General features: G+C 27.7%; 5 protein-coding genes and 1 long non-coding RNA gene across 8 annotated transcripts in view; 3 read left to right on the top strand and 3 right to left on the bottom strand.

Moving 5' to 3' along the window:
* LOC100210295 (protein EFR3 homolog B) overlaps positions 1 to 9301 on the top strand; it is a 47703-nt gene extending 38402 nt beyond the window's left edge. Inside the window, exons 20-23 of the mRNA XM_065787569.1 lie at positions 2063 to 2114; positions 2334 to 2416; positions 5701 to 5750; positions 8613 to 9301. Coding sequence (XP_065643641.1) covers positions 2063 to 2114; positions 2334 to 2416; positions 5701 to 5750; positions 8613 to 8691 — 264 coding nt within the window. The 3' untranslated portion in view covers positions 8692 to 9301. The remainder of the gene's footprint in view (positions 1 to 2062; positions 2115 to 2333; positions 2417 to 5700; positions 5751 to 8612) is intronic.
* A 6127-nt stretch (positions 9302 to 15428) lies between these two features.
* Positions 15429 to 16073, bottom strand: LOC136075170 (uncharacterized). The gene is made up of 2 exons (XR_010635721.1): positions 15901 to 16073; positions 15429 to 15640 (listed from the first exon to the last, which is right to left on the bottom strand). It is a non-coding gene; the product is annotated as an uncharacterized LOC136075170 (long non-coding RNA).
* LOC100204691 (neurocalcin homolog) lies at positions 15505 to 60119 on the top strand. 3 transcript variants are annotated; one of them, XM_065787568.1, is made up of 5 exons: positions 15505 to 15644; positions 31074 to 31241; positions 31337 to 31559; positions 59144 to 59397; positions 59483 to 60119. In XM_065787568.1, the coding sequence occupies exons 2-5, from the start codon at positions 31079 to 31081 to the stop codon at positions 59791 to 59793; spliced, it is 951 nt and encodes a 316-aa protein (XP_065643640.1). In that variant the 5' UTR covers positions 15505 to 15644; positions 31074 to 31078; the 3' UTR covers positions 59794 to 60119. The 3 variants fall into 3 exon arrangements, with proteins under 3 accessions (XP_065643640.1, XP_065643638.1, XP_065643639.1); XM_065787566.1 differs by lacking the exon at positions 15505 to 15644 and adding an exon at positions 21259 to 21483; XM_065787567.1 differs by lacking the exon at positions 15505 to 15644 and adding an exon at positions 25649 to 25762.
* An 11680-nt stretch (positions 60120 to 71799) lies between these two features.
* On the bottom strand, positions 71800 to 86077 carry LOC100201063 (very long-chain specific acyl-CoA dehydrogenase, mitochondrial). The gene is made up of 26 exons (XM_065787565.1): positions 85629 to 86077; positions 85479 to 85542; positions 85239 to 85311; positions 84401 to 84465; positions 84195 to 84287; positions 83870 to 83911; positions 83646 to 83714; positions 83468 to 83533; positions 81431 to 81496; positions 81140 to 81207; positions 80623 to 80668; positions 80277 to 80362; positions 79986 to 80034; positions 78575 to 78620; positions 78372 to 78475; positions 76010 to 76114; positions 75820 to 75906; positions 75579 to 75641; positions 74727 to 74828; positions 74553 to 74650; positions 74363 to 74435; positions 73969 to 74041; positions 73741 to 73813; positions 73538 to 73613; positions 73109 to 73247; positions 71800 to 71919 (listed from the first exon to the last, which is right to left on the bottom strand). The coding sequence occupies exons 1-25, from the start codon at positions 85682 to 85684 to the stop codon at positions 73110 to 73112; spliced, it is 1881 nt and encodes a 626-aa protein (XP_065643637.1). The 5' UTR covers positions 85685 to 86077; the 3' UTR covers positions 71800 to 71919; position 73109.
* Positions 86078 to 90771: 4694 nt separating this feature from the next.
* On the bottom strand, positions 90772 to 109561 carry LOC100205761 (protein IWS1 homolog). Its single transcript, XM_065787564.1, has 16 exons — positions 108665 to 109561; positions 108306 to 108408; positions 105230 to 105305; positions 104978 to 105017; positions 104625 to 104700; positions 103977 to 104019; positions 98952 to 98981; positions 98492 to 98563; positions 98334 to 98416; positions 94882 to 94933; positions 94118 to 94195; positions 92580 to 92697; positions 92376 to 92490; positions 91607 to 91645; positions 91406 to 91523; positions 90772 to 91330 (listed from the first exon to the last, which is right to left on the bottom strand). The coding sequence occupies exons 1-16, from the start codon at positions 109461 to 109463 to the stop codon at positions 91205 to 91207; spliced, it is 1968 nt and encodes a 655-aa protein (XP_065643636.1). The 5' UTR covers positions 109464 to 109561; the 3' UTR covers positions 90772 to 91204.
* Positions 109562 to 126349: 16788 nt separating this feature from the next.
* Positions 126350 to 128158, top strand: LOC136074178 (E3 SUMO-protein ligase ZBED1-like). Its single transcript, XM_065786482.1, has 2 exons — positions 126350 to 127336; positions 127562 to 128158. Exons 1-2 carry the CDS (start codon positions 126350 to 126352, stop codon positions 128156 to 128158), a joined length of 1584 nt encoding a protein of 527 aa, XP_065642554.1.
* Positions 128159 to 133234: the final 5076 nt, after the last annotated feature.

Here is a 133234-nt window from a genome sequence, read left to right as displayed (position 1 = left end):
TTCTGAAATGGCATTTTTATACATAGTTATGGAAACATAGTCAAAACTTTTTCTGTCAAAACTTATTTCATAGTAAATTTATGCCGCTCATATATTTTTCTTTTTTCAAAAATATTGTTTGAACTATTTTATTATAAACGGTCAGCAGCTTTGCCTAACTGAGTTTTAAGAATAGCTCATTTCATTTATCTATGAGTTGTCAACCTTAATTTGAATCTCCTTAAGAAATTTAAACTTTGCATTTATTCACACGCCCAACTTTCTATTACCTTTTTATTTATTTTTTTATTTTTTGTTAATTCACCTCCTCAAGGCTGAGAAGGCCACTACAGACGAGAAGGCTACTTATTTGTGGTATAACCCTCTCTCAACTCTATAACTCTGAAACACGAACCTTGATAAACAAGGCCGCTGCGCGGAGAAACAAGTTTGAGCGTGGTACTACCAGGGATGTGGTGGGTATCGAACTTGGAACCTCTCGCTTATGAAGCGAGCGCTCTACCACTACACCACTACTGCATATACTATTATTATTAAATTCACATAAATACATGTTTTACTCAATCTTCTTTCAATATCCAAGTTCTGTACTTTTTCACAATCTTATTATATTTTTTCATGTTACATGTTTTTTATGTTACTTTCTTTTGCATCCATATATTAAAGGCTGTCAATCCCATTCTTTAAATTCTAACAACATTCTCCATCAGTATTTTTTAGACCAAGCCTCTTTTCAATATGTACTCTCTCTTGTTGCACCAACAACCCCATTTATGACTCCACACGTAATTATCCTCACATACTCTTTAACATTTTTAAAGACTTAAATAATGTAGACTTTACAATGTAGATTATTGTAGACTCTTCTTTTTCTTCTCCTGCTTTATCTGTTTTTGGTGCATATATCAAAACTATATTATGTCTATCCTCCACATTTAAGCTAATCCTAATTTTTTATCTCTGATTCTTAAAACTGCGGTAGTGGTGTAGTGGTAAAGCGCTCGCTTCATAAGCGAGAGGTTCCGAGTTCGATCCCCACCACGTCCCTGGTAGTACCGCGCTCAACTTGTTTCTCCGCATAGCGGCCTTGTTCGTCAAGGTTCGTGTTTCGGAGTTATAGAGTTGAGAGAGGGTTATAACCACTATTAAGTAGCCTCCTCATCTGTAGTGGCTTTATCAGCCTTGAGGAGGTGAATAACAAAAAAAAAAAAAAAAAATCTAATCCTCTAATAACTAATCCTAATACTGTTACTATTTTGTTCGCATGTCTAATATTAAACTATATATGTGCTTTCATTTCCTGCCATTTTAGCAATTTTTTTTTCTTTCTTGTATATAACCCATATTGCTGATCAATATTTAATTTCTCAAAAAGTACTTTGGATTGTGAATGGTACGGGGCTAACCCTAATTGGTCATTTCTGACCAACTGCTTACCTGAGACAAATAAGGCCATCTTGTCACAAGGTCATATTCATATCTTAATAAAATAGAAGAAAATTGAAAATTTGATTTTTCTTTTAGAATTAAATCTTTAAAAGAAAAAAAAAGTTCTTAAAATATTTAGTTTTAAAAGTATAGTTTTAAAAACTTATTTTGTTATTTTTTTATCAAAAAACAATATAGTATTTTCTTTTTTTTAATTTTGAAAAATTGATATTATGTATATATTTAAATACTACACTGTTTTTCAATTCAGAAAACTATGTACTTTTATTGCAACACCATCATTACATCATTACATCTTTAATTGCAACACCATCATTAGGGAAATTGCAACACCATCACACCAGGGATTTATGGTTAAAAAACTACTCTTTTGCTCATTTCTACTTCTACTCTTCAATAGTTTTTTTAATAGTTTTATGACTCTTTGAGTTGCCTTCACCATTGCTAAAAAGCCTCATCTATTTATATATATATATATATATATATATATATATATATATATATATATATATATATATATATATATATATATATATGTGTGTGTGTGTGTGTGTATATATATATATATATATATAGTTTAGAATAGTAATGGTATATGCTAAATTCTCTTTAGAACGATATACCTATTAAAAAGATTACATATGAAGATTTAAAGGATGCACTACGTATTTATTTTATTTTTTTGTTTCAAAATCAATATTTGATATCAATTCTATATATTTTCATTTTCATTTACTGTTTCTACAATGTATTAATCATAATGAACACACAATTTTTTTTTCTAATGAAAATTCTAAATCCGAACATTTTTTAAAACTAGTGAAGTTTCTTCAGACGTATATTTTTTTAAGACCGATATTATTCATTTATTATTTTATTAATAGGAGAAAAGTTAGAGATGCCAAAAGACGCTGAGGAGTATGAAAAAATACAACTGCATGATATTTCTATGACTAAAGGAAACAATGTATGTTACTATGGTTACTATGTATTTAGTTTGTTTTAGTTTATTTCTAAAATTTAAAAGTAAAGTAATATTAATTTTAAAAAGTAAAATAAAAATTTAAATTTCCTATTTAATTTAATCATTCCATTTGTTGACTAATGCTAACTTTATATATATATATATATATATATATATATATATATATATATATATATATATATATCTCTCTGAGTGTGTCTATATCACACCTCTGTCTATTTTAGAGACACCTATATATATATATATATATATATATATATATATATATATATATACATATATATATATATATATATATATATATATATATATATATATATATATATATATATATATATATATATATATATATATATATATATGCATAAATACACACACCTGTAGTATCACTTACGGGGACCGATTTTACAAAAAAACAAACACTTACAGGGACATTAGCATTATTGGGTACATTTTAGTGTACCACTTAATTTTTTTGTCCCCGAAAGCATAATTTTTTTGTATAAAAAAATGTCCCTGTAAGCAACTTTTATAGAGAACAAAAAGTACATACATTGACTATCAAATAGCCTGACTCACAGAGGAGTGCTACTACATTGACTGAGGGTTTGCTTTAGGTTAGCATCAACATCAGGTTTAAGGTTAGGGTTATGGCAAGGTTTAAATATGGTTATATTAATGCCACTAATCGTTTTTGTAAATATATGAAAATAAAAATGAAATTTAATATATAATAAATAAATAGAAATAACAAAAATAAATATAAAAAACATATTTTTATAATAAAAAAATTAATTTAAGTATGTATTTATATATATATGTATATATATTTATATAACTATGAATGCGTGTTTAGATAACACCTCTGACTTTAAGAGATACATCCATTTATATATATATATATATATATATATATATATATATATATATATATATATATATATATATATATATATATATATATATACACATTAGGGCTCTGTGAATCAGCATTTTTAATTTCGAATTAGAAGCAGCACTTGGTTTGCGAATCGAATCATTAATTTAAGGAAATACAAATTTAATTTTTTGTTTTAGTAAAAATTAACACAGGTCAACAAAAAAAATTTTTTTCTGGTGCTGAGCAAACAATTTGTTTTTTTATAGCATTTCTCATTTTGATTTCAAATATGCAATTCAATTTTCACCATCACGTCAAGTTGTAAAGGTATTTGGGTTTAAATCTTTAGCATTTGGGGTAAAATCCCTAATATTGCCAAAAAAAAAGTTATTCAAATCTCAACCTGGGTTTTAAAAGAAGCATATTTTCATAGAGATTTAAAAAATGTTATTCGTTTGTGATAAAAATAAGTACTTTTTGCATTATTGCTGAGAAACATTGTTGAAATTTTTTTAGTAGGGGTCATTCCATGCCAAATGGACCAAAATTTTAGGATTTCAACATGGACCGCCTCAGACTTTGATGAAACTTAGTGGGTTTGTTAATATCAATGAGAAAAGCAATTCCTGAAAATTTTAGCATAAAATCTTTTGTGGTTCATGAGATATGGTCATTTGAAATTTCTGATTTTTCCAAAAATAAAAACTTCAGTAGCAAAAACATGATTAGTTCATACTTCGAAGCTCTATATTTTAAAAACAAAATTTCAGAAAACCTCTTAGTTTTTTTTATTGTATACAACTCTAGACTTACTTTAATAAAACTTTGACATTGAATTCTTGAATGTCACATTTTTTCCATAATGGCTAGCTAAAAAAAATGAAAATGAAATTGTTTGCAAGTACAAAAACTTGGTTTTTGATGATTCAATATACAAAACTTGCAACTTAGGAAGTGAAAAGAAATATTTTTTTAGTTTCTATATATGGTAGGCTTCTAAATTTTTAGAAATTTACTGATAAAATACAATTCAGTAAAAAATTATAGACCTCTAAAAATGGTTGCGACTAAAACTTAAGAAAATGTGCCTCCACTTCAAACCACCGGTGACCTAGGATCAACACTGGTTTTAATAAGATTTTTTTTTCTTCTAATTTAATAGACTTTATTACAGTGATTTCAGAAAAAAAAAATAGTGGGTACTCATGGGGAAGTTACAAAATCAGAACAATGAAAATTGCCCAAAATGCATTAAAAACGATAAAAATAAAGTTATTGTTGTACTTTAGTTTGTATTGCATATTGTAATACAAAGTATGTATGAATTTAAAAGTATTTCATAATCAGTATTAGAAATAAGTCTTTAGTTAAGCCTGAATTAAACTCAATTTTTAAATGGCCCTAGCTCTTTCCTGCCCCCTTCAAAAGAAGCGTATTTTCATAGAGATTTTAAAAATGTTATTCATTTGTAATAAAGTATTTTGTGTATTTTTGGTGAATAACATTCTGTTGACTTTTTTTTAGAAGTCTTTAGCATTTTTTCACATAATTTTTTTGTCAATAAATTTTAAGGAAAAATATTTATGTTTTCTAAAATCTCTATGAAAATACGCTTCTTTTGAGACCCAGGTTGACGTACTTTTGAATAACTTTTTTTTCGACAATATTAGGGACTTTACCCTAAATACTTAAGATTTGAACCTAAATATCTTTACAACTTGACCTGATGGTAAAAAAAGAGTTACATATTTGAAATCAAAATGAGAAATGCTATACAAAAAACAAATTGTTTGCTCGGCACCAGAAAAAAAAAATTTTTTGTTGACCTGTGTTATTATGTAATAAACAATCAATGTAAACAATGAATCTTTTAAATGATTTTCGCTAAAAAACTTAGATCTAAGTGGTTTATTCCTATAAGAGGTGCTTCAGGTCTCCATTAAGTGTGTGTTTGTGAGTACCACCAAAATGCAAAACTTTTAGCATTACAAATACCAGACATTTCAGATCATAAAGACCTCTTAACATTAGTTGTATGTGACTAAACAAATCAAGACTGCATGCTGCACATTTGCCCAGATACCAACACACTACAAGAGTATCTTACTGCTTTGTTTGATAGACATGGCATGGAAGATATATCCTTTAATCAGTGGCAAAAAGCCAACAAAAAACATGATATAGTTCTAGTCAATCTTCCTATGTATGATTTTATTGACAAAGCTTGTCAACAAATATACCAATTAAGAGACCACCATTATATAGCCAAAAATCAATTACCAAATAATCATATTTAATCATTACCAATATATTGATATATGTTGATTATTGATTGCAAATTTATAGTTTTAAATTATTTAAAAATAAATGTTTTATTTATATGTAGAGACAAGAAATAGAGAGCAAACTCATGAAGACAATTGATGTTGCAACTCTGTAAGTATAAATGAAATGTTGTTATATTTAAAATATATAAATTCTGAAGTGATGGTATTACTAGGGCTGATTTGATCTTATTTAAATTTAAAACTGTGTGAAAATTAAGTTTAATAAAAATTTAAGTAAAACATAATATTATTATAAAAAAAGAAAATAATATAAGTATTTGAAAATTGCAAATATGTTACTATTCTTTTACTAATCCTAATTTCGTTTGTTTTTTTATACCTAAGTTTTTTTAATTGTTTTTTCAAAGTTTTTTAAAATAAGTTTAAAATTCATAAAAAAACTTAAATATTTTATGACTTTTGAAATGCTTTTTTTTTTTGTGCAAAAAAAATTTAAAAGTCTTATTAACTTTAGAAATTTGGTTTAAAGTATATATAAATAACATAATCAGCCCTTGGAATTAGGATCAGCATTCGGCAATACCAACTTAATTGCTGACCTGAAAGTGTTTTAGGTTGGCAAAAAATCACCAACCTTTTTACTTTGTTTTATGGTAACTCAGTTATGTCAAAATTTTTTTTGCTGACCTAATGCTAACCTCTAACAGTTTAAGGTTGGCAGTTTATTACCAACCTTGTTTTTCCTAATTCTGAGAGCTACATAATATATATAAATAACAGAGTATAGGGCTATCGTTAATGTAAATTAAAAAGAGTATAGGGCTTGGCCCTATACTCTTTTTAATTTACATTAACGATCTTCCAGATATTCTCACATCTTAGGTGGCATTGTTTGCTGATGATACTACGGTTTAATCTTGTCATGATAAGAAGCCAACACTCTCTGATTGCTTGGAGGGGGCATTTGAGCTTGAAAAGAATCTCACTTTTGCTACAGCATGGGGCTCACAGTCACTGGTGAACTTTAGTTCAGATAAAACTCAATTTTTTTCAGCCAATCGTTATTACAATAATTTAGATCTTCCTGTATTTATGAACAGTAATGTACTCGATGAGTCATCCACCCTTCATCTTCTAGGATTAACTCTTACTTCTAATTCGCTTCCTTCATCTTGCTTACCTGATTCATATAATTTGCGATCTTTTAAGTTGTCTGTCAATCGTTATCTTGCTCTACAATCTTCATCTTTTCTCTTCCAGTAACTTTCAACTCTAATAAGTGTTTGCTTGCAGCTTTGTTAAAAAAAAAAATTTAAAAAAGATTCTAGAAACAATATTTTCTTCAAATTTTATTTATTTTGTTTTTAAATAATTTTTTTTTATAAAAAATCTTTAGTTTAGAAAAAAATTCTGGTCTGAAAAATTATTTCTAAAAAACAGCTATGCAGAGAACAGGTAAAACAAAAATATAATTTATCCTCCGCTTTGTGGGTTACTGGTAAAGAAATAGACTGGTAATGAAATAGAGACTGGTAATGAAAGTGTCAATTATTTAAAAGTTAAAAAAATTGGACTAATGAGAAATTTAATAATTGAAAAAAAAGCTTAAAATTTTAAATAATCACTAAAAAAAAACAAAAATACAAAATTTCTATTATGAAGCGACTCTCAATCATAATTTGATTTGCATCCTGAAAATCAGAATCTTTATCATTTTATTGTTAGATATAAATCTCATTTTATAGTTCAATTTTGAAATGCACAATTTTGTATTTATGTTCGTATTTACATTGTAGAAAGTAAAATCCATTATTTACTCCCCCTCGTCGTCCCTCTCCCTATATCATAAAAATATTAAAAATCATAGGTTTTGCTTCCTCTCCGTTCTACTCCATCGTAAAAAACATGGATTTTTCCGATTATTAGGTTAATTTACTCTACTTTGTTGACCGAAAATATATGATGTGCAATTGATGCATCGTAAAATATATATCGATAAAGTAACATTTTTTAGGAAATTGTTTTATAACTGAAATTCATGTGCCTCTGTTATTAACTTCATTTGCTTCTATTATTAACTAAATCTCTATATGATACGTTAGTTAAAATTATAATTTTTATGATTTCAAAACCGCATGTGTTAACAAAAAATATGCTTATCTAAAACCAGCGCTAAAACATACTAAAGCAGATGATGTAACCTTCGGCGAATAAAACTTGCATAGCAAGTGTTAAGAAAATGTTATAAAAACAGTATAAAAGTTTTTTCAAAAACACAGCAACGCTATTACGATAGAGGTCAGAATGCGTTAAAAACAAATTTTATCTATGTGCATCTATTATAAACAACATCTGGTATATGAATTAAGGCATTTAAAAAATCTTTTAAAAATTTTTATAAGCTGTAATCTTACATTTTGAATTATTTCTTTTAAACCTTTTTTGTTTGTTACTTAAGTTTTCTGTCTGTCTCCTCGAACTTTCTGTCTGTTTTTTTGTAGACTTAAGTCTGTCTTTTTTAGACTCGTTTTTATCTTCTCTTGGTTTCTGTCTATTTTATCTGGGCATATATAATAACTTGAAAATTTTACAATTTATAATTAAAAAAAAGGTACAGTTGTAGTGAAGAATTAATTTTAAGATGAAAAATGCAATTTATATTCCACAGCTCATACTAATGGCGCACGTTGCTGCAATATATTATATAATACTTAAAAAGTATTTTTAGGTTTTTTCCTGCGTGTACGCTTAATAAAATCTTAAACGGACTAATATTACTATCAATCGACTTGTACGTACGTATATAATATATAATCGTATACAATCGCATATTATTAGTCGTATATTATTGCAAAATATTAATCGTACATAATCACAAATTATTATTTAAAAATGAAGATTACCGTATTTAAAAATGAATATTACCGTATTTAAAAAATATTTAAAGTTAATAATTAAAAATTAATATTTTTGTTTATTATTACCATATCGTGTTATTAATTATATTTAGAAATAGCCAACGTTATGATCATTCTGAAATTCAAAAGAATCTCTTCGAAATTGAGTTTCCGTCCATCTTTATCTATTAATTTCACAGCCAGTTGTCAACTTTATAAATGGCAAAATTTTTTTACAATGTTATTGCGTAATCGTGGTCATCAGTGGTATCTAATATTTCATATGGAATCTTAAAATTGTGTACAAAACAAGTTATAAAGAATTTCGGATGTTAGATCTGAGTACGAGTTTCTCGAAAGTACTAAATTAAAAGTTTTGGATCTTAGGTCATCTCATCGTAGAAACTCATCGAGTTTCTTATAAGTTCAAGAATTTCGGTTGAGTTCTTGGAAGTATTTTTAAAGTTATTGATTGTGACGATAATTTTTTTTAAAAAACTTTAAATTGTACAAAGCATTGTGGATAACTATCGTCGACGTATAAGTACAAAGAATTTTTTTACTATGGTTTTCATTGGTTGTGACTGCTGATTAAGTTTTATACACAGGTTCATAGACTTGCTTTTATGCCATATAAAAAATAAAGAATGCGATTATAAACATTAGTCTTTAAACAACAGAGAATAAAGGATAAAGACATAAAGGATAAGCGCTCTCTGAGAGCATTTAAAACAATACAAGGAAGAAAACTTCGAAAGTTGTAAATATCTTGCTATTATATCAATTATAGTATTTTAATTTATCATGTTGCTTTTTATCCTAATTATGCTTAAGTTACTAAATATATAGGGCCTAGTAAATAATTGAATAAGTTTCCATTCTCTAATAGGCTTTAATTTTGAATATGCTCCTACCTCAAACCTTAAATTTATTTTTAAAAAGATCGAGTTTTGAAAATTATGTCATAAATCTATATTTGACATACATATCAGATTTGTTGTATATTTTTGTCATATATTATAGAAATCAATATATATTACTATTATGTTTATTAAACACTCATATAATATAAGTAAGGTAAAGTTAAATTAAAGATAAACGTAATATTATCATCTTTGAATTTTTTAATCAAGAATATCCTTGAAGACTGTTCTTCATTCCTTTGAGTTCCAGCACTCAATTGCACATTTTAAAACTAGAAAATACTTTTCGGGAATTAGATTTAGTTCATAACTATTGCACATAACTTTGACACTATCTAAAAAAAGTTGTGGAGCTGTTTGGTTTTTAACTGTGACTCGATATCGATTGTTATTTTATTCTTCTATAGGCGAATAAATAAGTTTAGAAGTGACCGTTCCTTCCAACTATAGCTTTTCCGTTAATACTGCCTATAACATAATAACAACCAGACCAGAGTATGTTTTTATTGAAACTTTAACATTTAGTTATATATTTATTTATGATTATTATTATTTATTATATTATTATTTATTATAGTAGTTGAGTCAGATATATTAAATTTGCTAATTTAGAAAGATTATTTGATTTACTTAAATATATCCAAAATCTATTAAGGAGAATAAAAGTTATGAAATTATGTGGGAGGGGGGTGGGATAGGAGGGGTCAAATTATCAAAAACTAACAGGGGATCAAGTTATGATGGTGTTCTCACAAGTAACAATTTTTTTTTCAAAAGCGCTAAAAAAGTTCTCGGAAAAATTCAGCTGCCAGAATAATTGTGTGCAAATTATAAAAATTTAAAATGCAGGTGTCAGCAGTTCAATGCGAAATTTTCAATCGGAGCAAAATCAGACACTATTCAAGACACTAATCAATAATTATATTTTGTTGGATTTCTAAATTCCCAACATTTTGGAAACTCACCCTTTCAAATTATATCAAAATGTGCTAAATAGAGTACTGTGCAAAAATTATTCCTTACAAAATGATCAAAGGTTATTTTCAAAAAAGTTATCAAAACATTGCATAATATACTTATTATGGTTAATTTCTTTCTACAGTGACAATGCGCAAAAATCCAGAATGATATGAATTTTAGTCACAATTAATTTTTAAATCATCCTTATTACAAGTAACAGTTCAATCTAAATATTTAATATAAATTGAATATAATATTTAATATAAATTAAATATTATTTTTAATATGAATTAAATATTATATTTAATTTAAGTTAAATATTATATTTAATAAAAATTAAATATTATATTTAATAAAAATTAAATATTATATTTAATAAAAATTAAATATTATATTTAATAAAAATTAAATATTATATTTAATTTAAATTAAATATTATATTTAATTTAAATTAAATATTATATTTAATTTAAATTAAATATTATATTTAATTTAAATTAAATATTATATTTAATTTAAATTAAATATTATATTTAATTTAAATTAACTATTATATTTAATTTAAATATTATATTTAATCTAAATTAAATGTTATTGTTATTATTTAATTATTTTAGGTGCCCCAAGAACTCCTTACGGTTTTATCACAGGACACCGCGGATTAAAATTTAATCGGAAGTTCACGCCTCCTTCCAAACCGATGTCGCAAAATTTGCCCAGAGGTGGGGTTTGAACCGCGGACCTTTTGTTTCTGAATCAGGTGCGCTACCACTGCGCCACGGCTACTTTAAATATTATATAAAATAATATAAATTCAACTAAAATTATTTGCATGCAAGGCCGGTGCGAAGGGGGTGGGGTGTGGGAAGGGGGTGGGTATTGTGACACCACCCCACCCCTATTTCACCTCCTACCCACCCACCCCCACCAATCAATGAATTTTTCGTTCGTTTTTGCCTTTCATTCGTTTAGACCCTTTTAGACAAGTCAGTCGGCAAATGTACAAGTTAGTCGCCAAATTTAGACAGTTAGTTTTCAGTCGGCAAATTTAAAAAAACGAGGACTTTTTTTTATCGGATCAACGATTCACTTTAATAATAAATATATGGTTTATTAATTAAATGTTGCTATTCAACAACAATTAGATTTAACAGTTTTATACCTAATAAGTGTTTTTTTAATCTAGTCATGAATAAATTTACTTGCTTGTTTGAAGTAGCTTTGGAGTCCATTATCGTTTTTGTTTGAGTCATTAATCATTATTACCTTCTAAAAATTATATAGTTAACTTTAACTGTTTTTTTTTTTAAATTACTTACAGTCGTTCAATATTGCAACTGTTTCTTAATGATTCAATATTGTAACTGTTTGGCTAGCCATAAGAATTGGTTTGGACATATTTTCGCGTCGCGGTAAAGAAGGAGGCCTGAACTTCCTGGTTAAATGTTCTTCCGCGGTGCTCTTTGACAAGATCGTTTTGTCCTCTTGGGGCACCTAAATAACAAAAAAATATGTATTTATATATATATTATTGTAACCAGGCCGACGATAGCTGGCAATGTTATTGTTCAAAGTGTAATAACTACTCAAATTAGTTTATATTAATTTTATATTAATTTATTCAGTTATTTAAACTAAGTTTTTTATGATAGCGTCATTTTCAAAATGTAATACTCTTGAGTAAGATTTTTAAAATCTGTCAATTATTGATTTTAGTTGTGTTTTTGATTTTGTTTTTCGTTATTAGGGGAGACCGGGGTTAGTTGGCTCGGTTTTTACTCTATGAGCTCTGTAGCCCTAATAGTACATTTTTTTCAAAATATTTGAGTGTAGTCTAAAAGAGTGTGATTTTGGGTAACTTAAAAAATTTGCATTCCTTTACAAAAAAAAATTCTTGGGGCCTTTCCGGGCCCTCAAAAAAAAAAAAAATCGCTAACTTACCCCACCTCGGGGTAAGTTGGTGAAACTATAAAAATGATTATTAATGTAGTATTAAAATTTAATATTACTTTTAGCTGGTACCAAATATTAGCCCGTATTAGCCAAAACAGTAGCCCACTTTTTATCTGTGAAAAAAAACCTAAAAAAAAATTTTTTTTTTAATTTTTTTGTAAGAATAAATTTTTTCAATATTGTTAAAAATTAAAAAAAAAAAAAAATTAATTTATAAAAATATTTTATTTTTTCCATAGTAAATGCTATGAGCCAACTTACCCCGTTAAAAATTTGCCAACTTACCCCGAAAGCCTTTTTTTCAATAAACAGTCTATAGATCCTGAATAACGGCAACTTTGATAAAAAGTCTGACTGGATATAGTAAACCAATTGTGACTGGAACTTTTACAATAATTTTTATTTCATACGACTTACTATTTTCTTTGTAAAGTAAAAAGGAAGCGATGTTCAAAAAGTTACGTTTTTGTCCAAAAAACGCATAAATCCTAATATCTCTCATGCGAATCCTGACAATACTATAGTGAATGATGAAATGGTTAATTAGGAACGTTCTGTGTAATTTTTGTCACTTTCTGATGAAAGGCTCTAAAGATAAACACAGTTCGTCAACTTACCCCTGCGGCCAACTAGCCCCGGTCTATAAAAGTAATACACAAAATCAAGTGATCATTAAGATCATTTAAAAGATTCTCTCCTTCACACCACAAATTATATTATCCCGCATGACTTGTGTTACCGAACGTTGAGTTTGCACACTTTAAATCAAATAAAAAGTTTATTAATCGGAAGGATAAGGTTAAGTAACTTCCCAAGATTTCGATTGTGTTTTGATATTTCCTCTTGAATAGCAACAATAAAACAACGCGTCAAAATAATTTTCTGAAAATCTTAAGTCTACAAGAAGCTGTAATAATTGTAGAAGTACATTTTGTTCAAACGATTATAGGTTAAATAAATTTATAAACAGTTTTTAATTTATCTACTGATATCAGCTTTCAAAACTTTTCATTACAAAAGCAATTTTCATCGTGTTCAGTATCAAAAGCATCCAATTTTTCACTCATAATTCCTATAATGCTACTCTGATAAAGAACATTGGTGACGAAGGAGGCGTGGTTTTCCTGTTTAAATGCCTTTCCTTAGTGCTCTGTGATAAGACCGTTATGTCTTTTTGGAGCACCATAATAACTAATAAATAAAATAAAAAAAGGATCAAAACAGTCTGTAATTGCACACCAATGAATATGCTGTATTAACTAAATATTTTGTTAAAATTGAACATCCTCCATTCTGAGAAGAACAACTTCTAAATCTATAAACTTATATAGTTTGATAAAAATAAATTAATCAACTTAAAAACTTTATTTATTAAAATCTAAAACGGTTATTGTTTTAAAATAAGCATGGTATATTTAGTTTAGGTGCTCCAAGACGTCCATACAGTCTTATCACATTGCACCGTGGAATAGCATTTAACAAAAATTTTTAGGTTCTCCTTCCTTACCAATGATGCATATGTGGTCATAGCCGTATTCGAACCAAAAAAAGGTTTCGAAGCCAAAACTGTAACCACTTACCACGGTTGCATGTTTGGTTTATAAACAATATATTACTTATTAAAGCTAGAATATCTCTCAACAATCTCACCACAACTTTAATGGATTAAGGAAAATTCCTTTCTTGCTTTTTCTCTTTTCATATAAACAGCAAGAGTTATGTTATCGGCAGTTATTTTTTAGTAAGGTTTGTACACAACAAATTTAAGTACCAAAAAACTTAACAAAATTAAGTATTAAGTATAAGAAACCTATAATTTAAGATAAATATAGTCAACAGGATATGTTGCAACAACGCTCGGATACAATGTTGCAAATGCAACAATTCTGACTTCTATGTAGGACAGCTTTTTAAATATTGTCATTAGTAAACACACCTTTTTAAATTTTTACTTGTAAATTTTTTCATGAGCAGAGTTGAAATTAAAGGTTTTACACTTAATCTCTTCCAGTTATTTGTTTGTAATCAATTTTTTTATCAGTTTTTTTTCCCTATTAAAATGTGTAAATTTACCAATAAGCTAAATAAACAAAACTTTATGTAGTAATTACATTAAAGTATTTACATTAATGCAGTAGTTTTTTATAAATAAAAATGACGATTAAAAAAATCTTAAAATTTTTTAATCGTCAATTATAATCGTTTTTTTAATTTTAGTTTTCGTAATTTTAATCGTTTTACAATTTTATCAAAATTCAATAAAACACGGTTCCTTTTAATAAAATTTATAAAAAAAATTAAACTAGAATTTAAAACAAATTTAAACAGAACTATGATTATCAATAAAACTTTAAAAATTTGTTTTATTTACTAATCTGAGAAACTTGTTTTAATCAAAATATTTTGTGTCATTCTTATATTTATACAATAAAGATTCTTGTAGCAAGAGGTACAAATTGGTACAAAACATTTAGTTAATATGATAATGCTTTATTAAACGGTTTATTAGCCACTAAAAAAAAAATTTAGTAAGGCGTATCTTTAAGAAAGTTTTTATTGTTAAGTTCCATTTCAAAAAGTCACACAAAACACTAAAGAGTCAGTTTTGATTCCGAATTTCTAACTATTTTATTAAAAATGGCGGATTTTTAACTGAAAACTGTTCTTTATTATTTTTTTGGAGTTTCCTCTATTTTACCATGGCACTGGAGGTTTAACATATCATATAGATTATAAAGAACATATCCATATAGATTATAAAGAAGCCATTAAAAAAACAATAGTTCCCTAACCAATCGTTTTGATTCATTTTTGAAGCGGTCTAGACTGGTTTTCTTTTATTCATAAATCATTTAGAAATATGTTGTACTTAAGCATAAGTTATTCTACTTAAGCTTTGTAACGACTATAAAGGAGTTTGTTGTTGATTTTATGTTTTAACTTTACAAACTCAATGATACAAACTAATAATTTATAAAATAATTTTATAAAACGTTTGTTACATATTTTGCACAACTTTTATTTTGTTAAATATTAAGATAAATTTTTTTGAAAAATGTATATCGAGTCGGCTAATAAGAAATGCTGTCGTCGTTGTTATTAGTTTTGGTTTAAATGATGATAAAGTAGATGCTATGTAAATAATCTCTGATGAAGAAATCGGTCATAAAATTCAAACATGATTGGATCAAACCATTATTTCAAAAAGGAGTAAGGAAACCAAGCGTAAATTTCCAGTCGTAGATGCTGTTCAGCCACGTGCATACAATACTATTTGCAATCCATTAGCAAAAGCGCTGTGCAACCTAGGTTTGCAACTTTTTATTTTAATAAATTGTATATATGCTATTAATATATATATTTTTTAATTGAAGTAGATTTTATATACACACACACATATATAAATATATAAATATAAATATATATATATATATATATATATATATATATATATATATATATATATATATATATATATATATAATAATAATAATAATAATAATAATAATAAAATAAAAAAATTATCAAAAACAAATAAACAACATATATTAAATATAAATATTACTTTTAACGTATTACTGAGTTGCAGAGTGGAGTATTTAACGTTATTTGTTGAGCAAAATTATTTTAAGGTTTTTATCAATTAGATAAAAAAATAAAAAGCAGTTTGACGTCATATTTGATTAAATGAGCAGGGGGATTATTTTTTATTTTTGCCCAAAGACACTGAAGTGTCTTTAGGCAAAAAAAATTTTTTTTTGACACATACATAAATAAGATTAAAAAAAACAAAACATCAAAAATGAAATAGTACAATAAAAATAAAAGCGATGCAAATACAAACATAAAACAAACAAGTATATACAAATACACATACTATACAGGTAAAATGAAACATGAAATAACCAAGTATACTAAAAACGATTAAAAAAATAAACATTACTCTGATTCAATGCATTCTTGTCTTCTTCATTTTGTTGTAGTTCATTCAATGTTTCTGGTAGCATTCGCCACAGTACCTAACTGGAAAATGGTTTAACTTTATTATAGAGCCTCTTTCTGGGACTGTTTGATTAAGAATTGGAACTTAACCCAGCGGGTATTTGTTTTTAAAAGTTACGTTCTAAATGTCTTTTAAATGTCTTTTAAACGCTTTCTAAACATTCTTACTTAAAGAACGTTTAAAAGACGTTTAAAAAACGTTTAAAAGACATTTAGGACGTAACTTTTAAAAACAAATACCCGTTGAGATAAGTCTGTTTAAAGTATTTCTATTGCAATTTTCTTATGAAAACTTTAATTAAGACCATGTCTCAATAATTGTACATTTTGTTTCCGCCGTGACATTTTTATCCTTTTGTGTTCTCGCGTGCCATATTTTTTGATATATGAGTATGTCAATGTATGTTAATGCGGTATGTCAACCCGACAAGAAAGGTATATGTGGCCGACATAGTGCTTACAAGTGGAATAAAAGTGTGAATGTATATTCCAGTTGATGATTGATATATTGCTGATGATCAGTGTAGCCTACATGTGTAACACATAATGCATCCGCATAATTATTTCTACTAGTGTGGTATTTGTAAACTACGATTCCATTGCAATACATTGTTGTAAACTCAAATTTATTCCTATGATATCATGTGGTTTACAGTTTTGATAATTTTCAATTAATAGTTGTAAGTATGTTTGAGCGGTTTTGTAACGAATATATTTGAGAATTGTTATTCAAAACAAACTTTCAATAAAATTTGTAAGTCAGAGTTACACTTAACGAATAAAAATTTGTTGTTATACTTAACGAGTTATACTTAAGCTATACTTATTCTAAACAGAGTTATACTTAACGAAAAAAAATTGTAATCAAAGTACTCAACGAAGATAAAAATATTTTAATACGTTGTGTTTGCAACCAGAAAACGACGTTAGATTTTAAAATGGCGGGCAATATAATCAAGCTTACGTTATTATTGATTTTTTTCTTTCGATAATGTTTGTATATGGATTTCATATGAAATTCTCTTTAGCTACTGTTCGAAGACAGTAAAAATGCTAGATAAAGAATTTGAAGAGAATATTGCGACTTCATTGCATGGTTCATCAGATAAGGTTTGTGTATAGAACTAATACAGAATGAAAAACGTGGACTGATGTTTTTTATACTAAAGTTATTAAATTCATTTGACATTTGTCCACATACTTAGCACCTTGTAGTTATTGCCATACTGGTTGCAGCATTGTATACTTTTGCAACGATCAATGTAAATGCAAGGTGAGCTTTATTTTTAAAATGCCACCAAACACTTTTGGTATTTCAGTTTTTATTAAATTTTTTTTTGTCTTTTACATATCAAATTTCTTGATTTGTTACATCTTTAATTTTGTGGATAAAATGAACTCATGTTGGACAACAATATTTTTTTAGAAAAGTGTACTGGGTTTTGACAATTAATCTTCTGCCCATCAATATAGAATATGAGCCGTAAGGGCACTAAAAAACTTTATTAGACGGTGACGTAACTGTCAGTATTATTTTAGAATGCTTTTTTAAATGTTTGTTATTGTGAGCCACCGCAACCTCATTTTGATTACATCTCTAAATTGCTTCATTCTTTTTCATTTAAAGTTTCCAACATATCATCTAAATATTTACAAAAACACCTAGATGCGTGATCTAATAAATCTTGTAATTAAATTTCACAACGTGTTGCTAAAACTCTCATTGGCTTTTGTGGCTCATACCATAATTTTTTTTGCTTCTTTCAAAGCGAATACCACAGATAAATATTTTTGTTGACAGCATAAATTTATTTGATATCTTCATTTTGTCATTTCGGCATCAACAGAAATTGATAATGCTTCCGATAGTTTGTATTCTTTATAATACTCGTCTAAATGGAAGCAAAGCTTTCTCTTTATTTATGTGTTTTTTCCAGTGAGCAAATATTATCTTTCATTATTCTAGACGCATTACTATGTCCTTTAGTACGCAGACTCATTTGGGCAGCATAGTTTAGTTGTTCTGAAAATATTTACTATCTCAAAGCACTTGTTTAACGTCTTTTTTTTTTAGTCGTTTTTTAGGCTGTGGAACTCAAAAAAAAGTCTCCAAAAAAATAGCCCCGGGCCCTGAAAAGTCCGCCACTGAATCCAGGTAGGCAGAGGTATATGGTGGCACTCCAGGAAAAAAAGTTCCATAGAATTTCTATAAACTTTTGAAAAATATGGCCTATAAAAATTCTATACAAATTTTATAGAGTTTCTATAGAATGTCTATTATTTTCTATAGAAATTGCTATAAAACTTTTTTTCTATAAAAAAAACAGTAAAAAAAGGTTCTACAGGAATCTCTATAAAAATTAACAAAGGTTCTATAGAAATTCTTCAGAACTTTATAGAATTTCTATAGACCATATATTTTAAAAGTTTATAGAACTTCTATAAAACTTTTTCCTGGCATTGAGCCATAGTTTATTTTTCTCCAAAGAGCGCTCTTTTATGTGTTAGTAGCCTTTTTTTTAAAAGTGAAGTTTCAATGTATTTTTTTAATGTCTTTAATGACATTAAAAAGTGCCCAAAATGATCCTTGTTTGTTTTCGGTACAGTTCGTAATAACATTGGTCTTCTAAAAAGACAAATTCAAATTGATTTTTTTCTTTCTTTCAAGACCTCGTAGACCCCTTCTCTAGTTATCTCTTTCCATCATGGGTTGGGATTCTAAAAAAAATTCATCATGAGTTGGGATTCTAAAACTTATTCAAGAAACACTTCATATGTCTTTGTCGTATTATTTATTCAAAATTAAATTTAAAAATTAGAAGATTTATGTGAGACCTTTTTCATTAAAAATATTAACTAGAATAAATAATGTTTAAGTTACGTACAAAATCTTAATTTAACTTTTGATATAGTATTTACAAAAAAAGTCAAACATTTTTAGTTTCGAATAATTAAAAACATTATTAAGCAAAATGAAGAAAATATATATTTATTTTGTATGTATGTTTTGTATGTATATACTGATTTTGTGTGTGTGTATATATATATATATATATATATATATATATATATATATATATATATATATATATATATATATATATATATATTTAAATGTATTCTACAAAATAGAGGGCTTAATGTTCTTAAATAATTACACATATTTATTCTGTTAAATTTTTATTTAAACTTATTTAATTAAACTAATTATAATCAATAGGATTGTTCTTTACTTAAGACATCTGTTTCTGAAAATAAGTAAAATTAAGAAAAAAACGCCCTTCTGAGTTACATGGAGTAAAGTTTACTTTATCGCAGCTATTTTTAAAAATTTGTAAGTAACTAGGTTTTTTCCTTTTCCAGAAAAAGGAGGATGAAAGAAGTAAACCCCATTATACTTTTAATTTCCTTTTTTTTAGTTAAATTTTTATCAAATTAGTAAATCTGGGACGGATATATTGTTTGAGGACGAATGGATTTTCCTGGGGGATGGGGGGGGGTCGGCTGTATGGGATGTTATATCAAAATTCATTTTACATGTTCAATAAATCAATTTTGAGCATATTTATTTGTAATCGTTTTGATACCCTGATGGTTAAATTTCCAATATCCTCCTCAGAGTAAATCAACCAACAGATAATCAAAAAAGATCGCGTATGTTTTTAAAAAAAAACAAAAATTTATAATTTATAATTTTTAACCTCTTTTTTCTCTTTTTTAAATCTTGTATTGATAAAGTTTGGATTGTACTGATGCGGATAAAATTTCTTAAGCTTACTTTTATATATATATATATATATATATATATATATATATATATATATATATATATATATATATATATATATATATAAAGAGAGAGGCAATTTTGCGAGGGGGTAGGGGTTTGGCTTATTTAAAGAATACATTTGACACATTTCAGAAGTGTAATTTTTAGTTTTGAAAAACTTATTTTATACTTTTAACAAAGCAGTTGTATATATATATATATATATATATATATATATATATATATATATATATATATATATATATATACAGATGGATACTTTTTTATATGTAACGTCTACGAACACTTTTATGTCCATATTTGTGCATATTTTATTAACAAAATAAAATCTAGTAATCACACACACATTCGAGAGAAGTTAGTTAACACTTTTCTTAAAAATAAACAATAATTTCAGACACCTATGTTTTTAGAATTATTCATAAAAAATATAATAAATTATATCTTATAAATTATCATTTTTAAAAAAATAATAGCTACATCTATTAAATAAACAGCTATTTATATTTGGAATATGAATAACATGGAAATTGTTTTATAAATGTCAAAGAGCAGCTACGTTTTTAAATATGTCATTTTAAATATATAAAAAATATATAGATATATACAGAAACTTGAGTATAATTTTTAACTACAAACATTAGTATTTACGTTTAATCATTTTGAAGTACAATTAATACAACAACATCTGCTCTTTTTAAACAAATGAAAAAAATATGTTTCTTTTCAGTTAATATTTTTAGTGACGTTGGGTGCATGCCAGTAAGTTATGTTTACATTGTGATCTTGCCCATTGAATTAATGAGCTGTTACGCAGCAAGATATAAGCATATTATTTATCAAAGACAGTTTTAAAGTCGCAACAATAACCAACATATTTTAATTAAAGAAACTGATTTGATAACAACTTAAAAATAGCTAATTATGTTAATTCTCTTTGATAACAGAACTTTTGAGTATACTCCTTTACTATTCATTGCACAAATTTTATTAAAAACAAGCAATTACTTATCATTGTTACTTATAATTTAAACTCTAAATTAAAAAAGGTTGTCCTTTATAATAATCCCTGACGTTTTTGAAAACATCTGCTTTTGCTAAATTACCGAACGAAACCAAAGTTTTTAAAACTTAATGCATTTTATGATACAATTTTTGCTTGTGTTTTTGTTTTTAAAAATTATAAAAAATTTCCACATATCGCAAGTTTAAAACTTTAAACTTAGAGACATCTTCTTAGTTCATGAATATCGCGTTTACTGATTTTGTGATCGGCTGTTATTATTAACACTGTTCGATTATTATTGTAATTTTTGACGTTTGAGACGTCGAAGTCTTAGACGTTATTCTACAAAGGTAAGAGACATGATAAATTTAATTTCTAGATCATATTAGATTAAGAATCTGAAAAAAAAAAGATTATTTTTTTTTTTTTACTATTTTGTAAAAATGAGAATTTAAACATGTTCATCAGACTATTATATCATAAATGAACATATTTAACCTATGAGGCAAAACTAACGATAACGACAAAATAACGATTATTCAATAATGCAAAAAAAAAAAGTTTTCCCAAAGCTTATTTATCACAAAAAAAATAAGATAATTTTCTTTTATATAGCTAAAACATAGTGTTTTGTTGTGTTTTTGTTGCATCATTTTGTAGTGGTAGTTATTGTAGGTTCTGGTTGATAAGATGTCTGCGAATATTATGACGTCAACTTTTGACTAATGTTCTTAAAGAACATTTTTATAAAAGAAATGAAAAGTATTTAGTTCTAGTAAAAAATAATGCAGAAACATCTCTCATCTGCTCCCTGAATATATGTATATATATATATTATATATATATATATATATATATATATATATATATATATATATATATATATATGCATATATTCATATAAATATATATATATATATATATATATATATATTTATATAAATATGTATATATTTATTTATATATATATATATATTTATATAAATATATATATATATATTTATATAAATATATATATATATATTTATATAAATATATATATATATTTATATAAATATATATATTTATATAAATATATATATATATTTATATAAATATATATATATATATATTTATATATATATATATATATTTATATAAATATATATATATATTTATATAAATATATATATATATATATTTTTATATAAATATATAAGATGCTGTGACTTCACATTACCTGAACCAGCTCGATTATTGCTTAAAACGAGATGTTTGGGTTTCTCATTATTTGACTCTAAACCAGCAAAATCAACGTTTAGACGTTTTTACTTTTTTGCTATCCAAAATGCGTACTATGAGTTGGTTTGAAAATGTTATTACAGCTGATGAGAAATGGATCCTCTATGTAAATCACACGGAAAGCGCCAATGGCTCAGCCCTACTCAAAAACCAATATTCAATTTAAAACCTGAAGTTTATAAAAAAAAAAAAATGCTTTCAGTGAATAAAAAATCCTTTTTTAAGAAAAATTAGGTCTTTAGTTGTTTTTGTGCTGAAACGATTATATTGATAAAAGCAACATTTTCTCAGTAAAATATTTTTTTAAAAATATTATTACTAGTCCATAATGGCCAAAAATAACTAAAAATTTCATAGTTTATGTGCTTTTTTTTGATACAATAACTTAAGACAAAACAAATAATTTTCCATCGCATATTGGTAACACCATAATATTAATCATTTTACAGTTGGAATTTAATTATAAAGTCATTATTAAATATTTATAGCAAATATCTTTTAAGATAATTGCTATAAATATCGAATAATTAAAATTAAACAGTTGTTTTGAGAAAAACATTTTTACATTCGAACTGCATTTATTAAAATTTAAAGTTATTTATTACTATTATATTTTTTAAACATGTAATTTAAGTAACATAAATAAAGTTACATTAAAGATAAACCTAATGTAATCATCTTGGAATTTTATCTTCGAGAACATCCTGAAAGACTGTTTATTGTTCCTTTGAGTTTCGGCACTCAATTACACATTTTAAAACTGAAAATTCTTTACGAAATTATTTTTTTAAAGACTATTAATTTTTTTTAAGACAAAAATAATAATTTTTTTTAAGACAAAATATTAATTTTTTTAAAGACAAAAATAATAATTTTTTTTTTGCTTTGCATTATTATGGCTAGATTTAGTCATCGACTATTTCTCAAAGCTTTGACACTATAAAAAAAAGGGTCAGGAGCTGTTTGGTTTCTTAACTGCAACTCAACAATATCAAATGTAATTTTATTTTTCAACAACTAAATAGTTTTAGCTTGTTCTGCTGTATAATTCTTGATATATCCTGAATGGAAAATAAGGGAGGAATATAATTTTTTATCATGTTTTGAAAAGTTTAGGAGCAACTTTAGTGCGTTCCTTTCAATTATATCAAGCTTTTTCATTAATACGAGTTTATATTCACAAAGCTCAAGACCATATGTTAGTGTTGAAACAGCGAATGTTTTATTTTGGACAAAAGAGTTTTTAAGTTAGGATTACTATCCTAGAATTTGATGTCCTGTGATCAATGTTTAAATGATTAAATGAAGCAAAAGGTGAACTATTAGTATCCAATATCCTAAATGACTAAGTTTTCTTTGTAGTTTAATTTGTTGGTGGTTGAGTGTTATTGTGCAGTTTTTTTATTCGATGTTTTCTGGTGAGCAAGAACTTGGTTTTTTCAGCATTCAATTTTATGCAATTTGTTTTTTATGCATATATTACAGGCTTCAATAAGTTTTTGAAGGCCAGAAAATGTAGAGCTAAGAAGTATAATTTCATGTACATATGCTACAACGCCCAGAGGCGGATCTACGAATAAAATGAGAGAGGGGGGAGGGATGAATCTATAAAAAGTACCAACTGGCTTCTTAAAAAAAAATAACAATAACAACTTGAAAATCATCTTTTGTTTTGCGGGGGAAGGGCTGTGGAACACCCCTTCACACACACCGCTCCCCCCCCCCCCCACCTAAAATTGCCTCTTACAACACCTGTTTAGTTCCAATTGTTTAAAAAAAAACTGCTAGCAAAGATGAAAACATAATAAAAATTTTAAGTTAAACAACTGATTCAAAATCATATAAATCATAAAGTTAGTCGAAGAAGACAAAGTTAAAAACGTTATAAAATCATAGCAACAACAAAAAAAAAATTAAAAAGAAATCCACAAAACACAAACTTTGTAAATATCAACAGATAAAAAAAGCCCTTTATTGAAGTAGTATAAAAACAATAACATTTCCAAAAGAAATGATTAGGTCTACAAAAACTACCATGATTTTTCATTCTTTTGCTAATTTTAATGTTCTTAAGATTGTTTCTCGGTCTTAATCTTCTAATGGCCAAGATTAAACTTAGTATCTGTTCTTATTTTGACCTATAATTTTTTTTTGGTGGATATGGTGTTGTTAGAAAGCATTTATAGCAAATGATCAAACCCGTGACAGTCAATAAAGGGGTCGTCCATAAATTACGTCACGCTGTATGGGGGTGTGGGTTAGTGGTTTTCTGAAAACTCATAAGGGACTTGGTACTAAAGTGTTACGTTGTTGTGACGAAGGAAAAGATAAGATCAAAAATGATCATAAATCTAGGGCGTTGGCCAACAAATATATATTTATTAACTCTAAACAAAAGTAGATATGCTAATGATATTCGTTCTGAGGAAATTTTTTTTTTACATTTTTTAAAATTTTTAATGATTATATAGCCCTACCACCTTTAATTTGGTAAGAACTTTAAAAATGCAATTAAACCAAAACTTTTACTCATGGTGCACTTAAACTTGTTTACTAGTAATTTAACACTAAACAAATATTAATTAACAGTTATGTAATTAATTAGCGAGCTAATTAGCTATATAATTGTCAAAATATATTGTATTTAATGTATTAATTAGCTTGCTTGATGATCATAATTTTTGACAGGTTATTTTTAATAGGAAAGCTTTGCCCCAGATTATATCGCGTACTAACATGAGTCGATGTCGATGTTTACAATGATTTTCAAGGTGCCATTCAAATTTGTCTTTTATATAGAGTTATCAAAAGTCATTTGTTTGTAACTAGTTCACAAAAACATCTGGTTTCTTATTTTTAAACTATAAACAAAAAAAGTCTTTGATTTTTCTAAGTAAAATTTTTTTTTAAGCATATTGAAAGAAAAAATGACTCAAGGAATACAATATTAACGCACTATCGTCATTTAAAGCGCCAAAATACGTTAGCATAAACGCACTGTGAACCGCATTAAAAAACTTTAAATTTGCAAAACACTAATGATAAAAAATAAAAATAAAAAAAACAATGCATTTATTTTTATACATCTTTGTTCTTTACCATTTATAACTCTTTTGACTTTAAATCCACTTAATTACATTTTTACGATGCGATATGCGATTAGGCTGAAGTGTTTTATAAATCAATGCAAAGTAAATAAATAATTTATTTAATTTGTCTTCTGAAGTCAAATTGAAATAAATTTTCTTAATTTAAAAGGCTGATTAAGTTTTATTCCTTTATTCGAAGAAATTCGAGCAAAGAAGTCATGGAATGAGTTTTTTTTCTTCTTCGTGGAACCAAATTGAAGTAGGTTTATCATACTTACTCTTTCAGAGTAAGAAATGTTTTAATCAATTCTGAATATTTGCCTATCCATTGGCAAAGATTTTGAGAACATCACTTTTGTTGATTTTTTGTTTCTATTTTGTATACAAGCATAAAATAATGCCATAAATAGTTTAAATGCAAACTCCTAAAATATATTTATTTAGTATTTTTAATTATTTCTAATGTAGTTTAGAATATAATTCAATAAAGACATTAGATATACCTAAAAATACAATAAGTTTTGCGAGTATTTTTAGAGCTCAAATTTAATCAAAAGGCATGTGCGTCGGCATTTGCCAATGCATTAGTGTTCTTGGTATGATGCGGCTAGATAACTCAGAAGGTTTGAGTGTCAAAAGCAGCGTTAAAATCTGGACTGTTGCCCAATAAGACTTCCATTCAGTCATTTCCAACTTAGCGCATTAGTAGCTACTTCGTAGGCAAAAATGTTTTTTAGAGCAACATCCCAGTGGACACAGGACCTAAGAAAAATGTTTTGGACGTTCAAAAGACATCCAAAACGTTTAAAAGACGTTTAAAAGACGTCTTTTTTTACGTCTTGTGCCCAATGGGATAGACAAGCAACTTTTATAATGGTTTTTAGAACATTGAAACTTTTATTTTTAAAATATTCAATAATTCAATGAACGCCACACAGAAAATATTAGCTTAAACAAGTAAAAACAATTATTTTGTTCTTAGAAACTAAGTCTAGTCTAGTTTGGCAAATGATGAAAAATGGGTTTCATTTACAAAGAAAAAAAGCTTAGAACACTAAAATCTTTTTAATAGGTTTTTGGCAAAGCATATTGAGCAATATGGAAACTCAGGCAAAGAATAATTAAAGAGATGCCAAATACTTTAGTGTATTTGTAAAACTTAATTCCTAATTGCACTTTTGTGAATTAACTAACATTTCTAGAAATTTAAATATTAAATAAATGTAAGTGTTAAAAATAAATTTAGATTATAAATATTTAATGCACTTTGAACAGTTTCTATAAATAATTCCAGTTTTGTATTACACAAGAAAATGTTCGTGTGAAGTTAATTAACGTTTTTTTTTTTTTGACAAAAAAATGGTGCGGATATTATGAAATGCTGTTCCCTGTCTGACTACGATTTTTTTTTTCTTGGTTATTAAGTTGCTCCCATAACTTCTTATGGTTTCATGACATAAGTTCACTGTGGAAGGGCATTTAACTACGAAGTTCACGCCTTCTTTCTTACCAATGTCGCTTTTATCAAGCTAGAGCCGGCGTCGAACCACGGACATCGTGGTACTGAGCTAAATCTAATCACTTCGCCGCGGCTGTATAAAATTCATATATGCCAGATTTGAGTAGTTCTGACATATATAAAGATTCTTAAGCATTAATAAGAGAAGTAGACACAGGAAATACTTTTGAAAAAACTTATTAAGCAGTATAACAACCGCTGCTGTGTGAATATAAAGTTTGTGGAATTGCTCAGCAACTGTTTTTTATTGTTGAATTATCAATGAATTTTGTTGATATATTCAAAAAAACATAGCATGTTTTTAAAACTTTGCAAAATCCAATGGTCCGTCCGTTATGGCGCTGTTAAGACATAAGAAAGTTAAATATCATGAAGAATAAGGCCGTCGCAAAGGTTGGCAAATTTAACTCTTTTAGACCAGTCAGTCAGCAAATTTCTAAAAGCGAGCACCTTTTTTTTTTGTCAGCAAAAGTTTTAATGGCAACCCTCCTACCCCTCCTCCACATGATACCTAATCGCGCCGACCCTGATTGAAGGATGACACTAATTGAACAAAAAACACTTGGAGCGAAAAAACTTGAAAAACAATAAAGAAGTTTAAAAATCTTGAGAATTTCTGAAGGTTTGCTTCTTGTTAGAGAGCATCCTGTCACTAATTGAATACATCAAAATTCAACGGAGTGAGTTAGATTCTTATAAAACTGCAGCAGTTAAAATAAAAAAGACATTTTGCAGGCTTGTATAGAGACAATTACATTAAAAGAAGTTGAAGGGTCTTCCAGCTGAAAAGCAGTATATAGGAACAGGAAAACGTTTCGTGAAACACCAGCAAGAAATTTTTAAAACTGTGAAAAAAATCCATCTTTTTCCCTAATAATTTTCCCTTTAGACCAAATACCGGCAGACTGAACACAAAAAAGACTGGACTAAACTACAATAAAATAATTTATTACTACTAAATTGAGTATAGTTTTAATGTTATTATCACTTATCACTTTTTTATACTGGGAATAAACCAAGACCGGGTCCATAAATGGGAACAACAGTAGCAATCACTCTGCTTCGGGAAACAAAAAATATTAATAAAAAATATCAATAAGAATAAATAGAATTCCTAACAAAATTTATTTTAAAAAATTTTATGGTTTGAGGGTTTGTGTGCTCATTAATTGTTAAACCTAAAAATCGGTTTAGTTACCAATTACATTTTTGATAAATCTTGAACAAATTATTATGTTTAACAAATTAATTTGTCGAATAAATTATTTAGTTGAATAAATTATTTAGAGAAACTTTTCGGAGAACTCTTCCGCATTTCCGTTTATTCATGCTTATGTTTTTAATTTTTTTATTTTTAAATTACTTAAAAAATTTTATTTACAAATAAAGTTCAAATATGGGGTGACTAGTAAATTTTTTTTCATAAAGAAATTAAAGCCGTATAAATAAATGAGTGGGTAACTAATGCGACCAACAAATTAATGTTTTTTCCTAAATAAGTTAATTGTATAACTAACTAGCATGAGTTACCCGGCGTTGCCCGGGCCAATATTTAAACTGGCTTACCTGATATCTGTACACAAAAATGAGCCCAAAAAATGGGCCCAAAAAATGGGCCCCCTGACCCCGGGGGTCGGGGTACGGGGTCAAAACCCAGCTAAGAACCTTCTCCTCCTCGAGGACTACCCCCATGCCAAATTTCATCGAGATCGGTCCGGCGGTTAGGATTTCTATAGAGAACAAACAAACACACACACAAACACACATTGCCCTTTATATATATAGCTGGAGTTACCCGGCGTTGCCCGGGCCAATATTTAAACTGGCTTACCTGATATCTGTACACAAAAATCGGCCCCAAAAATCGGCGCTCCTGACCCCGGGGTCAGGGGGGCTCATTTTTTTGCCCCCTTGACCCCGGGGGTCGGGGTACAGGGTCAAAACCCAGCTAAGAACCTTCTCCCCCTCGAGGACTACCCCCATGCCAAATTTCATCGAGATCGGTCCGGCGGTTTGGATTTCTATAGAGAACAAACACACACACACACATTGCCCTTTATATATATAGAAGATTCAAAAGAACTCCTTAAAAATGCTACCTCCCCTTCCCCTTGTTTGGGAAGCGTTGAGGTTTCTAGACTTGTCTTAATCAGTAAAAAAAATATAAGAAAACTTAAAAAACAATTAAATTAAAAACTTGTTATGACAATTGAGCTCTTTGAAAACCCTGTGTATCAAGTAATACTTGATATAAAAGTGTTACCAGGGTAACCGATACCATTGTTCTTTTATCAATTGCTATTTGGCAGCTGGCCAATAATAGAACAGCTGCCCAATAGCAAATGATAAAGTTTCACTGTATATATTTTTTATTTTCTATCATATGAAGGGATATAAGAAACCAAAATCATAACTTTTAAGAAAACTTTATGAACGGAAAAAATAAAACCGAAAAAAACTTTGTGAACGGATAAAATAAAACCTCATGAACGGAAAAACAAGAAAAATAAACCTTATTGAAAACGAAGTGCATTAATAAACTTTTAAAACTTTTAAAATAAAACCTCATGAACGGAAAAACAAGAAAAATAAACCTTATTGAAAACGAAGTGCATTAATAAACTTTTAAAACTTTTAAGGAGGAAGTGAGAGGGAGAGAGATTCTCAACCCTTTTTAAAGAATGCCCCTCATCTCCAATCTCATAGAGATATATGATTTAATAAATGAAACAAATGTATTGTATTTAATTCTCCAAGTGGGAATTCTTTTAGTACGGTTTTTTCTGTCTATATTTCATACAATTTATTGATTTATTTGTAATATTTCAAATTCTTTTTGCTGCCATTTAAAGCGAAGGAATTTTATTGTAAAGACTGTTAAGAAATATTCTGAAGCACAAAAAACTGCATTTTATAATATGAATGGCGACTTTATTTATAATAATCAAATTTGATATAACATTTATTTAATAAACCCGATCCTAACGTTTTATTTCTACCGCTAATTAAGCTATTATTAACAACCTATTATTAAAATCTTTATTTTGATTGATTGATTGACTTTTTTTGTCTTTTAATTTCTATTAGTTGGCTAAAAGTTCATCGTTTTATTTTCGAATTTGTTTATGAAAATGCCGACCGTTTGGTTATGTTTTTTTTCCTTGTAACAAATTTTTACTTAGTTGAAGCTTAATTTAAAATAAATTGTAAAAAAAGTTTAAATTTTTTTTTTGAATTTATATCTATTGCACTTAATATATATTAAATTTGCACTTCGTTTCATCTTTTTTTTTTAAAATACTTTTTTACTATTTATTTGGTTATGCAATTTTGCGGTTCTTTTTGGATATTCGTTTGTTAAAATAGTTTTCGAGTTTACATTGTTTTAAAACAAAATAGCTAACTAATAAAAATCTGTCTGGCAATAAATGATCTGTCGATAAAAGAAAAATGATTTGTGGCAAAAACTCGTTGATATAAAACTCGATATATAAAAGTTGCTATTTGGCAACTTTTTAAACCAGTTTAAATTTATTAAAATAACTGTTAGTTTTTTTTTAATATTTGTTGTGTACCTTTTTGTTTTAACAATATATATATACCTCTCGGAACTTTACATATAATTATAATAATACAATTTATCGTATCATTATAATTTACTTTTGATAGGTTGTTTAAAAGTGTCATACAAAGTTGTTTTTTTTTTTAATTTTACAGGCCGCAATTAAAACTTTATTATTCGTTATTTCAAATAACGAGTTTTAAACAAGTAATGAAAAAAACTAAAAAAACGTTAGACCCTTCTTATAAAGTAATGCAAGCTAATGCTTTTGCACACCTTGCGTAACTAAAAAATTTACTTACGTAATTCAAAAATTATTTTTAAGTAAAGCCTTTTTAAAGGCGTAATGTAATTATGTCTTGATAGATGAAATTTTTTATAATTTTCTATAGGTTAAACTTGCAAATTTATTATTTGTATTATTTATTAACATTTGTAACTAATACTGTTGAAAAAAAATACCATATCTCACAATTTGCTTTTGCATAGGAGGTATGGGAACAAACTTGGCAAAAGATTTTGATCAAAAAACAAAAATTGAAAAAAAGGCTTCGTGTCATGAAGGAGATTCTTATATTAAAAAGTCTGCAGAAACACATTCCCAAGTTAAAAAACCTACCGTAAGAGATCACCAGTTAAAAAGATCTATAGAAAGAGGTAAAAAATAACTTTGTCACAACAGCGACGGCAATTAAAGATTAATATTAGTTTGTATGGCGTTATGTTTTTATTTTTAATTTATTTTTGAGTAGGACGCATGGGATCAAACTTGGTAAAAGAGCGCGACCGAATATCAAAAAATGAAGATCCTACATTTTATTATGATCAAGATTCCCATTTTAAAACGTCTACTGACTTATATTCACATAGCAAAAGTTTGACCGAAAAAGACTCCCAGATAAAATCTACTGAGAGAAAAAGCAGTGTAAAAATTGATGAGCTTCGAAGATGGTCTTTGAGAGGAAGTTTTTCAAAGTATGTTGTATTTTATGTTTGAATTTAAAATTTGATTTAGATGTTTTTCTGTTTAATATAGTTATAAGCATGTCTTATCTTTTTTATAATTTTTTTTTATTACATGATCGTTCTTAAGTATTTATGTTTATACTACAAGTAAATTTCTATAATTATAAATAATTTTGTATAATTATAAGTGATTATGTATAGCTACAAGCAGGGAGGGAGTGGGTCCCTCCCTGCTTGTAGGGGGAGGGAGTGGGTCCCTCCCCCCAAAGAAGGTGAATTTCAAGTTATAGTTGGTTTTTTTACGAGTTACTTTTTATAGATACACCCCGCACCCATATTTTTATTTGTAGAATCGCCTCTGGCAACAAGCTGTTTTTTATAATTACATGTAATTTTGTATAATTACAAATAATTTTTTATTACAATATATTAGTTTATTTTTTTATCAAAGTTTATTTCAAAACCATTATAAACAATTGATAACAAATAATATATAAACAAATGATACAATCAAGATAACAATAACAATACCGACGTAAAAAGCAAAAAAATTGCCGTGCAGTGGTTAGAGTTCTGGCTCAGAACCAAAGGTTTTGAGTATGATATCTTTAGTCCAATAAGCGACATTGGCAAAGATAGAGAAATTCAACTCACTAATAGTATTGTGGCACCATATTTTTTCTTTCCTCTATAAGGGAGTGGGGTAATTTACCTTGAACTGCTACACAATACTTTAATTAGAGTATGTTAAACAGTTATTAGTTTGAAAAATATTGGTGGAGCCTTGACTCGCCCGGTGTAACTCACCCGGTGTAACTCGCACGGTGTAACGACATCTAACTATTAGTTTTTAACCAAGACTTTTAAAAGAAATTTATTGAGCATTTCAAACAGTGGTAAACTAAAGACTTTTTTACATCATAATTTCTTTCTAAGCTTCAACTGTTTTACAAAACAGGATTGAGTGTTTTTTCATCCAAAGGTTATGACCTCTTGCTATCCTGAACCATAAATAAGTGAAGACATTATTTTTTTTATCCTTAACCATAAATAAGTAATGAAATTAATTGAAGACAATAATCTTACTTCATCCTTTTGCCTCTAATGAGTTGGGGTGTATAACACGAATGTTGGCGTGTAGAATATGAATGTTGGGGTGTGAAATATGAATGTTTTGGTAAAAAAGAAAAAAGTGTAATTAGAGATTTGAGGCGACTAATAAAGACCTGAAAGTAAAAGTATACACATCTCTTGAGTAGTCGTTTTCTTCACGGTAACTCGCTTTCCCCGTTTTCCATTTAGGAAATACTTGTTCTTATTTTACACCTCCGCTTATCAGAGACTTCTTTAAAAAGATAAGCGGGGGGTGTATATTTGTTTGAATAAAGTGTTCATAATTTTTACTTCTTTAAAAACTTTTTAGAATCTTAGAAATTTCTTTATGGAAAGTTTGTTAATTAGATTGTATTAGGACCTTTTTTTTTTAATGAAAATGCATCCAAGCAATAGACTATTCTATGAGGGTGTATGTTTGTGTGTGTGTGGAAAGGGGGGAGGTGAATGTCATACCCCGCTCCCCCCTTAAAGAAGACGGTTTTCAATTGCTCCCTCATTTTATTCTTAAAATTGTCTCTGATCAAAGCTAAACCATTAAGTCAACTATGAATATGAGAGAAACACTTATGATATAAAACAATTTTTGTTTTTTATCATAAAAGTTTTTAAAGATATAATTAAGATATATATAAAATAGTATAATTGCTTCCCCTTTATTTGCAGTCACAGTCTTTGATTTAAATCATTTAAATAAAGATGCATTTGTATAATCTATAGGAGAGAGATGGTAACAGCTCTTTTAAAATATTATATTATGTATTAAGTTTTCAAAATTTTTCCCTGTTTTCTGATAAATTAAAAATACAAGAAAGTTCCCAAATTTTATCAAAACTTGTCTATGACTAAAAGACTAAAATATTGTTACCATGGTTCCCAAATGACATCAAGAATAACTGAATGTTATGTAACTTTTAAACAGTAACAGAACTAATATACTAGGTGTTACATGGCTCAAAAGTGAGCAACTTTACTGATAGCTATGACACTGTGTGTACAGTGCCTTCGAGCTTATATTCAGAATATGAGCAGAAAACTCATTAGTGTTAGACAAGATTAGCTTCATCGTACCCTTGCCCCTAACTTGAAAACCTAAATTTAAGTTATTTTGGCACTTTAAAACAATATTACACAAATCCTTACCAAAAATCCTTTTACTTCAACAAATAAAAGTCATTTTCTTATTTTTAAATTGTTATCTACAAACCTTAACAACAACAAAAAATATTTGCTTTTTAGTAATTAATTAATTAAAAATTATTTTTTATTGTTAAACTAATTATGTTTACCAACTTTTTTTCAATTTTGGAAAATTTTCAAGTTGTACAAGCTTACTAAAATGATATAGTTTACTAATAGCGAATCATTATTTGGTAGACTCACAGTTTGACATATAGTGATTCCCAAGTGACAACTTACACAAAAAAAGTATGGAGTAAAGATTAAAAAAGTATTGCATTTGAATACAATTAGATAATTGGTTTAGAAAAAAAAAAAATACGAAAACTTCTTCTGAGTGTGGATAAAAACGGTTTTCAAGATTTTCATTTATGACAGCTTCATCGTTGTTTGTATTTAATCTAATGCAAAAACATCTTGGAAAAATAATTTTTTTTCCTACATGTTCTTTTATAATATGTTTAGATTATTATTATATGGCTAAAAAAAAAGTCCTCTAAAAAAAAAAGAGCTAATCTTTTTTTTATAGAGGACTTTTTTTAAATATCGGTGATTGTGCTCTTCCACTCCTAAACCCGGCTTGTCAGCCCTGTGATATCAACATGAAATGTATTTGAAGCTATTGACCAATATTTAGTAAATTATTTAAACAAAGAAAATATAGAAACTTTTTTTACAAAAACTTCTTACTTTTAGTGACGGATCCCGGGGTATGGGGGTATGCCCCCACATTATCACCACCACCATCAAATTTTCCTGGATCCGTCACTGCTTATTTTGCATAAGCATGGCCAGGCTCAAAATATTAAAAATGTTAAACAAATAAACTTTCCAATCGTGCTTGGATTACAGTAAATAAAACTTAATAACAACTTTTTTATTATTAAAAATATTGATAAGAAGAATATGCTGTGTAAGCAATTTTTTTCTAAATAAAACAGGCAGAAAAAAAAAGTAAAATTGCTAGGGTAGTAAAAATATACGCAAATGGCTATTAAAAGATATTAATAAAAAAGGAGTCACATCAGGAAATATATCTGCTAAAATTTTTTTTTTTTGTTTTTTTTTTTTGTTTTTACCTTTTTTATTTACCGTTTGTTAAAAATTACAAAAAAGAAATTACAATAATAGAAAATCCTGGCCGGTGTAGTAGGCAGGATTGACTTAATGGTAGTGTACACTATAAAGTAAGAGTACCGGAAGGTAACAAACACTGTACAGTGCTCGCTGCCTAGGTACAAATCACTATACAGTAATTCCTACCAGCCAGGTATCAAACACTTAACTCAGGTATCATGTACTAACGGCAAAAAAAAAAAAGAAAATACTTATTGTTTAAACTTATTAATTTTTCATAACTTTTATGAGATTATATGATAATTACACTCTAATAGAATTTTTATAAAAGGATGTCCTTCATGGATTCGACAAAGAAGATTACCTTTCAGGGTTTACCTGGTCCTACTACCCTTGCAGACATGTAATTTAGGGGTTTTATTTCAGAGTTTTCCTTTTCTTAAGTTGACTTCACTACGGTTAAGGAGTCTCACTTGCCTCATAAAGCAAGTTGTATCAGATTACATGTTTCCAGTAGAAGAGGGTGACCTGACCTGAGTAGGTAAATCAATTCGAATGTCTTTTTGCTGTTTATAACCGCAATGTTGGTATAAACCTTTACAAATAAAATATATTTATGAAAAGACCGCTTTTCACTCTTCTTGACCCCTGAAGTTGTAAGTTTTGTTAGCCCCTCGCTTCTTAAATTTTTTTTTGCTTTAATAATTGCTTGCAGTGTAACTATTTTCATGAATCCATGAGTGTAAAATTTGTTATATAAAACATTACTTTAATTGACGCACAAAATTTATCTGTATTTTATTTTTTCATTTGATAAAATTTCTACGTTCCTAGAAACGCTATTGGCCTCTAAAATTTCGTAGTTCCTTAACCACACCACCTGTCAATGGTAAAAGCAGATTAGAAGATTACAAATCTGAGTTGAGGTTGGTTGTCTTCTAAAACTTCAATTTTAATAATTAACTAATTGGTAATTTGTGTTGCCATTTTAAATCAAAACAGGTGTTTAAAAAAAAAGAAGAGGGAAATGAGGTCAACCAAAATGAGGGAAATGAGGTCAACCAAAACGAGGGAAATAAGGTCAAATAAAATGAGGGAAATGAAGTCAACCAGCTGCATGACAAAAAATTGCTAATGTTTTCCTAAATCAAATAATTTTATTGTTGAAAAAACAAATCTAAACTATTAAAAATAAATAAAAAATTAAGAAGTTTTCACTGAAAGTCTTTACAGAAAAAAGATAATTTCCATAGTATTTTAAATTAACCTTGCTAATTTCAATTTCTTGCTTGCTAAAACATTATCAAAACTTAAAAAGGGAGATAACAAACCAAGAGAATTAAAAACCAGTCCATGATTAGTTTTAGAAAGATAAATTGCATAATATTCTGGATTTACATGAATAGTCAAAATAATCTTAAAACAAAGTCAATAAAAATAGAAATATATACAATAGAAATAGTCAACAAAAACACAACTTAATGTGAACAAAAATCAACCAACAACTACAACTCTATCGTAATGTTATAATTTAAATGTATTGTATTTAATTATCTATTGTAACCAGAATTTTGAAGATAAACTATTTAACCTTTTTTTTTTATTTCTACCAGTTTAAAACCATTTGCATCTTGAAGAAGAGGTTTGTAAAAATACCACGAAAAAACAAAAGCTTCAGGAGGTTTATAGTAAATAGCAATCGGTGTATCCAAGGCAGTTGCTAATGCATATATTTCAAAATCAGTGCCCCATATTTCATCATTGTCTAATTTGAATGTATTTTAAAAATGATTTTGATATCAAAAGTATTTCTATATTCCACTTTCAAAAGAGTATCAATGCTAGTTGATGAATTATTTTGTAAAGCTCTTGACTTAGACAAACTTTCTGACTTAAGGCTCAAAATTGACAATTTCCATCACCTTTAGTCTTATCAACTTTGATCGGTTTACCCAATTGCAACTTTTTTTTTTGTACTGTAAAGCCTTTCTTAAAAGATATTTTATTAGTTTAAGGAATCTTCAACAAATAGCATTTCCTTGTTCTCCATTTACTATTAGTGAGTATAAAAGAGTTTTTTTTGATACCAAGAACTTGGACAATTTTTAAAGGTTCAGAGATATCAGACACCTCATCACATGTTATTTCAATTTCAGATCTTTTCTTGAAAAGTTTCATGTTTGAACCATGATGCATGGTACAAAGTGTTTCACCATTCTTTTGTTTTAACTGATAAAGTACTTTATCAATAAATATTTCTAAAACTTCGTATGGGCCATCCCAAACAGATTTTCCTTTATTACCCTTTCTATCAGCTCTTCTAAGATTATAAACAAAAACTTCATCGCCTATATTGAATTGGATTTGGTTTTTATGACGTTTTCCATAGTCCTTCTTTTGTCGAAATTGAGATTTCTTTATATTTTTTGCTATTTCATCATAAATTACACATTGAATGTTTTTAATTCATTTTAATTTTTCTGCAAGTCAACCTGTTCCAAATACCTTAAAATAAAACTAAATGAGTTAGTAAAAATTAATAAACTAATTTCATTCATTATTAAAAAAAAAACCTTCTTTTCTTTCTGAATCAACAGGTACATCATGAATTAGGTTTTGATCATTTTAGTGCAATGTATGGGTAAGACTGGTTCCCTTGCATACATAACTTGAATGGGAGTGACACCTGTTGACTTATGGCCAGTTATTCAAAATGCAAACAGTATGCCATCTAATGAACAAGGCCATTTTTCTTGCTCTCCGTTCTGGACTTTCAGCATAGAACCCTGTATTTTTTTTTTTTAAACATCTTTGCTTCCAACAAGGCTGCAAGCAGCCACTAATTAAAGTTGGAAGTTATTGAAAGAGAAAAGATGAAGATTGTAGAGCAAGATAACGATTGACGGACGACTTAAAAGATTGCAAATTATATGAATCAGGAAAGCAAGATGAAGGAAGCGAATTCCAAAAAGCTGATGTTCGAGGAAAAAAACTAGACGAATAAGCGTTTTTGGAGCACTTAGGAACAGTCACAGAAAAAGGATGACACTTAATTGAATGACAAGTAACACGAGAATGAATTATAGTAGATGGCACAAGAGACGCTAGCTCTTTAGAGCAGTGCCCGTTATAGTATTTGTAGAAAAGAGAAAGAGAAGCAACATTACGACGATGTGATAATGGTTGGAGATTGGCTGCAAGTGCAGGTCCAACAATGTTTGCAATGCGTTTTTGCACCTTGTCTAAAAGAGAAAGGGCATCATTAGAAGATCCGCCCCAGATATGGCAACAGTATTCCATACAAGGCCGGATTTGAGATTTATAGAGATAGAGAATAGAATCCGAAGTAAGAAAGTAACGAGCTCGATAAAGAGATGCAACCTTAGCAGATGCTAATTTTGCACCTGATTTGATATATGGTATCCAAGAAAGATTGGAAGTAAGAGTTAGTCCTAAAAGATGAAGAGTAGGTGACTCATCGAGTACATCACCGTTCATAAATATAGGAAGATCTAAATTATTGCGATAACGATTGGCTGAAAAAAATTGAGTTTTATCTGAATTAAAGTTCACCAGCCACTGTGAGCCCCATGCTGTAGCAGAAGTGAGATCCTTTTCAAGCTCAAATGCACCCTCCAAGCAATCAGAGGGTGATGGTTTCTTATCACGACAAGAATAAATGGTAGTATCATCAGCAAACAATGCCACCTTAGATGTGAGAATATCTGGAAGATCATTAATGTAAATTAAAAAGAGTATAGGGCCAAGGATAGAACCTTGAGGAACCCCTGAAGTTACAGAATAAGAAGAAGAGTGTTGTCCATCGAGGACAACTTTTATGCTACGATTGGAAAGGAAGGATTCAATGATCTTAAAGATGTTGCCGGATACACCATAAGAAGAAAGCTTATGGAGAAGACCAGCATGCCAAACTTTATCAAAAGCTTTTGAAATGTCAAGAGCGATGGCCTTAACCTCTCCACCTTTATCTAATGCACAATAAAACCTGTCAGTTATTACTGTTAGCAAATCAGCTGTAGAACGAGAAGATCGAAATCCATATTGATGGTCAGAAAGTAAGTTATTAGATTCAAGATGAGAAATTAAGTGTTTGTTAATTAAAGATTCAAAAACCTTGCTTATGATAGGAAGAAGACTTATGGGACGGTAGTTAGACGAATCGGATCGCTCTCCAGAATTTTTGAAGATAGGGATAACAGATGCCGCTTTCCAGCAGGCTGGAAAGCAAGACTCTGATAAGCACTTGTTGAATAGTTTTGAGAGTATAGACGACAGCTCCGGAGAACACTTCTGCAAGACAATAACAGGTATGTTGTCTGGGCCACAAGCTGTAGAAGAGTCTAGACAGGAAATCACTTTAGATACAGAAGCTGGAGTGATATGAATGTCAAGCAATGGATCAACCTGTTTGTTGGCAATATCAGGTAGAACGCAACTAGTGGAATCAAGAGATGATATTGATGAAAAGTTTTTAGCAAACAATTCAGCTTTGTCTTTAGGTGAGGTGACAAAGTCTGAACCATACAAGAGAGGTGGAATTATAGATTTGCCCTTATTATTGATATTATTAAAGATTCTCCAGAAGTCACGAGAGCCTAATTTTTGAGATGAGATGCGAGATTTCATGACCTGAGGATAGCGGGCTTTGTCGTTAGACAAAACCTTTTTACAATTGTTTCTAGCAGTAATAAACAGACGTCTGTTTTCTGGAGAATTGTTTTGCTGATAAATATGGAAGTAACGGTTTCGATTGACAATCGCAGCAGCACAGTGTGAAGAAAACCATGGAGGAGAGTGAGGCTTGACCTGAAATCGACGAGAGGGAATAAAAGATTCCATGCCAGCCTGAATCCACGAAGTTATGTAAGAAGCACGTTTGTTGGCAGGAAAACGAAAGATTTCTACCCAAGGGCCATCACGAAGAAAATCACGGAAAGAATCCCAGTCAGCTTTACTGTAGTTGTAAGAGGTACGATAATAGGGGGATTCAGGTGATGAAGAAGAACGAGATATTAGTTTTAGAGAGATCAAACTGTGATCAGAAGAACCTTAGGGTGAATGTGGATAAACTGAGCACTGACTAGGATCAGAAACAAGACATAAGTCGAGTAGAGAAGGTAAATGATTCGAGTTGTCTGGAAAGCGAGTTGGAAAGTTGACTATTTGAGTTAGAGATTGAAAAAGGCAAAAGTTGTGGGCTTTAATGCCTGCAGAATCGCTGACACTAGAGCCAAGCCATTCAGAGTGGTGAGCATTAAAGTCACCAACAACAACTATGTTAGCTGATGGATAAAGAGAGAGGGCTTGGTCAATATGATTAGAAATAACATCAAAAAGAGTGCAGTCTTGAGATGAAGGAGAGCGATATAGAACAAAGAGAAAAGTGAAGTGGTGCTAAATGAAAGCACATAAAAGAATTGTCTGTGGATTCAAACCTAGTTTCACGACAAATGGGTGAATTCTTACGAATGTAAATGCCGAGGCCAAGCATGTGACTATTGGAGTCTTTACGAATTAGAGGAAGATAACCATCAACATTAAGATCACAAGATGAGACAGCCGAACTCAAATTAGTCTCACAAAGAGCAAGTAGGTCTGGTGAACTTTGCAAGAGATAAGACTCAACAGAAGAAAAGTTACTTCGAAGACCACGAATATTAGTGAATGATAGGTTTAGAGAACTTGGTGATGATGATGGTTTTTTGTGTTTTATAGTTTTTGGTACTTTATTCATTTTAAATTAGATTGAAGAACTTGATTCAAAGCATAGATAGTACTCAGAACACTGTTTAATAGCCCAAGCAATTGCCTCATTACTACTAATAAACCCTAAGCCGTAACAAAGGGCTCCAAATGTGGCCTCCGCAATGCACACCAAAAGTACAAACAGGGACACCATCCATGCGCAACATGGCACTATTAAATACTTTGATATTTTTCAGCTGTTGATGGAATCAGCCTCTCTGAGAGCTACCACAGAGTTCGGGAAACCTGACTACCAGCCGGTCTCAGAACCATACAACTGAGTTTTAGAGCTGTACCCTCATTAGGAGATAATAGAATGAGTTGCCTAGTCATAAAAACAGAGACACAAGCAAAACCCATGCATTGAGTCAAGAAGATCCAGCATTCAACATCCTAAACTGGAAACAATGTATTAAAATACATCTGCACCAGCCTAATAGATGAAAGAAGGGTGCGAGGCTGGTCAACAGATAGAATCTGTTTACCCCTTAAGTCTTTGCCTAGGAGGCCTTCTACAAGACAGTAGCTGGGTGCATTTAATATCTGCCCAAGATGTGTATTTTTATCGAGACACCATCTCTAGCCTTTACCCAACCAAGAGCCCCAAGGCAGGGGGTGTTTTAAATCGGAGTTGGCATCTCATATATATATATATATATATATATATATATATATATATATATATATATATATATATATATATATATATATATACTAGGGTGTCCCATAAGTTCGCGGGCACTTTGCGACAAAACTTTATGTTATTGTAACTTAATATTTATTAACAATTATTCTTCAAAGTAAATTCCATTACTTTCTACAGCTTTCGTCCATCTTTGCGCCAATTGCTCAATTCCGCGACGATACCATTCCGCCGGTTTGGAGGCGAAAAACTCTCTACACCCATTTTCGACCTCCTCCAAAGAATCGAAGGTCCTACCGCGAAGAAAATGAGCTATCGAACGGAACAGGTGGTAGTCGGATGGCGCAAGGTCCGGACTGTATGCAGGATGAGGAAGAACTTCAATTCCAGGCAACTCCGAAATTTTTTCCTTGGTGCGAACGGCGGTGTGTGCTGGAGCGTTGTCGTGTAGCAGGAGCGCGCTTTCGATTGACCAAGGCAGGATAACGAGCCGAGAGATCGGCGTAAACACAATCCAGTTGTTCAGTATAGAGTGCGGCGTTCACTGCAAGACCATTTGGAACAAGCTCAAAGTGAATTATCCCCTCGAAATTCCACCAAACACACAACATGACCTTGTGAACGAACCGATCCTGTTTGGCGACTTGTAGAGCGGGTTGGCCGGGCTGGATCCAAACGTTCGCCTTATTGGCGTTACGGAAGAAGACCCACTTTTCATCTCCAGTAACAACTCGACGCTAGAAACGAAGGTCCTTGGGGTTTTCGAGCAGATGGGTGCAGGTGTCGACGCGTCGTTTTTGCTGCGCAAGCGTCAATTCGTGAAGAACTTCTCGGCAGCGCCTATTGACAAGTCCGATTTGATGGAGGTGGCGATCGATGGTGGACTTGGAAGGGCCGAGCTCTGCCGACAATCTGCGGGTGCTAGTTTGTGGTTGCTGCTCCACCAGCTTGCGCAGCGCCTCATTGTTTACTGTCGATGGACGGCCTGACCTGGGTAGATCTGCAAGGCTGGTTTCGCCGTTGTTAAAGATCTTGAACCATTTGGCCGCTGCGGTTTTCTTGATCATTCCCTCGCCTTCCACATTGCAAATTTCAGCTGCTGCATCTCTTGAACTCAGTCCTTTTTTCCAATAGTGACGCAAAAGTACGCGAATCTCATATTTTTCGTCCGTCATTTTAGAACTAAAAAGACACATTTTTAAATCACAATTACAAAAAGCGATACACCATTTTAAAGAGGAATAAAAATTCTACAAAATAATATCAATCATTAATTGATTTGAGTCAAACGTCATAAAAAAAATTATGTTTGAAAATATTAGCTTTAAGTGCCCGCGAACTTATGGGACAACCTAGTATATATATATATATATATATATATATATATATATATATATATATATATATATATATATATATATATATATATACACACACAAATATACATATAGTTTAATAAAATTTAATAGCTAATAAAACTGTATAGTTTTATTAGCTCTTTCAACCAGATCATTTGCTTGAGGAAGGTAAGCAGAAGTAATACATTGACAGGTTTGAGTAAGATTTAACAAATTTTTAGAAACTTTATTACAAAATTCTCGACCTTGATCACTAATTTGAATCGACGCACAACCATGACGACATATGAGTTCATAAAGAGTTCATATCTTTTTCCACGTTTGTTACTTTTTTTTATGACATTTACACGGCGAAAATAATATGTTAAGCGTTCGGTACCCAAGTACAGTGTTCGATAGAAATCACTTGTCAAGTGATCGGTACCGTCAGGTAGGAGTTACTGTACAGTGATCCGTACCAGTTAAGTACTTCGTACCTCCTACACCGGAGGAAGAAGCAGACAGTCTTGTTTTATCACCGAGCCCCGTTAAAATGTTATTTTTAAACGTATTTACATAACTAAAACAGTATAAGTACCTTCAAACAAAAAACTTCACCGATAAAACAAATTTTTGCTAATAAAATTCCAGCGGAATAATTTAAAAATAAAAAATAAATAATACAAAAGTGAGATTAAAGTTATTAATCACAAAAAAATGCGTTAAGTTTTATTAAAAATAATCCAATATAAATAAGTAATTATGACTGATTAATAAATATCGACAAAAAGCTTTAAACAAAAAAGGAAAACAGTTAGTAAAAAAAACCTAAATTAGATGACTTGTTAATTTAAAACTTTTAAATTGTTTTTAAAAAAGTTATTTGAAATCTAGTATATCGAAGACCATGTTTAGTAAATGTCGTTTAAAATCAACCTTAAAACTTTCCAAAGTGCAGCTTAAAACAAATTCTTGTTTTTTATTAAAAATATAAAGAAAATTTTTTCAAACAAAAGGTCCCCGATATTGAATTTGGTACAAGCCTAATTAAAGATGGTTTATGGGAATGACAAAGTTGTTCACTGAAAATTTGGTAAGATATTAATTAGAGATTTCATTAAAGTAAGATTGAAATGTTACTGGAGATAAACCACGTTTTGCTTTAAACATAAATAACATTACTTGATGAATATTAATATTATAAATATTTAAAGCTCAAATTGCTACGGCACTGTTGATATTTTATATATACCATATATATTTATGATTTCTTTTAACCTGTTACATGTAATAATATTAAGAATGTAACAAAAACTTTATGCTATTTCCAGCCCTGTATATTTATTAAAAAGTGCTCTCAGACCTATAAGCAAATTTAATTTCTATTTACAGACTACATAGTTTTCATCAACTTTGCAAATGATTCTTAAATTTTTTTTAAGCCTTCCCCACCACAAACCTTTCATTAGGGCTAAAAATCATAAAAAAATTTCCACTTACCAAAAAAAAATATCCTTATATTTCCAAAAGGGCTCCTAAATATCCAAATAAGCCCTCAAAATTTATGCCCCCCCCCCTTCCATTGTGCAAGATTTTATTTTAACGTAACATGAAATTTTTCAGTAGTTTAATTTGATTATCATATAACGTTTTTAAAGGTTTTAAAAGTGACTCAACATGTTAGTTTTTTTTTTTATTATAAACTACTCTTGGAGTATGTTGCTACTTTTTGATAAAACGTGATTAGTTTGGATTTATAAGTACCATGTAAAACTACTCCTGACCACTCCACGCCTTTGTATGAACGCGAAATGATGAAGATTTATATTTTTTGGGCACAACATAGTTTTAGTTTAGTCAAGCATTCTAATGTTTTTCGATGTCTTAAAAGTTCATAAATTGATACTTAATAAATTGTTTGATTATTTCGAATATAATAAATAATGCAATACCTCCTCTTCTACTTTTATCTTTGCGGTCCCTCCTCCCCTGTTTGTTTTTTGTTCAGAGGAAACAGGGGAGGAGGTTTAAAAATTTAAAATTTGCTATTTGAAAATCTTAATATTTTAAAATGATTTATCAGAACATCATATTTCTGTTAGACAAATCATATTACATAATTGCAATCTATTAGAATATAATCGCAATCTATTAAAAACTGTTGTTTTTTTCAAGTAAAAGAGGTTTGGCATGAATATAACAATCTTTCTAAGACAAAATTTATAAAACGTAAATTTATGAGGCGCGTGCGTTTTAACACGTCTAATAAACTTAATGGATTTTTTGAGATCTTTATTACCAAAAGAAGTATTTACAGATTCTTCAATTAAATATATTTGTGTTATTAAAGCGAATCATTTTTAGCACCTTATTGAATATATATACTAGTAATAGAAAATATTATTTTAATGAATCGTTTTTAAAAAAACTTATCCATTAAAAGATCAAATTTTAAGCCACTTTTTGTTGCAACAATACTACTATGATTCCCGCAACAACAAAAAAAATTAGTTTGTTATTTTTTCAATTTTATTCAAACCTTTGAACGTTAAAAATTAAAATTTTTTCAATTTAAATTACAGAAAAATATTTAGTACTGTTGAAATATTAAATTTTTTTACTATGTTTTGTTTTTATTCAAAAAGCAAATAAAACAAATTTCAATAAAAAACACTGGGCAATTTGAGCATGCTCATATTACACAAAAATGGCATCTTTAAATAAAGTCAAAATTGATTGTTTCTATGCACTTTTTTTCACGCAAAAATGGATTGGATTTTGTACTAACGTATTTTTCTTCATGAAAAAATTAATTTCATTACTTTAGCACCAAAATTTCGCGCCACAAATTTATTCATGCGTGATGATATTATTTTAACTAAAGTAAAAAGTTTAACAGCGTTTTAATTAGATAACTGCCGCTAACTACGGCATATAAATTTACGCTAGTTGTACGGATTCCTGTTAACACCACATAAAGTCGATTCAAAAAATACAAAGCAACTTTACCTTCACTGCTTACATCTAAAGAATCTTTAAGGTATTCCCAAGGTGCTCATTTTACTCTACCCTACAAATCAAATTTACTTTTCTTAGCACTAAGAATTTTATAATTTATTTTCTTATAAATTTGTGATAAGCCAATGTTTTCTATGTCACGAATATATATCCAAAAAGTTATTTGCACGTTCCTATTCTAATCCTTGACCGCGTTCTTATTTCTAAACTTTAAAAGTGCGAACAAAGTGTGCAGCAAAGTTTGAATTCATCGTTGATTTTAGTAGGAATAAGTTTTAGTTATAACTTTTAATGTAATTTTTAATATAAATATATGAGTTATATAAATTAATAACTTATAGTATAAATTAAAATTAAAAATTCCTAAAATAAAAACGAAGTGAATATCTAACACACTAACTAAAGATGCCAAATGGTATTGCTTTGCGATGCAACAAGATTGCGACAACATTAGTGTAACTCTTAGTTATTTGGATAACTATATAAGGGTAGATTAAGATTTTCTAGAACGGGGGTTAGTTGAAGCATGGAATTTTTTTATTTAATTATTAGAATTATAAAAAAAGAAACAAACAATAGTTTTGAACTCTTTAAAAATCATTGTATCAAATGTTGTGAGTTTAAAACTTTAATATTCAAAAACTTTCTTTTTATTTAGCTTTCTTTGAAATAGACTTTATTTGTTTTTTAGTTGTACTGATCTAGACTATTTTTTTTATATATATTATTTTTTATATATATAAAAATTATTAGCGGTCACAGCTTATAAAAAGTTTTGTAACTTATTTATACAATGCAACATAATCAACAGTTAAAACTGAGAGAGATTCTATTAAGCTGTAAGCTATAGCATCCCTCATGTGACATTCAAATGATACTGCATTAAAGTTAAAGCGATACAAAATAAAAAGGTTTTATAAAGGAAGAAAAGAAAACGCTGACAAAAATTGTATTAGAAACTTTTCTTTTTTACTGCACGGGTTTCCTCTTCAGAGACAAAGAAAATGTCGTTTTCTTTGATTCTGAAGAGAAAACCCGTGCAGTAAAAACGTCTTTAACACAACGAATATTTTAACGCAACGACTATTTTAACCCACCAAATATGTAACGCAAAGAACATTTTAACGTAACAATTATTTCAACACGACGAATATGTGAGACAGATTGCACAGCAGTTGCAAAAGCAACGAAAGATTGTTACCGGGAAGAGAGTAAAATTGAAACTTCCTTATTTACAACTAAATTCAGTCTATGCTGAATTTTTTCTCTTAAAAATTTTTGCGACTATTTTGTGCGTGATGGTCCAACAGGATGCATAGGAGCTCCAATCCATCCGGATGGTCAAGTGGACAGATTATTGTACTGTTTCTGAAACTCTTTGTGACTCAAACTCAAATCTACTCTACAGCGCCTAGCTTGATTGTTACTAAACATAAATTACACATTAACTTAGAAGTTCTGAGTTTTGAAGCAAGTAATAAAATTGTAAAATTCTCTTTGTCGTCTCACTACTCACACAAATTACAATAATTGGACAAATTTATCTGCTTTGTTTAAAAAAGTTCTGCAACACCGCATGCGACACAAGCAATGAGAGTATATTGTATTCAAAGCTGTGTACGCTATGATTTTTTGAAATGCTATGTATTCTCTGGCAATATATTTTCTGGCAATGACACCTGACAAAAGACATATGTATGAAGTACGAGAAGTATATTCTCTGGCAGAAGTACGCTATGTATTTTCTGGTAATGACATCTGGCAGAAGACATATTTACAGTGTTTTAAGTCAGCGATATCCGTTTATTTGATCGCGAAATACTTTCGGAGAACTAATAATTCCTAAAATTTACAGACTTTCGAAAACTAGCAGTGGCTACTGTTCAACCTGGAGTTCTAAATTTAGCTGCGAACAGTCGAGAAACCTATGCCTTGGTTACTGGTAATTGTAATAATAACAGTAATAGTAAAAATTCAAATTTAAACAAAGTAACAGTAATAGATTAATTATGTAAACTTTGATTGCAATGCTTCACCTTTATTCAGGTGCAGAACCAGATAACACTGATCATATCGAACCATTAACTCCAGGACTCCAACGGCAATCTCCACCAGCAAGTGCAGCAAAAATGCCACAAGAACATTTTGAAAATTTTGAAAGCGTTTGGATAATATGGGGCATTTCGAAACCATGAGCTTTTAAAAAATTTAGCCTTAAAAAAAAAAAAAAATAAATAAATAAAGTTATAGAAAATAGTTGCAAAATAAAAGATTAAAACAAGGTATTAAAGGAAAAGACGAGACAAAAAAAAGAGACAAAAAAAGACGAGACAAAAAAAACAAAAAACAGTAAAAAGCCTACGTAAGCCAAGAAGGGCGAGCAAAATGCCGCCCATATGCAAAATACAGGCATATACTGACAAGAACTGTTTGGCAAGTTTAATATTGGAGAAAACTTGATCATGTTCACTGCGTGTTCTCTTTCGTCTTACGACGCATGCTTAAATGTAAATTTACATGCTGCCGAATATACCTGTGGCTTCTGGGCTAATGACAAAAGAGTAATTTGTTTAAACTTAAGGATCTTTTGAACGCAATAAAAACAATATCTTATTTTACCATTAACTCGTATACCTGAGTTATGTAAAAATTATTATGATTAAACATGCAAAATTTTCTTCTTATTAAGTATGTTATTATATTTCAAATAACTTTATTATCTGTTCCAACTAGCCCGAAAACGGGGTTTGTCATTTCTTTGAAGCACTTTAATAAAGATATACGAATATCTACATTGCCTAATTTAATTATTATTATAAAATATTTTGTGCTTTAGTAAGTAGCATTTTGGCAATAAAAACAATTTCCAAAAAGAATATACATTTTGAACACAAATTACCAAATAAAATCAAAAAAACGTTTCAACTAACCCCAGTTTACTCGAGATAAAAAATTTCAATCTAGATTACAAATACACCTCTTTATAGATCTTTTTATCTCCACTCTTTTTAAAATCATTTATAAAAGAAACGATAGTTTATTATGTTTGATATGTTTGAAACTTTGCTTTGCGTTACCTTTTAAAATTTTTATTATTTTTTCATCAAACATAAGGTTAAATAATTTAATAGATATGCTTTTTTTTTTACATTCTTGTTTGTTTTTTACAATGATAATGAATTGATAATAATGGAAAATTTTAATTCGTTTTGCAAATAAAATAGAACGAAACATTAAACATGTAGTATTTTTTAGAAACTCAAAAAAATGTATTAGCGGATGGAAATTTTATTTTGATATTATAAAAAGTATAAAGGTAGGGTATGATATTTAAAAGTAAAATTAATATTATTATTCTTGAAATTAATACAATTACTGAAAATATTAACATTAATATAAATATCTCAAATAATATTTCCTATATTTTACCATGACGCTTCATATAATCTAAGTAAAAACATCTCAGTAAGAATATACAGCATTAGCTAAAGTTATATAAATACGTGTGTGTTCATGTGTGTGTGTGTGTGTGTGTGTGTGTGTGTGTGTGTGTGTGTGTGTGTGTGTGTGTGTGTGTGTGTGTGTGTGTGTGTGTACGTGCGTGGGTGTGTGTGTTTGAAGCATAAATATATTTATACATTAAAATATCAAACACATTACAAAATAAATACAGTTGATTGGACCATAAGAATGCATTATTTTTTCATTCTCCATTATCTACATAATTTTGCCTTTGATCACCTCACTAGTTCTAATATAAAAAAGCCGCGCAATAAAATAAAATTAAAATACTTTTTTAGGGCTGCGTATAATGTGACGTATCAATTGATTACGTACAATGTGACGTAAATCTATCGATTACTTTTTAAAAACTTTTATTTATTAAATTTTTAACTTTTTTTTTTTGTTTGGCAGTAAATAAAAAAAACTTAATAAACAAGATAATTGAGACAAAATTTAGAGTGTAAATTAAAAATAGTCAGAATACAAAAACAAAACAAAAATTAATTAAATGAACACTTTGAAAATGAAATGATAAAACATTTTAGTTTTATCATTGTAATAGATAAAAAAATGTTATTTTTATTGTTTATTTTTCAGCAAAAATAGACTTTTAGAAAACACAATATGTCAGGTCATAATTTTTGATCAAATTTTTGTAACAAGAAGTCCAGAAGAATGCTTGCTCTAAGCAAACGCAGTAAGGTCAGAGGAATTGTTTCAATAACGTTGAGCTACAGCTCGAAATTTCGATTGTTTTTTTTTGTTTTCAACAAACAAAAAAAAAACCGAAATTTCGAAATTCAGTTTTTTTTTGTTTGTTGCTTCATAAATCGATATTATTTTTGAAATAGTCTTGAATTAATCATTATATCTTTTCTTGTTTGCTGAACGCCTTGAATTTAACGGTCCTTAAACTTGTGAAAATGATTTGATAGTCCTTAAACTTGTGAAAGTATTGTGGAATGGACAGATATTTGTACAAGCTTTAAAATTGCTTTGTTGTCTCTGTGAAAAATCCTTTTATAACTGCATCTTTCATTTTGATGGATGACAAGGATTTAAACTCAATTAGTTTTAGTGCCTTTGTTAATTAAAAATCCTTAAGTATTTTTCCAGCGAAGTGCATTTGCTGCCAATTTGACTAATGCAAGAGCATTAACAATGTGATTTAAAACGCCCTAATATTTTTCATTTCAAATAAATTCTAGAGAAACGTTTGCTGTAACAATACTAATTTGCTTTTTTCATTTGAGAAACTGCTGAATTGTTACCCATAAACTTTTTGACCTAAGCTTTCTGAAACAACTTGACGATTTTTCAAGCTTTGTTGAAGACTAGAAATAAATTTTTGGAAAATGACAAAAAAGAAGGGAAAAAAAAAATGCTTTTATTGGTTTCATCATTATAAAGAGGAAATTTTCCTTGTTGTTTTTTAGGTATAAAACTTTCTAAACGAATCTTGAGACAGGATTGATAATCATCTCTGGATCCAGGAGATAACTACGTAACCTCCAAGATCCAGGCAGGCATGGAAGTTTTTATTAATTCTCGTTGGTTTAAAGTCTAATGGTTTTCACTTTCTTGTGGAACTGCTTCATCTAATTGTAATCATTTTTTAAACCTTTTACACAAAATCAAATTCTCTTGAGAACAAAAAAAATCTGTGGTGAAACAAACAATTCACCAAATTTAATCAAAGTTTCGCAATTCTTTTTAAGACAACTTCTGATGATGAATCTTTTTCTGGATGAAGAGACCCAGAAATAACCAGAAGTAAATCCAAAATTGTAGTGTTTGTTTTTCTCATAAATGTTAAAGTTTCAAAACATTCTGTTTTTCAATAAATTGTATTCACCCAGTGTAATGGAAAAACGTGACTCATTCAACAACAGTTAACCTAATTGATCTTTTAACTCGTTTATGACACTTCAACAGTAAATTTTTTACCGAAAGTATTTCTTGTTTGTAAAATCATAACATTTTTGTTCCATTGCGAACAAGTTTGCTTTTTGTTAGAGCACAGAAAGGTAAAGGTAAAATTAAATCATTTTATCAATCAATTTGTTTTAATTTTAGTTTAGGTCCAAGTAAGAATCATCATGATCGTCCTCCTAATGATAACATGTAGCCCAGTACAACTTGCTCTATACCCTGCTGTCTTGTAGAATTCGCTACTCTATGCAAAAGTTAAGAAAAGTTAACTCTGACCTAAAATATTACTACCTTAAATTATTTCTTATTCTTATTTGTTCATATTTCTTTACTATTATAAGCTAGAAATGGTATCAAGATAGAAATACGCATTTTGATATTAACTGCATCCGTTCACTATCATGTAGAAGTCCTTCTAGGCAAAAACTTTAAGGGGAAAGCAGAAAATTCCTGTTCACCAGCTTTTTACTCTTTTTTCAGCTGATAGCCTTACCTCTATGTAAATCTGAACTTTGTTTCCTGCTCAGGGTGATAAACGCTGAATTTGTTAGTGGCTTGGCAAATATTTCTGTTATCTCTTAAAGAGAGCACAGCCTTAAAACTCAGTTTAATAGCTCTGAGGCCGGCTCAGAGATATTAGTGTGATAACTCTTGAGACACATTCTATCAACAGCAGTAAAATATCAGAATATTAGCAGTACCATGTTACGCATGTATGGTTTCCCTATTAGTGTTTTTGGTATGCATTTTTGAAGGCATATAAGAAGCGCTTTGTCCCGACAAAAAATTTTCATGTGAGCCATATATGGAAATTGCATGTTAACCATATATTAACTACTCTCCTTTATGGGATGACTTTGGTGCGTTCCATATGTGGCTATAATGTTTATCCCTCTAAAACCACACTAAATAGGAGCAAAAGCCACACTTCATTTTTGCGTGAAAGTTTCATGTGGCCTACGTGTGGTAAGCATATGTTAATCATATATTTACCACTCTCTTTTATGGGATGGTGTTAGCGCGTTCCATATATGGCTATAATGTTTATTCCATTAAAACCACGCTAAATAAGAAAACAACCCGCATTATTTTCCTACAAAAAAGTTATAACAAATATATAAACAAATCTTCTGACTTGTTTAAGTATCACATTTAAACAAGTCAGTAGATTTCTTTATGTATAGAATATACAAATAATTATGCATATATATCATACTGTATGTATTCTTATTTGTATAGAAATACAAAAAAAAATTTTTAAAAACTTAAATGGAAAAACATCATACTTTTGTTTTTATATATAATTTTATTCACAGATAATTATATACGTACAATGACTTTTCATTAAATTTAAAAAATTCATTAGTTCTTTACACAAAACTAATCTGATGAATCATGCAATGAAGTCGCAATATATTCTTCAAATTCTTTATCTAGCATTCTTAAAGTGTCTTCGAACAGTAGCTAAAGATAGTCCCATATGAAAATCCATGTACAAACAAAATCGAGAGAAAAAATCAATAATAACGTAAGCTCGATTATATTGCCCGCCATTTTAAAATCTAACGTTGTTTTCTGGTAGCAAACACAACGTATTAAGATATTTTTATCTTCGTTGAGTACTTTGATTACAATATTTTTTCGTTAAGTATAACTCTGTTTAGAATAAGTATAGCTTAAGTATAACTCGTTAAGTATAACTCGTTAAGTATAACTCGTTAAGTATAACAACAAATTTTTATTCAGTATTTATTAAGTATAACAACAAATTTATATAAAATTTTATTGAAAGTTTGTTTTGAATAACAGTTCTCAAATATATTCATTTCAAAACCGCTCAAACATACTTAAACTATTAATTGAAAATTATCAAAACTGTAAACCAAATAATATCATGGAATAAATCTGAGTTCTCGACAATGTATTGCAATGGAATCGTAGTTTACAATTGGTTAAAATTTAAAACTCAAAACGAGATAAGATTGTGTGTTTTATATGTATGGTCTATATGATAGCCACATCTAATTTAGCACGTATTTATTTAAGGATTATACCACACTAATAGGAATAATTATGTGGATGCATTATGTGTTCCACATAAGGGCTACACTGATCATTGGCATATATTTCAATCATCAACTGGAATACAGTTGCACACTTTTATTCCACTTGTAAGCACTATGGCCACATGAGGGCTACATATATCTTTCTTGTCGGGTTGTGACAAGATAGAGTCAAGTTATTCTCTTTATGGTTAAGCCAAGTTCTTCTATCTATGATTGAGTCAAGTTCTTCTATCTATGATTGAGACAAGTTCTTGTCTCTGTTATTATTTCATTCTCGAAGACTTCAATTGTCACTCAGTTGGTCTTGCGGATCAATTTGTATCTATTTGTATTAACTTGTACTAAAATTAGGTTAAAATCCTCTGATCATTCTTGTATGTGCTTCCATTTAATACCTCTTTACTCAATTGCTTTACTTCTTGTTTTTTGATAATTCTCCTTCTTCTCATGACTGCACTCTTTTCAATGTTATTTCTGATCAAATTAACTAAGTTCTATTTCTGTTTATCCGTCTTCCAATATTTTTGTTATAGATTACTAAAGTTATTTTTCTTTTAAATTCTTCTACTGCTTGTGGCCAAGTTGAAGAGCTCATTCCTGTCATTGTCTTTATAAAAATTTGTGGTTTCAATTTTTAAAGGCTGTTGAAATCACTCTGATCTATCTAACTATCGATCAATCAGTCTTCTTTCTTTCATTATTAATGTTTTTGAGTCTTTAATAGTGATGTACCAATGACAAAGCCCAATTGAGGCTAATGATAGGGTTTAATGTATGTATATAAATTAATATTAGGTACGCAGTTTTCATATATAAGGTGCACCTATGCACTAGTTTGATTTGGCTTAATAGTCAATGGCAATGCATCAGTTAACGCTGATTAGTAGGTTGCTGGTTACCAATGGAAGAGGTTAGTGGGCTGGGTTACTGCTGATGTATAGGTACATGTTATAAATGTATTTTACATTCTTAATACTGTTATAATACCCTTATATAAAGATATTAAATTCTATTATTAGCCACAATCGGCCTTTGCCATCGGTGCATCACTTTAATTAGTCTTTAACTAACTAACTTCTAATATCTCATTTCTTGTTTAACAACTTACATTCTGACAGACAACACGGATTGCTTTTGACATATCAAAATCTTTTTATAAAGTTTGGCATGGCTGCTCTTCTCCATAAGCTTGTTTCATATGGTGTATCTAAAAAAGCTTTTGAGATTGTTAAACCAGTTCTTTCTAACCACAGTATTAAAGTTGTCTTTGAAGGCAAATACTATTCATAATGCAAAGTTCAGTTGTCTACTGCAAACAATTATAGTTACTAAGTAACATTTATAATTACTGATATTTCTTTATTGATAAAAGACAACATTTTTACATGTTTTCGAAATATCATTTACTACTAATGGAAACATTGTTTAAAATCAATCGCAAAGTTAGCATCTGCCTTTCTTTATCTTGCTACCCGTTTCTTTACATCCAATTCCATTCTCTACCTTTATGAATCTTTAATTTATTCCTATATGGAACGCTTTTGTCATATCTGTAAAAGTCTAATAATATTCTATACATAAACGATGAAGACATTCTTAATAAAATAATTGATGCACCCATCGATCTTTTCCAAACCCTGTAAAAGTAGCAAAGATACCTCCTATAAATTGAAATAGGGCTATAACAATAGGCATGGGCCGCCGAAAGCCGTCACGCCGCCTGGGACAGCAACCCATTGGCATCCTTATTTATCAATTGGCATCCTTATTTATCAAAATTTCCCTATATTATAGATGAAGGACCTTTTCTTTTAGGTACCTTTTTTTGATTTGGCGCTCTGTGGATACCTGCCGCCCGGAACAAACTGTCCCTTTTGCCACACCTCCCTCTCGGCGACCCTAACTATAGCTCTATTTCAATTCTTCCGTTTTTCTCTATTATTATAGAGATAATAATGTATTACCGAGTCGGTACTCGTTATACTTATTTACTATGAATTGCTTTTTTTTATCTCATGAAAATATAAATATACTTTTCAATAACACGACAAACGAGCATAAAAATGTTTCTGATTGGTTCAAATAAATAACATGAAAAACGGGCTTAAAAAAATGTTTGATTGGTTTAAATTAAATAAGTTATCTAGACATTGATAAATTAACTGGAATAAGTATATGGAAAAGCATCCAAGCTCAAAAAAACAAAGACGCCTGAACTTTCTAATAACAATATAATCATTAAAAAAGAAAAAATTGTAAAGTTGTTTGTCAGTATCGATGAAAACCTTGGAGAAATAATATTGGTTATATTTCAATTAAGTCTTTTGATATTATAAATAAAGCTAGAAACATAAAACAAACAACAGTTAGCACAATTATTTTATTCCTTTGCTTTCATTTCCAAGTCTATAATACAAATACTGTATGGGGTAGCACTCGTAAAACAAAACTTAAATCCCTTTTTCATCATCAGAAACAAGCAGCTCGCGCAATAAGTTTTAAAAAAACGTTTTACCTACTATAAGGCATTGCTTAAAGAAATGAAAGCTCTGAATATTTACCAACTAAACAGTTTTGTTGGTAAATATTCTTCCATTTCTTTCATACGTTTAAACTAAACGTATATAACATTTTATGCTTTATGTTTAAATATAAAGAATATCTATTTACTTGTGTATTCCAATATCTTTGTACATTTAAATCTGGTAATAAATATGATTTTCGAACCGAGACTTCTTAGAGAATCTTAACGTGCCATTTTGCCAAAATAAATAGGATCAATTTTTTGTTTCTTATCTTATTTGGTACGGAATAAAAAAGTTATATCTAATATCGGTTTTTCTATTAATATGATTTGTAGTTCCTTTAAACAGCAGTTAAAAGAAAGGTTGTTTTTTTTTAATAAAAAACATATATTTAATTTATTTAATTGTACCTTAAACTTGCTTGTGTACTAAAGTGAAATGTATATCCCTACAAAGTTTGTAAATATATTAATTATTGCTGAAAACTATAAATTACAGTACAGGGGTTCATGATAAGATCTATATGACCTTCTAGAAGTCCTTCCATTAATTATTATAATATGTTATTATACAAAAAAATAAGAAGGTAAAAGTTCCACTTCAAACAGTATAGAATTGAAAAGTTGAAATTATTTCTTAAAGAACACAGTCGATGTGCTGTCAATGTGCGATGATGCTGTCTACGAAACCTAGTTTCGTATTTTTTTATCTTAAAATCATACAGAACAAAATAATTGTTTGTTTTTTTAACAGGTGTTAAAAATATTTTAGAAACACATTAAGTATAAACGCACATTGTTGTGACGCAATCACAACGGAACAAAGTTTAACTTTCAGTTTCGAAATTTTGCGTTTTTATTTATATAACCTTTTTTTTGAAATTAAAACTTGCAGAATTTTTTTCATTTCTGTTATCTAAATTTCAATAACGGAATGAAAAAAAACTGTAACTTTTCTTGTCTTTGAAAAGTTTGAATAATCCGTAAGCATTCCCCCCCCCCCCCTCCTTTTTTGTCTTTCAGCTTTGTGAAATCTCTGAAAAAAAGAGATCGTTAAAAAAATTAACAGATATTTTAAACTGCTTTCTTTAAATTTGGATTCGGACAAAAAGAGATGTGTAATTATCTTTTCTATTAAGTTAAATCTTATTTACATAAAAGAATAGAGTTCGATCATAGTTTTCTAGTAGACATATTATAAAAGACATTCTATTAGTTTGAAAAGGAAGTTAATATAAAAAAAACTAATGTGTTTCTAATACATACTATTATGCTCTACGGTAAATAAAAAAATAAATCAAAAATTTAAAAGAAGTTTTAATGAAATATTAATATTTACTTCTATTGAATCTATTAATCTATTGCAAATATAAAGAACTGCCTTGTTTAAAAAAGATCAACACCAAAATGATGCCAAACTTAAAGAATAAAATATTGCATCCGTATAGCTGCTAAAAACAAAAGTATTGAAAACTAATATAATTAACATAGTTGCCATATTATATCTAATGGGTATGTATTAATATAAGCAGATTTATCTATCCAAAAAACATCACTAATGATGCATTTCTGAAATAATCATCTGGGGGAGCTTCATTTCATACATTAACTTTAGGTTTGGATTTGTGCGAGCAGTATTTACGAATAAAGTAAATTTGTCTAAAAAGGTGTCATTGAAACTACATTTAAAAAAATTAAAGTGATTAAAATATAATAGTACCTATATCTTATTCTCATTTCGGCGTAATGTAGCCCATAATGTAACCATGTTTTAAAGCATTTTTAGACATAATTTTGAACAAATGAAATGTCTGGTTTTTAATTTACACCTGAAAATCTCCACTAAAAAATGCTTCCATTAAAAAATGAAAACAGATTTACGTCAATGAAAAATAGTATTGCAAAGACGAAAGGAATAAAAACAGATTTTTTCTAAAATTGGAGTTAATGGATTTTATTTAATTAGATTATTATTTAATTTAAAGAATATTTGGTAAACAGTTTTAATAAGATTTGAAGAATTTTTTTTCCATTATGTTAAATAAATTTAATGTTTTTACTTAGCACAGACGCTGTCAGATTTTTACTTAGCACTTAAAAGTTCTCTATAAAATATTGCGGGTCAAATCCTTGCTCCAGCCTTTTGCGAGCTTTCAAGGGTGAAATTTTCAAGGATGAAATTTGCTTAACGTGTTTATATCGCATATTTAAACTATTTTTATATTTTAAGAAAAAGTTTGAATAATAAATATTTTCTTTCCATCATATTTTAATTCGTATTTAAATTGTTCTTAATGAAAGTTTCAAATTCAAAATTTTCTACTCTTTGTGCGTAATATATTTTGTATATTATATTTTTTTCGAATATTTTCGTATATTTTTTTCGTATACTTCGTAATATCAGCATATAAATAATCGATGTTTGAAAAACGATAAAATCTTCAACTTGCGTATAATATGGTTATATCTACATTATTTTAGTTTAAAAGAATTGAGAAATACGTTTCTTTAAATTTCTTTTTTTCCTAAATCTTTTAGAATTCTTTTGTTGTGTTCACACAGGAACCAACAGATTTTTTTCCTAAGATGTAATCTTGTAGCGCGTCATTTAAAATTCCATGAAAATTTTTATTTCTTTAATAATCTTCTTTGAAATAAATATTTTATCGTTTTACTTTTAAAAAGCAACCTTAAGGGAATTGCTGTTATTAAGTAAAACGAGTTTAAAATTGCCTTTAAAAAACATTAGAGAATGTTTTGAGTAACAAAGACCAAAACAATTTTAATGACAGATTTTTTTTAATAGAACACAATAATAAACTATCGTTTCTTCAAATATGTTTTATTTCTGTAGATATATTAGCTTACTTCAAAAATTTTGATTTTATAACTTAAGAAAGTAATAAATAAAGAAGGTACATTTTATATTTATTATAAGATGGTTCATTATATTTAATATAAAATATTTTGCTATATTTATTACTTTAAAGCGAGGTTTTAAATTTAATCGTCTGTTTTAAATTTGCGAAACTATTAATATAATAAACTATAATAAAAGAAATCTAGAGATATTTTACCACAGTGACATGTGTTTTTAACGCATTAAATTTTTTTGAAAACAATACAATACACTCTTTAATAAAATAAACTACACTATAAAAAGCCTAGAGGGTGATCTTTATTTTTGACGAATGTATTTGTATAATATATTTTATATACGTCTTATATAACTTCATTTTAAATGTTTAGCCAATTTATTAGAAATAAAAATCAGTACGGGGATTGATTATTTAATTGTTTGATATTGTTTTTAAAACCAACTTGGGGGATCACAGGGTCTAGTTGCTTAGTTAACTTTAAAGTAATAAAAAATAAATGGTTTATATGAATTGCACTTGTAACCGAAAAATTTTTTTTTTCAATTTAATTTTTAGACGTGGCAGCCAGATGGGTAAAACATCTAGTAAATTGCCTCCGAAAGAAATTACTGATCTTCTTAATCTCACACATTTTACAGAACAAGAACTTAAAGATTGGCACATCGGTTTTAAACGAGACTGTCCAGAAGGAAGATTGTCATTACAGCAGTTTACGGACATATACAGCAAGTTTTACGGAACAACAGAGGCTAAGAAATTTGCGGAGCATTTATTTAGAACATTTGATACTAACCACGATGGCACAATAGGTATGCTCTGTTTCTATACCGTTTTGTTGTATTTATTTTTTATTTAAAACTTGTATGTATTATTTTTAAAATTATTATTGCGCAGATTTTCGTGAGTTTATGTGCTCTTTATCGATTACTACAAGAGGCACAATGGAAGAAAAGTTACGCTGGGCATTTATGGTATACGACGTTGATGGCAACGGTTCAATAACTTCAAATGAAGTGTTAGCGATTGTTAAGTCTATTAAAAAAATGATTGGGAATATTAACGATAAAAATGCTAGCGACGAAAGAATTTTATCTTTATTTTCAAAATTTGATAAAAATCACGACAACAAACTATCTCTACAAGAGTTTGTCGAAGGAGCACAAAACGATCTGACATTTGTAAGAATTTTACAATCAAACGATTAATCCTTTTTATTACTATCAAAAAAAAAACAAAGAAAATTTGATTTTTTAAACTTTTGAAGAGGTTTTAAAAAATGGTTTTTAAAAAATGGTTAAATCCGTCATAAAATGTATATATGGCTCATGTATTGGGTTTTATCAAAGTTATTGTCGGAATTTAATTGGCACAAATGAGAAAAATATTACTAGATCCATTGATGTTACCGCTGTTCTCTGATGATACCGCTGTTTTGAAAGATCTTATGTTTAAGATAAACTCAATAAAATTTAAAGTTTGCGCTTCATTGCTTCTTATTTATTATTCATGATTTACTAAATGTTTTTGCTAAGTTCTGTTTCCTATAAACCTCAGGCACTCCCAGCGATGACCTTTAAAGATAAATTTATAAAAATAAAATGGTTATAAAGATGAGGGGAATGGAAACGGTGGAAACTATAGGAATAATACAGCAAGAAGATTATTAAGGGTAAATGCATTTTTGATTAAGGATTTGCTCTTTGACTCAAAAGAAGTTTTATTACAAAAAGACTTTACTTATTAAGAAGTCTATATTAGTTACAAGTTAGTTATTCCCAGTGGGCACTGCGTTTTTATTAGGTTTAAACCTAACAAAAACGTTCAGAAAACGTTTAATAGTTAAGTTCTTACTTTATTTTTTTTTGTTAGAAATTTTACTAAACTTGCAGCTTACTAGCGTTGATTTTTTTTAAATAAAAAATTTAAGTGAAAAAAAAAAGAACAAACAAAGTTTGTCACAGCTGCAAAAAACCATATTCAAGTAGATTCTTTATTAACCTAACAGTGCTATATTACCAGTTATTCAGTTATACGCTTGGCTTTTTTCATTTGATGTTTTTTAAATGTCGTGTCTTTTTATGTTGGAAAAAGCTATCTGTTTTTTAAATATTCAGTTTTTCCTTTATTTTTGCACCTATTTTAAATTTTTTTTAAAGCAAACTGTTTTTATTTCGTTACTCTTAAATTCTTATATTTTTAACATGGAAAAAAACTTGAAGAACAAAAGTGACTTATAACTCCTACGAAATCGTTCTTACTTTACAAGCTAACCTTTTACCATACAGTTTTATCAAACTTATATCGCTTTAGTTATCAAAGTATAAATTAATAACGCAGTTGTTTCTTTTTTTAAAGATAGATTTCTTTTACGAGCACTAATTATACTGTTAACTTGTTTTTCCGCCTCATTTAAAGTTTTAGAAACCGATTTCCTATTCACTGGTGTCTTTCCACAGTGTTTCTTTAAGTAGAAGGCAGAATGTTGTTAAACTTTGCAGTATTTTCTATTTTCCTACCTCCTTTTAAAAGTAAAAATAAATTGGTAACGAATTTATATTTCCTACTTTTTTAATATTATAAAAAAAATTAAAACCAGTTTTTATTGTCTCCTACTGCTTTTTTTATGCTTTTTTAAATACTTTTATCTCGTACCAGCTCTTTTTAACTTTTAGTTGTTTTATTGCCACTCAAATTAAACACCCTAACTATTTCTTTATATAGGAACTTTTTCTGCTTTAATAAAAGAAATTGCTTTTCTATTTCATTTTATTTTTTCTTCAACATATAGTAACTTAGCGCGGTTTATAGTCTGATAGTCATTTAAATGTTATTAATTTGAAAAAACGTAACATTAAATTTTGTAATATTAACAAACTAACGTGTAGATTAAAACAAGAATCATGGAGTAATGTATATAAATGCAATGATACTAACGAAACTTTTAATAACTTTTTAAGAACATTATTAAAACACTACAATGAAACCTGTCCATATGATGATATTAAAGTTAAGGCAAAAGCCATTGCTAACCCATGGATGACCAAATCGCTATTAAAATGCTCAAAAAAAAAAAAAAAAGCTATATAACAAACTTCTAAAATATAAAAACACAAAAAATGAACTAAATTACAAAAAATATAAATACTTTTACCAATCACTAATCAAAAATGCAAAAAAAAGTTATTTCAGTAAGCTAATTTTGAATTGCCAATTTAATAGTAAAAAACATGGTCCATAATTAATAACATCATCGGAAAAGAAAAAAATATTGCTCCTTCACTGCCTATGAGAATTAATATTGACAACACCGATATATTCTGTCAAAACCTAATCTCAAAAGAGTTCAACAAGTATTTCACAAATGTTGGACCTAAACTTGCCAACAAAATATTGGCAACATCAGAATCATTTAAAATCTATCTAAAACCCTCAAATAACAAAATATTATACGAAATGAATTAAGTTTATATGAAATGAATTAAGAAATAAAATTATATGAAATGAATTAAGAATTTGAAACAGCTTACTCTTCTTTAAAAAAAAAATCACCAGGGTATGATGAAATCTCTAGTAATATAGTGATTTTTAACAAAACTTGCTTAAGCAAACCCTTGTTTCATATACTGAAACTTTCATTAAAGTTCAGTATTTTCCCTGATGCTTTTAAAATAGCTAAAATAATTCCAATTTACAAATGCAACGATCATTCGGACATTACAAACTATAAACATATATCATTATTTTCTCTATTCTCAAAATTGTTTGAACGCGTAATTTATAATAGAGTATTCGAGTATTTCACTATGAACAGTTTGTTTTATCCAAAACAATTCTGGTTTTAGAAAAATTACTCAATTGAACATGCAATTATTGAAATAGTCAACCATATAACTAATGGTTTTAACATTAACAAATATACTTTAGGAGTATATATAGATCTATCTAAAGCATTCGATACAGTTGACCATTGCATTCTCTTAGAAAAAATTAGGCATTACGGTATAAATAATACAACATATTCCTGGAACATATTGCTTTCTATCTTACAGATAGAAAGCAATATGTTCATAATGAACAATCCGGAACATTAAATGTCGTTTGCGGAGTTCCGCAGGGATCAATCCTTGGCCCACTTCTATTCCTTATTTATGTTAATGACTTTTGTAATGCATCATTAAAACTAAATTCAACAATGTTTGCAGATGATACAAATCTATTTCTTACCAATAATAATATTAAATTCTATTCAGATATGAATATGGATTCTATTCAGATATGAAAATCTCTATTCAGATATGAATATGGAATTACATAAAGTTAATATTTGGTTTAGGGCAAACAAACTGTCACTTAATGTTGAGAAAACAAACTATACTCTACTTCATAAAATAAAAAAAAACAATTAAACATTCCCCTAAAGTTGCCTGAACTTTATTTAAATGATAAATTAATTAAAAAGCAAACAAGTATAAAGTTCCTAGGAATTCTTGTCGATGAAAGTTTATCCTGGCTTCCCCAGATAAACTATATTCAATCAAAAATCACCAGAACTATTGGCGTAATGTATCGAGTCCGCCCGTACGTGAACATTTCAAGTATCAAATTGATATATTTTGGACTGATTCACTGTTTCATTAACTATGCTAATATATCATGGGCAAGTACGCATAAAACAAATCTTGAAAAAATTTATAAGCTACAAAAACACGCTTGCCGAATAATATACTCTAAATTTAAACGTGAACATGCAAAACCTCTTATGAAAGATATGAAAATGATGGATATATTTGAAATAAATATCTATCAGCATCTAATTTTTATGTATAGATACTACAACAATCTTTTACCAGTAAATTTTAATGATAAGTTCGAAATAACGCTAAATGATAAGTATAATCTAAGATCAAATAGAAACATTAACTATAAATTGCCTCGGAATTGTTACAAACTCTCAGAATATTGTATATCTTATCGAGGACCTAAATTATGGAATGAATGTCAAAAGGGTATTAAATTTACGGTGAAGTCCTTAAGTTCATTTAAGTTTCAAGCAAAAAAAGAAATTTTTAAAATGTAATGATTTTAATAATTAAAAATTATTTTTATTTGAACTAATTAATTTTTTGTTTGTTTGACTATTTTACCGGTATTTTTGCTACTTATTTGCTTCTTAATCCGAGCTTTATATTATACGTGTTATATACTTCTTAATACGGGCTTTATGTTATACGTGTTATATACTTCTTAATACGAGCTTTATATCATACGTGTTATATACTTCTTAATACGAGCTCTTTAGTATATTTGTTATGAGTTTTATATTTATATTATACTCGAATTTAAGGCTGTATATTTAGGATTTATTAAAACGATTTATAACTCTTCTTATTTATTATATAAATCTACGATTTATTATTCTTTTGAAAGAGACTCTATGCGATAACGTAATGTTATCCTTCTTTGAGTTCCTATCCGCTTTAACGTTATTTTATTGTAATACTAGTGTATACTCTTGTAACAGAATTTATTTTATATATATTTAAACGAGCATTATAAAAATTATAAAACAAACAGTTGAATCAGAAGAAGAGTAGTCTGCATCATCAAAGGCGATTCTACAAATACCCCCTCCCCCCACACCGCCCTGTGAAATCGCCTATATATGTATATGTAAAAGAATAATGTAAAATGTATTATGTAAAAGTAAGTTTTAGATATTACTCATTAATATCTTTTAATGTCTACTTGTTGTTTTTTTTTATATTAAACATGTTCTTTTTATATTAAATTTTTTTAATTGTATTACTAAAAGTGTATATGCACATCTTTCTTATCTGCTTTACAATTTGTAACAACTACAGTAGAATGTTAACAAAAATAAAAACTAATTAATGTAAACTAAATGAATTTATAATATAAAATATTACGTTAAAAAAGTTTAACTTAGAGGTAAAGTTATGATTACGACACACAAATAAATAAAGTTCTTATACCCTTCAGTAAAGCCACTCTAAACAGCAAAAGAATAAATGAATGACAAAAATGACACAAATGAATAAAATTCTTAGACCCTTCAATAAAGTCATTCCAAACTGCAAAAGTATCTGACACAAATGAATAAAATTCTTATACTCTTTAGGCAAGTAAATGTGTGTTGTTTGAGCAAATTCTTCTCAATAATACCGTAATCATTTTTTGAGTCCAAGTACGTATGCCTTTCTTCTAGAAACTTGATTTTAATTATGTTAAACAAACTGTTAAAGACTAATAAATTAAAGACTTGTTCAGGGAGATTAAATGAAAAAGTTTGTCTGCCTGTCCACAAGACCAGATAATGAGATATTCTTTTTTTTTCGCACATTCAGAGCCAAAGCGTCTTTCCCTGGGTATTCCCATTCCTTAACATTCCCATTCCTTAACATTCAAATGATATTCCCATTCCTTAACGTTGAACCTTTTTGGAAACATTAAGAGCACTTTTTTAAGGTAAAAATGTGCATTATTGTAATAGAGATAAAAGGTTTTTAACATAAAGATTATATATTTACTTATATAATGAACATAGGTATTTTCTGTATTTATAACAGATAATAATGGACATGGGTATTTTCTGTAGATGTTTTTATTTCAGTAGTTAATATAATTCTCTTCAGGAAACTGGGCAACGTGCTGTTTAACGTATTTTGTAACTTGATCATTAATAAAATCTTTTTTTATCCTTACTTCTTTTGTCTCGATGGGAACATATTATTATTAATAAGTTCCCATCGAGATAATAACCCTCCTTTATTGAATTTTGAAGCAAAGCTTTTTCTTTTTCTTTTTTTTTTTGCAAAAAATAAAAACAAAATAAAACGAGCTAGCTGAAGTACTTTAGGGCACAAAAATTTCTAATCGAAGGTTTTCAAATATTTAAATAATTTTATTTAAATATTTAAAAATCTTTTATAAAAAACTTTTGTGCCATAAAGTACTTTAGCCAGCTCGTTTTTTTGCATTAAGAATGATATTAAGATATGTAAAACGAATGATATTAAGATATGTGAAATTAATGGTAAAATAACCTTTTTTTAAAGCTTTATGAACCTTTTGCCATTCTTTTCACATATCTTAATGCAACTTAATAACATATTCTTTGCTTTTACATTTAGCTTATAAAGATAAAATGAACTTTTCAGTGAGTAACAATATTTTATATTAAATAACATTTTTGCGAGCACTTTGAGTTTTGATAAATTTTGTTTGCACAAGTTGACTTTGTAATTAATATTAGCTTCCTTTAATAATAGAAATTTCACAATATACAATACTTTACTGCCTCAGTTATTAAAATTTTATTTTTTTAAGAATATATATTCTTCATTTAAAGTTAAAATTCTTCATTTAAAGTAAAAACCAAATAACTAGAATATAAAAATACGAGTTTTACACGAGTTTTACACGAGTTTTACACAAGTTTTACACGAGTTTACCCGAGTTTACCCGAGTTTTACACGAGTTTTATTCGAATATTGATCAATGATTATAGATAACTTTTAAAACAGCGTTATTGTTTTAGGTTAGGTAACAAACTTCAGTAAATATTTAGTGCGAATTTTATTTTTTACTTGTTTGGCTGTTCTGCTGGTTCATCACTTTTATTTCTAAAAGCTAAATTTAACAAGTTTTTTCATTTGAAATTATTTTGAATTAGTCTGTTTGTCTTGCAAACCAAAAAGAAGCTCTCCAGCAAGTTATCAATTGTTATTATGATCCTAAAAGTCATGTTATTTGAAGTCTTCGAATATTTTTTTAATTAAAAAACATCACTTAAATAGGCTTTTTTTAGAAGCATTAAGCACTCGAAACAATTTTCAATCATGATTAAAGATTTTTGTAAATATTTTAACCATAGTTAAGATTTAACAATTTTCAATCATGTTTAAAGTCTGTTTAAACTGAATAAAGAAATAGTTTCATTAAAATTTGTTCAAATTTTACAAAACTTAATTTTGTTTGCAAAATATACAACCAAGCAACCCACAATTGGGATAGATGCCTGTGCTACTACTGTGAACAAACAATTGATGAATAATATGCTTCAGGCTTATATAATTTCTTGAGTTGAAGATGGTATGTGCAAACAAATTCATAGAGTTGTAATTTGCACGGTGCGTTCATTACTTATAATATTTGTTGCTTTATAGAGTAGCAATGATCAATAGTTCGACAGGTTTATACAACCCTTATTCTTTGAAAAAACCATGGAATTTTATAAAATGTTACGTATTACTTTTGAGTCCACTCAACCTATTAATTTTTTTGTTGATACTGTGCAATTAAAAGGCCCGAAAAGTAAATGTTTTAAATTGATGACAAAACTACGAGAGAACATTAAAAGTCATTAAAAGTCTAAACTTGAAACAAAATGATCCTAGAAATAAATATCAAGTAACTCAAAACTACTTTCTTTTAATATTATAAAATATAAAATGAAAAAAATGGATGATGTACCTTTTTTATTCTTTTTTTTTTATTCATTTATTTGATAACAGAAAAATTGTTATTCTACCGCCACTTTTATATTTTTGATAAATTTTAAATTGTAAATTCATCTGCAACACTTAATCATCAATCTAGCACAAAAAAAGTAAGCGTTTTTTCAAAAAACTGCGAAGATCCAGAAAAAAAAAAAGGAAATAGCTTTGTTCAAGAACATATTGTGTGTTTGATTTCAACGCACATTTAATTTCAATAGACGTTAAGTAAAGATATAGGTTTTTATTAGATAAGGTTTTGACACACTTTGTAAAGTATTGGTTAATATGGGTTTTTAGTATCAAACCGCCTAATACTGGCTAGTGTGATGGTTACTAGGTGTTTTACGCCGAGAGTATTTTTTTGAAAAAACTTATTTTAACAAACTATTTAAGTATATACCCGTAAAAAAGAAAATTGGTACACCATTGTCAAACTTTAAAAGTTGATTTTTAGATATACCAATGTTTCTATTAATATTAATATTATTATTTTAATTTCTAGATGTTTACTTTTTTAAATCAAATACATTAATAATGCGTATTAAAACTTTTTTCTTAATTATAAAAAATACATAATTAGTCGAAGTAAGGAACCTTTACTGCGCTGCTTTTTTTTTGTCTTTAATAACAAGCAGTAACGTAGTATAAATAACATGAAGATATTTAATATTTTATCTTTTAATTTTTATTTCCAAATTTTACTCAAACTTAATTTTTAACTCTTATTTTTATGTAATGATTACTTCTTTTTTATATATATTGATTTGAGATATCCAAGAAAAAAAGACCGTCAATTTCTTGTTGTGTATTTTTTAAACCGTTTTTGAACAATTTTTTAAACATAATAGTTACCTTGGTAAAATAATAGTTACCTTGGTAACTATTATTTTTTAAAATCAAGATGATAAAAAACAACAAAATAAATTTTTTTTATTAGTAAGTAAATTTAACCCACTTAACGATATTTTTTATTAGTAAGTAAATTTAACCCACTTAACTTAACGAACTTTATAAAGTTCGTTTAAAATAAAATTTCGAAAATAAAAAACATTAGTTTTTAATCTAAATTTAGATTAAAAATTAACGTTTTTTATTTTTTATTTCCATCTCCACTTTTGACACAACTCACGATAATTAGATATCAACATCTTTCCATCAGACTCTATAAAACATCTACTTTTTACTCCAGGAGAAAAATACTTTTTAAAATACTAAAGCAAATTTAGATTTTTTAAACCGAATTCAGTATATGCTATTGAGTATTTTTCTAGTTACAGAAAAACAAGTAAACATTATCTATTGATAAGAGTAACTTATTTAGCTATAGAAATATTTAACTGGCCTGCAAACTTTCAATACTTAGCTTTAAAGGAGACGTAAAAGTTATTATTTTTTAAATCGTTGTCATAGCCGAAAAATATTGTAAAATACGAAATATTGTAAAAATATTGTAAAATACGTCACGGTTTGAAAGGCTTTGTGGGCAACTATATGTGTATATATATATATATATATATATATATATATATATATATATATATATATATATATATATATATATATATGTATATATATATATATATATATATATATATATATATATATATATATATATATATATATATATATATATATATATATATATTTATACATATATATACATATATATTAGACCATTTCAAAATTGTATATAAAAAAAATAATTTTTGAACTTTATTTGGGCTACCCTTTGATTTGATGTGGTTTGTGGTCAGGAAAATTAGTTCAAAATTGCAAACTTAAATAATGTGTTTTAGGGACAGCTCAATTAACTTTACTTTTTAACAGGTCCCTATTATTAAAAAAGTTTTTTCAAAAGTATGTCATATTGGGTCTTAAAAGTAGCGAAATTATATAAAAATTTCAAAAAAAATGATAATTTCATACTGCAATTATTATTTTAGATTTAATTGCACAAAAACTATGGTTTTTTTTAACTAGAAATAAAAAGAGTACATTTTTACAAGTTTTTAATGAAAATTAAAATTTGTAATTTATTTTTTATAAAACAATTTTTGAAATTTATATACTATTTTGCTTCTTTTGAGTACCAGGTTGACCTACTTTTGAGGAACTTTTTTTTTTTTAATTTTAGGACCCCATTGAAAAGTAAACTTAAATAAGTTGTTACTAAATAATGCTTTGAAACTTTAATGATTTACTTTTTTTCATCAATTAACAACATTTAAACATCTAGCCACTTAATTATTAAAATATGTCTTTTTTTAAACTTGTCTAATATATATATATATATATATATATATATATATATATATATATATATATATATATATATATATATATATATATATATATATATATATATATATATATATATATATAGATATATATATATATATACATGTATATATATATGTATATATATATATATATATATATATATATATATATATATATATATATATATATATATATATATATATATATATATATATATATATATATATATATATTATATATACAATAAAAAAGTCGTAATCCAACTTTGTTACTCTTTCATACATAGTTATTTAAATTATGCCAATATTGCTTGGGAAAGTACAGAAAAAAGTAAGTTTCAACGTCTTTATTTCTGTCAGGAACGCGGCATTCGTATAATCAATTTTGCAAATCGCTTCTCTCATTCGAAGCATTATATTATTGAAATGAGAATTCTGAATATATACGAGTTAAATGTATTTAATATTTTATGTTTTGTATATATGTGGATAAATAACTTATCCCTAGCTGTCTTCAAAGATCCTTTCTCTTTTAAACCAATCAGTAAATATATTTTGAGAAATAATAACTTTTTAAATAAACCTTTTTGTCAAACAAACTTTAATCAATTTTGTATTACGTATCGAGCGCAACACTTAAGGAAAAAATTTTTTTGCCGAATTTAAATTTGAAGTACCTATTACTTTTTGCCTTCTTAAAAAAAAACCGAAAAACCTCATTATTTCGTTGGATAGTATATTGAGTTATTATTTGTAGTAAAAGTTAAAAATATATTTTGATTTACTTTTTTTTATTATTTAAATACATGTTTACGTTTATAGAAGTTTATTCCTTATTTTATTTATTGCTCTTATACTTTCTTCTTCTTAATTTATATGTTGGTTTACTCTAATATAAAATTCTGATGAGAAGATCCTCTTGATCTTTTTTCAGACTCAGATCATTTACTTTGCAATTTTGTAAAAGTTTATTTATTTTAATCTTTTTTTTGTAAATGCTTATTTAAGGTTCTGATGACAAGATTTTTGCGATCTTCTTTCAGATACCTTGCTTATATTTGTTATATTTCCTATCATTGAAAGTTTATATTATTATTTTTATTATTGGTTATTTAAAGCTGTACAACGATTAACAAATGTAAACCAAAAAATAATAATAATAAAATAAAATGGTGGATGGAATATTGAAACAGGACCAATAAAAAAAGGTCAATAAAACCCCTCTTTTACCTCAATTGAAGATGTGGTTTGCAAATGAGCAGAAGAAAATATTTATGCAAGATGGAGCACCATCTTGCATAAATATTTTCATTTGCATATATCATTTGCCATACAGCAAAATCCATTAAGAAATTATTGGCATCTCTAAAAATTCCACTTTTTGATTGGCCAGGGAACTCCCCAGATCTAAACCCCATAGAAAATGTATGGGAGCTATTAAAGAGAAAAATTTCGCTAAAAAAAGTCATAAATATGATCCAATTGATTGAAAAAGTTGTTTGGCATTGGAACCATAATTCACATTTGAAAGAAATGGCTTTAAATTGCATTTATAACATACCGAATCGTCTTCGTGCAAAAATAATGGAGGATCATCAAAATATTAAAATTTCATGTTAATAAACATATTCTTATTGTTTTTTTATGTGTATCTTATGTTGGAAAATAGTTATACTTTATTTATACATAAATTCTTTATCTGTATTTCTATAAAAGCAATTTACTTCTTAGAAGATAAAAAAGTCAAAAAATATCAAAGTAGGCTAATAATTTGATAGGGATATACTATATATTAGTAGAAATTAAGTGATTTTCTACTAATATATATATATATATATATATATATATATATATATATATATATATATATATATATTTATATATATATATATATATGCGCGTGTGTTTTTATAAAATTTACTTATCTCTAAACGCTTGCCAAATTATTTGAAAGGCTTTTTTTAACTTATTTTGATTTTTATGTATAAATTATTAATATACATAATAATTTATATTTTAAATGAAAACAGTGAACAGATATAAGGAGATAAAATTGACCACAAACAAAACAACGACAACAACAAAAAGCACATTTTCTATTAGAAATGTATTTGCTATTAGGAATGTTACACAGCATTTATAAGTTTATGTAAATACCTCAAACTGCAAAAATAATCAAAGAGCTATCTGCTGATACCCATTAAAATTACAACATTTATGTAAGCCTACAATATTGCAGACACATTCGAGTTCACAAACACGGACAAATTGTTACATATAAAAATTGCCATCATGTAACAATTGAATATAGCAGCAGCCCCAAAAAATATCATGTTTTACAGAAAGCTGTGTGAGACACAACTTTTTTTTTTCATTCGAAATTTTGCATCAAAAGCAATATTGAATTAAAATATACTTTAAAAAAAATTTTATTCAAACCATTTTACAAAATTTCTTTTTATTAAATACAACTGCTTCTTCAAATCGATAAAGCCATTTAAAAACAATAATTTTGGAGATAAGGCGAGCATATCTATAATACAAAAAATATATAATTATGACTTTAAAATGATTAAAAAGTTTACAACAAAATAACAACTAAGGTTTTCAACTTCTTTCTTTTTAAAACAGCAACAATCAGTTTTGTTGTGCAAAGATCTCACAAGAATAAAAAAAGCAACATTATTGTTCTAGACCTAAAAATTTTTGAGCATAGAAAAATTAAAGATCCCATACTCTATATATCTGCTGAAAACTGACATATATATATTTTATGACAATATATATTTTATGACAATATACATTTATTATGACAATATACATTTTTACAAAAGATTCACGACTTTTTATAAGATCTTCGCATAAACGCGTATACGTTTATGACGTATACATTTATGACTATAAATTTGTAATCATATTATGATTGCAAACATTATTTTCTAAAAATATTAAAATTTAAAAATTATTAAAATATATAAATTTGTGGCAAAGTGGTATGCATAAGTGGAAAGTAAAACAGGGGGCACGTGCTTCCTTTACTTTTATTCTTAAGGACTTTTTTTTTTTTAAAGAAAATTCTAGATGTAGAAGAATTTTTTTTAGAAATTGACGATTGTGCCCCTCCACTTTGAAACCCGTGTCGTTGGCCATAAAACAAAAAAAACTTATTACAAATGTTCATAACTTTAAACGTCTCATGTTATATGCAGAATAATCAATGTTTTAAATTTAGCAAGTGTTTTGAATTTATAGTTCACATTTTTTTAAATATCATCTCAAGATTAAAAGGATCACTACAGTCGAGGTAGAAGGCAACCCTTTTTTTTTTTGTTGGTAATTGTTACAACCATTTTACCCTAACTCTTATCTCCCAAATCACTCCACTCAAAGTATTTGCTTAGGCGAATTAGTAAAACTTAAATTGAAACATTTAAGAAAAGAAGTTTTAATACTACTATTAGGTGAAATGGATTAACTTGGATTCAGAGACTCCCAAACACAAACCTTGAAAAACAAGGCCGCACTGCAGAGAAAAAAGTTGAGTGCAGTAATACGTAGGAACGTGGTGGGGTACAAACTCTGTACTTCTTGCTTACAAAACAACTTCTCTACTATAACACCACTACTACAAAAATGATAACCAATTTTTTTCTGCATAACAACACTTAATCTTTACTGTTACAAGTTGAAATAAATTTAGAAAAGCATAAATAAATTCTTACCTTACAAACCCAATGGGTGTTCTGTATAGACACCCATACTTTTAACAATTTCACCAGCAACATTCGATTTCAGCTTATCATTCTGCAAATGTTTTTCAGCCAGACAAGAGTCAAGATTTCGCACCACACGATCATACGCCTTTTATGCAAAATAAATATAAAAATATTTACAAACAAAATTTATTGCAATATTTCAAAAAAAAAAAAAAAAAGGCAACAGAAATAGTCAAAACCTGTAAAATAACTAAGATTTATAGTTAAGATTAATTATAAGAATAATTAAAAAAGAATAATTAAAAAAGAACAATAATAATAATAAAAAAAATGAACAGTTAAAAAAAAAATCAATAACTAAATAAAAAATAAAGTTTTATGCGATAAGTAAAAAATCATTCACCAATAAACACAGTTTAAAAGCAAATTACTTACTTCTGAACAAAATATTGAGGTTAACAGAGCTTCGTGATTAGCGTTTGGAAGTGCATTGTTCAATGATTTAGTTGTCCTTGGTAAAAATGCGTTTTTAAAATTTTTTTTTTTTTGTAATATTAACTATATATGGGTATCAAAAATAAAACCAACTTATTGATGGATAAAAAAACTCGATATTAACTAGCAAGTTAAAAAATTACCTCGATAAAACAGATATCATGCCAAATATATCAATAGCAGCATCAGCCAACCGATAGCAAACCATTTGCTGATCTAGAAAATCAATCACCATGTCAAATTTAATCAAGCACAGCTATTAGTAACAAAAAAAATGCAAAAAAAAAAGCATGAGCACAATAAAGAACAAAACAAACTTTTAAATACTGTTTGCCTAAAATTAAATGAATGCTTACCTACAACCTACTTACCTACGACATCTTTCTTATATTTAATAAGTAGTTTTTCTGAAGTGACACCAAACGCTTCAATAGCTTTTGAAGCCTAAAAATATTTTGGAAATCAATATATATTTTTTTTTAATAAGATAGCTATGATTTCACACAAGTAAACTTTTAATGAGTTCCCATAATTCACTTTCTTATTTGAATATGACGTTATAAAAGAATTTTGACAATTTTTTACACACGTATGCTCATTTTGACATTTATAAGCTTCTCCTACCCTAACTCACAATTAATTATGAATTTTATATTAGAGTTTTCCTTCTTCAGGGTAAGTGACGCTCACTATTGTTACAAAGTTTGACCTGGTTCAAATTAAACAAATAAATATCAAAAAAAGATTGGTTATCAGATTTCTCACCAATTCTGCTTGATTTTTAAGGTCTCTATGAACACTTGATGAAATATCAGGTCCACTATGTATTCCAACAGCTCTGTTAAAATAAGAAATACAACAACATTGATTGAAAATGAATAAAAAAATTTAAAAATGAAAATTGCAAACATTTTTAAAATCTACTAAGATCAAAAGTTACTTAAAAAATTTTCACCGCTTTGAGCGAACCATTCCTTGCTGAAGTACGGTTCCCATGTTAGCAAATGGGTTTCGAAGTTTATTTTGAAAATCTTTTAGATATTTACCAGCTCCCTGAAAATAAAAAAAATCTTGAACTTTGAAAATTTGACCATAAAAACCATGAATTTTTGTTAAAGAATATAATCACCTGTAATCCAGTCAAAGTTACAAAAAGACGCAATATATCATTGGTTCCTTCAAAGATGCGGAAAATGCGTAGATCTCTCATTACTCTTTCAGTACCAGATCCCTTTGAAAAATTTGTATTTTACAAAAAATTTATTATTTATAAATAACAAAAACAATTATTTAAAAGGTAAAACAATGAAAATTGTCTTAGATTGCTGAAAGATTGTATTTAAATTAAAATGTAACTCATGTTCAGCTACCAAAATCTAGCTACAAACTCTTTTTTTATATGCCAATCAAATTATTACACAGAAATTCCATACATTAAACATGTTAAATAACCTCAACAAAGTATAAATGAACTCTTTAAATTTTTCAGAAACATATTAATTTTATACAACTTAATACAACTTGTGAATCGCTAATTAAATTTTATTAAAACATTCTATAGTAAGTTTCATATTTTGTCAAATGTTTCAGGTGGCAGTCTTTATCAAATGTTTCATGTGGCAGTCTTTGTCAAATGTTTCAGGTGGCAGTCTTTGTCAAATGTTTCAGGTGACAGTCATAATAGAACAATGTTGTCATAATAGAGCAATGTTTTCAGGTATTGTCATAATAGAACAATGTTGGCATACTTTGTCAAATGTTTAGGGTGACAGTCATAACAGAACAATGATAGTAGAAATTGAAAATATTTTTCAGAAAAATATTCTCATAAATGCAACTTTTACTATTACTTGAAATCACACATATTGAAAGTTTATAACGCTTTTTATTTTGTATATTTTGATCAAAACATCGTACATAAATTTTCTCATTAATTTATAAATTTGTCTCAAATCAAAAAGAGAAACATTAGACTGCATACCTTCATGTATCCCATACCACCTAGAATTTGGATGGTTTCATCTGCAACCTCCCATGCTGATTCCTGAAACAATTAGGACATTTTAAATTAAAAAACAGAAAAGGGCTTTTCATATCGCAGATTTTAGACAAGGACTAGTTGCTTACTCAGATATCAGGCAAAATTCAGGTATTTGGCCAAGTATAAAACAAGGTCCAAATATTTGTCTGGACTTTGCCGTATACCTGATAAAATAACATACCGAAGCATATATTTTACTAATGGCAGCCTCTAGTTGAAAATCTGTAAATCCATTATCCATTATGCCACAAACCATGTATGCCATGCTCTACTCAATAAAAAAAAAAAAAAGTTAAAACTCACCAAAGTCTTATATTTAAAACATAATTAAAAAAAGAAATCAATTTCATATTATTTTAAAAAGTAATCACCTCCGTAACATACTGTCTAACTGCCATACGAGCTAGTTTTTCTTGAATAACACCGTAATCTATAATTTTTTGTCCAAATTGTGTTCTGTTTGCAGCAAACGTTACCTGGGTGTAAAATTAATTAATGAATAAAAGAGAGTATGTAACTTAATTATGTATTTAATTACAATAATAAACATATTTAATTAAAATGATAAACATCAACAACTAAAATAACTTTTATGTAAACATTTTAAAATAATAAAAAAATAATTATTTTGTGGTTTGATTGAAAAGTTATTTGAAAAAAAATCAGATTTAAATTTAATAAAAATTAAATCTGATTGAGTGGTGTATATAAAATCTTTCGCAAAGAACTCCATTGCACTTACATTACCTTCTATTGATTCAATTTAGTAAACTTGTAATACAAGGAATTAACTCATAACTCCAATATCTGTGTCTGCTTCTTAAAAGATCTTATGTCAAATTTTGTTTTCTAGTGAACTTAATAAAAACATGGAGCTCCTACTATGTTGGCTATTTTGCAACTCTGACTCAGTAATATTGTAAAAGTAGTGGGACCAAGGTTGAAACTTTTTGTATTATAACTGATTCAAAACTATTTTAGACTAAGTTGCCAAATTCAAGTAACATTCATTCTTATAAAAATGTTTCAAATATAAACTGTGATTTGTTAACATAGTGAATTGCTAACATTGTAATGTTGAACATTCTTCCCACTCTGGTAAACTATACCATCTAAAAACAACCCTTCATGTAAAGAACTGTTGTCTACTTAAACACTTTTTTAACTAATTATGACATAACATGATACCTATAACCTCTAATACTGGAGGCTGAATCAAGGGTATTAATTGAATGCACTCTTATCTAAACTTTTTTGTATCAAAAAATTTGAAACTTTTTTATAACTTATATTGTTGTATAAGGTCATCTCCTAGTTTCCAAACTTCTAAAGCTGTTAAGTCTTACATTTTTAGTCTTTGATTATATCCCAGATGTCTTAGCTTTGGTTTCAGTGGCTCTTCTTTAAACTTTTTTGAGTTCTTTGATATTTTCTACATCACAAGAATTACAAGCTTGAATTACAAACTTTTAACGTGATCTAACATATGGATATGTAAAGACCTAAATCTTTTTTGAGAGTATTTTAGTTCACCATAGTTTCAAGAGTATTTTAGTTCATCATCTTTAGTTTTTCATGAAATAAGAATCTCTTACTTGCATCAAAATGCATTATTTTACATTTCTTAAAATTTAATCCCAGTCTACATCAACTAACCAAGTTTTTTTATCTCATTTTGAATCAACATCAGGAATAAATAAGAGAAATTACTTTATTGTCATCAACATACAAACAATATTTATTAAGAAAACTGCATGACAAATTGTTTATGAAGATCAATAAAAAAAGTGGGTCAAGCACAGAACTCTGTGGTATTCCACTTGATACATCAACACAATTTGCTTTGCATTTTCCTTTTACCACTGTTTGCTTCCTATTCCATAAAAATGATCTAATCTATTTAAGAGGCATACTAACAATACCAGAAGCATAGTACATAATTTTATGTGCAATAATTTATCTAATAAATTATCTGAGATCTAAATTATCTAATAAATTATCTGTTAAAAGCCTTTCAAAAGTCAGTATCATCTATATAAAGCCGGTATCATCTATTTATTTATTAGCCCAATTAAAAAATTTTTGGTCCTAAAAATGGACAAAGAAAATATCAATTTCTGTTGATGCGCAACCAAGAGTAATTTAGTTTTGTGTTGTTTTCTCAAAATCAATTTTGTAAATGGGTTCCTCATTTGTTTCTTGTAAGTTTTTTAATCAATAATCAACAATTGCAACAAAAATTTAAATTTAGAATAAACCTTTAAATAATAGTAAATAAGTAAAAATTAGAATATGTTAAAGGGATCCCAAACCGCTGAGATATGCTCAAATTAAAGAAAATGATTTTAAAAAAAAAACATTTAGGCTGAATTTTTAAAATTTAAACAAAAGAGTAATTGCATACCAAGAAAAATTAAGTTTTTTTGTTTTAGTCGAAGCTCGCCTTTTCTGCTTTGTAGGCCAAATAGTCTTCATAATATATGCCACAATCTACTTGAATTCTAAAGGAATAAAATGCGCTTGAATAAATTATCAAGTCTGTAGATTGCAACATATATTATGAAGAGTGTTTGGCTTAAAACAACATGTAACATTAGAAAAAGTGATAATACATTATAAAGTTTACCATTTAAAAAATTTTTCATTATTGAACAAGTTTAAATTCAGCCCCGGCCTCTTTACCCCTCAATTTAGTAGAGATTATTTTAAAATAATAAACATAAAAATTCTTACAGCCTGAGAAATCAAACTTCTTTGTGTTCCAGAGAGAGCAGCAGCCATACCAAAGCGACCATTGTTTAAAATGTTCATAGCAACTTTAAAACCCCCTCCAACTTCTAAATTTGTGTGTCAAAAAGAAATATTTAATTTTTTTGAAACTTGACACGTTAAAAAACAAAAATGTATCCTTCTTGTGATTGGTTAACTAAACATACCTCCCAAAACATTTGCAGTAGGGATTTTAACATCTTCAAAATAAACCTAAAAAAAGTGCAAAGCATTGTAAAACTAATTGGTTGCTTGCTCAATAGTTATGTTAATGCTAAGTTTGTGTTCATTCTGTTGATAATAATCACACCTGTGACATAACCACTACCGTAAGAATGTTTGAGTACTAGCAGATTTTAACCCAAAAAAAACAATTTTTGTATCAAATTCACACCCAACAAGGCTTCAAGCAACTACTAATTAAGTTGGGAGTTGACAGAAAGCAAATGAGTGAGCTCAACAGTAAGAAGCTGGTTAAAAGAAGCACAAGAAGCCGGTTAACAGAAGATATAAAAATTGTAAATAGTATGATCAGGAAAACATAAAGACATGAGAGAATTCCAAAGCTAATAAATAAAAAAAAAAAAAAAAAAAAAATAGAAAGATGTAGTCACCATTCACAGCTTGAGAAGAAGGAACAAAGAGAAAAGTGACTGAGTGAACAAGTGTTAAACAGAAGCACATAAAAGAATGTAATTTTATGTCCATATAGTATATATATTTATATTTATATATATATATATATATATATATATATATATATATATATATATATATATATATATATATATATATATATATATATATATATATATATATATATATATATATATATATATACGATATGGGCATAAACTTACATATAGTATCTCTTGATTTTATATTTGATAGTATATATCTCTTGATTTTACTTGTTCAATCCTGACAAGATCTAAATGAATCTTGAATATTTGTAACTATATTTAAAGCTGGTTTTTATTTTGTTTTAAAAACTTTTTTCGTAACTTTATAAGTTGAGCCAAAGATTGATACCAAATATATTTTGTCAAGCAAGTTATTTTGACTAAATTCAAGTAAAAGAATTTCTGCATTACAGAGATTGTGGAAATAAAGTTTGACTTCAGCCCTTAACTCAACTTGCATAAATTATTTACATTAACAAAGTATTTATGCATTTCACTTTTACTTAAAACATGTTTTTAATAAACATATTTTTAATTTCCAAAACAAAAATTTAAATAAGTTCATAATAGAAAGTCGCAATTTAAATTTTTAAGATTTGTAAATTTTTTGAAACAGTTAATAGTTAAAGAAATATATAGAATGCGTATATACTAAAAAATATATTTTAATTTTATATTCAAACAGTGACAGAGTAACAGTTAAAACAGTGTTACACTTGCAAAGCTACTTAACAAAAAAATAGTAGAGGACTGTGGCAATTGTTCTCTAAAATAATAGATATGTTTAAACTAATGCATGTATCTAAATTATAGCATACGTCTATACTCTGAAACCACTAAAAGCTTAAGCAACACTTCTAAACCTTAAACTAAACCTCAACAAAAGTAAACATACCTCTGCTGTATTTGAACATTTAATACCCATCTTTTTCTCTGGAGGTCCACTTTAAAAAAGAGAAGCAGAATTTAAAAAATACTTAAAAAAATAGAAACAGAATATAAAAAATAATTTAAAATAGAGAAACAGAATTTAAAAAATACTTTAAAAAAGAGAAACAGAATTTAAAAAATACTTTAAAAAAGAGAAACATAATTTAAATAATACTTTAAAAAAGAGAAACAGAATTTAAAAAAGAGAAAAAAATACCATAACAAACAACAAATATATATTTGAAAGATTTAACACCTTGTAACACCTCCGAATGATCTTTCAACAATAAATGCAGTTATCTTATTCTTAATTTCGCCAGATTTCTCATCTTTTACAGGTGTCTTAAAAAAAAGAAAAAAAATCTTGTTATAAACATATTTCTTGTAAACAAGACTCTAAAACTGTAACTTGTCAGCAAATACATACAATATATCGATAAGTGAATGCATAAGCTATATCTATAAGCAAATGCAAGTAATACATCTACAAGCAAATGCATACAATATATCTATAAGCAAATGCATACAACATATCTATAAACAAATGCAAACAGTATATCTATTAAAGTTCTTTGAAACTCATATTTTTTAAGATCATATACCTGGGCGAATACTGTAAATATTTCAGCTATTCCACCATTGCTTATCCTAAGAGATATAAAATGAAAATTTATTCTCAAACAACAAATAAATCATCCTATACTTATTACTAATACGCAAAAAATAATAGAAAAAAAAAAAGAAACTTAAAAGCTTTAAATATAGATTAAGGCTAAATCTTTTTTCCCACAGCAGCTTTATTTGTCAAGTTTTTTGCTTTGGAGTTAATTGATTATAAGATGGTTATAACAATAATCAAAAAAATGAAGTCTTTTTAACTGTAGCCCCCTCAGTCTTTAAAAAGTAAATTAAAAAAAAAAAAAAAAGGAAATTTACTACAGCAAAGAAATAGCATGTATTTAACTTTATATAAAAGAGACTTATGAAATATAACATTAAAAAAAAAAGAAAGTAAAAACCAAAGAATAAATAAACAAACGAAAGAAAATTTTTGCTTATATGCTATATACTTTAAGATTCAGACAAAGGAACTTAATATTGTAAAAAAATAACTCTCACCACAACTTTCCTCCATTCATGATCCAATGTTTTCCATCAGGACTAAGTTTAGCACTTGTACGAATAGACTAAATAAAAAAATATATATATATATATAAACTAAATATAAAAATAATACAAAATAAAAATAAAAATAAATATAGTTTTTGCTAGAAATAAGTTTGACACTAGTATGAAAAGACTTTTAAAAATAATTTTTTTATAAGAAACATTTTTATAACTAAGATAAAAAAAAATTAAATAATGTTAAAAAAAACAAACTAATTTTATTGTTATCCCATGTGTACTTACAGCAGCATCCGATCCACTGGTAGGCTCTGTAAGACAAAATGCTGCCAGTTTCTCCCCTGATGCTAGCTAAATTATAAATAAAAAATTATGACATAACATTTTAATTGGTATAGTTTAGGGATGGCTTCAGGGATTTTTGGAATTTTGATGGAATTTAGTATTATTATTACCATCTTAACTGAAAACTTATTGGTTATAGCAATGGATAAAGCAAAAAATGTTTTGCTTCACAAAAAAAAAGTGAGAAAAGAAAAATTGATGACATGCATAGAACATTTCATGGTGATTAGATAGAAAAATTTGCATTTATTGAAAAAAAATAATGAACCAATGTGTTTCATTTGCAATACAAAGCTTAATCATAGCAAAGCATGCAATGTTAAATGCTACTATAAATAAAAGCATATATATTAGTATAAAGCATATATATTCTGAAGAACATTATATTCTCTGAGTACTCATTAAACCCTCTGAAGAATACCCATTTATTCTCTGAAGAATACCTATTATATTTTCTAAGAATACCCATCATCAGATATAGTTCTTTTAGTTGCATCTTGAGAAATAAAATTTTATTAAATTAGTCGTTAGATTTTGCTATTGTTAGTAACTAAAAATGATAACAAAATTAAAAACATTTTCTTTACAAATTCTCCATTATAGATGTTTAGTTCTTGCAAGTTTCAGTGTTATAACAACTGTTATAAATAGTCAGTGTAATAAATAACTGTTGTCTAAGTTGCATAAATAATTCTATAAAAGTTGTTTGCAAGTGTAAAGTTATTTGCACGAGCATTTGTTAAAAAATAATTGATGTTACGAGAAATTTTTTTTTAGTTATAATACATGCATCTTGACTGAATAATGTAAAGTCTTTGATCATTAAATATACATTTTGAACATTTTTATCTGATTTGAACATAATATTTGTTGAGAAAATTTGTTTAATTTTGTAAAGGGATTTTTTTATTTTTGGTATTTCATAAAGCAAGTACTCTACCATCCACTACACCACTACCACATATCCATATTTCAAAGTTGTATGTGAGTTATGAAGTTCAATTTGAAGCAAATATTTTTTTAAGAAACCTTTTATTTGGACATTTCTATATTTTAATATTTCATGATCATTGTGACTTTGTTAATTTTAAAAAAAGTTTGTAAACTGCATATGCTTCCTCATACAACTTTATAAATGGCTTTCTAGTGTGAGCTGAAAAAATTTGTAAACTGCATATGCTTCCGCATTTAACTTTACAAATGGCTTTTAATGTCAGCTGAAGGGAATCAAATTTTTATTTAAGTTAACTTAAACAAATTTTATAAAGTTCTCAATATAGTATGAAAATGTAAACAAGCATTGTGCTTAATTGCAAACACATTTTATAGTTAAGTTTTAATTTTTTTTTTAAAATAAAAAACAAGATTTGTACTGAGCAAAGTTTTTTTAAAAATGATTTTTTCTATAAAAAGAAACTAAATTTGAGTTATTTTACAGTGTTGTATAAAATTACAAAATAATGCTACAGGTTGACAGCACATGTAAATTTAAAAATATTTTGTAAGGCAAATATTCATAAAAAAAATAAATAAAATTTTGATAGCAAATTATTTATTGTCTCTTCAGCCCACATAAGTACTTAATTTGCCTCTTGTGTCAAATAAACTGGCCAGCATTGACATAATAGCAGTTTCTGACTAGTTGTCATTCTGTAACTGCTAGTCAGAACCCACCTTTACAACCCTCCTGTAACCTACCTACCTATAATTCCTGTGGTTAGTAGACAATAGTAATAAGTTTTATTATAAAAGATTTCTGAAAATTTATAAGTTTTTGCTTTGTTCGGCAGTCAAACTAAAAAAATAATATTGTGTAATTGTCTGTTTAGGTTCAGAACCCAACCAAAAAATCTTACATGATCACTAAAAAAGTTAAGAACCAGTAATAATAAAATCATAAAACAAAATAAAACATTAAAGTTAATGGTTACCCATCCAAATATAAAACATAAAAAAATTCTAAAATAAAATATTTACAGAAGGCAAATACTTCTTTTTTTGTTCAGGAGTGCCAGATAGAAGAATACCTTTAAAACCAATAGACTAAAAAAATAAAGACATTTGAAATAAAGTTCAAAGAAATATTAACAATTGTTACTTATTGTTTTTTTTCCTCCACTAAATTTTCTCATTATGCTAGAGCAACATTTTTTACCTGGTGTGCACCAAGGGCAATTCCAACTCCTAAGTCATACTTCCCAACAATTTCTACCATTCGTGCATACTAAAATAAAAGCAAAACAAAAACTTATTTTTATTCATGATAAAAACTTTATTATATTTAAAAAAAATTAGACTCTTTCAAATTTTAGTTCATTTAAACAACTTAAATAAAATAACAATAGTAATAAAAGAAGGTAACAAAAATAAAAATCATACTTGCGTATTAGTCAACTCAACACCATTTAATTCTGAAGGTACCTATAAAAAATATTTATAATATATTTTAAATTTTATGTTAAATTATATTAACACTATCAAATTACTTATACAACTAAAAGAAATATACCATCAAATTAAAATCAGTTATACTATTGTATTTACACACTCAGTTAAAAATTAAACTTGAATTCTAAAAGCTACAACTTAAGGTTTACACCTTTTGCACCTTTAGGCTTACAATGATTACACCTTTGGGTTTACACTATTAGAATCGCACTTAAAACATTAAATTTTGACCTTTTTGATTAACAAAAAGGCGTACCTGAAGACCAAAAGCCCCAAGATCTTTTAAACCTTGTAAAGTAGCTGGTTCTATTGCTTCATTTGCATCATTTGCAAATGGGTTATTTACTTCCTAAAATAAAAAAGTTGTATTCTATTTAAAAAAAAATCAATCCACTATAAATTTGAAAATATACTTTAAAAATAAATTTTTGCATGTTAAATAAAAAAACTATTCTTACTTACTGACATAAATTTTTCTACAGGTTCGATAAGTTCTCCTACGACATTTTTTTGCTCTGTATTTAAGACTACAAATAAATATTTTAAAAATTTACAAGTTTTTTCTTAAATCTTTTAAACTGTTTTTATTTCAGATTTTTATTTTTCCCCTAAAATTTTTTTTTTTAAATAATATTATTAAAAGATTTCTTTTTTTTTTTTTATCAGAATTTTTTACAGCTATCGCTAAGATTTTTTACAAAATATCCATTTTTGATGTCAGTACAAATATTTAAAAAATTAAGGTTTGCTTAAGGAATATAAAGTTCCAAAGTAAAACAACTTGTGTTTAGTCAAATATTCATTGTTTTGAAGTCTAGATTTTTGGAACATCAGAAATACTTTGGAACTTTAAAAAAAAAAATTTCAAGAACCCAAGACCATTTTTGAACCTTATGTAAAATAGTGGCTAGGGATTCTAGACTCCAGGACTTTAAAACACTATATCCCATTCCAAAATATCTTAATAAAAGTTTATAGAAAGAAAAAACTTTTTTTTACTTATAGGCAACGATTCAATGCAATAATAAAAAAATTATTGCAGGGAAATGTTTGTACTCTAAAGAGTTGTTCTCATAGAAAAAATTATTACAATTAGAATTAGTTGCACAAGAAGGAGCAAATAAAAGGGTAGAATGAGGCTTGATTTAAAACCCACAAGAGTGTGTGTTTGTACATATATACACATTATTATAATCATATCAATCTAAACTCCCTAAGAATTTATCTAACAAAATTTTTTTGTAAAAAACATAAAATTAAAATAATGACTTATTACCTCATAGAGGCACTATAAGCATACCTTCAGGAAAAGGAAAAACCTGCTTTACATTTGCTGATCCAGTAAAAATTCCCATAACAAAAGATTTTCCTTCCTAAATTTTATCAAATGCACAACTATTAAATTATAAAAAACTGATATAGATTTTTTCATTCTTTTTAAGACTGACAACTTTATTAAAGCTGCTATTTGAAAGTAAAAACAACAATAAATAAAATAATTTAAATGTCATTACAAAAATCTATAGTGATTTATATTTACCTGAGGAGTACCAGAAGAAGCATAACGCAAAAGGGAAAAAAGTTGCAGGTTTGATTGTTTTTTGCTTCAAAAAAATTATTTGTATACAATATATAAGTATAAACAAAAAGACAAATATAACGTATAAATATATAACGTAAATATACTAACCAAAGAGTACATGTAAGATATCCTAATTGCTTGCCATATTTTGTTGCTTGGATCATTTTCCTGTATGTACTCAGCGGATCAGACTTTTAGAGACTTGTAAATTTTAGTTTGAACCTGTAAAATAGTACGATAGACACATATATTTGACGTATTATTTGCAATTTATTATTTTTATTAAATATAATTTTAAATTAGGTTTTATATATTAAACAAACTTAAACACTGCAAAAGTAACAGTTTTCGTTTTTTCACTTTAAACATTAAAAAATTCGTAACAATTTAAGTAGTTAGTAGCATTTTATGCTATATATTTAGAATAGCACACAATTTTTCACTATGCAGTTGTTAAACTTAGTAAAATAAAATAGAAGTGGACTTTGATCTTTCAAATAGATACTATAAATATTATTGCTAATTTAAGTTAATTTAAATTAATTTATTTTTGATTTACGTTTCCTAACGTAGTGCGTTTATAAACACCGTTTCCGTTAAATAATCGGACTTTGAACTTTTATTTTAAGTTACGTATTCTTTTTTATTTTATTTCAATCGATTTGGGAGGGGGCGGAAGGGGTTGCAATGAGTCGATCGCCCCCCTTAGACTTAATAAAAATATATTTTGTAAACAATAATTTAAGTTATGAGAAGAAAATATATATATAGTGTGGGAATAATGCATAATTTCATAATGAAGAGATCTTATAGGTAGGACGTGACTAATCTGTTTTTTTGCCGATCTGACGTTTGCTCACTGCCGTCTAAAGGTTCAAACTTGTCGATTAATTTATTCTTTTGCATCTAAAGGGACATCTGAACCTCTTGCATCTAAAGCAAGCGCTCTAGAGACTGCACCACGGCTGCTAAAGGAGACAAACAAATTGGTTATAAAACTAATATTTTAAAAAAATTAAAAAATTTTTCATTATAGCAATCCTCTACAAGACAACCATCACAAGCATCCATGCATCCATCACAAGCATCCATCCATCCATCACAAGCATCCATGCATCCATCACAAGCATCCATGCATCCATCACAAGCATCCATGCGCCTAACACCTTTTTTTCTACTTGTAAAGTGATTTGAATGGCTTTTTTTTAACAATATTTTACTCAGAGATTATCAGAGGTTGGGTGAATAAAAAAAAGTAACTAGTGTAATTGTTCATCTTTACGTGAATAAAAACTTTAACAAATTCACTTAAATTGTTGTTCACGTAAAGCTAAGAAAATTACTCCAAAAACGCTAAATAATTGCCCAACTTTTAAAAAACTTATTTCCTCTTCTTCAACTCCGCTTGATAAATAATTCAACTATGCGTCTCCAAAATAAAACGAATTTTGAACGCCCAACCACCTTGCAAAGCTTTTGAAGTCTTAAAACTCGTAAAATCTACTTCATTTCACTATGTTCTTTGCTTGATTGAATATTTCAGCATAGTTCTAGCATTTTTGTCATTGAGTCCTGTAACGCAGCATTGAAAGATAAACTCAAGGCCAAATGACTTTTAAAATTACCTGCAAATCTTCTTCCTGTAAATCTTCTTGTCGAACTACCTTTAATTTTAATATTTCACATCAAAATTTGTTCAATAGTTAGATCTGTTCATATAAGATCTAATCTTCTTACAGCTTGACGACCATTTTAAAATGTTTAGGCAACCATGGACAGAGTTAGATTATATAACACAGCCATGTTGAACCAGATTTTATTTTGATGAAATGACATAGGGTTGTGTCAACCTTTTTAGAAATGTTAGAACTATACCATTCAGCGAAAGTAAATGTGTGAAAAATCATAAATATAATCTTTAAAAAGTATTTAGGTTTATACAGGGGGCTATATGGGTCCGGGAATTTGGCGCCCCTCTGATCAATCTCAAGACCCACCACAAGGGTATAAGAAATTGTTGTACATATTGTCAGAAAAAAAGACTAGTCGTTATATGTCTCCCTTAGAAGAGTCTTAAATACAGTCTGAGGGACGCCAATGCCAAGCACATTTTTTTCCCTTAAAATTAAAGGAAAAAATAACCCTACTTTTACAAAATATTTATGAAAGTAGTCTTATTTAAATGTTTTCCATTAAAAATATCAACTTATTTTTTCAAATACTTTGCATCTTTTGATGGTAATCAGACACTTTGAAAGTTTATCATCTCCAGTTAAAAGAACTTTATCAATACAATTAAAATATTCTTTTGCTCTAATTTTCTTTGACTCTCCTGATTTATAAAATTTACAGCCTAATCTTAGTGACCCAAGTGTTCGTAGATCAGTGCAATCATTTTTAAAATCCTCTATTCAATTCCATGTACAAATATAACACTAACGAGTTGCCATGAAACTTGGAGACATACCACACATGACTTGACAGAGTTTGATATCAGTCACACAAGTAAAGCTTATTTTATCCAAACAGAGTTTGAATAAAATAAGCTTTACTTGTGTTGTGAATTTTAACATTGTAATTTGTCTCTGGTACATCTTGTACCAGTGCTATAATAAATGATGCTTTGACAGATCTTTCCTTGGAGTATGATGATTTAATTTCTCCAAATTACCTTAAGAAATCCCCGACCTCCATCAATGGAAATTTTTATAGACTGATTTTGAGGATAGGCTCCTTTTTATCTATTATTTGCTACAGAAACTCATTGACAATTGTTGTTCTGATAAATGGGATCAGTTTAAATAAACTTTTTACTAGTACCATCGATGTTTCTCTTAAGTGTAACACTAACTTTTTTACCATCGGTAGCAAGTATCGCTTTACCTTTTTGTCTATATTGTCTTTTATTACACAATAAGCTATTTGCTCAATTATCTTGACATCATTTGCTTTACATAATATTTAAGTTCAGCTTTTGCATTAAATTATATTTAAGTTCAGCTAAAGAATATTTACCATTAACTGGAGGCTGGGCATTACATTTACGTCCCTTTATGGTTTTTTCATGTCTTCCTTAAGTAGATCCAATTATACATATTTTGCATTTACATACAATTACACTTCCATATTGAACTGTAATCATTTTGCTCCACTAAACATGTAAAGAAGGCTCTTTTTCTCTTCTCATACTACTTTAGCAAGATTCGCAAATAGTAGGGTAAAATCAATTTTTAACGTTGAATTTAAAATTATATCATATAATAGTTCTTTAAAAGATTCTATTCTTTCCAAACATTCTATACAAATATAACGTAGTGTATTACAAATATAAACGCTGACTTTTATAGTATATAGGTTCCTTATTAAATGCCATTTAACATTACTTACAAGCATTGTTAATTATACTTTAGTTTTGAAATATAAAACAAATAAAATGAAAACATGCATAATTAAGAAATTTGGTTACACATGTGCTAATGATGAATTGCAGTCTGTTTTGTATAAAAGTATTGTTAAGTATAAAACTATTGCTCAGTATTAAACTATTGTACAAAATGTTACAAATTTTTTTTTGTACTTTTCTAATGTAAACATATTTGACTAGATTAATTAAGTAATTTTTGATATACTTTGGTTGTTTCAGAATTATTAAATAAAATATATTATTCAGTATGTGTAAACTTATTTATAAAATTTAATAATGATTATATACACAGGGATCAAAAAAGGTGATGAATTTTGGTGCCTCTCGGATCGTCTTTGGGGCCCTCTAGAGGGGAATAACTTGTTATATTATTTTAACAAAATATAAAACAGTTGTTTTCGGTTGGGTTTTGGGATCAACCAGAGGGGCGCCAAAGTCCGACCCGTTTAAATCCAATTTTTTAAGAGTAGTTTTATAATATTTAACACAAACTTTTGTGTAATACTTTTTTGAAATTGTTAGAACCATACTTGAATGATATGGTTCTAAAAAATCCAAAAAGGTATGACATAAACCTTTGTCATTTCATGAAACTAAAATCTGGTTCAGTATGGCTGTGATAATATATTTATATATATTATAATTAAAATTCATCTCTACCTCAACTACTTATTTCTATTAATTCATTTGTTTTTTTTTTGTTATCACCAAAATATTTTGAAATTTTTTTTTCGAAAAATTTCATAAATTTTCTTTGGCTGTTCTTTCCATAAGATCTCGTAATTTAAATTTAGTATTTGCTTAAGTAATTTCGATGGATGTTTTTCTTTAATGGATGTTTTTAAATGTGATTACTCGTTTTTTATTTCAGCAATAACTTTTATTACCGAGAAAGTTATTGCTGAAATAAAAAAAGTTAAGTTTAGCGACTGAATTTAACAAAATTTTTACATAATAGGTGCAAATTTATTAAATAAAATCCTTTTGACAAATTATTAATTAAAAGATGAACTTTAAACATCAAATTCTTTACATTTTACAAACCTAACGCTTGAGGAAATTGAGATTTTAGTTTTTAGATTGTTAAAAAGAAATATCTTAGTAGGACCTGACGATAGACAATGGAAATATTGTGATAGACACTTATGACGTTATGAAAGATATTCTTTGAAAAAATCTTTTAACCATTCATTAAACAAAGTACATTCCCAGACTCTATGAAAATAGAAAAAATTATTCCAATCTTGTTTTTATTTATGCTTTGGTTTAAAAATTTGGGAACACAAGCACAATATCCATAGTAACAAATTCCGAAAACTTAACTAAAGCTAAAAATTGACCATACATAGTCCTACGGAACAATAGAATCAGCTAGCGATGTCGATACTTTCGGCGAAATATTACTAAACTGCCGTTTAAAATACTTTTAAAAAGAGACATCAGTTCATTTAATGATTTCTTAAAATCAAATCCATATAAAGATCATAATGTAATTTCGATCAAACTTGAATGTCTTGATCACGTGCAGATGCGACTTGGGGCATTTGCGCAATCATGTCAAGTCTTATAAAAACACGCTAATCTGATAAAGACAAACTTACCAATATCTTATTATAGTCGATTCGCACGTAAGAACGAAAAGTTAAATATTTTTAAATGGAAGACAATTAAAAAATTAATTCATAATTAAAGTCACATTTTCATTTTCAAAAATCTTAGTTTTTTCAACTTTCATTTAATTGTAAGACTTATTAAATAGACTTTTATTAAATAGTCTATTCGCACGTAAAAATCATGCTCCATTAAAAATAAAATAGTCAAGACAAATAGTGAAAACGCAACCCACGGCGTTATATGTACTCAAGCGATTACGCAATACTTCAATTAACAAGGATTTATACAATAACGCGTATAAAAAGTTCTCAATTGTTTTAAAGTGGGATTATAATTAGTAAATAAAAACTAAAATTGTTCCATTCGAAATATTCGTCGTCATAGAAACCATGTTGCTCGATATTAAAACTTACAATGGATTTGCAAGAACCTTAAAATTAGATCAAGAATGAAACTTTTTCTTAATTATTGGTAAAGCTTCCATTTGAGCAATTCTGAATTAACGAATAACATTACTCTAACTTTCGCTTTCGTTAAGATCGTTGTTTTCGATAAAAGTTGATACACCAAACAATACAACTTTTGATTAAAACTATGATCAAACTAAATGATCCACGACGAACTGCATGATTAAACATGGCGAAACTTACAAAGCCAATTTGCCTCCATTTAAGCTAATGCTTACAGCTTTTAACAACCCACTTTGAGAGTTTCGTTTCTCTTTATATTTGCGAGCATGTATTTCAAAACGTGATAAACTTTTCTTTGTACCCTATGACAGTTTGTATTTAACTTTAAAATTTTAAAATAAACAATAAAGTGTAATGCAATGTATTGAATTTGCTACCTTGGAATTTTCAAACGGTCCCTCCACCTTTGAGGCTGGTCGATTGAGATAATCCCGATGCGAAGGCATTGGGACTCTTGCACGCCCAATCCACCCTTTGTCACCAGGTTTTCGAGGTCTACAAACAAATACACAAGTGTTAAAGAATAATAATATTTAAAAAAACAATAATAGTAATAATAAAAGTATAAAAGAATCAACCTTGACTCGTCGTCTTCATCAATCTTCTCAGAATCAGAACTTAAAAATAAAAATGAAAACAAAAATTTCATTACATTTTTAAACCATTAAATTATTGATTTTAAAGAAATTTTATATGAGGTTTTACAAATATTTAAATAAAAATTTTTAAAACTTCCAAATTTTACTTTTTCCTTGAGACAATGAGATGAGAATGATGAGAAATAAGTAAAATGTATAGCTTTTAGGTCAGAATCAAGGTAATGTTCAAAACATGTAACACAGTATAACCTGCCGCCTCGTTATCTAACTGATTCAATAAATAATTTATCTTGGATAAGATTTATACTGCTGCTGTCTTGCAGAAAGATTTCTATAAAAAATCCAGCTTTGCACTCCCTTCGTGTTTGGCAGGCATAGATGTAAACTTCTAATAAATTGTTTCTTTTCTAGAATGAAGATCGCTGGGTTTACTTGGCAGTTTCTTATTTGTGTCTGTTTATGAATGACTAAAGAACTCTAAAATTCAGCTTAATGGTTCTGATTGTATTGTATGAGCAATCATTTTGCATAAGTTCAAAAATAAGTTTACATAAACTCATTCTCATAACATTCACTATTAATCATTACCACACATAACTAGAGATACATACATAACATTTACATACGTAATAGACACACACACGCCCCCCCCCCCCACCCACACACATAAATGTCAAAAGTTTTAAGAAGTATTGGTTACCCATCATCCACCATATTTTGTACAAACAAATTATTAAAATTAAATTACCTTAGCCTTTGTCGCTTTGCACTGGAAAAACTTGCCTTATCACGCATTTCTCTTTCTTCACGAGACATCTCACTGAAGTTTGTGGTCACGTTAAAAATAGGACGAGCCCAGTTAGCTGTACAAAACATTTAGAAATATTTTATATAAGAAACATTACCTAAAACTTCAAATGCTAAAAAAATATAATTTTGTCATGATTCATACTTATTATTTTTCCTGCTAACTTTTTGTTTTCAGGAATTTCTTTCGGATGTTTAAAAAGCAACATTACAGCACGGCCAATGCCACTTGATTTTAGAGCACCTTTATCCAAAGGAGGAAACTAACAATAATAAAAAAATACTTTACATACAATTTATGTATATATGATACATTACATAGATTTTAAGAGACATCTACATTCATACTTAAAAAGATATATAAATCTTTGCTTGGTTAATGTTGGTAAGTAAGGCAACTTAAGGTGAAAGAATGTCACCTTTTAATGAAGTTTTTCCTACTTAAACAATAATGCGAACTGTTGATGTATATCAACTGATATAGCCATAGATTTTGGTTTCGACAGACACTCATTTGATTAAAGGAAAAGAGTTTCTACACCTTTTAATTTTGTTCTGGTTTTTCTTTCTAATGTTCAAATCAAAGCAACATTTTATGGAAAAAAATTAACACAATTAGAATTCTAGCTAATTGATTTGCTTTGTGGACCATTTGTGAACTTACTTATTGAAAAATTAAAAACACACTCTTTTAGTAGCATAATGCTTCTTTAAATAATTTACACTTTCCTGTAGAAAAAATCTTCATAAGGTTTTTAATCAAAAGTATAATAAAGTTAGCTATAGTTGCATGCCTAATGTCAAGTCTCTAATAAATGCACATAACAACAAGATTTTATAACGCGATGAAAATATAACATCAAAACAATGCAACTGCATAGACAAAAAAGTTTGTCCATTTATTAACCAATGCCTTTCTAACAATATTGTATACCGAGCCACTGTAAGTTCTAGAGATCCTGAATTCAAAGATAAAATTTCAGTATAAGTAAAACCACATTAAAAATAAGATATGCCAACCATCTTAAATCTTTCAATGCACCCAAATATAAAAATGATTCTAAACTTTCTGAAGAAATCTGAAAACTAAAATCTAAAAATATAAAACCTGTGATTACGTGGAATATATTAACACGATGTAAGCCCTACAATCAAGCATCAAAAGTTTTTATTCTTTGTCTCTGCGAGAAATTTCGTATATTGTCATAGAGGTTATATATAGTATTATTTATTTATTTAGAGGATTATATTTACTTAATAAAATATATGAAACAATATCAAAGTGCCGGCATTCAAAGAAACTTTTACTTTCCTTGTTTGACACCGGGGACTAAAATCTTTGATGTCTTTTTGTTTTGTTTTTGTAATGACTGAAATTGTTCCACTGTAATTTTAATTTTAATTTTTGAAATGGCTTTTACCTTATGAAGTATACACTATGGCTGATGATTGCCAAAAAGTATGAAACTTAGAGTTCTATTAAAAGTTGTTTTAATTCATTATATATATATATATATATATATATATATATATATATATATATATATATATATATATATATATATATATATATATAAATCTTGTGTATATATCTATGCGCACAAGATTTATGATTTAAAAAACCTCTTTTGGAAAAATTCAAAACAAATTGAATTAAAAAAAAAATTTGACTAAAATACTTACTTCACTAAGCACTTTTAAAAACGTTTTTCTTATGTTTATATGCGGAAGAGCGTGGTCAGGCAATGGACTTAACCATTCCTAAATAAAATATGATTTTGAAAAAAATTAATATAAGAAAATTCATATCATTCAAAATAATTTACAAAATCTTTATTAAACATGAATTAGAAAATAAAGAAGTGCAATAGAAACACACAATAGAAAACAGATACAAGACTGGAATTAAGTGATCGCCAACTGCAATATCTGTAAATGCTTCTAGTCTTCAGATTTTTAGTTTTTTAAATACCATAAACTCTGTTTTTAACTTAACCCAATATTTGTAATTCAATAAATAAATTTACGTTGATCTTGAAATTATAAAACCATATTACTACTATTACTTTTATAATTTTTATCATTTTAAAAAATTTTGATTTAAACTTTAATATTTTAATTCATTTGATAAACAGTGGTAAGTAATAAACAGCGTTAAGTAAAAGTAAGAAAAAGTGGTAGTAGTGTAGTGGTAGAGTGCTCCCCTCTTTGGCAAGAAGTTCCAAATTCAATCCCCACCATGCCCCTAGTAATACTGAGCGATGAGGTCCAAGCTGTGAGGACCAGAAACTTTTTCAGATTTTTTATTTTTTTCAGATCATGCAATTCCTGATTACTTAATTCGAGCCTTGAATTATAAAAAAAAAAACTGTTAATAAATAATTAACTGCAAACAAAACTAGACATTTTTTTTTAAAATTATTATACAAACTTTATAAATATTTTACTTTCATTGCAGGTAACACTCCACAATCTATCAATGATTGTTGGAGATCTGCCCTACAAAAAAAAATAATAATGAAATAATTTATATATATATATATATATATATATATATATATATATATATATATATATATATATATATATATATATATATATATATATATATATATATATATTAGTAGTAGAAAATCACTTAACATGTTAAGTGATTTTCTACTACTAATATAATTGCTCTGTTCTTTTAAGAACATTGAGCACTCTATTGTGTAGAATACTTTTTAAAGTTGTTTAAATATATATATATATATATATATATATATATATATATATATATATATATATATATATATATATATATATATATATATATATATATATATATATATATATATATATATATACAGACCTCAGAATTAGGGTCGGCAATCGGCAATGCTGACCTGAAAGTGTTTGAGGTCTGCAAAAAACCGCCGACCTCGTTTCTATGTTTTATGGTAAGACCTTTGTATCAAATAATTTTTGCCGACCTGATGCCAACCTCTAAAAGATTGAGGTTGGCAAATTATTGCCGACCTCATTTTTCCTAATTCCGATGGTTGTATATATACATATATATACAACCATCAGAATTAGGAAAAAGGCCTCAGAAGAAATGGCGGGCAATCCCACTCTATGGTTGACCAACTATTTAATATTTAGTTGCAACAACTTGACCACAGCTTTTCAGATGGTCGATAACGTTATCAAACATTTGAAAAGCATTGGTCAAGTTGTTACAATAATATATGGAATGTTTGGTCACGCATAGAGTCAGATTGCCCGTCATTTCTGCAGAGGCCTCTATATATACATATATATATATATATATATATATATATATATATATATATATATTATATATATATATATATATATATATATACATATATATATATATACATATATATATATATACATATATATATATATATATATATATATATATATATATATATATATATATATATATATATATATATATGTATGTATGTATGTATGTATGTATGTATGTATGTATGTATGTATGTATGTATGTATGTATGTATGTATGTATGTATATATTTATATATATATATACATAAAGCCCTTGGAATAAAAAAAAATTAGGTCAGCAATTTATTGCTGACTTTAAACTATTACAGGTTGGCATCAGGTCATCAAAAAAAGTTTGCCACAAAGGTTTTACCATAAAACATAGAAACAAAGTCAATCACTTTTTGCCGACATCAAACACTTTAAGGTCGGCAGTTAGACTGGCACCAAATGCTGACCCTAATTCCGAGGGTTTTGTGTGTGTATATATATACATATATATATATATATATATATATATATATATATATATATATATATATAAAAGAAAATGTAATAAAAATAGTATATAAATTATAAACAATTGTTAACTTTATTAAATGCAATGAAATAAAAAACTTTAAAGATTCATTTTTAACATTTATTTAAATAAAACCTTTTTTATAAACTTATCTCACCAAGGTCAAGAAAAAATGGAAAATGATAAATATTTTTTCTTTTTTTTTCACTTCTTTACTCAACTACAAAAATCTGCTGGGAAGAGTGCTTCTTAGAGAAAACTTTATTACTGCTGTATTAAGATGTGCCACATTAAGTAATTTATGGTAAATATGATATATGGGAAAAAAACTGTACAACTATTTTAAACATAAAACAAACAAAAAAATAAATATATGTTATGCTACAGGGAACTTTGGAAAAGAAGTGTTTAAAATTTACATATATATGGCTATTTTTTTGTGATAAGCATTTTGCTCTTTTACAGATACTTTGTTGTGCGCACGCATATTTTTTATGCAAACATTTGTTTACAACAACTCACTTTGAAGTCTTTGTGATAAGAAAACGATATAAAAGTTATCAAAATTATAATTCTTTTATTATGTTCATAAGTCAAAAAATATTCAATAAACAACATCTATGCTGAACGTTTGTAAATTATAAATTTTGCTTTTTAATCATGGATAAATGAATCAAGAATAAATGGTAGTATTATCAGCAAACCATGCCACCTTAGATGTGAGAATATCTGGAAGATCGTTAATGTAAATTAAAAAGAGTATAGGACCAAGGATAGAACCTTGAGGAACCTCTGAAGTCAATGTCATCAAGAAAAGTAAAAAGAGACAACCAAAGCTTTCTAATCTTCTAATAGACCTAGTAAAGATATGTTTGTATCGGATTTACCAGCACTAAGACATTTATATCTGTATTTATAGCAATGCATATATATGTTATCCTACTGAAATATTGGTGGATGATTGGAGTTAAGCCAGTCTGATTGCCAACAGAAAAGCAAGATAAAATAATAAAGATAGATTTTTGGTTAAACTTGACAAAATGTCAGCTAAAATAAGGATTATCGGTCCACATCAAATTAGATTGGATAATTAAAATGGAAAAAAAAACTGCTTAAAATTAGAGAAGAAAGAATCAAGGAAAAAGTTTTTTATTTTATTTTTTTAACTAGTTTGTAATTAATAAAAATATATAAAAATAAAAAAAAGAAATACAAAAAAAGAATATATAAAAAAGAAAATATAAAAAAGAAAATATAAAAAAGAAATATAAGAATAGAAAGAATATATAAAAAAGAAATAACAAAAGAATATATAAAAATATATAAAATTTTAACTGGTTTTTAATTAGTTTTTAATTAACAAAAATTAGTTAAACTACAAAAGTAATTTATGTATTAATTTATTTATTAAGTAATATATTTATTTATTTAAAATATATACTTATATTAATTTTATTTACTTATACATGTTTATAATTATTTCAACTTAAGATCTTTAAATAAAATAAATAACTTTAAGCTATTTGTATTAATTGTTTCGTACTTTAAACATAAAACGTATTTCATTTCCCTACTCCAGATTTTCTTCTCTATCTCTTCACATTTTTTGTATGTTAAGATATCTGATTTAAAAAACCATTAGAAATCAAGAGAAAAGTTTCTAATTTATCTTTAGTGAACATAAGACTTTCATATTTTTTTCTTCAATTTTTTAATTTTTTATTCTTTAAATTTGTATTCTTTTTTCTTATTGTTTTATGTGTTCTGAAAAACTACAGTAGTACAGTTTTCTTTGTACTAAACTTAATGCATAAGCAAACTCATCATTGTTAGTATCATAAATATTTATTTTAAATAAATTTTTAAAAATGATAAAGTTTAAAACACAGCATACTGTTTTAGGATTTAAAAAAAAAAAAAAAAAAATAATTAAATTCAGATTTTGAATATTTCTTCGAAAACTAAAAAAATTTAAATAAATATAAATTTATAAAGTTATTTATTCTTATAGATTTAATAAAAAATGGTTTTTTAAAATGTTTAAAATTTAAAATTAATATTATGCAACTTTCAAAACTATACTTTCTCAAATGATCGAGTACAATCGGCAACATTTTCATCTTATTTGTAGCGGCTTTAGAAGATTGATTTAACATTCGATCAGTCTAAAAAAGTTATTTAATCAAGTTATTGTATAATAATTGGATTGAAAATATTTCAAAAAAAACAAACAAACAGACCTCGGCAGCTTCCTTCATTTTCTTTATCATTGAGTCTATGATATCATCATTGTCATTAATAACTTCAAAGTCCTTATTTAAAAAAATTTGTATTTGTCTAAGTAACATACTATAATGATATTTTTACTGTCTATATATATACATATATACATATACATATATATATATATATATACATATACATATACATATATATATATATATATATATATATATATATATATATATATATACATATATATATATATATATATATATATATATATATATATATATATATATATATATATATATATATATATATATATATATATATATATGTATATATGTATATATACAGACAGTAAAAATTTTTTTAAAGATTACACCTATGTTCATGTGGTTAACACAACATATTTACCAATTATGCTTTATCAATTAAAACATTTTATCAACTTTTTCAAAAAGTTTATCAACTTACTTTTTTAGATCTTCTTTTCATTTTGTTCATCTGAAAAAAAACAACAGTATAAATAAAAGAATTAGTGTGTGATGCAATAGTGTAGAGGTGTTGATAAAGTAGCAGAGTGCTTACATTAGCTCTCTCTATATGTATGTATGTATGTATGTATGTATGTATGTATGTATGTATGTATGTATGTATGTATGTATGTTAGGGTGGTTCAGAAAATAAAATGATTTCATATCTTAGAGGCACTTGCATTTTTATGTTCCTTTTGCTTTGTAAATACACCACAAAAAAATTGAAGAACATCAGACAATATTTAGAACTGCCTCATCAACCTCAAAATTTCAGCATTTTTAGTAATTTTTAAGAATATTGCAAAAAATTAAATTTTTTTTATTAACATAAAAAAAATACAACAAATTTTATATCTTTACAATAAATTAAAAGAAAGTTTTATTTTATTTCTTTTCCATCAATACTTTTCCTTTTATTTTATTTCCATCAATACTTATTTTCCATCAACACAATACTTATTATTTACTTCCTTTATTTCTTTATTAACTTATTTTATTTCTTTTTATTTTTTCTTTTATTTTAATACTTTTCCAAAACTGTTTTCACTGTTTGTTCCATATTTTCAGTTAACTGTTTAGTTACAACCAACATCTGAAAGTAACGTTGACTTCTTTGGATTGGGAAATCTTTGCCGGTGACTTTTCACCATTTAAAACAAATATTGCTTTTTGCTCTTCTTGTTTTGATGTTGTAGAATTAAATGCAGTGACTAGAACAATTCCTCTTTCTGCACTATCATTGACAACTTTTAGTGCCTTAACAGTTTTCTTTGCGGCCTGATAATTTGGAATATCTGACCACTTATCAACAACCTCCTTCAGAAAGGACATGTCTGACTGTAAGGCATCAAAAAAGAAACATAAAGATGGTCCAATGAAATACTCCAGAGGGTATGCACTCAGATCTTCAGTTCCAGTGTATCGGATTGATCATCATTCAAGCTCTTGATTATCTACAATCTGATCTTGCAATTTTGCTACCATAAGTTTTTTCGTCATAACAGGCACTAGATCAGAAAACAGACTAAGCGGTGCTAGTTCTTTTCTAAGATACCATAAAAGGCGACCCACTGCTTTCAATGCAGTTGTTGAGATAACATTTGACTTGAACTGTACTATGTTAATGCTTTTATGATATTTAAATCATAATGTTGAATGGAGCATCGCAAGAGATGGGCAGATTATCCATGCTTTTACATAGATAAGAGCAACAAACAAACCAAATTCCAAGCACCCTGAACTTTCACGTTTGGTGAGCTTAAATTGAGTTTGAAATAAGAAAATCTTTAAAACATAAATTATTTTAGACACCCACCTTGCGTGGTAAAAAGGGAAATCTGAACTGTATGCCTTGAGGTGGAATACCTTCAAGAAAGATCAAAGTAAGTTCTAAAAGTTCACGATAATATTCTCTGGGTAAATTTCTTGCCTTTCTATTCAACACTCCTAAAATATAATCAACTACCTCTCTCTTCAATTCTTTATTTAAATTATGATTGGTGCAAGCTGTTTATATTTCTCTATGTTCGACCAATATTCCTGAGATCGACGAAACAACAACATTTGAGCCAAAGGATGGACTGAAAACTGCCTTGAAGACATCGCCATACAGAACTTCATGCATATGATTGCAACATGCTAACCAGAGCAGATTTTTTTTGTGATTGATGCTGTGATTGATTGAAAGAAATTCAATCAGAAATGGCAACCATTGTTGCATTTGCTATAAATTCACCAGTCCCTTGTGCCACTTTAGAAATTGCCAAGAGTTTTTATGTTCCTAATCCTGAAACTAGAATCGCCTGACAATCAACTTTTTTAGACCCATCTAAAATTGCTGGCAAAAGTTTTCCATCAATATGAATAACCAAAGGTCCCTCCGAACTAAAGGATGCCTTAATGTTAGCATAATGTTAAAAACGATGATTCGTTCGGCTTCTTCTAATGCTATTACGAGATATTGGTAGTTTTGATATATCACCCTCACCATACGATTGGATGGCTGCTGTTAAGATATATGCAGCTTTTCTGTCACTTGCATTTGTACAATCAAGTGCAGATGCAAGTGCTGAAGGAATATCATCTAAAGCAGATACCTTTGCACGTTTAGAAGTTGATGGGGATTTCTCCTGGCAATATTCCTCAACAAAATTGTAATGTTGTTGAACCATATAGTCTTCATCGCTAGATATAGCATTGTCTGCTTCGCTGGAACTATCTGATGATGACAGTAATTCTTTTTCTATTTCCAGACATTCTTTGAATTTTCGCTTTCTCTCTTCTTCTTTGATACCATGTTGAACTTTCTTTTGCATTCTCTATTCTTTACTTTCTTCTTTTTTTGCCAAAATTCTATCTAGACCTCCCATGGCATGTTTTCTTTCTGAACGTTGGTCTGCAAGAAATATTTGATCTTCTTCTACTTTTATCAGTTTCAATGCATTGTGGTGAGCAATATCAATAACACAATTTACTGAGTTCAAAAATCTTCTTCTTTTACCTGCTGTGCTGGCTCACCATGACTCTTGTTCTTTGAAATATTTCTGTATCTTTCCAATAAAGCTTCAGTTTTACAAACAATACTTCTATGTTCAGCAGTTGGAATTCTGGCTCTGGCCCAGATCTCACACAACTGCTGGATTATATTTTTTATGGCATCTTATAGAGTTTGACTGTTCTTTTTATGATGGAAAAAATATATTCTTAAAACTTCCAAACTTGTGGACAAAACTCTGCCCCTAAAATGTGGTTCTGGTTCCCAATCAAATAAATAAGTTTTTGATCTTGTTTCAGCCATTATTACTTTCTGCCAACCACCACTCGGTTTACATTAGTTCTATAATCTAATCTTTGGTAACTATAAGTAAGTAAATAAAAAATGTTTGGCATTATTTCATTTATTTTAAATTTGTTTTAACATTGCTCTCTGCAGTCAAGATTCCACTATTTTGCTTGTTTTGTTTTTATTTGTGATCTATGATCTTTGGTAACTAATAAGTAAGTAAGTAAACACTCAACACAAATTTTTTGCAGGTAATAATAGTAATTACTAATTAGCTCTTGAAAATAGGTACAAAGTAAATATTTTAAAAATCAAACCCGAAAATGAAAAATCTGCAAACTTTAGGTCCCATAAGGCAGTTCTAAATATTTTCTGATTTCAATAATATTTCATAGTTTTGTTTTAGAGGTCAAAAGGACATAGATATCAAAATGCCTCTGTAATTGGTTGACTTTAATTTTTTGTCTACAGAAGCTGAACCGCTCTAATGTATGTATGTATGTATGTATGTATGTATGTATGTATGTATGTATGTATGTATGTATGTATGTATGTATGTATGTATGTATGTATGTATGTATGTATGTATGTATTTATGATATGTATGTAAAAGTTTTAAACCAAGTCTTAACAGATTGCTGAAACCTTAAACAAAAATCTTCAGCACAAGCAAGTAAAGCTGCCTCATTAGCCAACAAAATAATTAGTCAACTAAAACATAATTTTATCATTCATGATGTTTACCTTTGAAAAAATTATATACTTGCTACATATGTTCACATTTGGATTTCAACTTCAAACTTCATGTTCAATTTAGATGAACATGAAGATATGATTCAGCAAAATAAATATAAAATAAACTGCTGCATAGCAGTGTGATTGATCTGTATACTTGACATTAGCCCTGGATTAGGGTTAGTCCCATAAAGGACCAGTGTAAAGAGCTGTTTGACAATGTACCTCCAGAAATCCACGACAGATAAAACAACTGAGCGAATCTCTGAGTTATGACACTTTAAGGTTTATTTTAATGTGAAGTTTTTTTTTCTATTACAGTTTTAGATTATATTTAAAAATGTTTTTCAAAATAATTTGAAAAATTCTTGGTATAAATTATTAAATAACAATATATAAAATATATTTTAAATAAAGTTAAAACAGAAAATTAAACTAATTTTCAATATTATTAAGAAAAAAACAATTTTTTTTACAGAGATGAAATTAAAATAAAACCCATAAAAACCCAATTTTACCCAATAAAACCCAAAATTACCCAAAAAAACCCACTAGGCTGGGTTTTTAAAAAAAAACAAAAACAAACAGGTTTTCATCAACACTGCCAGAGACCAGGAAAAAATAGAAATTTAAAGCCTGGATCCTATTGGGACTCCTCATCCCTGCATATATAATTATATTAGATATGATTAAAATGGAATAATAATATTATTATTAAAATTGAAGATTTAGAATAGAGCGTCTATTTAAGATGAATCATGGATTTGTTTTGAAATTATATTAATCATACTAATTTGAAAGATTGGAAATGAGTAACCAAAACTTGTACAATTAATAATCTAAAAGAAAAAAAATGTAAATTATGTTTATATTTGATTTATTATTTAATTTTATTGGATATAAATTAGTTCAATCTTTTTAAAACAATTTTATTGCAGCACAAGAGGGCATGATCACTTAGGAATTATAAATCAATGTGAGAATGTATAATTATAAATCAATGTGAGAAACAAGAGCTAAAGCTCTTGTTTCTCACAAGTAAATCATTTTTTTATCTTTATAATATAAAATTACTAGTAAATCAAATTAGGAGTTTATGCGTGAGAAATCAAAAAGATTAATAATCTGAAATATAAAAGTAAAACAAAAATTGAAGAATTTTGTTTAATTTTTTATGAATTCTTTTAAATCATATGATTTTAAATGATTTCATACTGTTACCATACATAATATATATATATATATATATATATATATATATATATATATATATATATATAAATGTGTTTATATATATATATATATATATATATATATATATATATATATATATGTATATATATAAAAGATTTATGATGAATGCAGAACTATTTAAACTATTAACTTTGATAAGTAACAAGTAAAAATAATATAATAAAATAAAACTTGACATAAAAGAAATATTACCTCTTTTTTTTTTTGAAGCATAAGATCAAAATCAGAGACAAAACTAAATTAAAAATCAAAATTACTTTACACATTTTATAGTAAACAATACTTATTAATACTTGCTTGTTAACCAATATTAGTTAACAATCAATAAACTGGTACCTCGTGTGATACTAATAGTGATAATATACTATTATTACTGGTACCTAGTGTGATACCTATTCTATAATATACAATTATTATTGGTACATAGTTTGATACTATTAGTGAAAATATGCCTGAACTTAGTGTGATACTAATACCATTATTATCAAAGTGATAACAACTGTACAACATAAACAACGCAACACAAAACTTTAATTATTGCAAGATCACTTGAGACAGTCAGAAAAATAATGATAATATTATCACACTAGGTACTAGTTTATCAGTTTTCCACTTATATTATCACTATTAGTATCACACTAGGTACCAGTTTATTAAAATTTAGGCCAGAAAGATTTTTATATAAAAATTAAATGCAAGACTGCTGAGAAAAAAAGATCCAATTGACAAATAAATAAAAACAGATTTATGAACATGAATGTGCACACAAATGAGGAACTATAGAATTTGGATATAAGATGAAATTATTAGCTTAGATAACTTAAAATTTCAAAGACATACTTTCTAACTGGAGGTTCTTCATCCTCACTACTTGCATCTCCATCACCAGATTTTTTAACTTCATCTTGTTTTTTAGCTACATTGATAACAAAAAATTCCAATTGAAATTTTGAACATAAACTTGTTTGTGGAATAAACTTTTAGTAATAACTTAACTTAACTAATATTTATAAATAATAAAATATTTACTAAGTATTTATAAATACTAAAAACTAAATAATAATACTTAACTAAATATTTTTATATTATGTAATATAAAAATATTAATAAAAATAATCAATGAAAAGCAGGTCATCAACCATCATTACCATTATTTTATTTGCTATAAAAAAATTAAACACAACAAAAAAAACCTTTCTCTTTTTCTGGTAATATTTCATCATCATCAAAGCCCTGAAAAATACAAAGTAAAACTTTAGTTTATATCTGAAAAAAATTTAAAGTTGCAAAATGATGTTTTTAGAGAAACTTGTTTTATTTTTGTTACTATTAAAAAACTTTCAGAAAGGAAAAAAAAATTAAAACATTTAAGCCAAAAAAGATTATTAAAACAAATACAATAAAACTAAAAAATACTTTATAAATGTAATAATTATTTTCAAAACCTCAAATTCTTCTTCATCGTCACTTTCACCAAAAATATCAGCAATAAGATTACCAGCATCCTCTCTCTCTACTTCTCTATTATAAAAATGAAATTTAAAATAAATAAAGAAATGCAAATGAGAGCAAAAATATAATATTATTAAACATACCATTGACTAAAAAAAAATTGGCTTTTTTTCTATTAATAAACACTTTTTGTCAGAAATACTAATATTAACCAGGCTGGTAGATGCTCTTTCATGGTTGGGACCAATTTCGAAAAAACTCCTTTTCTCACACACATATACTCACTCACACAAATTGTGTTGTCATATTGTGATAAAGTAGAATATAAACTATTTCTGAAATATTTATACAAAGTAAAAAATAAAATTCATTTAAGAGGTGGGGCTGGAAATTCGTTGCCATGTGCCTCTTGCCTAGTGTTCTCATCAGAGTAGAAGTAGATTTACTCAAAACAGAGATGAGTCGATTTGAAAACATTGAAACTCGAGAAAAAATGAGAAAGTTTGTGTATTACTTTAAGAAGTATTAGATTACAACACAAACCTCAGCTTTTTTTTCTGTGTATGGACTTTAATTGAGAACCAACAATGTCTCTTGCTTGTTACTTTTAATTAGTAATGTACAAAAGACTAGGTAAGTACAAAAGGTAAGTTAATGACCAAACCTTTTCCCAAAACACAAAACAATTTTTTTTTAAAGTTATAAAGATTTCATTTTTTAATGCAAGTTAACAAAGGTACTTATTCAAAGAAACGCAAAAAATCTATATTCTATAAAAATAAATTAAACATTATAGGGCTATTATATATATTAAATATGGAATTTTTAATATATATATATATATATATATATATATATATATATATATATATATATATATATATATATATAAAATAGAAAATTAGAGGATCAATATAGGAATTTTCAGAAAATGAAAAAAAAATCAACCCTCGGAATTAGAAAAAATGATGTTGGCAATATTTTTTTGCCGACCTCAAACACATTCAGGTCGGCAGTTAGGTCAGCATTGCCAACGCTAATTTCGAGGGTTGAAATATTGACACAAAAAACCACCAGTCATGTTGGTATAAAACAAAACATGATTAAACTTTATTATCATCAACTAAAAACAAATATGACAACATATAATATATTATATATATATTATTATCATATTTGTTTTCAATTTGTTTAAACAGATTATACATATGATATGTATAATTTGTTTAAACAAATTGAAAATAAAAGAATACAATTTATGATGATATAATATGAGATATGGTAAACAGGTCCTTTTTGTCAAATCATTATAGTTTGCATCAAGTTTAGTTAACCACAAGATATACAGTGGTTCACTAATTTGCAGATGAAAAAAAAGAAAAGGTGACTATAAAAATGATTTTGCACAATTTTCTTTGTTTTCCTTTAGGTAGATCAGACCATGCAATGATCTCTCAAGATCTTTTTTCTCATATTTCTTTCTCAGATTCATTCTTTTATCACACTTTTTACTTCTACACTAAAACTGACTGGGGTTCTTTTTGTGATGTTCTTTGTGGCAGTCCTTGGGCTGGTGTCTTTTATCTCCCCGCTGATAAATGCACCTTTTACATAATTTCCTGGATCCAGACAGGTATGGAGGTTTTTATTCCTTCTAGCTGGTTTTGAGCCAAGCCTCATTCTACTCCATGGTTTTCACCTTATGTAGCCAGTATTTATAATTGTTATTTATAATTATCATATTTATAATTTATATATTATTCATCTTTTTTACAAAAGTTTCTCTCTTGAAAACAAGCTTTATTTTATCAGTGCATAAAATTAATGTAAAAAGGTGCTGTCTGATGCTAAGCTCCAATATTCTCAGTTTATCTGCTCTATCTGCCAAACTTGAGTTGAAAAGGTTAAATCTCTTTCTTTTTTCTATAAAATACTATCATGGTTGCTGCTAAAACAAGCTATCATCTCTAGTTCCATCAGCCAAAACTCATTCATCTCATTCATTCATTTCAAAAACTTTTATTCATCTCATTTTTTTCTTTGCATATTAATACTTTGGAACTCTCTCCCATCTACATGTTCACACAACCTACAATTCTTCAAGTCTTCTGTCAACCATTCCTTTCTTCTCTGTCCAACCACTTCTTCTTCGCACTTTTACAATAATCTTTATTTTTGAGTAACTCTTAACTTAATGGTGGTTACTTGCAGCCTTGTATAAAAAAACTAGCTTAAAAAAAAAGTTGCTATCAAAATTATGAATCACGTTGTCGCCAATATTAAGAATCAAGTTATTATCAACATCCCAGTGGGGATGTCAGTGAGACATTTTACACAAGTTTGAATGTCCATGAGATGTCCAACAGATGTTTCCTGGACAACGCGTACCCACTGATATTAACAATCAAGTTGCTATAAACATAAGATTAAAGATCAAATTGCTGTTAACATAAATTAAGTTTTTATTAATAATAAGAATCAGGTTGCTATCAACATTAAAAAACCAAGTTAACTTGTACAAACATAATTAGAAAAGTTGGTAAAATTGTGTATGAATCTTATTAAACTTCATTATTATTGAATTCATAAATTATATCTAGAATACTTATATTAAATGCTTTAACTGAAGAATACTTTGAATAAATACAGATTAAACACCAAAACAAAAAACAATATATAAGTATCAAAACAGTTGACCATTTAAAAATCGTCTGAACTTTGTGACAAGTTTTTATACACATACACAGGGTTCGAATTAAGTGTCAAACATTAACACTCCTGAGATAATTTTTAAGACCTGTCTAAGGGGACAAATATAACTATTGTTCTTTTAACTAACTATTGTTCTTTTTTTTAGACAAAATAAACAATGGTTAGTTGCCCTCTTTTATCAGATATCAATAACGACGATATCCGGCACCTATTTCAACCCCTGCATACACAAAAGCAGAACATTCAACATGAATAACAGCCAGTACAAATTAGTAACAAGAAACTTAAAAACATGGAAAATAAGATTTTTTTAAGCACAAAAAAAGTTTTTAGTAAAGTTTTATTTACACCACTTACTCCTCGTCTTTTTTTTTTAAATCTTCTTCACTATCCTCTTCTTCTTCTACTTCAGTATTGTCTAAAGAAGTTTCTGTAGATGGTTCAACAGTAGATGACTTTTCTAAAAATATTTATTCAACCTTTTTTACACACAGTTTTTCTAGCAACAGAAATGGGATAATAATGTTGATGATAATGATGATCATTATCATTATCTTTTCTAAAAATAATTATTCAGTCTATTTTACATACAGTTTTCTTAGTAACAGAAATGGGATGATAAAAATGGTGATAATGATGATGATGATCATGAACACTTTTACTGTTGAACTTATTATAAGTACGAAAAAACAATAAAAAAAATAAAAAAATTTAACCTAATTTATACTCAGCTCTGCTTAAAGAAGATTTTTCATCGTTATTTTCATCCATATTACTATTCTTAGTTTCATCAGAACTATCTTTTTGTTTCATTTCTATTTCACTATCTATTGGTGAAAAATCGTCATTGTTACTTTTAGTAACTAAAAAATCGTCAATTAATGTGTCCTCCTGAACATGCTCCTCTTCTTGGGTATCACATTCAACATCGCTCAAAGGTGAAGGTACAGGTGCCTCAATATCATCAGTATTTTTATTGACTAATGAATTTATTGCTGTTGTTTTATTAGAAGAAAGCAAATGATAACCACTACTGTTAGAGTTTTCCTCCTCAAAATTTAATTCATTGTCACTTTCTTGAGAAGGACTAAATTTTCCATCTTCAGTCTCATCTTCATTTTGATTATTTTCTTCATCACTTATATTTTCAAAAGCATTGTCTATCTTTTCAGTAAAGCCTAAATCTTCAAAGTCTCGATCACCCGGATCTGAAATCGGGCTAATTGGTTCAAATGTTTGATTTTTTTCAAATTCATCTTCTTTTTCATCCTCAATACCATCTTCTTTCTCATCTCTATTAAAACTTTCATTATCATTTGGAGGACTTATTGGTTCATATTCATCACTATCATTAGAATTGTTCGAATTTTGCTCCTCACTTAGACACGATTTTATTTCTTTGTGAGCAATAAATGAATGACTAGTTTGGATTGGTTCATTTGGTAAAGAAATGTTTTCATCAGAATCAATATCTGAAAAATTCAAATTATCATCATCGTCATCTAATGCTGCCATTTTGACCCTATCAAATTTAAATAGTTATATTTATAATATATAAGATATATTCAAAATTGACTTCAACAGGAAATTGCAGTGCAGTGGAGTGTACATACATCGACTGACTATATATATATGTTAAAATATGCAAAAAAGCATATGAGTAAAAAAAATAAATAAATATGGTTCAAACTTAAATATATATATATATATATATATATATATATATATATATATATATATATATATATATATATATATAGAGAGAGAGAGAGAGAGAGAGAGAGAGAGAGAGAGAGAGAGAGTAAGTGACCGGGGCCCTGGCTTAAAATGAGACTTTTTGCAAATCCAGCCCCGGCAAAATTATAAGATTTAGCAGGGGTTGATAGCCGGGGCTGGAAATAAATTTATAATTCATTATATATTATAATTTTATACTTACATTTACTATTTATTAAATTCTGGCATATATTTATGTCAGTATTTAATAAATAGGACCAGATACAGTAAAAAGATGCAACTTGTTGAAAAAGAAGCAAAGCAAGATCGAGTTTTAGTTTATTGTAATAGAGATGATAGCTTGTTCGAGCATTGACCATGATTAGAGAAACAGTATAAAAGAGGACTAAAGCCTGCTGCTTCTGCTGCTGATGATGATGACAATGATGATGATGATAATGATGATGGCAATGATAATGATGATGATGTTTATAAATGCATATATATACAAAATCAAACATAAATTTTGAAAAAATTAAATGTATTTTATGCAGCCCCCGGTCACAAACCCGGCCCCAGCCCCAACTATATTTTATCAGACCCATATATATATATATATATATATATATATATATATATATATATATATATATATATATATATATATGTATATATATATATATATATAATAATAATAATAATAATAATAATAATAAAATATATATCAAACTTAATAAATACAAATAGTATTTATTATGCTAAATATATATTTAAAAACAACAATAAAATTCATAATTTCAAAATCTTGGTAATAGCTCTTTCCAGTTCACAAAATGAGCAAAAATTTCACATTTCGTGAAATGGCACATTTCATGATTTAATAAAAATGTTATCTTTTTTATTAAACGTGAAATGTTAAATGACTATACTTTTGAAAATTTTTATATCATTTCGCTTTATTTGAAACCCAGATAAACCTGATATAATTGATCTATTTTTGAAGAACATTTTTCTTTGATAATATTTAAATACTATCAAAGAAAAATATTAGGGCTTGTTAAATCTTTGAAGGTCTTGAGGTACCTTTAAAATTATTTTGAATTTAAAATAATACTGGTGTAGGCAGTATGTTCATTTTACAAAATCTAGAACAAACATATCTTTTTCAATATAAAAACGATTAGTCATCCTGTCTTATCATAATAAATGAAGATATATAAAAACTGGCAGAATGATTTATGTAAAATAATACTGCCTGTAGGCAGTATTATTTTTATTTAAAGAATAATTTAAAATAATACTGCCTGTAGGCAGTATGTTTGTCTCACAAATTCTAGGACAAAATCAAAATTTTTGCCAATAAACATAAAATAAGAAATTTTAAATAAGTTTTAGAAAAAAATTAAAAAAAACTAGAGGACTAGTTAAGAGTTTTGTGTCTCTTTTTTCTTTCTTTAGCCTTAATCTATCATAATTAATACCTAGAGAGTTAAATAAAGATGTTAGATAGATGCAAAATACATCATTTTAAAAAAATGATTGCAGCATCTGAACTAAATTGCTGATAACTTAAAGCTGAACTCAACAATTTAAAATAAATAAAAAATTTTTACATAAAAAGATTTTGAGCTAAATTAGTTCCATAAGACATTGTTGTAGGAGCTAGAAATCTTGCTACTACTACTAAAAACACTAAAAAAAATTTATAAGATTACAATCACGGTGGTTATGAAAACTAAGTAAGTACTTAATAAAATCCATTGGCATGAGAGAGAGGTTTTATGAGAGGTTTTATGGTAAAAATGGTGACCAATATTATGATTTTATTTTGAAAAATTTATTAATATTTACTGAAAACTGCCTTAAACTAGTTGAGAGATTTTTGCCTGTAAAATCTTTTAAGAAATAATTTTTTCGTCAGTGTTTAATGCTGATAAAAAACAAGTTTAAAGATATTACTCAATGTTTGAGCCAAAAGCAGAGTTTAAACTGAAACCTCAAATGTATTATTAGTTGTCAGTAGAAATTTATTTTGTAATATATTGGTAATTTCCCTTAAGTGAAGCTTAGACGAATCAATCCCACTTGGAGTCAACCAGTTGCATCATTTTTTCCTCTTAAAGTGTCATAAAAACCTGAGTCTTACTTCATATATAATTATCTTTTAAAACCCATAGCTATATAGCTGTCCTTTTTTACATGATTCCTCAAAAGTTTTTCACAGAGTATGCTATTAAACTTAAATAATTTGATGTAAAAATAACATGGATTCATTGAAATATTATTTATTAAAATTAAATGCATATATACCAAATTTGCATAAATACATTTGTTTTATACTTTTTTAAGTATAATTCTTAACAGATTTAACAAATATATCAAAATGTGTAAAAATATTACTAAAGAGAATAAATAGTTAATATTATTAACTTTTTGATATATGTATATATATATATATATATATATATATATATATATATATATATATATATATATATATATATATATATATATATATATATGATATATGTATATATATATATATATATATATATATATATATATATATATATATATATATATATATATATATATATATATATATATATAAAATAGACAAAATAGTAAAAAAAAAAAAGATTATAACAAAAAAAAAGAAATTTTAAAGAAATTAGACAATTCAATTATAATTGTTGCATTTCGTATAAGAAACACATTTTTACAACAAAAAATTATTTTTTGTTGCTACAAATTTTAAAGCAATAGTAATTAAATAGTTGTGTTAGGTTGAAAAAAAAAAACATTAAAAAAACTTCAGCCAAGGCAAATATTTGATGAATGAGATGGGATGAACGAGCTAAAATTCATGATGCGATGCTTTCATTTCATGATTCGATTCAAGCTTTGTCATTTGTTCAATTGAACTAATGATGACGATTGATCAATCGACGTTGTTGTAAGAATTCCTCGAAACACATTTTTAAACACAGTTTGCACAATTTAAAAAAATTTTAATCTTTGAATCTAGTACAAAATTTTCAAAACTAATATTTTTGTTTCATATTCTCAATTTTTAATAATACTGTATATGGATTAGTTCTGTATACGGGTTGCATCAGTGTACAATAAATTGAACTATATTTTATAATGTATTTTATACACATACCTAATAGCCTATTAGTAGGCTATTAGGTATGTGTGTAAAAAGTTTAAATTGTTTAAACATAATATATATATATATATCATTAAAAAGTGCATAAATTTAATATTACAAAAGTAAAAACTTCATAGAAATTGAATCATTCTACAAAATGTTATGTGCATTTAAGTAACAAAATTTGACAACAAATAGTGCTTAAGCAAACTGTGACGAATTTCGAAATATTCCGCTCGGTCAACGGCATTTTGGTAGTAATAGCGACTTGTTTTCACATAATACCCACTGATCTCAAAATATATTTTGTAAATATAACTATGTTAAATATAACTATATTTTCAAAATATAATTATATTTTGAGATCAGTGATAATACCAATTCAAATACAAAACTGAGATCAGTCCAAATTTTTAAGATCAGTCCAAATTTTTATAGTTTTATAGTAGTTCGGCTGACATCCTACATATTTCATTTAACAAAGTGTTCTTCAACAATTGTTGGTTGAACTCAATAATACCTGGCAAAAGTTGTCCCAAATAAAAAAACTTTTTAGTACTAAAAAGTTTTTTTATTTGGGAAAATATTTTATTAGGGAAGATATTTGTCGTCACGTGACGACAATATGAGTATTAACGTAAATTGGCTTTTAACTTTAAAAATTTTAATTTTAAAAATTGTTTAAAATCATTATGGACAACTTTTCTAGTAATTTAGAACCTAAGAAGTATCGATATTGTATTCTATAATTGTTCCATAAAATGGTTTAGATGGTCAGCTAAAAAATCCGACAGCTTGTATTTTTTTTTTAACGATGTACTCCTATTTGTCGAATATTCGATAATACTTTGCGATTTTGTTTTAAAGGCTTTTTGAAGGCCGTAAAAACAGTAATGTTTATGTTGAGTGGAATAATATTCGTAATAAACAATATAAAACATGATATTGTGCCTTTATTTGCACACACACACACACACACACACACACACACACACACACACACACACACACACACACACACACACACACACACACACACACACACACACACAGAGATATATATATATATATATATATATATATATATATATATATATATATATATATATATAAACACACACAGTGGCGACAATATAAATAGCATACTTTCAACAAAAAACTTAAGTCTCGCGAACGAAAGATAGCCCTCAGAAAAGACGCAGCCATTTTTCATATCGCTAAGCTAAAACAAGACAACAACCTAAAACAAGACAACGACATCAAGCACACCGCCAAAAGTGTTAAAATGCAGTTTAAAGCTTAAAAGAATAATGTTTTGGAGTGACCCGCACAGTCACCAGACCTAAATCCGATAAAAAATTAGTGGAAGTAAGTTAACAATGATCAACTGCAATTAATCTTGACCAATTTTGGATCGAATTAAAAGGTTACTTAGGACCCCATTACGCCTCAACAACGCCAAAAATTGATCTCGTCAATGAGCCGCTGTTGTCAAGCAGTAATTGACCTTATCATGGTATTATCACAGAGCACCGTGGACGAACATTTAATTAGAAGTTCACGCCTCTTTCCTAACCGATGTCGCAAAATTTGCCCAGAGGTGGGATTTGATCCACGGATCCTTTGATTTCTAAGGCAAGTGCGTTACCACTGCGCCTCGGTTGCTCATTTTATTCGCTCAGTTTATTACATCTTTTAAATTTAATTGAGCTGCTTCTACTGCTTCAAAAGCTAATAGACTTAACGCAGACAAACGGTCTTGTGACATCGTTATACTTAAATACGTTTTTATTCTTTTTAATGTGCTGAAAGATCTTTATACAGTTGCCACGCTAACGGGTAATGTCAAGTATAGCATAAGTGCTGCAATTATTTCAGTGGTAAAGCATCTTATATCGCAATATAATATTGTTATTAATTTGAGCAAACCCAAAATACTGTCCACATCTTTAATCTTCATTTGAAATGTTTTTTAAAATGAAATCATTTGATTTGGAGAAGCATCGGATATAACTATCGGATATTTATATTGTTTAAATATTTTTTCAGAATCTAATAATACTATATTTTTAGGATTTAAAAATGAAAAATAGCTATTTACTGTTTTCAGGGACGTAAAACGAGAAATTATCTGATTCTGATCTGGTTTATATTTATATCGATAACTGTGTTAAGTACATCAATTTTAAATTGGTGTTCAGCTGTTTTAAAACGAAAATCTACACAACTGTAATCAAACAGTTTTTTTGTTTGTTTCATTCGTGTTTGTTTAAAAGATGGAACTATATTCTACTTTATAGCAAGAGCTTTTGCTTTTGCAAGAATATTATCAAAATTATTGTGATCTTATTTCTTTTATTTCAGTTTCTAATAATGAACAAACTTTATCCAAATTTTGTATTTTTTGATTGCAATAGTTTTGAAACAATATTCAATTGTGCTAATATTTCAATAATTGATACCAAAATGCAAAGAAAAACTAAAACAATCCATTTTCTTCCTTAAACCGGTCACTTATGCTATTTTTGCTTTTTTATTGTTTTCCAAAATAATTTTAGGTAAAGTTTTCATAACATCTACGTGTTTTATGGCTATACAAGATGATAAACGAGACGCCCAGCATGTAGGATTTAGTTTTTTAACGCTACTTCTGATTCTCCTGTTATTTTTGAAAAAATGCCCCACCTTTTTATTCAAATACCAAAAAATGTATATATTTCTTGTATACTACAAAAAAAAAAAAAGCTAATATCTGGCACCCCATTCATAGCATTATTTATAACTAAATTTAAATTGTGGGCCGCATAATAAATATATGTTGCGTTTTTTTCTATTTCTTGTTTTTACCTCAGAGTGAATGCATGTTGCTTGCCCCATCATAACCTTTGTCCCCTAAATTTTTTTCAAATCAAGACCAGATAATTTTAGGATATCAATAATATGATTTGATATTGCACTTGCCGATTGATTGTTAACTTTAAAAAAAAACCTATTAACTGTTCTACAATTTTTACTAGGAGAGGAGGTTCATTTATCTTATAACAAGTTTTAACAAATCGAAAGGAACCACTAAGTTGGTCTGTTTTAGATAAATCTTGAGTAGTATCGTCATATTGAGAAAAAAAAGGGCTTAATTGATATCATTGATAATTTTTTTTGTTCTAAATTTTTTGACAAAAGATAATCAATTTCATTCTGAATATGAGGCGATCAGTAACTAACACGGCCACGAGGCCATGTTAGTTATTTATCTTTCAAAACACTATTATTTATTCAACTTATTTAAAATACTATTGTTTATTCAAGTTATTTATCTTTTAAAACACTATCATATTCCGCTAATAGTTGAACATCTGATAAAAAGTTTTAGTAAAGTAAGTTTTAAATTTAAGTAAGACTTGCTTAAATATTTGCCCAAAATGTTTGTTTCTTTTGAATATTTATGGGTAACATAGTATCTATTGCTTTTTCCTCTCTCCATTGTTTCAAAATAAAACAAGTTTTTGATGAAGCTCAGAAATTTCATGTTACTTTATTTTTTTTTGGAAGCCCCTGCCAGTCATTGATATCTCATAACCAACCACTAGTTTTTTTCTTGCTTGAAAATAACCAACAAGGTTGACAGTAAACTAAGCTTTTGTTTGGTAAGTAGCATAATTAAGTATTTTTAATAAATATTTCTGATTTTATTACTTTTTTATAGTGATTTGTAGTGAAAGAACGATTTTTATCATCTTTAGGAAAAGGTTTAATCCGACAAAAAAGATTTATTTTATCGACAGATAAAATAAATTTTTTTCTTCTACCGTTATAACACGTTTAAAATTTGCAAAATCAAAAAGGTTTTGCTCACAAATAATTTCAGACAAATTCCATATGAAGAGTACACGGGAAAAAACGGCAGTCACATTTAAAAAGTTTTGAGAAAGTATATATTTATCATTTATAAATGTCTTTGTATAAAGTTAGGAAAAAAATATTTTCAATAAAAGTTACATTTATATTTTATTAAAAATGTAAACTTCAGATAAATTAATCAAGAAATAATTTTTTCCAATTTACTCCTATGCTTTATATGAAAACTTTTATAAAGGATTAATATATTCTTTCTATAAACTTTTTAAATGTGACTCGCCGTTTTTTCCCGTGTACTCTTCACATGTTTTTAACTTCTGCTTTTTTTAGCGGTACTTGTATTTGACATACTTGATGTTTCTATTTCAAAATATTTTTGGTCATATTATCACTTTCATCTTACATTTTATTGATATTTTCTAGTTGAATTGTGTTTGAAGTTGAAGCAAAAAAAGATGTAAGTCTTTGTATCTTTAACAGCTGTTTTTGTTTCATTAGCTATTTATTTTATTCTCTTTCTGAAATAAGTCGTTAAACTTTTTTCTGCTTTTTTCTTGTTATTCCATTTCACAATCGTCTTTTATTAAACAAAATAATTAAGTTTTTTTATAAATAGAAAGTTGGCAACTAAACTCAAATACTAGTCGAACAGTTATTTATCTAGTTTTTAATCAAAAAAACTTTAAAATTTTATTTTAAAAAACACTATTTAAAAACTACTCTAACATAAAAAAATAAAACTAATTGAAAGCTATTTCAAAAATTTTAGCAGCATAGATTTAAGCTTTTTTTGTTTTTGTTTTTATAAAAAAGATGCTCTTTTTTTTTTAAAGCGAGTAAGCAAGTTATTGTTTTAAATCATAGTGGCTATATCTAAAAATATATCTAAGTTCTAAAATTTTGATTTTTTTTTTAAGTAGTAAAAATATCGATTTTAAATAGTTAATTTACTCCTTATTAGTAGTGCACCTTGATAAATGACTACTGTTGCACAAAAATTCTATCAAAGTTCACAGATAAAAAGCTTTCTTGGCTTCTTGTTAGATTTAAAAACTATGAGGTAATAGACAGGGCCGTCCCGAACGGGGGGTGTAGGGGGTGTCCCACCCACACAAAGCTGTTATAAATGCACTTGAGTTGGCACGTTTAGCATTTTAGTTGGCAAGTTTTGAAGTATAGTTGGCAAATATCAAATATTGAGGACCTTTTTTTTTTTCTTTTTTTATCATTTTGTGTCTCTAGTTGGCAAAAAAACACTTACAGCACCCCCCCTTCCCCATGAGAGACCTCTTAGAAACGGCTCTGGCAATAGACCGCTTTTAATTCAGTTTTAGTTCAAAATTCTTTGATAGAAGTTGTTATCTTTTTAGTTTTTAATCATGGCAAAAGTATATAGAGTTAAAGTCAGAAAAAAACGAGCAGTAAGAAGAAGAAAGATTTTTAATATAAAGGTGCCTCGATACAGTGAAGTTGTAAATATTGGAAATCCTCTCTCTTTAAGTGTTAGTAATGTATCTTTTATTTATTATGAAACCAACATTTCCAATACGTCGAGTTCTTCTAATCACAAAGTTGAAGCTCTTTTCAACTCACCATCAGAAAAGAATTCCCATTTCAAAAACAATCTGATGACTGGTTACAGAATAATTGACTGTTCTCTTTTATATCTTTTGTTTGCTGTAAGTGTTTTGTGCTGCCCAACCTGTTTACAAATGACATTAACAATAATTGAAAACAAAATCAAAAAGCGAGGACTTGCTTGTGAACTTTCAGTTGTTTGTTCAAAATGTAAGTATCAAAAAGACTTTTGCACTTCTAAATTAGTCAATAAAAAAGGAAGCTTTGATATAAACACAAGAACAAGTTCTATATATTATCTGTGTGTTTATATCAAAGAGTTTGCATTGTATTACAATGCGAACTCTTGGAATAGGACATTCTGGGCTTTAAAAATTTACAACTCTCATGAACATGCCAAAACCAATGACGTATAAAAAAAAAAAATGATAAACTTGTTTTGAAAATAGCGAACATTATATGATGTAGCTGATTTAACACAACAGTGTCAAAATGATGAGATTTTTAATATTGGTGTACCATGTGATGGCACTGGCAGCGTAGGAAACTTTCCTCGTTAAATGGCGTCTTTGCAGCTCTATCAATTGATAGTGGGAAAGTTTTTGATGTTGAAGTAATGAGTCGAGCATGCAGTAGGTGCTCTTTAAATTAAAACTTCACTAAAAGCAATCCCAATGCTTATCAACTGTGCGAAATCAACAATAGTGTAAAGGATGTTTATCCTGACACTCAAGAAATATCTTCACGGTAAAACTCAAAATGCGAATGAGTCGTTTATTGGAAAAAATTGGCGTCACGTACCAAAAATTAAATTTTTCACCTTAACAGTGCTAAAGTTTGGTGTGTATGATGCAATGGCTAATTTTAACATTGGAAAGAAATCATCAATCTTAATTTATAAACAACTTAACATATTTCCACGCTTTTATACATTAAATGGTTTATAACGGCATAATAAATTGCGTCGTCAAAAATTAGGAGCGAAAAAAATAAATAAAAATGACAAAACTATAGAAAAAGAAGACAAAACATACAAATTCTAATTTCAACTAGATTTTTAAATGTAATATTTGGTATGTTTGTAGATTTTTTGATATTTAATGAATTATGATATATTAATGAAAAAGGCTGGTTTGGTATGGCTGGTTTACATTTTCAAAAAATTACCTTTTTTCTGACACCATTTTATGTGTTACCATTGTTTTACTTGGTTTTTTTTAAATAATTTTTTACTAAAAATTGGCCAAATTTTTGCATATTTGGGGGGTTCCTTGGGGTTAATTCAACAACCGTTGACCTTAAACAATTTTTTTTTTTTAATTTATACTTTTATTATATTGTTTCTTACTTTATATCAAAATATTTTCCCCTATTTTCTATATTTATAATGGGGGGTGGTATCACTTTAATGAACATAAGTACATAATAATAGTACAAAGTGTTAAATGTTGCTACGCATGTTATTTTTAATATTGACAAAACTTAAAAATTTTTCTTAGTCGCCTTGGGTCCTTCGATAAGCTACTAGCTTTACCCCGTTAGACTTATATAAGTATTAAAATGAAGAGCCTGGGTCTAATCCAGTTTAAATAACATTAGGAAACAACTGAAATAGAAGTACATCAAAACATTGACTTTTAAAAAAATAAATAAACTATCTTTTTTGTACTTTATATGTACTTAATGTAGAGTTTAAATCTAAATTTATATATATATATATATATATATATATATATATATATATATATATATATATATATATATATATATATATATATATATATATATATATATATAAATTATGTCGGTGTATTCTACAAATAGAGTGCTCAATGTTCTTAAAGAACAGAGCAATAATAAATTACTTTGTAATTTATTATAATTTAATTTATATCTGTAAATATATATATATATATATATATATATATATATATATATATATATATATATATATATATATATATATATATATATATATATATACAGTTGCGTTGCGTGGGAAAATTCCAGGAGGGGGGAGGAGAGGAGAGACCTCATTTTCCCAACTGCTTAACATAGATTTCCAAACTGTTTTTTTATTTTAAGAAATCATTTTCTGTCCTATTTACAAAATCTAATAATAATTATACTATACTGCACTCACACTCAATAACTGTCAGTTTTCAGTATTTTATAACTTATATTAACAAAACATAGCTTGCTTTACATTTATACAAAATAATCAATTCAAAAAACGTCTAAATATGATATTTCTTCAATTGAATCTATCCTTTAACAAAATGTTCCGAGTTAATTCCTTTATAAAGTTCTTTTTCGTATTTCAGTAGCATGAGACTATCCAATCTTTTATCACTCATTGTTTTGCGCTCGATTGTAAAATCACATTGGTGTGATTTTACAATCTTATGTTGACATAAAGAACGCTCATTTGATGCTACACCATAAATAGCTGTGATTACAAAAATGCATAGTTTATGGGGTCGTTTCAGTATGTCATTTAATTTCACAACATGGTACAAAATATCTTGCAGCGTGTTAGCTGGTGTTCTTGATGACTTAAATTCTTCATCATCTTCTTCTAAACAGATATCTATTAAAATTTCTATCTGGGTTTTCAGCACAAGAACGTCTTTGATCCTTGTAACAAGGAGAAAAAAGTTTTTTTGCTTTTGTTAAGGTTTCAATTCTCAAATTATCTTTATTTAAAGGAAAACTAAAGATTTTGGTGATGGGGGCAAATATTTCTTTTAAAGCCGCAAAGTTTTTGGTCAAACCAACGGCTTAAGAGTCTATGACCTCTTTGAATAAACTGCATGTTATATTAAGGGATCCTGCTATTTTACGTATATTTACAATAATAACTAATAATTTCAAGACCAAGTTTTTGATTTAAATGGTATTATGGTGTTATAAAATAAGGGTGATGCATATCACAGAAATGTTTAAAATTTGAACTTAGACTTTTAAATAAACTTTAAAAGAATATTTCTTTAAAGTCCAACGAGCCGTATGTTTTGAGCCAAATTTTGTGTTTATCACCTTCAATTTAGTAAAAGCATTCATAATAAATTTTAAACTTGAAGAAAATAGTTTTTATTGCCCTTTGATATACTTTTAGACAGGTTAGAAGTTAAATATATAACTTAAAAATTTTTTTAAAATGTTGTCTTTTTTTAGTTAATGTTTTACCTTTATATAGCATCAACATCATTTTATACCAAAAATAATACCTCAATATTTAATATAAAGGCCTACAATATTTTGTGGATCTTGGATATGGATTCGATCAAATAATTTTTCGACTAGAAACAAGATAAAGAGGGACGATGCATGTTAGAAAAACAAGCTAAATCACTGGCTTTGGAATCACAAAATGATTGTTTATAGGAACTATGGCCTAAAAAGCCACCAAACCCCCATTTCGAAATTAATTGAAGCTGATTTAATTCTTCATTCTGAAGAATCCTAATAACAGGCTCCACAGCTAAAAGTAAGCGCTGTATTGTGTGGTTCAGTAAAGATTGCAAAGAAACTAAAGCATAAGTTTCTGTTACATGAATTTCAATAGGATAACATAATTTCTTGGCTGCTTGAACCTTTTTGTATGAGGGAAACCTTTTTTACTGTTTTTCTTTAAAACATCATATTGATGTCTAGATAGTTTTGCTTCCACCAAAACACTTAAAGCCTCTTCACGTGACATTTATTTTTGTGGTTCAAGTACTTTCTTATATGCTTCTCTATATTTATTTGCACGTTTGGGACTTTGATGCATGTAACATTCCTTCAGTTCTTAAACTTATTTGAGTAGCACAAATCAAAACAGATAGAGAATGAGTCTCGCATAAAACTTTTGATTTCCTTCGGATTGTTCGTTCTCAAAAATTTGAAGTATTATACTTCTTTTCGTTGCTGCAAGTTTCGCTCACTGTAAGCTGATTTAAACAAATGGAACTGTTTAACCAAATTATTTATGATTTTATCCAACGAGATAAAATGTCTTTATTTATACCACTGTTTTTATTTATACCACGATACTGTGGTATAAATAAAGACAGTGACTGACTTAACGCATTTAAATATTTTTCTTCGCATTCTGTAATATTTTTAATTTCTTCATTCAAAAAATGAAATTGTTCGTTCATTTTAATAAACCCAGAATCTCTCATAATAGCCACAAGTTTACTTCTTTTAAAAAACATAATGTTATTACTCTAAACCGAAATCATATAAAAAAAGTTTTAAGATTAACCTAAAAAATACTTGAAGTGCTTATTGTGAAACAATGACAAGCCACACTTTTTTCAAAAATCAGTTATCATTTTTAAAATCATAAATAGTATACGCAATTTTTTTTTTTTTTTTTGTCCAATATATAATAGAATATAATATAAGAGAATAATAGGTAAGCACTGATTTTATAGATTTAAATAAAACTTAAAAGTCATTTTTCTCAAATATTTGTTTTTGTGGCTTGTGATTGTTTCACAATAAGCCCTTCAATTACCAAAGCATGCTTAAAAATGCAATGGAAAAAAACGTCATTAATTTGATGCGTTAATGACCTGGTTTCGTTACCTGGTTTCTACTGAAGTAAATGACACATTTCCTCTATTCCACAAAAAAACGCTCAAAATGTGCACAAAAAAAAAAGTTTCACAATCTATAATCATGAGCCATTCCATAAAAAAAAATATCAGTTGTATCTAGGTGAATACCTAAACAAAAAGTGCATTGTGTAAAAAAATTACATAAAAATGAAATATTTAAAACGCTATTTTTGTAAAGGCATAATAATATATAGTGCATGCACTATATAAACAAAGTGGTACTTTTAACTCGCGCAAGCGAGTCATTTTTTAGACAAAAGAATCTCGCTAAAATATGGGTTCCACAGGGTTAAAGGTCAGTCCAAACCTACAAAAAAACGTGGATAAGATGGACCAGAGACTCTTTTATGCATTACTACTAAAAAAAATTTCAAAACGCCTTATTTCATTTTCTACAATTGTCTAATTTTGAAGCAATTCTGCCCCACTACGCAACGTTAAAACAACGCTTCAACCAAATTTCAAAGTTGAAACAACGCGTTGTTTCAACGTTGAAATTTGGTTGAAGCGTTGTTTCAACGTTGTTCAACCATGTCACAACGTTAAAACAACGTTTCGGTTTAAAAGTTGTTTATTTAACGTTATTTCAACGTTAAACCAACGTTGACAAAAAAAACTCTATTATAAAAAAACCGTACGTTGAGTTGGTGTTTGAAGTAAAATTAGTTAAAGCAAAAAAAGGAATTAAAATAATATTTTAGTAAAATCTGCAACAAAGAGGTGTTTATGTGTGAAATTTTTAATTTTTAAATTTTTAAAACGTTTTATTTAGTATTCAAATTTCTACTTACGATAAAAGAAACTAACGGCTTATTTAAATGCAAATGGAATGCTTACCAAAATAAGCCAGCAAGCATTTTGTGAATTACGAAACCCTTGTAAATATTTGGCATGCTATTTTTAACTCCCATCTACGCTATGGTTGTCAGATATAGGGACAAAGTTCATCTGTTTATAAAAAAAATCTTTTAAATCTCCAGAATAAATCTTTAAGAATAATTCACTTTCAACCTAACAGTTTTAGTTCTGAAATACTGTAAAGTCTTTCTAAAATTTTGTAGCTTGACGAACTTATCTACTTATCAAACTGTTGTGTGAGACATCGTCCACAATAATATGCCCAACTGCTTCACTAGCTATTTTAAATTCACAAGTGATATTCATAGTTATAAACTTAGGTCTGTATCTTATTGTAGTCTCTCTATGCCTTTAAAAAAAACATATAAGTATGGCATAAAGTCAATCAAGTATCAATCAATTCACTGTTGGAACTCTCTTCCTGTTGAAACTAAAAAAGTATTCTCCAAAATGACAAATAGAAATGCCTTCATAACCCATGTAAAAAAGTTTATCCTCAATAAAAATGATCAATGAACTAGTTATGCAATCGCCCCCTAGTTATTCTGTATAACTAAATTTTTAATATAATAAAAGTGTAAAACTCATAAGTAAAACTAAAAAATAAAAATATCAATATATAAAACTCATAAAATAAAAATAAAAATATATAACTAAAAATAAAACATAAAAATATATAAATGTTCATTTAGTCGCAATCAAATACCCTCATTTTCATCATCCTGTAAAGTATATATGGCTCTAAAGTTTGTGGCATTGTTACTAAACCATGTAACATGTAATAAATAAACAATAAACTATTTTCTATGCAATCGCCCTGCTTAATTCTCTATAACAATTTTTTTTTTCTAATTCTTTTTATTTTACTTTAATGCATATTCAATATTTCTGTTTCCTTATAAAATACTATCCTTAAAAAATTCTACCAAGTCGTTAAACTTCTCTCCATTTTCTTTCCTTCTTTTTACCTTATAAAATATTGATATTATTATGATATTTATATTTTTTATTTTGCATTATTATTAATGAAAATCACTATTATATATATATATATATATATATATATATATATATATATATATATATATATATATATATATATATATATATATATATATATATATATATAGATAAATATATAGTAAAATATATATCTATGTATAGTAAAATATATATATTGATTATACTTTTTTCTATTACTGTATTTAATATTATTATTACTATTTATTATTATTATTAGTATTATTTATTATTATTTATTATTATTACTTACTATTATTACCATTATTATTATTATTATGCTATAATTTATACCATCATTGGTCTTTACATGTCATCAGTTTATAACTGTTTGTAAATGTCCCGCACGATTGTATCTATATATATACAGTTAATATTAAAGTGAAAATATATTGATTCGATTTGATAATTTAAGAAACTGGCGAAAATGCCACTCTAATGTTCTAGCTCTGGCAGAATCATCTTTTAGTAGTGAAGAAGAGAAACTCAAGAGAAATAATGACTATTTAAAATTATGAAAGTGAAGAATTTCTTTATGATTATTTGTCTCAAAGTGACAATGACACTGTTTTTCTCAAAAGAAATTGAAAAAAACAATGTTTCACTTAATCATAAACCGGCAAATATTATTACTTTGTTCTTGAGACTGGTATACTAAAAGCTGTTTCTGCATCAAACAAAGGTTCTTCAATTTTTATAAATGAAACAATACTTATTGATGTAAATATTGATGGTTTACCTTTATTTAGGTCTACATCAATGAACCTTTGGCCTATTTTATGTAGAATAGTAAATTTTTAACCCTTTTATTGTGGGATTATATTATGAAAAATCTAAACCATCTAATATTGATGATTTAATTTTTGATTTTTTAAATGAATACAGACAACTTCAGTTAGATGGGATATTTTCAAGATAAAAAAAATATAATGCAGTTATTACGGGATTTATATGTAACGCACCTGCAAGAGCATTAACTTAAGGTACAATTAATTATAACGGATACAATGCTTGTGAAAGATGTACAGTTTAAATGAGCTTTTAGTATACAATGAGGATGAGAAAAAAGAAAACAAAGTACCAAAATTAGATAACGATGATGAGTTCCCAATGGCTGTAGGCAGTATGTTATTATTTATTTTTTATAACCATGAGCGAGATCTCGTCTCGTTCTCGTTTCTCGTGAGAAATGGGACTTCTCGTGAGAAACGAGAAATAGAAAATTCTCGCGAGAAGTAGAACGAGACTTAAATATTATATTATTTTCCAAATTAAAAACTATTATAATTTACAAAATGCTTAATAATTTGTTTTTTTAAATAATTAATATTTTGACTCCGTGATTTTTAATCTAATTAAAAATTTAATTTGTTTTTGACAAAAAACAAATTAAATTTTTAATTAGATTTTTAATTAGATTTTTTTTAAAAATCTAATTAAAAAATTTTAATTAGATTTAAAATATTTTTAATTAGATTTTAAATACAAAAACTTTTTGTATAAAATGGTGCACTTTCGACTTAATTTCATTAGTTTACCAGTGGAATTCAACTTGACACATATTGTTCATATTGAAAAGAAATATTCTTGCCTCATTTCAACGATCAAAAATGTCAGCAAGAAAAAACAAAATCTGGAGATATTTTCAAAAAACAAGTGACGGTGCTGATTGCAAGGCGTGCAAAAAGTCTTTGAAAACAAAAGATGGAAACACAAGCGGACTTCATCGTCACCTCGAAAAAAAACACAGCCACGATTACGTTGAGTATTCTGAAAAAACTGACGACTCTCTTCTTCCTCCTCCTAAGAAGAAACAACGAACCATGGTCGAAATGCTTGAAACAAAGTCCAAATATGACAAAGTCAATTCCATTCAAAAACAGTTTGACTCTGCAATGCTGGATTACTTTTGCATTGATTTGGCATCCTTTTCAGCAGTCGAAGGAATATGTTTCAAGAAATTGTTTGACATTGCAAACCCTAAACTGAGCCTTCATCGCAGAACAACATATTCAAGAAAGCTTTCAATTCGGTCAAGAGAAGTTCAAGCTGGAATGAAAAGCATAATAACGGAGATTACGCCAAATCTAAAAAGTGCTGCATTTACTTCTGACCTTTGGACTTCTAGAGCTCAGGACAGCTACATCTCTTGGACTTTTCATGCTATTGACGAAAATTGGAGACTACATCACTGGACACCCCATGTCCAACAGTTCCCAGGCAGACACACAGGTATCTTAATTGATGGAAAGCTGGATTCTTTCTTAGAAGAACTAAATTTGCCTGCTGATTTGCCAATGTACTGCGTGAACGACCAGGCAAGAAACATGAAACTTGCAGTCAAATTGTCAAAGCGCCTTGACCAATACTTGTGCAACAATCATATTTTGCAATGTGAAGTTCGAGACTCATTTGGAATGACTGCTGGAATTGATGATGTGTTGCAAACATGCAAAGATTTGGCTTCTTTAACTCACCATTTAACAGTTGCAGCTGAGTTGCTTGAATCAGAATCAGACGCTCAAGGAATCAATTTTAGACAGTTACGCCAATTTGTTGACGCAAGATGGAATAGTGATCTGGATTGCATGGCTTCAGTCCTACATCTAGAGAGTGCAATTATCAGCTAATGTGCAAATGAAGATATTTTTTCTTCAATGACCATCAGTGCATCACAGTGGAAATCAATCGAGGGAGCAGTAGAAATATTGACACCACTTAAAGATGCTACATAAACGTGGTCGGTTGAGTCTATTCCAACGATTAACACTGTCACCGATTCTCTTTAATTAATCCATGAGAAAATTGATCAATTTATTAAGACGGATGGAAAAAATGGCTACGGTGTCTTGTATGCAAAAAACTTGAAAAGCTGCATTGAGAAAAGAATTCCTTTTTGTCACACTGGAAACTTATTTAGTGGTGCAGCAAATTACTTAAATCCTGCTTTAAAGAGACTTCACTTGAAGCTCTTCAAAAAATTTCAAACAACAAAAGAATGGTTAGTCTCACAGGTTAAGGATAATGTTGAGGCCCAACCTGTTGCCAGAGTCCTTTCAGCAGATTTGTCCCTTAATTCAAAATTGAAGCGCAAGTTAAACGTCAGACTTGAAACACAAGAGCCAACATCTGAACTGAATCCTATTTTGAGCGAAATGTGCCAGTATGAATATCTCCCTGATGCCAAAAAAGACTTTCCGATTCTTGATTTGTGGAAATTGCATTCAAATACATTGCCAGAACTCTCTTCATTAGCTAGACAAATTTTAGATATTCCAGCAAGTTCAACTAAATTAGAGAGAGTTTTTAGCTCAAATGGAAATGTCATCCGATCATCCAGACACAACTTACACCCAGAAAAAGTAGAACAAATCATCTTAATCAAAAAAAACATTGTCAAAAATTTCTACACAATATAAAATAATTTTATATTGTGTACAAATTTTACTCATTTTAGTAAAGATATAAATATTTATAAAATCAAGTCGTTTTTGATCCTAGGGTGTGGGTGTGCCACCACACCCACCTCTATTGCTAACATTCACCTCTCGTATATTTTGGTGGTTTACTATAAATTTAAAACAACTTTTTTGTGTACTTATATTGCTTATGTCTTTAAAAAAAACTTTTTTTCTGAAAAAAGTGTTCAGTTTTATACAGGCGAGGTGGTGGTTTGGTACCCTCTCTATCCATCCGATACACCCGGTGGTTAGAGTTTAACATAAAGTTGTAACCCACTCTTACACCTATCGTTTGACACCAAGATATTTGTATTTCGATAAGAATTGGCAAAGTTATGACAATTTAAGTGAAGAAAAACATTATTTTGACCACAGTTTCTTTAACAAATCCATATATAGAAAAATCGCTACTTAAATCGTTATAACTTTTGAACCAATTGTTTGATTTTGATAATTTTTTCACCTTTAAAATACTGTAATAATCTTCTTTCTAATGGTATATAACATTATAGTATTCAAACAATTTGAAATTCTTTACTAACGTACCTACAAATAAGGTTTATTTTGTCAGTAGCTGAATTTGATGAAGTAGACAAGATATAAGGCTATGAAAATAATCTTTTTGTTTTAATAAATAGTCCTTTAGTTTCAGAACTTTTTTTAATTTTATCTCTACAGCTTTATGTCAAAACTAATAAAACTGATAACCGTACATATTAGAACAATGGCTTCTTATTTGGTAGTATAATTTCAATGGTTTAAGGGCAATTAATGTTGAATGTCCACAGTTTTATTTTCATGAATATGATTATAATACATTAGGAGCAAGGTTAGACAATTTTTACAACCAGATGCCATTCTTGGTGTTAACTTGTTATTTAGATCAAGATTGATTATTTTTTTCTTGTTATACTACCAGAAGATTACCAGACCAGGTTTACAAGCTCCTCCTATGGTGCAATTGAGAGTTTTTTATCCAAGCTTTTTTTTTTTTTTTTGGTCTTTAAAATTGTTTGAATGATAATTTATTATTTATTGAGATGTTTTCTTTTTTAATTTTTGTTGGTTTTATATTATCAATCAAACGTAGATATTGTTGTGGTGATATTTTATAATATACCTTAAGTTAAACTATTATATTTTATATTATTAATGAATATTATCTATTTTTGTTCAATATTCCGTATTGCTCTTATGTAGATATTTATGTTTTAGCAACCTGGGATTCTTTCATTATTTTCCTATGATGCCTTGAGTTATTTGAACATAATATATTAAGAACTCTGCAGAATAATAGAATAATAAATATGTTTAAAAAAATGAATTTAAAATATAATAAATTTATAAAATAAAGAAAATCTTATCTTTGCTAATAATGTCTACTAATATTATTGTTTAGCAAGTATCATGGTTACAAAATTTCAAGGTTTAGCTAGTTTAAATAGGCCTGTTAGTACACTTATATTATGGTTTTTTCATTTTATTATTAGTTCATATAATAATTTCAAAATCAAATATGTGGAAAGGAGCTGTTTGGAATGAAGGTTTACAAGGAGTGGAAGGTGTAATTCCATCTAATTTGATTAGTGATAAAACTGTTTATTGGCCTCCAGGTACCAAAGCATTGACTTCACTATAATGCCGACAAGAATTGGTTTAAGTTTCCACAAATAAAAACTAAATTCTCTTCAGGTATTACATCTATATATTATAATTATTATTTTTTAAATAATGTGGTAAGAAGACTTATTTTGTTGATACAAAATATACAACTATTCATACAACTATTTCAGTTCCACAGAAAGCAAGCAGGATTGTGAAATATTTGAATTCACAACTAGAAAAGAAAAATGTGATAATAAGAATGTCGATTTATGAAAAAGAAAACATAAACAAAGAGAATTTCCTGATTATTTCCCAAGTAGGTATTACTTTTATGTGTTTGGATTAGATAAATTTCAATTTTTATGCCTAAAAATAAAAATGTTTTTATAATTTATACTATAAATTAGTAATTATAATTTACAGGTTCAGTTATCAAAGATTTAGATAAAGTGTCAATGCACCTAACCTCCAGTTGTTCATTGATCAAATCTATAGGTAAATATATATATATATCTTTTTTTTTTAATTTTGTATCCAGTTTTCCACTTGTGTGGTTTTTTCCACAATATAATATATCTCCGCAAGCATAGTATGGGAATAACTTCGTGTTTTTTACAGAAAAATCAATTACAATTAGTTGGTGGAACGCCTTCAAAAGATAGAATGCACAAAATGATGCTGAGGTAATCAAGAACAGTATTGAACTCTTACCTCATTTATAATCAGGGTGACCACAGCTCCTCTAAAATCCTCTAAAGTCCTCTTTTTTCAAAAATCACACCTAAAATCTTTTTCAAGCTTTGGACATTAAACTTGCAAATGTTTTTCTTGGACTAGGCTCAGCTGCGTCCACATATCCCTGCCCTTGGTGTGAAACTTCAAAGAAGGATTTTGGAAACTGAGAAATGACAGGGCAATTAAGAACACTTTGATGGATTAGATTCAATGCCATTAATTATTAGATAAATTTTAGTGTTCAATCAAAAAAATCAAAGCTATCAAGCTATAAAATCTATTATCCTCTAAAAAGTTTAAAGTAAATATTTAATAGGATTTAAATCCTCCTAAATAGGATTTAAATCCTAGTTTAAATCCTCTTTAACTCCTCTTTTTTATTTCTTGATGGAAGTATAATGTTCAAAATACCCATTCTTGGTCTGCAAAACTGGTTAACGCCTGAAAGTGACTGGTTAACGCCTGAAAGTGCAAGGGATTCTAAAAAATTACTTTAGCAAATGCATGCTATTTAACATAAAAAATGGCATTATTGACCCCTGTCCAAGCCCCAAATGTGTAAAAACATGGACGTTAAACCTAAATAAAAACGGAAAAAATCTTCTAAATTAGATGGAAATTCTCCTCTAAAATCCTTTTTTTCTTATAAAAATTTTATGTGGCCACCCTGATAATTACTTTTACAATTTTAATTTTTTAATTATTATTTAATTTAAGAAAAGTTTAATATTTTGATTATTATTTTATTTTGAAAATAGGTTCTTTCATTTAAATTAAATTAAATATTTGAAAAAATAATTAATAACCATCTAACAGCAGGGTCGTCCCGAACGTAGGGCGTAAGGGATGTCCCACCCACCCCCCACCCCCACACAAAGCTGTCAAATAAGCATTTGAGTTAGCACATTTAGCAAGTTTTGAACTATAGTTGGCAAATTGCAAATATTGAGGACTTTTTTTTTTTGTTTCGTCTTTAGTTGGCAAAAAAAATACATACAACACCCCCCCCTCCTTCCCCAATGTAAACACTTCGGGACGGCCCTGTCTAACAGTTATTTAAAATTTAGAATATTTTCGAAAAATTTTACAGCCTCCATGGATATGAAAAGCAAAGGTGGAGAAATATATTTAAGAACACTAATTTATATGGCGTTGTAAAAGGTACACCTTGATAAATTGTAACACTTTTCCATTCATTATAATTTTTTTCAAATCTTCCCTTTTCGATTTTTTTTTTAATATATTTTTTTTATTTACAGCTTCTTATATTGTATTCAATGGAGCAAAAAAAACCTCGGTTAATGGAATATTGTTTGACTTTCTAAAATACGCTCCATTTCAAAAAGGTGATGGAAAAGGGAAGAAATTTGTGTAGATTTTATTCTATTGTATGTAAATATATGTTATATTTAAATATTTTTTTCAATAAAACAAGTTTTAATTTTTTCTTTTATCATACTATTTTAACTAAACTAAACTGAAAAAGTTCAAAATAGTCTAAGTATATGAGTAGATTTAATATCCATAATATAACTTGATAATGTAATAGAGATGTACAACAGCACTATTGGACATGCAATGTACGTTTTGATGGTGATCACAGTTTTTATCAACGTTTTCTTTGATTACAAAATGTTTTTTAACAGTCGATTTAACGTTGAAAAAAACTTTCATTCTAAACGTTGAATCAACGTAAATTCAACGTTAGTTCAACGTTATTTCGACGTTGTTTGCCGGCTGGGATATATATATATATATATATATATATATATATATATATATATATATATATATATATATATGTATATATATATATATATATATATATATATATATATATATATATATATATATATATATATATATATTGGTTTTAATAAAAAAGGCAGCGTATGGCTATTTTTTAAATATATTTTAGATATAATAATATATTAACGATATTTCGTTGACCTATTGTTGTCAGCGTCACAAGGTAATGAAAAAAACGTAACAAAACTTCATAAACCAGACGTTTAAAAAGAAGACTATAAAAAGCGTGTAATATAAAAACCAATCAAATAATATAATAGTGACATCTGTTAAGTTTTTGTCAAAATGGTCCATAAATTTTTGTTTTCTCATTATCTCCATCGTCTCTATTTAAAACAGTTTACCCAATACCTATCTCGTGTCGAATTCTTGCTTTATTTATCTCCAGGGATACTCTAACTTTTCTTATCCTTTTTTCTAGAATGACTGCCAAAGTTTGGAGATTCAGATAATCAAAAGTACCACGACATGTGCTGGAATGTTTCGTGGCTTCTGAACCTGACCATTTTTGATTTTCACAGGCTCTTTGGTGTTCCGCACTTCTCAAAATGATTTTCTTTTTTGTCTCACCAATATATATATACTTCCTCATGAGAATTTATATTCCTTAACATCCGGAATCGAGTTCGGTGATAGTTTTGTTTTGTTGTTGCATCGTAAGTTATTTAAACTGGAAGGTGAAATAAATAAAACTCTGATGTTTTATTTTGTAAATTCTCATCGGAAATACGGGCCTATAATAGATATCCAAGGTAGTCTCTATAAATAGTTGTATATAAATGCATGTATATAAATATATACAATATGTATATTTATATAAACATACACGTATGCATATGTTTGTGCGTATACTAGTGTATACATTCTGAAGGATTGAATATAGTG

Source organism: Hydra vulgaris, chromosome 01, assembly GCF_038396675.1.
Source record: "Hydra vulgaris chromosome 01, alternate assembly HydraT2T_AEP".
In the NCBI taxonomy this organism is placed as follows: Eukaryota; Metazoa; Cnidaria; class Hydrozoa; order Anthoathecata; family Hydridae; genus Hydra; species Hydra vulgaris.
The sequence above is the reverse complement of the archived record's forward strand: the minus strand, read 5'-3'. Positions and strand labels throughout refer to the sequence as shown.

Coding starts and splice junctions, on each gene's coding strand:
- LOC100204691 (XM_065787568.1), top strand. CDS start 31,079: ATGGGAACAAACTTGGCAAAAGATTTTGATCAAAAAACAAAAATTGAA. Junction 31,242..31,336: donor AAAAAGATCTATAGAAAGAG/GTAAAAAATAAC, acceptor ATTTTTGAGTAG/GACGCATGGGATCAAACTTG. Junction 31,560..59,143: donor TTGAGAGGAAGTTTTTCAAA/GTATGTTGTATT, acceptor TTTAATTTTTAG/ACGTGGCAGCCAGATGGGTA.
- LOC136074178 (XM_065786482.1), top strand. CDS start 126,350: ATGTCAGCAAGAAAAAACAAAATCTGGAGATATTTTCAAAAAACAAGT. Junction 127,337..127,561: donor ATCTGGATTGCATGGCTTCA/GTCCTACATCTA, acceptor CAATTTATTAAG/ACGGATGGAAAAAATGGCTA.
- LOC100205761 (XM_065787564.1), bottom strand. CDS start 109,463: ATGGCAGCATTAGATGACGATGATGATAATTTGAATTTTTCAGATATT. Junction 98,564..98,951: donor TGAAAAGAAGATCTAAAAAA/GTAAGTTGATAA, acceptor TTTTTAAATAAG/GACTTTGAAGTTATTAATGA. Junction 92,698..94,117: donor TTTTAAAAGTGCTTAGTGAA/GTAAGTATTTTA, acceptor TATTATTGTTAG/TTTCCTCCTTTGGATAAAGG.
- LOC100201063 (XM_065787565.1), bottom strand. CDS start 85,684: ATGATCCAAGCAACAAAATATGGCAAGCAATTAGGATATCTTACATGT. Junction 76,115..78,371: donor GAAGTTTGATTTCTCAGGCT/GTAAGAATTTTT, acceptor TTTTACACCCAG/GTAACGTTTGCTGCAAACAG. Junction 73,614..73,740: donor ATGATATCTGTTTTATCGAG/GTAATTTTTTAA, acceptor ATTTTTACCAAG/GACAACTAAATCATTGAACA.